The 144,179-nt window shown below is 41.8% G+C and overlaps 7 protein-coding genes and 1 non-coding gene across 8 annotated transcripts; 5 read left to right on the forward strand and 3 right to left on the reverse strand.

Moving 5' to 3' along the window:
• The first annotated feature begins 28,198 nt into the window (after positions 1-28,198).
• On the forward strand, positions 28,199-33,206 carry LOC147850030 (phosphatidylinositol 4-phosphate 5-kinase 9-like). Its single transcript, XM_087336951.1, has 9 exons — positions 28,199-29,540; positions 29,630-29,797; positions 29,972-30,137; positions 30,227-30,337; positions 30,448-30,635; positions 30,723-30,880; positions 31,655-31,814; positions 31,907-32,319; positions 32,468-33,206. The coding sequence occupies exons 1-8, from the start codon at positions 28,408-28,410 to the stop codon at positions 32,181-32,183; spliced, it is 2,361 nt and encodes a 786-aa protein (XP_087193077.1). The 5' UTR covers positions 28,199-28,407; the 3' UTR covers positions 32,184-32,319; positions 32,468-33,206.
• Positions 33,207-33,432: 226 nt separating this feature from the next.
• LOC147850031 (uncharacterized) lies at positions 33,433-105,966 on the reverse strand. Its single transcript, XM_087336993.1, has 4 exons — positions 102,461-105,966; positions 35,273-35,438; positions 35,084-35,142; positions 33,433-33,488 (listed from the first exon to the last, which is right to left on the reverse strand). Exons 1-4 carry the CDS (start codon positions 105,444-105,446, stop codon positions 33,433-33,435), a joined length of 3,267 nt encoding a protein of 1,088 aa, XP_087193119.1. The 5' UTR covers positions 105,447-105,966.
• LOC147850032 (uncharacterized) lies at positions 35,469-36,272 on the forward strand. The gene is made up of 2 exons (XM_087336945.1): positions 35,469-36,187; positions 36,241-36,272. The coding sequence occupies exon 1, from the start codon at positions 35,484-35,486 to the stop codon at positions 36,132-36,134; it is 651 nt and encodes a 216-aa protein (XP_087193071.1). The 5' UTR covers positions 35,469-35,483; the 3' UTR covers positions 36,135-36,187; positions 36,241-36,272.
• LOC147850033 (tRNA dimethylallyltransferase) lies at positions 38,442-40,531 on the reverse strand. The gene is made up of 7 exons (XM_087337133.1): positions 40,155-40,531; positions 39,788-39,917; positions 39,626-39,669; positions 39,326-39,436; positions 39,119-39,211; positions 38,914-39,026; positions 38,442-38,807 (listed from the first exon to the last, which is right to left on the reverse strand). Exons 1-7 carry the CDS (start codon positions 40,490-40,492, stop codon positions 38,680-38,682), a joined length of 957 nt encoding a protein of 318 aa, XP_087193259.1. The 5' UTR covers positions 40,493-40,531; the 3' UTR covers positions 38,442-38,679.
• LOC147850034 (small ribosomal subunit protein eS8-like) lies at positions 42,334-45,048 on the forward strand. The gene is made up of 5 exons (XM_087337234.1): positions 42,334-42,419; positions 42,539-42,611; positions 42,785-43,133; positions 44,440-44,615; positions 44,845-45,048. Exons 1-5 carry the CDS (start codon positions 42,416-42,418, stop codon positions 44,927-44,929), a joined length of 687 nt encoding a protein of 228 aa, XP_087193360.1. The 5' UTR covers positions 42,334-42,415; the 3' UTR covers positions 44,930-45,048.
• On the forward strand, positions 47,950-59,236 carry SIEL (ARM repeat superfamily protein). Its single transcript, XM_087337250.1, has 9 exons — positions 47,950-47,961; positions 48,473-49,858; positions 49,952-50,008; positions 50,511-50,786; positions 51,840-52,031; positions 53,365-53,505; positions 57,637-57,723; positions 57,840-58,186; positions 58,265-59,236. Exons 1-9 carry the CDS (start codon positions 47,950-47,952, stop codon positions 59,163-59,165), a joined length of 3,399 nt encoding a protein of 1,132 aa, XP_087193376.1. The 3' UTR covers positions 59,166-59,236.
• On the reverse strand, positions 60,538-80,870 carry LOC147850036 (uncharacterized). Its single transcript, XM_087337173.1, has 10 exons — positions 80,850-80,870; positions 76,782-76,844; positions 76,491-76,685; positions 75,992-76,183; positions 75,731-75,912; positions 63,650-63,745; positions 62,799-62,844; positions 62,518-62,639; positions 62,127-62,219; positions 60,538-61,733 (listed from the first exon to the last, which is right to left on the reverse strand). Exons 2-10 carry the CDS (start codon positions 76,825-76,827, stop codon positions 60,801-60,803), a joined length of 1,905 nt encoding a protein of 634 aa, XP_087193299.1. The 5' UTR covers positions 76,828-76,844; positions 80,850-80,870; the 3' UTR covers positions 60,538-60,800.
• On the forward strand, positions 84,132-84,203 carry TRNAK-UUU (transfer RNA lysine (anticodon UUU)). Its single transcript has one exon. It is a non-coding gene; the product is annotated as a tRNA-Lys (tRNA).
• Positions 105,967-144,179: the final 38,213 nt, after the last annotated feature.

The following is a 144,179-nucleotide window of genomic DNA, read 5'->3' on the forward strand; positions in this document are numbered from 1 at the left end:
CGGTCGTCGGTACGATCGGCCGGTTCAGTGGAAAGGATGCCACGAAGTATTTGGCGTCCTACGGGGCAGAAATGCTGATGCGAGACATTCCAGAAGAGAGGCGTCTTGCCGGGTTTCCTTGAGTGGCGATGCCGAGCATCCATGCGGAGGTGCTTGAGGTGCGGGCGGAGAGCCGTACCTGGGAGGAGTTCGAAGGCCGACTCTTGGAAAAATACGGGCTGGACGACGCGCTCCGGCTTTCGAAACGAGACTTCATGGAATGGGTGGAGTCCCCCGGCAAGGGAAGAAACGCGTCGGCACTCCTCTGGGAGTTCGAAGAACGCTTTGCGCGCCTTTCGACGCTTGACCGAACCGTTCTGGATACGAGCCGGGTCCTATTGTTCGTCAAGTCGGTGGACGAGCGGGACAGAGATCAAGTCGGCTCCTTGCTGGAAACCGAAGACGGGCTGACAACCGACTGGGCTGCGGTTAAGAGAGTCTATGGCCGTTTCGACAAACGGCGAGAATGGGCTGACAACGGGGCGGCCGGTGCGGGCTTTGTCACAGCAAGGAGGCTTGAACCGGCACCGCAAGTGCGAAGGGAAGAAACCCGGGAATGGCTCGAAACCGGTCCGGCTTCGACCGGCATGGTCAATGGCTCGTCCGGAGGAGCAGCGCTGGAGGAGTTGACGCGGGCGATAAAGGATCTCCAGATCGCCCAGACTCGAAGGGAAGGCGGCGAACCGGCTCGTGACCGACGACCGGCGGCGGGGAACAGGTGCATGTGGTGCGACGAGGTCGGCCACATTCGGAAGGACTGCGGCGATTTCGCAGAGGCGTTGAGGAACCGGGTGGTGTACCTGTGGGAAGGCCGGGTGCACGCCGGCGACACCAGGAGGGCCCTGAACCAAAACGACGAGCGAGGAGGTATGAAGAGACTGATGGAAGAGGCAGCGGCCCGACACGTAGAGGCCATCCACTACTCGGTGTCGGCTGGAATTCGGGTCGGGAGCAGCGAGGCCCGAATAGAGGGCAAAGACGGATTCTGGTCGGCAATGCTGGAAGGTCTTGCCGGCACACGGCTAAGGAAAGATGAAACGGACCGCGCTGAGAGACGGGTCCGGGAATAATCGGGTGGAGCGATCCGGTCGAGGAGAAGACGGGCTTCGTAGAAGCCGCCTGCCGGAACTACGAGGCTCTGGTAGAAGACAAACGAGTGGGGAAAGCCGGAGCGGCCGGGCCCTCACAACGGTACAAGACCCGATTCGGGCAACGACGGAACGATGCCGGCGGGTCCAGCTCGCAAGATAACCCCAAGAAGGGCGGATACCGACTGGGGGCGGAGATAGAAAGGACTACGGACCTACGAAAGGTCCTAGAAGAACGGATCCTCGACAACAAAGTGGAGCTGTCATTGCGAGAGGTGTTAGGGATCGCCAAGGAGTTCCACGACTCCATTGTAGACCTGGTGAAACGGAAGAGGCTGTCGACGGAGACGGAACCGGAAAGACCGGTAGAGGTGCGGACGACGCACATCGACGACTCGACGCTGGCAGATGAGTGGGCGGAGAGCCACTATTCGAGGCCACACTGGGCCCGAGTGACCACGGAGACCCCGGTAAAGATCGGAGATGTTCAGGAACCGGTGGTGGCGTTGGTGGACCACGGTTCGGAAATAAACCTGATGTCCATGGACTTCTATAAGAAGGGGAAGTGGCCGATCAACACCAAGCACGGGTGGAAGATACGGGCGGCGACGCGCGCCACCGAGGAACTGCATTGGGCCTACCCGAACGTGCGGGTCAAGATCGGCGACGTCAAGATTGACCAGCACTTCTTCGTGCAGGAGACGTCTTCGCACCCGGTCATATTAGGTGAACCATACATCACGACGGCGCGAATGGAGACCAAGGTGCTAGACAACGGTTCGGCCTACGCAAGGGTCAAAAGCCAGGACGGGCGCCATTCAGTCCAATTTCTGACCGTGAGACCGAACCACGAGAGGAACCGCGAATCCCTCGGTGGCGAGAACCGGGAGGATTTTTAGAGAGGGATGCCAAGGCGTGGGGCCGAGACAGTCCGGACACTCGGGAAAGACCCCACAACTGTACGATAGAACCGAAACCGAAGAAACCTTGTACGATAGGTAGAAAATTCTGCTTCTCCGGCAACGAAGGGTGTATGATAGTCGGCATCGTTGGCCGAGAAAGGGCAAGGGCGGAGGAGTGACTTCGAGCGTGCGGAGTTCTCGGCCCGGACGAGGAAATCAGCGGGGCCGTGGAGGCGGTCTCCTTCGACGACACCTTGGGGATGCTGAGGAAGGTACCCGGAGAAGACCTTAACGAAGACCGGACGATACCGGTATGTTCCGAAGAGATGTACGAAGTCATCGCCAACTTCAGTCGGGGGCTCGGGTCGGATCGGACGGCCCGAGTTAGCACGAAGTACAAGACTGTGGACCGGAAGGTAAGGCCAGTCACGGCACCCTTACCGGAGGGCAGCGAGTCCCGAATCAGAGGGGTTGCGTCGGACCCCAGTTTACGAGATCCGGCCTGCATAGGACACACCTTCACCGACGGGACGCTCCGGGAGCTCAAAATAGGTGGGGGCGGGTTCCTACTGCCGGCGGAGGAAGACCGGTTTCGGAGGATGCTCGGAAGGCACGGGAAAGCCTTCGCATTCTCACCGGAAGAGATCGAGTGCGTAGACCCGACAATCGTGGGGCCGATGGTGATATTCATGGTACTGCATGTACCGTGGAATCTCAAGCCGATTCCAGTACCGAGAGCTCACATCCCGAAGTTGATGGAGCTACTGAGGTAGAAAGTCGATATGGGCATTCTCGAACCGTCGAGCGCGCCATACTCGAACCGATGGTTTACCGTACCAAAGAAAAACGGAACCTTGCGCTTCATTCAGGACCTGCAGCCGGTCAACAGAGTGACCATTTGGAACGCAGGAATCGGACCGACCATAGACGAGTTCGCGGAGGCCTTTGCCGGAAGGTCGATTTACTCGGTCGGTGATCTGTACTCGGGGTACAACCAGTTCCAGCTAGCCGTGGAGAGCAGAGACATTACGATGATGCGAACTCCCCTCGGCCTAGTGCGAATGTGTACCCTGCCACAAGGAGGGACCAACTCGGTGGCCCACATGGTGAATGCAATGAACAAGGTACTGAGGGATTGCATCCCGGACATCACCATGCCGTTTCTAGACGACATCCCTATCAAAGGGTGCCCGGTGGAAGAGAAGGACGAGACAGTCGGGCCGGACGGATGCCGGCGATTCGTGGCAACACACATCGGCGACTGCGAGAAGGTGCTACAAAGGCTAGAGGATGCGAGGCTCACCTTCTCCGGGGAGAAATTGGCCTTCAGGCAATCGGAAATCCTGGTGGTCGGAGACCTATGTGGACCATATGGCCGGAAGCCGTCGCCGGCAAAGGTAGAAGCCATCTCCGCGATGAAGACCGACTGTAGCTCGGTTACGGAAGTTCGGAGGTTCCTGGGGGCGTGCGCATTCTACCACATATGGATCCCGCATTACGCCCACGTTGCGGAGCCGCTATACGGGTTGCTGAAGAAAGGGCAAAAATTCGAGTGGCGAGACGAGCACACAGAGTCGGTCCGAAAGCTGAAGGAAGCTCTTGCGGCAGCACCGGCGCTCCGGAAGGCTGTCTACGAGAAGGGTACCCCGGTATACATAACGGTGGATACGAGTCCGACCGGGATCGGATGGGTCGTCAACCAAGAAGACGGGGACGACATTCGGTTCCCGATCCGATTCGGCGCGAAGGTCCTCAGTGAACGACAACGAGGGTACGCCCAGGTTAAACGCGAACTCTGGGGTATCGTTTCGGCAGTGAAGGCCGACAAAGACTACCTGATCGGGACAGAAGTGGTTATCGAGATGGATTGGCTGCCGATTCTCGGCATGGTTTCCGAATGCGCGACATTGGACCTGGCGATGCTCAGGTGGATAACGTACATCAAGTCCCTGGATCCGGAAATACGACACATTTCCGGAAAGGACAACGCCATGGCCGACATGCTTTCGAGGGCGAGGTTTGATGACGAGGACGACATGGTTTCGGAGGACAAAGAAGTCGGCGAGGACTTCTTCGAGGCGACGTACGTGACGACCGATGGGGCGAGCACTCCGGCACTTAACGGCTTCGACGAGAGCAAGTACGACGGCGAGTGGCTCCAGATCGGTGGGTTTTTTAGGACAATGACGCCGGATGTATCATGGACGAGGGACGAGGCAAACCGGATCCGGAAGAAAGCATACCGATTCTTTCTCCGGGACGGATACTTATGGAAGCACCCGAAGAAGAGGAACGGCGTCCCGCTCCGGGTGGTGGCGATGAATGAAGAACATGAGGAGCTGCTGACGGCCTACCACGACAGCCCTTGGGCTGGACACCGTGGAACGTGGGCCACGTTCGAGAAGATAAAGGGGAAGTACTGGTGGTCGGGACTGTACCGGGACGTGCATCGGTTCGTGACAACTTGCGAGAGCTGTCAGAAGCACTCCATAGTTCGACATCGGGACGAGCTTCACCCTACGTACCCTCCGACCATCCACTTCAAATGGATGGTAGATTTGGTGACGATGCCGATGGGAGTAGGTCAGATGCGGTATCTGGTCTTGGCTCGGGAAGATCTGACGAACCAGGTAGAAGGCCGAACCCTTCAGAACAAAACGATCGCGGCCGTATGTCGGTTCCTGATTGAGGACGTGATATGCCGGTATGGGTGCGTCGGGAAGATCGTGGCAGATCGCGGGGAGTTGGACGCCGAAGAGGCCGAGGAGCTGTTCGACCGGCTAGGAGTCAAGCTCTCGCTTACCACTGCGTACAATCCGGAGGTGAATGGAAAGGTGGAGCGTGGACACGGACCGATCGTCAAGGCGTTAGTTCGGGCATGCGGAGGACAAGTCGGGAACTGGCCGCGGCTGCTGCCTTACGCGTTGTGGGCGGACCGAACTACGCACAGTTCGGTAACCGGATTCATGCCGACAGAGCTCATGTTTGGGCAAAAGCCGATCATGCCGATGGAACGTACGATCTCCTCATGGGCAACCGTGGATTGGAGAGACGAGATGAGCCGGGAGGAACTGTTGACGGCGCGCATACGACAGCTCGAGTGAAGACCGGAGGACGTGGAGCAGGCTACGGAAAGGCTTCGGGTGGCCAGGACGAGGAACAAAGCCCGGTTCGACCGGACGCACCGGCTCCGACCGAAGAAGATCGAGGAAGGTGACTGGGTGCTAGTCTACGACAGCAGCCTCGACAACCAGCACCGAGCAACACGGAAGTTCGCAAGAAGGTGGTTCAAGCCTTACGTGGTACAAAGCGCCAACGACAACGGGACGTACCATTTGGCGGAACTCGACGGCACGAGAATGGTGATACCGGTAGCTGGGAAGCGGATCAAATCGTTCAAGAAGCGACACGACGACGAGCCGGATCCGGTTAACCTGGACCGCGACGACGAACGATCCGAAACCGAAGAAGAACCGACGGGCGGGGAATAACGGCTGGACCGGTTTTCTCCGTCCCAACTCAATTTGGCGCATGCCGGTGGATGCGCGGTTAGGTGGGGGCGGATGTCGTGAAGAAAACCGTCCACAAGCGGAATCGGTGCATAGGAGCGTAGGAACCGGCTCTTCTCGAATGTTGTCCATAGAAGATCCTAGGCAGGTAGATTCGGTAGGTAGGAAGAAAAGGGGAAACGGTTCCTTCCTTGCTGATAAAAGGAGGGAGACGAGGCGGGAAAAGGGATCGCGGAGAGTCGAGGACGAAGTGCTGTCGGTTTGCGTGCGAAGGCCTCGCTCTCTCTCTCTGGTTCGCAGACTCCATAGCTTCCTTCTGTGCAGGTTTCGGGAGGCTCGCGCTGCTCTGAGGAATGCCCGAGTGCTTCCGGCAGCACCTCCAACCTACTCCTTCCTTTCTGTGCGTTTGCGAACAGGTATCGGCATCTGTTCGCCGGCTTGTTCGGTTGTAACCGACTTCGTGTTTCGTTGTCTGTCTTTGTTAATACCTACATACATTCATGTCTCTCTGTGTTGCTGTCCCACTCGCGTCTTTGTGTCGAAGGGCCGTGTCCCTGTGAATCTACTCTCGCACGTAGTGGGTCTCTTTTCTTTTCTCTCTTGCTCTTTGGTACAGGACCCCCGAGGTCCCGCCTCATTCCACGCATCCGCGAGGAATACCTCGACAACGTGTCACTGGGCTCAAGGAAGGTGCATCCCCAAATGAGGACGCGCAAACACTTGGGAAAATGTTAGGGTACACAGAGGCCCTACCTATCACCAAAGCATGGAGGGTCGGGCGTGACACAACTAGGAAGAGAGCCTTAGTCCTTCAATTTAAAGACTTAGACTCTAGAATCACTTTCTTTAAGAAGAGACCAATCCTTCGAGGAATGGATGGGAACCCCATCTATCTCGATGAAGACATCACTAAGATGCAAATTGAGCATCGCAAGAGTTGTATGCCACGAGTTATGCAAGCTCGTAAAGAAGGCCATCGCGCCTTTTACCGAGACGGGCGAGTGATCATAAATGATCGCACTACTAATTGACGGCGTGTGGCCCATGTGACAGAAAATGCACTTAGGATGACCCTATGGAATTGTAATGGCGCACTCTGGGCACACCCCGGCCGCCTAGAGGAGATACTAAAGGTATCTGATATACTTTTCTTGGTAGAAACACATCAGAGCCCAAATAGAGGACTCCCACGGGTCGAAGGATTCCGTTGGGAGTCCGCTTTTAGACAAACCTCACGTCGACACACTACTAGGGGATCTGGAGGTGTCGCGATATTGTTTCGTAGAGAGCTACATAATAGGATAGAAATAATGAAGATAGACCCAGAAGCTCGTTTTATGTGGGTGAAAGTCTCCACAAGCAAAGACCAGGTAGTATTTTTCGCCATTTGTTACTTTCCCCCAAAAGGATCCTGTTATAATATTGGTGGCTTGACGAGATTAGTCGATGAAGGAATGCCACATGGGTCTTCTCCATACGAACCCCTATCGGATGACATAATCCGATATTCTTCCCAAGGAGAAGTATTTCTTGTAGGAGACTTCAATGCGAGAACCCAATTCCGACAATGCACAATATTTCAGATGAATAGAAACCTAGAAATGGTAAATGTTGATCCTTTAGACATAGGCACCACACCTAGATCAAAGGATCAAGGTGCGGACGCCACGAGCTTTGGCCATCATCTGCTCGAACTTGGTAGTCGGCATTGGATGGTCATATATAATGGTTTAGCTAAGTGGCCGGGCTCGGAAGAGCTCACATGTTTCCCACATGGAGGAGGGGAAAGCACAATTGACTATCTAATAGGGCGCCCTGAAGCTACCCACATGATTAACTCCTTCCGAGTGGCCCCATGCCCTATTGGCACAGACCATAGTTTCTTATACTTCGAGCTAAAATGTGATATCTCTAAGGTCACCAAGTCTAGTCAACCATGCCATCACACCACAATACATTTCACACATGAGCTCTCTGACATATACTCTCAACATGTTCAGGCCCATCTCCCCTCCCTTGATCCCTCCCTACCATTAGAAAGCCTTAGTACAAAACTCACACACATCCTTCACTCCGTAGCAGCTAGCAGTTTCCCGTATACAAAACACTCAAATCAAGGTAGATCAGGATCAATGCCACAAAATAAATGGTATGACAAGGATTGTAGGGACTTATATAGACAACTTACAATATCACAACTCAATGGTAGTATTACCTCCATACAAGCCCGCAAAGAAATGCGTAAGATGACACGTCGTAAGAGACGAGCGTGGGAGGCATCCCAATACTGGGAACTCTACCATATGCTCATGAGTAGCGATTGCGCCACGGCATGGAAGAGACTACGGGAGCCAAGACCACAAACACCCATCGAAGATCCCGAAACTTGGCACACATATACAGAGAGACTTTACCAAATCCCAAACCAACCACCCATTCCAATGCCTTCCACACCCCGGCCTACCACGGGGACACTTTTCACGACCTCTAGGGTCGTGAAGGTCATAAAGAAATTACAACATAGGAAGTCCATGAACCACACAGGATTGCGAGTAGAACATATTATATATGCGAGAGAGTGCCTAGCTCCCTTGCTAACTCTAATCTTCAATCGTGCCCTTGCGAAGGGTTTTCCACCACAGTGGACTATGAATACAGTGGCCCCCATACATAAAGGGGGGGACCCCATGGATCCAAATACATATAGGACCATTATGATAGGCCATACCCTTGCTAAGTTATATGGTGCAGTAATGGAAGCAGAGCTTAGCGACTATATGGAGACCCTAAACCTTCGTGCACCTGAACAAGTTGGCTTTAGACGAGCCTTCTCCACTATTGATCATATCTTCACACTTAGATGCCTAATTGACCAAACTAAGGCTCGCAAGAAGAAATTATACTGTTGTTTTGTGGACTTCCACAAAGCCTTTGACACAGTCCCTAGAGAGCGGTTGTTTGATAGACTTAAAAGCTTGAGGATACCAGATGATATGGTATGGGCCATCTACGCACTATATGAACAAGTGTCCGGGTGTGTCCGATGCCCAGGTGGCCTATCTAATCGTTTCACTAGCACTATTGGTGTAAAACAAGGTTGCCCCCTATCACCGACGCTTTTTGGGATCTACATTGATGAGATCACATATTTTATTGCTCGTGAGGGAGGCACCGGAGTGGTCCTTGGGGATACGCAGGTTCGTATCTTGCTCTATGTGGATGACATAGTTTTGCTCTCTGAATCCGAACACGACCTACAAAGGCACCTTAATGCCTTAGATGACTTTTGTGTACAACGAGGATTGGTAGTGAATCTAGGGAAAACGAAAGTCCTTATCTTCCACACATCGGCCCAAGTTAGAGCTAAGTGTCACCTAACTATCTCCCATAGCCCAGTCGAGGTGGTTGGATCATATGTCTATCTCGGAGTCACTTTTAGTACCCGCTCAGGTAAATTTTTGATGACACAGGCAGCGAAGGATAGACTCACGAGAGGACATGCATCCCTCTCACTCCTAGAGAGACAATGCCACCAAGCACACTTTCAAGAGCCACGAACTAAAGGGTGGCTCTTTGACTCATTAGTGACCCCCTCCCTCATGTATGCATCAGCGGTTTGGGCTCCAGGATTACCATCTTTCATGTGGACACAATTAGAGAGACCATTGGTGATGATGCTATCACGCCAACTCCGAAGCAAATCGACTATACCACATGACATTATTAGGGCTGAGTTCACGTTACCCCCAATGTTAGTGGAGGCACTTTTTCAACTTGTAGTCTTCATTCACAGGATACATAGCCAACCACATGATAGAATATCTCATCAAGCCTTTAAGGCCTCTCGATCATTGTATGAGTCCGACTATACTAGCTCATGGTATGGCATGATGGTGAGTTGGCTTCTTGCGAATGGTCTAGACATTAATAACCTACCTCCCCTTAGGTACAACCACACGAGTGATAACACTTTAATCTCTCATGAGGACCGCAATAAAGTAATACGCCAAGAAATATGGCAAATTTACACTCGGTGTAAATGGATCACCCCACTAGAGCCACTCCCATCTAAAATGTTGTACTATAAGAAACACTTCATGCACTTCTCTAAGTTAGGTTTTATCACGCGGCCAAAATATCTAGATGTATTCTTACCACATGCACTAAGGGTTGCCATTGGACAACTTAGAATATCATCTCACCAACTTGAGATTGAGAATGGCCGTACTAGTGGAGTCCCTAGGGAGGAAAGGATATGTAGGTTATGTCACATAGAGATAGAGGATGAGTACCACTTTACATGCAAGTGTCCAACCTATGCCGAGATAAGGGCAAAATACCAAGACATACTTGGTTCGTCTCCCACCCTCCCCAAACTATTAGATACTCTAGATATAAAGAAATTAGGCAAATGCATTCTAGAGCTAAAACAACACAGAGAGAATAAGTTACAAAATGTTGACAATAATGTTGCTAATGATCACGAACATGTAACAAATGAAGTTTTTTAGGAACATGAGGAGACAACGAATGCCGACACACTTGCACCACTCGGCCTTTCCATTGATGAGGCAGAAAACCAGAGAAGAACCAGACGTCCTCGGGTGCCGGGTTTCAAAGCAACTCGACATGATGTGGAAGCAATATTGAAAATAAGGGAACGTGAGCTACACCGCCTAGAAGCCATGGCTAGGGCACTCTCTACATTGGAACCCACATCAAGACCCTTTGACCCCCCATTTCTTTTCGAGAGGCTTGGGTGGAAATAAAATTAGGCTTAGTGTATAGTCACTTTTGAGTATACTACATATTGTACACTACTAGAACTCTTTTAGTTTAAGTTCTATTTTTTACTTAATTTTATTTAGTTATGATGACTGGATAAATACTCTTTTGTTGTAAACCAATTGTCTCATGGACCAAATTTGGCCTTAGAAGACATTAATATATCTTTCTTTCTTTATTTCTTTCTCTCTCTTTTCTTTTCTTTTTAAATAGCAATGGGCAAGGTTTCGGCTCGAACCGAACCGTTAAGCCATGGTTTTACTTTTTATTGGTTCCAAAAAATATTAATGGTTTCATTTGGTTTCGATTTTCGATAAATAGTTCGACTCGGTTCTAAAACTCGGGTTTATACGTTTTTGGTTAACATTTTTTTTACCTTAATAGTTTATTGATCTAATGGTTTTTTATTGATTTAATAAATTTAACTTAAATACTTATTTAATTTAATATATTTTTGTTTATTTAGATGTTTAATTAGTTTAATTTGAATGGTTAGGTTTAAATTTTTTATTAAATGGTTCGGTTTGGTTTCAACTTTTTCTTAAATGGTTTGGTTTAATTACTAAGAGTTTGTAAACAGTTTGGTTTGGTTTGGTTTTTGTTTTAATAAAAGGTTCGGTTTCTTTGCCTTGAAACCGAACCATGCCCATTGCTAGATGTTAATATATACATATATATATCTTTCGTTCTTTCTCTCTCTCTTTCTTTCTTCAGTAAATAATGGCTTCCGTTACAAAAGAAAATCATTTGGAAATGAGGCATCAGTTTGGTTTGTTCTTTTCCAGATGAACAAAAAGAAAAACCAATTGAACAAAGAAGATAGGCTTTACTCTCAAGTTAGAGACATCCACACTAAATTGATACATTTAGTTGATGTTCTCCGGATGAACCAAACAAAAACAAAAACCAGCTAGCTGATGGAAGAAAGATAGGCTTTACTCCAGTTAGGAGACATCCATCGGGCATGAAAGAAATCGATGCCTGCTCTGTTCCAATAGTAAAAGCTCCAACCAATAACTCTTCGGAATGAATACCATAACTCTCCACATGAATACCTTACCTCGTAGCATCAATTGAGGACACCAACTTCCCTTCATCACATCGAAACCTCCACGTAATGAATGGGCTTACGAAAACCCCCGTATCTTTATAACCCTTTATTCCATCCACTTATGTATGTCGATCAACTTGTGATAAGCATCGTTTGTTGAGATTATAGTCAATCTCCTATTTCTAATAAACATCCAATCAAGCTCTTGACATCCCCCCCTCCCCTCCCCAAATCTAAATCAAGATTTGGCTCGTACGAAGATAGTAATTCTTGCAACTTATCCCAATATCAAGGTATAACCTTTTGGAATACGAAATGTTGATCTTGTTGTTCAAAAGCCTATTAATCTTCTTTGTGACACTAACATAGCATCCTTGACTGTTACCAAACCCAATCTAGCCATTTGATTAAATTGAAGGTTAAGAAGTTGTTTACGTTGCCACCACAACAACCTTGATGTTGCCAAAACCTCTGTTGTAATGAATTGGTACATCCCCTTTCTTGTAGGGGATGTCATTGTACAAAATCCAACATACTTTACCAATATGTCAACAAATACTTAACTATCAAAGACCCTACACATTTGACACCCCTTTCAGAATTAATGACATTCCACCAATTAGCTTCAATCGTTATGCTTCCAAGCGTAATTCCTGTCTTCTCTATAAAGTATGTCACCATTTCTGTCCAAGGTTGTACACCCTCAAACATAACTCAAATGAAAGCAAATTGACTAGCCACCATATAGTCATATAAATTCAATATTGATGCCCCACCAAGAGCTTCAAAGTACAAAATATGATCTCATGCCAACCACGACAAGGCACTTTTCCTTTTTCTTATCCATAATAACATTTGCATTGAGTGTGACACCATTTCAAGAGCTTTATTCGACCATGAAAGCAAAGGAAGATAATAAGACACCATAGAGACCATGATCGATTGGACCACCTTAAGTCGTACATGAAAAGGCCATAATTGGGACCTCCAATACATAAACTTATCCTCCAACCTTTTGGATACCCACTCAATAAGTTTCACATGAGAAACTTCCACCCCGATTGGATATCCAAGGTGATGACAAATCATACCACGATGTATTATCCTTCTTGACCACCCTAACCCTAACACATCATGTTCTATACTGAAACGAGGAGTGATTTATGCACATTATTTCCCACACAAATCACACACATTGTGGTAAGATTTGAAAACAAATCCCACACATCTCTTGTTTTACTAATATTTTCACAGTTAGGTGCCAAAAACATGATATGGTCATCAATGAGAGCTTGAACAATACATGGCTTCTTTGGTGGCAACCTTAGTCCAAGCAATTATTCCTCCATAGCCATATTGTGTAACTTAACAAGAAAATGATGTGTCACAATAATGAATAATAAAGGATTGAATGGCATCCTTGTCTAACTGATCTCCAAATTGAAATAGGTCGTGTTACGCCTCCACTAAACATCACATGTGAAACCAGGCCCTCCCCTTGTTGAATACGGGAAATAATGTGCGTATTCATATTGTTCTATTTAGACATACTAGGTTTTAGGCTATTTATGTAAATAGTGGAAAGGGCAGTTGCCCTAAGTCAGTTGGTATTTAAACTAACTTTTGTAACCTAGTTTTGTGGTTGTTCATTTTGTATATTGTGTTGTTATAACTTTGAGAATAGTATAGATACATCTTGTTGTGTCTGACTCTTTCTCTTCTCACTGTTGTTTTCATTGCTTGATCTTGTCTCTTGCCTAAGTTGTCGTTGTCTTCTTCAATATGTTATTCCTCTCTATTATTGCTTTGAGTGTTACAAAGATCATCAACTGAGAGTGTTGATTTGTTCTATTGCCGATGATTGGATCCAACATATGGTATCAGAGCTTGGTGTTTTTGATTCTATAGCCAGCCGCCTTCTTGTCTCCATCAACATCTCTTCCTTGTATCTTTTGAAGATCCTTCTATTGACTTCACCTTGATATAACAAATTCTGAGATTTCAACCTAGCTGAAATCTTTGGTCAGACAACTATGCAAGATCACTCTTCTAGAGGAGAAACACTTGGAAAACCGGCTTCGCTGAGCTAAATCACTCTTGAAGTATGCCAATTAGTTGTACTTCGCCTCCGTGGTGTTGGGAGACAGGTCCCTTCGGATGGGAAGGGAGAAGAACAGTGCTGATAAGGAAACTCGGCCAAGGCCGATAGGCCGAGGCCGAAACCGGTTGAGGAGTACCCGGCTACGGAGAGCCGGATGGTGCAGACCCGGTGAGGAGTGCTCACCGGATGAAGAGACATATTCGTAAATATGTTTCTGAGAGTCCATCATGGCTATATTTGTAAATAGCCGAAAAGTCATATTAGTATAAATATGACTTAGGGCAAACTTTTAGTGTGGTTGTCGTTATTATTGTCTGCGCGAGATCAAAGTGTGTAACCGTGTACAGAGAGAGAGAGAGAGAGGTTGTTGCCTCTGTTGTAACCGCCGCCTGTGGCGAAGATCGTGAGCACGAGGTCGTTGCCTCCGTGAACTCACTGTTGTACATTCTAACATAGTGATAGTTTGCAGCCTGTGGGCTGCCGTGGTTTTTCCCTCTTTGGGTTTTTCACGTAAACATCCTGTGTACTCTTCTCTTCTTCGTGTCGTTCATTATTTCCCATTTTCTGTGTATGATTCTAAGCTCGGTTGTGGCCGAGCGTTGCGCATAAGGAACACAGTGTTTCCGTCACGTGGTTGTAGCCGCTTGAAGTGAGATATTTCCATCGATTCAACTGTAAATCATGCTTCATCAAGTTAGACAACAATTGGTCAGGCCATCTGGCGCTACCCACTCACTCATCGTAACTACTCAAAGTAGATTCGGTCCTAGGAACAACACATATTCGTGCTTCATTTGACTAGACGATATTCAAGAAGACTAGTCGGATTTGTCCCTCTAATTCACTCAAAGCAGGATTGGTCTAGAAAATCGGCACATAATCTGTGATTGGTCCTTGATATCGGCAATTGGAATACGATTGGTACTTAATTGTGCTCAATTCAACTAGGTGATATTCGGGAAGATCAATTGACTCTATTCCTCCACTCATCGTAGCCACTCCGAACAAGTTTAGCACCCAACTGCCCCTTCCAAATCTGATCGACTAATCAATCGGCTAATTTGGGTCCAATTCAACTAGGCCAATCGGTTGTAGTCACTCTCAACCAAACCCACCGATAGTCAAAATTGATTTGGCTTGTGTTCAAATTCGGTTAGAACGAATTCGAGTGAGCCAGTCGGCTAAACCCTACCACTATTCGTAGCCAACCACGAACAAAGCTCTCCCAACCGACACAAAATGGCATCAACATCCGGATCATCAAAGATGAGTCTAAGGAAGTTTGACGGATCAAACTTAAACTTCTGGAAGGAGCAAATGCAAGGCTACTTGATAGTCAAGGGTCAAATTGACCCAATCGAGACTGAAAATGCTCCAGAAGAATACAAGCCGAATGACCGGACGAAGTTGGACCAAATTGTCCACTCCACCATTTAGATTCACTTGTCAGAATCAATGTACTTCACAGTGGAATCGTGTTCAACTGCCTTCCAACTATGGAAGCCACTCTCTGACATTTATGAAAAGAAGGTCGCCGCAACATGGAACTCATTAGTTATGTGTAATAGAATATGATTCTATGACACATAGTTAATGTGTAGAGAGTAGTGGTGTGACTCTTGACCTTTGAGTGATCATAGATTCTCAAAGAGTGTGTTCACACATTGCACTAGGTTGAGCTTGATTCTCAATAGCCCTACTAAAAGATTATGTGGTTCTTCCATTACTATCTCGGGTTCAGAATTGTGTCACTAAGTGTGAGAAACTAATGTGATGAAGTTACTGATTTGTGGCATATTCTTACGTTCTCTCGCATGCATGATTCCTTGTTATGTTCAAGTCCAATCAAAGAAGTGTTGCTCTCAATTTTCCCATAATTTATAGGTTTTATGCGGAATTTTTTTTGGGATCGTGGAGGATATGTGGGTATTATATCTGGCACTTCGTTCTCTGTTCATGCTCTGGTTTTGCTTAAATTCTGTATGGACAACCATAATTCTATTTCCTTATTATATGTGCCAAGGTTTATTGTTGTTGATACCACTTTGCAACATTAAGTTGTTTCACTTTGGAGAATGGTTGTTGGAGATTCTAATTGACAGAAATTGCAGAACGCTCTTATTGCAGTCTCCAACTTCTTTGTATAGCAAGCTAAGATAAAACAAAGTCATTACACTAGAGGTTTGTTGAATGTAAAGAGAGGTTTGGCTTCTCTTCAAATTTTGCAGGAAAAACAACCTCATTCTCAATATATTCATTTTGAATTGCAAAATGTTATGATGTTGATTTCTTCTTTGCAGCAAAAGCGTGCACAATTTTCTTTTCAAACATCTGCAGCAAGATGTCGTGTAAAAGGTGACACCATGTCAATTTTATTTTTTTTAAATGTTATAAAAGAAATAAGATCCAGTTGTGTAGTTAAAAAGATCTGACGATCTGTCACAACAGATAGAGTTGAAATGAGGCATATTGTAGCAAATTATTAATAGTCTTTGTTATCAATAGATATTCCGAATGTTGACGTTCTACAGATGTGTCAAAAAGTTTGGACTGCTACTTTGGTCAAGGTAACATCTCGGATGTCACATCAACTTCTCCATCCATTTTTCCCTTTTGAAATTTTGCAGGCTATCAAAGGTATTGGGACAAATGTCTGCTCGGGTGTGGATGGAATGGGGATATTACAGATATGTACTAATGTAAGCAAAGGATAAGGATAAACGATAGATCTAGATAGAGAGGAGAGAGAGAAAGAAGGGCGTCGATCCACCCAACCACCCCCGAGCAAAGGGATCAAGACGGACTCGAGCCTCGATCGACGTCCCATACCACTGACGTGGCATCGAGTCGTACCTGGTGCTGGCGCGCTCGCTACAAGAGTTGACCCACCACAAGAACATAGTCTCGATGTAGTCAAAAGATGATGAAATGAGGGTAGCTAGGCCTCTTATTTATAGCGATACCCAAGGCCCCCAGGCAAGTTCACACTTGGTGTAATGGGTTGTCTCAATCCCGAGGATTAAAATTAATCATCCCCTTCTTTACACTCTCGTTTAACCCTCACACTTATCCACGTGTATAGAATACTACGGTAAATTCTGACCACGGGATATTAGATGGTCATGCCCGTAACATACTCCCCCTCTTTAAAACATTGCACTCTTGCAATGGAAAGTTAGGGAAGTTAGTTCTAAGAGTATTTTCGCGTTCCCATGTGGCATCTTTTATTGATTTATCCATCCATTTTATTCAAGCGTCGGTAATTAATACACATACGCCATGTGCCCTCTTTCTTTTTAACCATGAGAACTGGTGCACCCCATGGAGATTTACTATAACGTATATAACCCATTCGTAAATAGTCCTTGAGTTGCTTAGATACCTCATTCTCTTCGGATCGACTTAAGCGATAAGGAGGTATACTTATTGGTGCAACGCCATGTACAATATCTATATGATGGTCTATATTACGTTTAGGAGGTAACCCATTTGGTAGTTCACTCGAAAAAACATCACAAAAATCATTCAAGATTTCATCAAGTTGTTGTTCAAAATATGTTAATTGAACCAAGACATTATTGATATTGTAAACGTGAATGTCCGGATCAAGTACACAATAAAATAGAGTAGAACAAGACAACTCGGATATTGATGGAGAGGAAACAATCGAGAGGGATTGCTTTTTTACACATTGAATAAAATGAGTACAATCGTTCAATACAAATGTTATTGAATGATGAACCCAATCGATAGATAAAGAAGAGTTTTTATTATAGAACCAGGGATAACCCTATTTTTTTATTTTTTTTTCTAAAACAATATTATTCATTAGTATAAATTCTACATACATGAGAAAATGATTAGTCTGACAACATCATAAAAGTTGTGGCCATGATAGGCCAATAACAAACTCAGAGACTCAAAGTAGAAGACTACAAAGAGTGGTGGACACAAATACATGACTCTTTTTCCCATCTCATGTGATCATTGGCTAAGACCCAATGTTCATCCATCTTCTTCCATTCTCGCATGCTGATCAACATATAAATAAATGCTCATCACCATGGTTTCACAATATATTTGACCTTTATCTACCATGGATATATGACTGCAAGCATTTCCAACCGGATTTGCTAAAACTCCATTTCTTCTCATCTAGTCAAATATAGAGACAACACTTTCAGTTCCTCCAACTTGGCCATATCCTGCAAATGTGACAGAATTAGAAGAGAGATTATCTTCTGTTGCATCAGCTCAAAAGCATTAAGAGTCTGCTCTTGAAGCTCCTAGTGCATATAACCTGTAAACAATGTATTCCATGACAGTATATCACCCATAGGGATAACCCAGTATTACATCAGTGGTACAAAGATTCATTACATGGAAGTCTACTTCCTCTATATAAGTATCAATAGAAATTCCTAATGAATGAATCGCCCCGTTGATGTATTGTACTCTTCCATCAGCCAAGTGCACCATATAGGTGTGATCACTTACGGTGGGTTGGATTCCCCATATCTTAACCAAACGATCATTCACAAAGTTATGTGAGCTTCCAGAATCAAACAAAAATTGTACGGGACATCCATTGATATACCCGTTTACACGTAGTAAATCATTGGGACCCAATACATAGTGAGGGAAGGAACATTGACAATTACTTAAATGATGTGTATAGACCTGAAGGACATTAGGAATCTGACCTTTATGGTCTGCAGCTTTAGCTTTGTTGTCGTGCTCTTTCCGTTGGAGCTTTCGACATTGCTCTTTTGTATGACCCTTCTTTTTGCATAATACGCAAAAAGGATGTTGTCGCTTACAATTGTGATCCATGAATTCGTTGGGTGTTGTTGAGATATCAAGCTCAACTAGTTTAATCTAGTTAGTCAACACATGTAACTTAGTAGTTACCTAGATCGAATCTAGTTAATGTGTTGACCTTAAGCCTTTAAATAAGACCTTGTACTTAAGTGGGATATTCTAGATCCTCCACTCCTTAGTACATTTAATGTAGGACTTACACATAAGTACCTATGTTCTACCCACACATGTGCGCCTTTGCACATGGGTTGTATATATACCTTATTGTGGGTATTTTTGTATGTTGATGACACTTTTCAATATAGTCAATCATCCCACATTTATCTTTGTGTTCAAGTGTAACTTCCTCTCTCTCTCTCTTCCTCTCACACACTCTCACGCGCATATCATATTAATCTTCTGTTGCTTAACGTAACCATATAATTAGTCTCTAATTAACCCTAGTTAATTACCTAATTACTTAACAGGTGTCTTGCGTTTCCCAGCGAATTGCGACTCCTTAGTCTCGGGCGCTTCGTTGGGTTTGTTGTGGTCCTTCTTCGAAGTGCGTTGATAGCGAAGAACTATTTGAACGGCCTCTTCGAAGGATTTTGGATCCTTATCGTGCACTATCCAGTGATAGTCCGAATTGGGGATGGCATTGACAAAACAAGCTATTAACCAATTGTCCCCTTCTAGACCCGATTTTTGGATTTGGGTTCTAGCATGGTGGACATAGTCTTCTAGCGAAGAAAATTTCCTACTAGAGAGGTTCATTAAAGCTTGAGCTGCCTCGGTTCGAGAGGGAGGTTGCAGAAATTGGCCCTTAAAAACTGTGACAAAATCTGTCCAGGTATCAGGCAATTTCCGCAAAGTTCGGAGCGCACGCCACCAGGCGGCGGCCTTACCCCCTAGTTCTCGGCCTGCATATGCAATCTTTGTACTATCTGGCATGGGATAGAGCTCAAAATGAGACTCCCATCAGCCCAACCATGTGCAGATTACTTCTTCGGTTCTTTGCTTTTTTCTCCCGTAAATGGCTTAACGACAAACGATGGTTCACCTTGTCACTCATCAGGTATATTAGTCTCACGTTGTAAACTAATGACATGTGCCTCAAGAGCCATTTGAGATTGCCGAGGTTCGGTCATCTGTTGAGCGGTGAAACTAAGGTATTGGGTTATTTGCGAAAAATACATCTCAATGGACATTTGTCTAGGAGGATTTCCTTGAGTTCCTTCCGCTTGAGCGAATGACATCGGGTCGTTATTTTGAGCCATTGAATGATTATTTCTGGCAAAGAAATAGGATAAGGTCAGACAAATAGTCATAACATCATGTCATGATGTAAACATATCATGGGCAAACATTAATCGATATCATGATCTCACATCAATACCCCTCTAGATGTATGAGATGAGGTTCAAGATCAGGTTACTATGGTAACACAAAGGTGTTTTAAAAACCATGGGGGTGACAAATAAATGTCTTTCCCTTATCTCTATATCGATTTTTTTCATGCTGGTTCCCCAAGGCTCAACCATGTATGTTCGCGTCATGAATAGTTTATACACGAAAAAAATGTTAACAATAAACTATGTTTCGGTGCCCACATATGTGGTTTCGGCTCTTTAAGTCCTATTACGAGGACCCCGAAGTGCACTTAGACCTCAAGTCTAAACATGTGTTATAGTCATATATATCAACAATGTTGTATGGTCTTGGTTATATTTGAACTCGAGACCTCGAGAACAAATGCATTAAACACTTGAGCTAACCAATTAGGTTGCTCGTTTTGAATGTTTAAAGTTTCATGCGTACAAGAGATATGCAAGGCATTTGCCCATATATGTTGTTTTAAAAGAAACATATATGTCAAGAGTCCTTATTTCCCCCTCGTTTACCACAAACTTTGTTGGTACGTTACCTAACCTCAAGTCTCGTAATTACGATGGCATACGCCAAAGTGCAACCTAATGGTCAAGCCAAATGAGCCCTCTTTTCGTAGTAGGCCCACGTGGCCCATCACATGGTTACGTCATTATGAATGCCTTTCGTAAGAATGATCTCATGGTGGCATCATATCCATGTAATGAGGGAGGGATGTTGGATATGTGTGTTATAGGAGCGACCTCACATGAAATGGGTTAAGCCCTACGTACTCAACACCATTGTGGCTATGATTGTTTCATTACGTAACGAAATATCGAAGTGACCAACGGGGATGTCAAGAAAAAATTGTTGCAAAAGGGATGGTGAAAACGCCATTCTCACAAAAATGTGAGGACGGCCATCAAGATCCTTTTCCCGACAAGGACAATATTCGATAGAAATCACGTAATATCAAATATACACGTATGTTTACTTATCACATATATACGATCAAATACGCATACACGTGACCACATATGCGTAGTTTAAACAAATCGTTACATCAAATAGCCAGAAATGATGTAATCGAGGCATATACCCTCTACGCACACGAAACATCCAAAAATAAGGGTTCATCGTGATACCCAATTGAGGTATTGACCTCTTACGCATACAAGACCAAATGTATATCATTTACAACGAAATCGAGGTATTGACCTCATACGCATATGTAACATATGTATGTGAGTGTAATACACAATTGAGGTATTAACCTCGTGCGCATATGACATTAATAACATATTCAATATATGTCAAATGAGGTATTGACCTCATACACATATGTAAACGTTTTATACAACCAATTAATTACCGCTACAACATCATTGAATTAATGAAAAAAATTACATATAGACTATATACATTATTAGATGGGAGAAGAAAAAATAGAAATAAGAAATAAGGAAACAGTTACCGAAGTTCTTTGTTGATCGTTGTCTGGATCAAGGCCGACCGCACATCGATCTATCACCATCAATCAAGAACACCAAAGACAACAAAAGAAACATTAGAACATGAGCTCGGATACCAACTATTAGAGATATGTACTAATGTAAGCAAAGGATAAGGATAAACGATAGATCTAGATAGAGAGGAGAGAGAGAAAGAAGTCGATCCACCCGACCACCCCCGAGTGAAGGGATCGAGACGGACTCGAGCCTCGATTGGCGTCCCATACCACCATCGTGGCGTCGAGTCATACCTAGTGTTGGCGCGCTCGCTACAAGAGTTGACCCACCACAAGAACAAAGTCTCGACGTAGTCAAAAGATGATGAAATGAGGGTAGTTAGGCCTCTTATTTATAGTGATACCCAAGGCCCCCAAGCAAGTTCACACTTGGCCTAATGGGTTGTCTCAATCCCAAGGATTAAAAGTAATCCTCCCCTTCTTTACACTCTCGTTTAACCCTCACACTTATCCACGTGTATAGAATACTACGGTAAATTCTCACCACGGGATATTATATGGTCATGCCCGTAACAGGGGAGATATTTTTTTCCTTACGTACTAGGACTTGATTGCTGACGATTTACTTGCAGCATTTCAAGAAATGTTTAATACATGTATTATGCCGCAAATGTGGAAAGAGGGCTTGGTTTGTCTCATTCTAAAAGGTGATGTAGTCACATATGAGGTTAAAGGTTGGCGCCCCATTACTCCATTAAACACAATTTACAAAATATATGCCAAGTTGTTGGCTTTGTGATTGCAACCCTTTCTTCCAGACATTGTGCATGCATCGCAGATGAGATTTATGTAGGAATGTAGTATCTTTGATAATGTTTTTTTGTTTTGGGAGTTAAGAGGGATTGCAACGAAGAATAAAGAAGATCTTGCAGTTCGTTTATTAGATTTTGAGAAGGCATGTGACAAAGTTAATTAGAACTTCATGGAGGGTTCGTTTTTGAGATTAGTCTTTCCAGTCCAATGGATTAGGGTTGTAGTTTCGTTGCATCGTGAGGCTTTTAGTTCAGTCTTGGTAGCTGGTGGGCAAATTGGAAAATTCTCTATTTCGCTTTTTGTACGTCAAGGTTGTCCATTGGCTCCATCCTTGTTTTTGCTAGTAGTGGAAACTTTTTCAAAGTATTTAAATTTTTCTCAAGTTTCTCTTAAGGGTTTGCCTTTCCCTCAATACAGCAACAATTGCTGGATTCATAATTTGTTGATGATACGTCAATTTATGTCCAAGGTAATGATGATAATTTAAGAAAATTACAAGTAGCAGTGGAGAGGAATTCTGTTTGGCCTCTGGAGCAAAGATAAATTGGCATAAAACTCTTGGTTTTTGGGTATTGCCAAATCCGTTGCCAAGTTGGATTCCTTCGCAAGAATTCAAATGGGTTCCTGATGGAACCACTATTCATTACATGGGTTGCCAAGTGGGACTTCACATTAATGCGGATGTGTTAGTTGCTCCTCTACTTTTAAAGTTAAGGAAAAAATTGTTGCTATGGGATTCGATTAACCAATCATTTGTAGGCCATGTACTTGTAGCTAATCAAGTTCTTCTTGCAACTATTTGGTATATTGCTTTTACGACGTTGTTTGCTAGGTCATGTATTTTGCAAGTGCAACGTCTTATTCGCAATTACATTTGGGGAGGAAAAACATATCAGAATAAAAGGCCTAAAGTAGCTTGGGCAGTATTAATTGCTCCGACACAAAATGGTGGGTTGGGGTTGGTGGATCCGAAATCACAATGTAAGGCTTTGCTCTCTAAATTAGTGTGTAGAGTTATGTTGCTAATGCAAGGTGTTTGAAGTCAGCTAATGATGCATAGGCTATCTACTATGTGTCTGACGATAGGGGGAGTTTGGCAACCCTCATTAAGATGGGCTTTTATTCAGAATTTTCATTTCTTTAAAACATCTTTACCAGAAGATAGATTTTTTAATGGAATTCTCACAAGTTGGGCTCTTGTTAAGAAATTTCTTGTTTGGAAAAAGCCTTTGACAATGGATGAATTGTTGAGACAACCTTTGACCTAGAATTTTCTCTTCTCTGATGCAAGAGGTTTTTTGCTTGGTAGCCGCCCTTGACTAAATTGGGTTGTTTTGGATGCATCAATTGCATGTAATGTTCTTTCATGGGGATGCCATGTTATGAATCGACTGTTACAATATTTATCGGTGCATTTAGTTCGAGGAGGCGCTATTATGTATAATGATGTGCAAGTGGCATTGGGACAATTTATGGCTTCATGGTCCTCCAAGTAATCATATATGGTTTGGTTATTTTTCTCCTTTAAAAGTTATTTTGGGAGCTAAAGTAATTAATGCTACGGGTGATGCTATGTATTTTAATGTTGATGATGATGGTAGATTGTGGCATGTATACTCTGCATCAGATGTGTGGATGTCTGCCAACACTTTGGCTATTCGAGTAGTCACAAGATCGGGGAAAAAATGGTCTTTGGATCCACCATTTCAAGGATGCTTTTTGTATTGCTCATTGTGGGGTTTTAAAAAAAACCTCTTCTTAATTTGGATTGGGATCCGACTGATTATCAATTGAAAAAATTGAGTTTTGGTGAAAATGGTAAACATTTGGAGTTTTTCCAATATTCGGTTAAGCTAGGTAGAAATTTGTTGTGGCAGTCAAAGTATAAATGCCTTGTTGCCATGAAGCACTGGTCTGAGAATAATGTGCAGGAATTACAACTTGCAAAATTTTGGAAATGGTTGTGGAGCATGCAATTGCCGAAAAAACCTATTTGCTTTCGTTGGTTGTTGATTCATTATGCTCTTCCTATTGGTGATTGGTTGAGACAACATCAACAATATGCTTATGGAGCATTGTGGCGCACCTACTGAATCGATTTTGCATGTATTTTGGTTATGTCCCAAGATCAAGAAATTTTGGAGTAAGTTTGTTTTTATTGTTGAGACAACACTACTCTCGTTCAATATTCTCTTGGGGTGTAGTATTGTGGGGTGTCCTTCATGGAGAGGTTATGAGGTATGAAAGTACGCATGTTTCTCATGTTTTTCATTTTTCTTGTGGACAACTCTCTCTCATCTTGTTTCCTTCTCCTATTCCACGGTTCAAAATTAAAAATCTGGTCATTTGGCATACTATTATGTCATTGGCTCTTTGGATAATATGGAAAGCGAGATGTGATTATGTTTTTAACAATGTCCACATACATCTCAACACTATGCTTATTGAATTTTGGATGTTGTTTGTTCACACACTACATGGTCAATATGATGATCTGCAGGGTTCGGATGATGTTCTATGGCAACGGCAAGCGCCTTTAAGAACCGATGGCAAGGACTTCACTTATTTTTGGATACAACCGATGGTTCGAAGCGGAATTATGCCATGCCTTCTTTTATGTTGGATAGTGGATAGTATTGTTCTACTTGTTCATATATGACATCATCTGTTTGATCAGATGTACTAACTTTTGTATCTTACAATAAGAAGTGAGATGAAATGTCTCCTTCTGTTTTTTTTGTGTAGAGTTTTCAAGTAATATACTAAGTTGCATCTTTCTTAATAAAAAAAAGGCCAAAGTATCATGCAACCCAAAGAACATTTACACCATTAAAAAATTTGATGATATGGCTAAGAGAAACAAAACTCAATTGAAGAAATGGATTGTAGAACTAATTAAGGTGTCAACAATTAATAAGGCCACTAACAGTCTAGGTAGAAATTAATGTTTTTTTTCCAAAAAACAATAGTTATAAAATTTTACAGTTGTGAATGCTATATACAAATCCCGGATTTGTTAACTATGAATGTTGCAAAGATGTTTCAATTTGGCCTTTCAAATTGTCATTAATCATTGAAAGCTCATGATAGAAGAGGAAACAAAAATTGTACAATTTTGTTTTTGACGATTCTTTTGCTCTAAAAGAGTTGTCCCACAATCATGTTTAGGTGTTAATCGGGATGATTATTGTATACAACGGGGACATAAAGCTACAGAAAGGATGGCAAAAACTTACTACATTGGGAGTACATGCCTATATTATTTCTAAAGAAAAATTATGCAAAGAAGACTTAATGAAGGATGAATATTACTTATCACATGCTCAACATTTAAAGTCATTCATGAAAATTATGAAGACATGTTAAGTGAGCGTGATAATTTTAGGGTCACACCAAAGAATGGCTTGTAAAGTTGTAAGTATGAGCACGTATGTGCGCTTTATATATTTTTACTACAAATTAGCAAATCTCTTTTCTTGGAAAGGAAACACATACAAGATGTATATGTTTTATTCCTAAGAAACTTACATAACATAGCGCTATCATATTTATGAAAATTCAATATATTTATACAAGAAAATTATTTGTTTTTTAAAGTAATATGTAAATGAATCTCAATTCATAACATTGATTGGACTTGGAATAGAAAAAGGTCCTCTATCAAATTCCAACTGTCTCTAAACTTCATGTGTCTCATGGACAATTTCACATAGCAAGAAGTTTTTCCTTTGATGCAGAGAGCCTTTAGTAGACGTACGTTAACTTTGTAGATGAACACACCGCTACAATAAATGGGTCATCATATTCCATGGGTCAATAGTTATTGACGATAAGGATATTGTTGACCAGGTTTTTGCTAGCCTATGAGGGGTACAAAAAGTGGGATTTAATTCCATTTATTTCTCAAGTACCATGCATAGTTGGAAAAACTAAAAGTTGCATACACATGCACTAGTTGGTAAAATCACTAAATGAGAAAAATAAGGGAAAACTCATAACCCATAAATGACCAAAAACTACCAAGGATTGTAGTATATATTAGTCCTCCATGAGAACTTGACTTTACATTAAGTTCTACAACCTACACATTACGGAATTTAACTTTCATTTAAATAGGTCTCATGAATTTTCCCTTTCTCTTTATAGATAGACAACATAGAAGGAATCCCTTCTTTTCTTGTTAGCAACAACTGTGCAAAGAGAAAGAGATGCAAAGCTAACGGAATTACCTTTGCAACAAGGCAAAGAGGCTGATATATATATCATGAATATGCAAAGCCGATGAACATATATATAGGCATTCCCCTACACGAGAATTTGACCTGTTTATAAAGAATCATTTGCAAGTGAAAAGGAAAGAATTAAATTGAGAAGAAAGTAGCCATGCAATAAATAATGAAATAGCGTGATGAGTGTAACAAGCATCAACACAAAATGGAACTTTGAATACGAAATACATGTACATATAGGAACATGGATTGTTTTATAATCATTCCAAGCTTGAGAAACATGGCCATGAGCCCCACATACGTGTGTTGGATTGTCCATATCAAACCCCACCTAAATGTACTTAATTGATGCAAGAGTGAGATGGACACACACAATGAAACATGCATTAACGTGCACACACACAAGCAACCAATTAAACGATCTATTTGGTATTGCTAAAAGAACAAGATATATATTTTGGATAGCAAGACATAGCGGCAAGCTCTATTCCCCCCCTTGGGGAAAAAAACTTGTGGAGAACTGTGACAACATGGACACCATGAAGTAACAAGCAAACGTAAGGTGACAACGGATTGATGGATGGGTAGGCACCTGGATGGATGCTTGGAATGTTAAGGCATAGGGATCGGGAGCACATGATGGGCACTTGCACTTGGAATAATTATAAGAGACGGACACAAGATGGATGGGTGGGGTGGGTGGCATAAAATAAAGATGACGAGTGTCGGAAGCAGGTTGGGCGACAAGGAAGATGACCATGTGGGTACATCTACAAGTTTACGATGTATTGTACAGTTACACTATTATTACTACTACTACTACTACTATTACTATTACTACTACAACTACCACCAATAGTAGTGGTAGTAGTAGTACACACAAATGAATGGGTCAATGAGTGAATGAATGAATTGGTTGAGTTATATATGTGTATGTGTATGTGTATGTATAAAGGTATAATGTATATGTATATGTATAAAGGTATAATGTATATGTATAAATGAATGGGTCAATGAGTGAATGAATGAATTGGTTGAGTTATATATGTGTATGTGTATGTGTATGTGTATGTGTATGTGTATGTGTATGTGTATGTGTATGTGTATGTGTATGTGTATGTATAAAGGTATAATGTATATGTATAAATGAATGGGTCAATGAGTGAATGAATGAATTCGGTTGAGTTATATATGTATACGTATAAAGGTATAATGTATATGTAGAAATGAATGGGTCAATGGGTGAATGAATTGGGTTGAGTTGTATATGTATATGATATGTATAAAGGTATAATATAAACGTATATGTATAAAGGCATAATGTATAATGTATAATGAATCATCTATAATGTATAAAGGTATAATGTATCATCTATAATGTATAATGTATAACATTATAATGTATAATGCATAACATTATAATGTATAATGTATAATGCATAACATTATAATGTATAATGTATAATGTATAACATTATAATGTATAAATGTATAATGTATAAATGTTGGTCCACCCACACAATTACTTCTTTGCCCATTTCATATACTGATATACATATATCATACATATAATGTATAAATGTATAATGTATAAATGTTGGTCCACCCACACAATTACTTCTTTGCCCATTTCATATACTGATATACATATATCATACATATATGTATATAAAAGGTCATCAGCGTTTTGATCCTTCCTAGCTGGCTATGGCGACCCCCCATCATCCCTCCCCTTCCCCTTGTTGCAGGTGCTCTGTTCTGCTCTTTCTTTCTTTCTTTCTTTCTTTCTTCTCCTCTAAATTAGCATCCGACCATATAATGTCAATTGCCTCGTAAAACTATCCGAGACACACTCACAATACATCTAGATGATATGGGTTTTTTTTTTGTTTTTTTTTTTTGAGTTGTGATTTGTAATTGAAGAGGCGATTATCTTTCCCTTCACCTTCACCTTCATCGTTCCGTAAATTTCTGCCTTTGTAAGCTTTGTTGGGTCCTACGTATTTAGCAGTGGAATTCATCCGTTTTGGGAATCTTGAAAGGAAGAAGGACTCCTTCTAAATTCAAAAATTCTGCCTTTCGATTGTTCTCCTTGTCCTGTGTGTTGCGAGATTTAATGGTAGATCAGATCATCTTGGATGCCCTTAATGATAAAATAGTTTCAATTTCCATCAAAAGAACAGATCAGAAATCGGTGCATCGAGAGTCACAAGCCTTCTTCCTGCATGTAGCAAATTGATACAATTATGTAATGTCATCCATGCAGATGGAATTTAGGGAATCTGCTGCTATTACCAAAGCAGAGAATATGCAACAGAAAGCCACATCATGGAATGCTCCATCATCTGAAGACAAGTTATGCCTACACATCAATAACATTGAAACGAACTACAAAAAACTCATTCCTCCAGAGGTTCAATACACAGGTAGAGTTGTTCCATTGGAGTCCGATCAGATGGTTGGCTACAATCCGCCGGATAGGGGTAACACGAAGCAATGCATAGGAAGTGGCAAATCAGTAATGTTGAAGTCACTGAGCCATGGCGCGGGCGGAATGCCGAATGGTTGCGCGAAAGGGGCCTACATAGGTGCAGATGGAAGTGTCTACACAAGGCAATGGGCAATGAATAAGAAGCATGGATTTGGCTGGAAACAATACGGCAATGGGGATGTGTATGATGGGGCATGGAAATTGGATGTTCCGGAAGGGCAAGGTAGATATGTATGGAATGTGGATGGGAGTGAATATGAGGGGCATTGGAAGAGTGGGATGATGTGTGGGCATGGGGTTGTTTCATGGACAAATGGAGATTCTTATGATGGCGAATGGCTTAACGGAGTCACCAACGGTCATGGTATTTACACTTCCTCTGACGGGACCACATTCTTTGGCACCTGGGGGAATGGATATAAGCATCGAGAAACAATGCTGAATCAACCCTGTCAAATGCCCACTATCGAGAATCATCCGAAGAAGGACATGAATGATGATGGAAGCCAAACTTCTCATAGACAGAAAGTGTGTTCGGCATCCCATTTACCTGAAGAATTCAAGAGACTGTTAGGCCAAGATTCGATCCTTCGTGAGCTGAAGGTTGAAATGCTTGATTCAGCCTCGGCTGTCAAAAAAGACCCACAACCTCTCGAGGAGAAGTTTCGGAGCCTCGAAAAATCACTAGACTGTCTCTCGAAGGTTCCGAGCAAAAAGACATATGCCATGGAGGATGACCAAGGAAATCTTTCACGTGTAGATGGTTTAACTCTTAGTGAGGAGGCCGGCAAAACCCGTATTTTGATCAGAAAGGAAAGGAAACAAGCAGGTGAGACCATCTACAGAGGCCACCGAAGCTACGACTTAATGCTGAAACTACAGCTGGGAATCAGGTTTCTTGCCTTTAACCATCTCATCGGGAATTCAATATTAGTTCTTCTTGTGATAGATGCAGATTGAAAACCTATATGTTAATGTGTAGGTATTCCGTTGGAAAAGTTACACCACAACAAAGCAGAAGATTGACTCATGGAGACTTTAGTCCTAAATCTACAATTAAGGTGAGATTCCCTAGGGAAGGATCTCAGATGACCCCTCCTCACCCCTCAGCTGACTTCAAATGGAAGGATTATTGTCCTATGGTCTTCAGGTACCACAAACCAAAAGATGCATGCATACATTGCTATGAAATCTTTCATGCGTGTGTCTGCTATGTGCACTTGATTTTTCATGGCAGAAATAAAGACAAAAAACAAACCCAAACCCAAACCTGGATGTGGTTTCCTTTCAAAATTTAATCAATGAACTATGAAACTCTTTTCAGGAAGTTAAGGGAACAATTTAAGATTGATGCCGCTGAGTACATGTTATCCGTCTGTGGAAACGAAGGACTGCGAGAGCTTTCTTCTCCGGGAAAGAGTGGAAGTGTGTTCTATCTTTCTTATGATGAGCGGTATATGGTTAAAACACTTCGGAAAAGTGAAGTGAAGGTATATGATTTTATGGTATTTAAAATTCCAACTGTCGGCAAAGTCTGTCTATATTCTAACTGTTTAATTTCTATGGATGTGGTTATCAGGTGCTCTTGAAGATGCTTCCAAGGTATTATAATCATGTAGAGAAGTATGAAAATACCCTTCTTACAAGGTTCCTTGGACTTCATAGGGTCAAACCTGTGGGGGGTCGGAAGGTATGATATGAAGTTGATTAGATAACTCCATGCCAAGATGCTACCATTTTCCCCTTTTCTGTTGTATAAGATAAGAAGGGCTCATAGCCTTCTCTTTCTCTTTTCTTCAGGTGAGATTCATTGTAATGGGAAATGTGGTGTCTACGGATGCGCAGATTCATAAAAGGTTTGATTTGAAGGGATCTTCCCATGGTCGATCAACGGTCAAAGTTGACACTGATGAGAACACTACCCTGAAGGACTTAGATTTGGAGTACGTGTTTCAACTCGAGAAACAATGGAGAGATGCTGTTTGTTGGTAAATCTTTTATTGTTTCCTTTCCATGGCTCTAATTTTTTTCACTCTACTATTGTGTTGCTGACCAACTTTCCATTTGCAATCCAGTCAAATCGCAGAAGATTGCAAGTTTCTCGAGTCCGAGCGAATTATGGATTATAGCTTATTACTGGGTTTGCATTTCAAGGAACCTTTGAGAAAATCAGTGGAAACACATGACTTACCGTTGCATGAGGTGGTCTTTTCAAGATTTCTGGAAAGTCATGGTATGCTTCTAGTGTACTACTAATAATATTTCATCTCTTGGATGTGAACTGAATGAAAATGAGTTCCTCTTTCCGGGTGATTATAGATCATCCATGGATCCCCTTCTGTTTCTGTATGCTACCTGGTACAAGATACAACATGTCAATAGTGGTAAACAGAACATGTCAAGAACAGTAACATGGATCACCAAGTTCATGGTTGGCATTTATATAAGATCGAGCAACTGGTTTCCACAAAGTATACCTGGAGATTTAGATGCCATGTTCAATGTGAATTTACCTTGAGTGTCTCAGATTCTTCTGATGTTTTGCATAATTATGTACTTAAGTTTGTACCTTTTACATGATGGGCTATGTATGTGTCTTCCTATTCATAATAAGCGCTAGACCATAATTTCGAGTCGCACTGGATGTCTCATAGGTAGGGACACCTACTCTCATGAGCTGTGACCAAATGAGTTTATACCCCTAAACACTTGGCCTGACCCCTCGCAGGTGAGTATGTCTCTTATGTGGGCAAAACCTCCTACTTGTGGGACAAGGCCATGGACGAAGATTTCACGACTCTTGCCGAATCATTATCATTCCCTTGTGAGACTGTGTTTGTTTAGCATTTCTAGAAAGAAAAAAAAGTAGCATCTGACAAAGAAACCATGGTGAGGAGAATTCCCTATTTAAGCTTGGTGCCTCTGAACTCTTGCAATCCCATTCTGGATTTTTTGAAGCAAAGCTACCATGTATATAGTATGATCTATTAGTGCTAATCTTATACAGGTGATTTTGTGGAGATTGATATGGGATTAAAACGTTTGTCTTCAAGACATTTGGGATTCGAACAAGGCGCTGATGGCACACTAGAGGACGAGAAGACATCTCTCAAGTGTGCTCCCCTCAACAAGGTTGCGGTTGGTTCAATGGTTCATCCAGAAGAAAGGTAAAAACTCTGTAAAATTAACATCTTAATGCAGATTCATATGTTAATACTCAGAGAGCTAATCGACAGGAGTTTGCTTATGATATGTGAAGATTTAAAATACAAATAGGTTCCAACATGCCTGCCAGGGCTTGTCGCAGAATTCCGAATGGTGGAGACAATTACTACGATCCTAACGATGCTAGTGATGTCGCCTTATACTTCGGGATAATAGATATTCTGCAAACATACAATCTGGGCAAGAAACTAGAGCATGCCTATAAATCCATTCAGTTTAATTCTCTTTCGATATCCGCAGTGAATCCCACATTATACTCGAGGAGATTCCAACACTTCATGCGTGAAATATTTCAGGCTGTTAAGACATGAGAATGTGGCCTCCCCAAGTCATGAGTTCTGGATAACCTAATCATTGGAGCGTTATTGGATGGTTGCCCTTAGGTTATGGAGGAGATCAAATAGCTCCATCATTTGAAGTGAAATCTGGGATATGGCGAATTTGCAGGTTTGTTCCAGAGCTATGCTATCAGAAACAATCCATTTGACATCAATCATCAAAGGAATATTCTGAAATATTTGGCATCTTTAAGAAGATGAATTTTATCACACCAAGCTTTAAATTTGTGGATTGAGTGGTTTGGTGATATTTGCAGATGAAAAGGAGGTGACCGAAGACGAATCGCGATCGATCAGCCCACTTCTTTTCGGATTCAACAGTGAGAAGCCTAGTGAAGGAAAATGTGCATATGACCCTCTTGCAACCATGGAATTCTCATCCCTACCACATTCAAGATATTCATACATGCACATATAAATATCACTGTATGTATATGTCTTATCTGACCACCAGATCTCCATGGATGAGATTCAGAAGGTTTACATATAACCATCTTAAAGCCAAAGTAAAATATCTCAGCCGATACATATCCTCAACTTTCTCAATTTTTGACTGGTCTTTAATATTTTCGGGAATATGCTGCTGACATTACTTGTCATGATGTAGACAAAACTAGTTTCAAACCTCTGAATGCCAGGTTTACACTAGTTCCATCGTCAAGGGATTAAAGCGAACAATAGCTTCCTTGCAAATGATTAGAAGGATTAGTCTCTTTTTGGTACAATCAGAGATTAAGTGTCTTATATTGATCTTGGGTCAGGATTCCTAAACCCTAACCCTTAATTCTAACTCCCTAAACCCTAAACCCGAAATTCTAACTCCCTAAAGCCGAAAGATTCTGACCCCAATCCCATAAATACCATAAACCCATAAACCCTAAACTTAAGAATTTAAGTGGAATTCTCTGATTCTTAAGTGCCATTGTAAAGAATTTAGTTTAGTTATGTTCTCCAAATTCCATCAATTTTACTACGACAATATTTTCACTTTCCACATATTAATCATCAGCTAGCTCTGATGTGATGTGGATTCGATGTATATGATATTAACATTAATCCAATTTAGTTTGATGACACTTTGTTCTTGGACCATGTTTGCTGGATTTGTGCAAGGTGTTGAGCCAATATATGGTGTGATTTAATGTGACAAATATTATTAAAGGAATTAGTTTGCAAGATGGAATGAATTTTTCTACAGAACCTTCTAATCCCATCTTTTCGATTATGTCAATTGCTTGAAACCTTTCCATGGGTTTTGCATTGGATCAAAAGTTATGCCTATGTTATAGCCAACAACCTTTCATAAAAAAACATAATGTACCTTTTGTGTGCAATGTGGAGTAAATCAGTCATGTTAACATACGACAAAAAAGCATAAACGAATATGTTTAAATATGATCGTAATCTATAATATTTATTATGCATGAATCATGGCATTCTATAATGTCAAGTCCTCATTACATTATAATTTGTACTTTGTTACTATCAAGCCAAGTACCCTACATACTTGGGTGCTATAGAGTAAACAATGTACTATACATCAAAGAAAGTGTCCTTTACTGCTAAGTCTAGACTCTACACCACCATGGTACAACTATGTATGTCGTTACTCGTTTACTATATTGTATATAACAAGATATATTTTACTATTAGGGTGATACTGTTTGGGTACTTTATAAGAAAACACATATCTTGTTTATTGCTAATAACGTGATATCAATAAACTAACATATATAATTGCTAACCAATAGGTCTACACAATATTGGTACAATTTGAACACTACTTGTGTAATGTTACACGTATACAATTTCATTCTAGCTTTGTTATTATCGTGGAAAAAACATAATCTAGTTTGGTGCTAACTATTACATTATCGAAATTATAATAGTTGGTTTAGCATTGACTAATATCCATTCTACAAAAAAATAAAAAGCATGAGTCACGTCGACATCATTATTTCGAACTATTCAACGCTATTTTAATACTGTATGAAAAGAAATCTGAGTATACAGTAGTTGTATTGCATTAATTCTACATTAATGTTAAGTTTAGGCTCATATTATTTGGGTAGAGTTAGAATAAAAAACATATCATTTGATACTAATTTGTTGTAGCGTAGGGAATATATTAAGGGAAAAGTACCAGGATACCCCTGGAAGTTCGTCTATTTACCAGAATGCCCCTGGAAGTTCCAAATTTACCAAACTACCCCTATGTCCAAAAAATTACACTTTATAAAGTAATTATACACTCAAATCTTTGGTAAATAGGGCCAGTTTGGGTCCATTTCTTCCATCTTTGGTAAATAGGGCTTGTAGATTTGAGTGTATAATTACTTTATAAAGTGTAATTTTTTGGACATAGGGGTAGTTTGGTAAATTTGGAACTTCCAAGGGCATTCTGGTAAATAGACGAACTTCCAGGGGTATCCTGGTACTTTTCCCATATATTAATGTGGTTTTAGTATTAACTCTACGATATTGCAAAATTTAAGAAACTTTGTCCATATGGTTCATTACTAAATATATTAGTGCAACACACACACACAGCCACCAATTTGTTTCGTGATGTATGTTCTACAAATGTATGTCTTTGTACTAAGTTGATTCGGCTCAGTTAATGGAAACCCACAGGGTCTCCACCATTAGGTGCCACCATTTGTACATTTCGGGTAGTTTGCCATATAAACGAAACTTTCACCCACAAACTACATCATATCGTCGTCAAACCAAACCAACTTACGATAGAAGTCATTGGTGTGGCAGCAGTAGTATAAGCATATATTGTCCGCTATGAAATGACCAAACTTCCCCCATATATGGCCATCTACCAAATATGATCATATATAGATAATTGTAGGAAGTATATGAACCTTGGAACTTGACACTATTCCATGGTGTGAAAGCAGAGTCCGAGTTCTCATGGTGATCACTGAGAAAGACAAAAGACAAAAGACAAAAAAGACAAAGAAAAAAAGACAAGCCCAGAGTCACGTGACATGGCTCTAGCCTCTCTCTTCTTCTTCTTTTGTGTGTGTGTGTGTGTGTGTGTGTGTGTGTGCAGGAAAAAGGGGAAGAAAAAGAGATGTACATTTGCAGTAGATTCAGAGGAAGGCCCCATGTGATGGTGTTCAGTCATGCCCAAGTCACGTGACTGCACTACCCAAATTCCATCATCATCATCATCATCATCATCATCACCATCACCATCACCATCATGACCAGGTACTGCTCTAATTCATAAACTGGACTCCATTTTCAAAAGATTTGATCATGCATCATCCCATGTTTAGGATGAGGAAGCCCCCATTGCCATCAGAATTGGCTGCTTCTGCTACAGCCTTGTCCTGCTCTTGCATCTTCCTTTGCCTTTGTATCCCTTGTGCCATCGTAGTCGTAGTAGATGCTGCGCTCACCGATCCGTCTTCCTCCGCAGGCGGCCATGGCCTCTTCACATCAGAAGAATCCTGGCCTGCATTGCCTGTCACATCATCATCATCATCATCATCATCATCATCATCATCATCATCATCATCTACTCCATCCATACCAAGGGCATCAACATCTACTCCTACGCCAGGAATCGTGCAGAATGCAACGGAGAAGAAGAAGAAGGCGGGCGGCGGGCATCACCATGGTACCAAAAGAGCTCCTCCATCATCATCATCGTCGCCATCGTCGCCATCTTGCCCTGTGAATGTGATGAGGATCGGAGTGTGCGGTGCGCTGCTCATAGCTGCCGATGCGCCCGACTGCTGCCCCCTGCTGGGTCACCTGGGCATGGACATCGACTCGTGCCTGTGCCTGGCATTGGATGTCAACGTGTTGGGCGTGCTGGACATCAACATCCCGAAGCTGGACATCATCGCCACCATCATGACCACATGTGGCTACGATCCCACGCCCGACTTCGTGTGCCCTTGATAATGGTTCGAACCTCGGATTTATGGTGTATCTTCATCCTCAATGTAAAGCATGTTGAGTAGAGTCATGCTTGGATTTATGGTATATCTTCATCCTCAATGTAAAGCATGTTGAGTGTAGTCATGCTTGGATTTATGGTATATCTTCATCCTCAATGTAAAGCATGTTGAGTGTAATCACGCTTGGATTTATGGTATATCTTCATCCACAATGTAAGCATGTTGAATGTAGTCATGGTGAGCTCAAATGTATGTGTTGTAGTAGTGGTTAGCCAATTTGCCCTCATTTCATTGTCTTCAGCCCGATTTGCATCATAGTACTACACTTGATATATTGAAGAATTTCTTTTAGCTGCCACAAGGTGTCTTTCCCAAGTTGCCTTGAAGCTGCTAACATTTGATCAATTGCCCATTTGTTTTGGATACATGCTGCACAACTTTCTTTCTGTAGAGAAAATACTGTGCATGCATCAATCAACAAAAAGCTAACCACATAAGGGGGTAACATTGCCTTGAGATTATGTTTTTTCAATGTATAATATATCAATTTATCAATCTAACTTAGTGATAGTATTGCGTATAACAGATTAGGTCAAGTGTTTATTGAGTTTTAAAAGTGGAAACTATTGAAATACCAATTGCAAAGGTTGTTGATGGAAGGCTTTCATATATAATCCATGATTAACATACCGCATAAAATGACCCTCCTTTGTTGTGACAAGGAGGAAGGTTCAAATTACACTATATCATTCCATAAGTAAATCAGTAGTCCACTTCTTCATATAGGAGGAACGATATTTGCTGACCATTAGAGAAATTTTGACTCAAAGTTGGTCTTTTTAAGAAATGATATGTCATTGGGAAGTTTTTGAAATGAGCAAGTGGTGGGCGACCTTCTTAATTCATGATGCGATCTTTTCTTGCATAAAGGTGAGCTTTTGACTTGTAAGCTTTTGATCCATTATGTCCATCCATGACCCCACCATTATACATTCATGACCCATACATGACTCCTCCAAATCCCATAGTCAATCATTATGCACTCATCTAATTTTATACTTAGTGAGTTGACATTTGAAACGCAGTAATAGCCAACTTATGAATGTTCAAAAGCCAATCTTCATATAAAACAACACATCCAGTTTGCGTGCTACATTTCTTCATATTACAATATTGATATTTGAAATGTATTAGCAAAATTGTTCAACCCTCCAAAGTCAATCTTTCATATGATTAGAAATCTTCATTGTAGTTACACCAATTACATTAGCAATAATCACAACATAAATATATCATTAATTATTCTGAAAACTAAAAACCAAAAGAAACATTAGTCTGCCTTGTATTTATCCATCTACTAGGATCATGATTCTTTTAATTGTTAAAATGGTGTAAATTATATTGGTTTAAATGCTACTGTTTTGATGGATTCTATTAACTTGATTGTTCTCTTAACAGTCATTATATCCCGTCTGTATTTTCTGACAACTTTAACACCTTCATGGATCAATACAATGAGAGATTATGTGTTAACGTTGGTCACAATGCTCATGCACACATGCATACCATTGGCATAATAACACATTCCTTACCATCTGTCGATAAACTGGAAGAAGACAGATGGTTTTTCTAGCTGAAAACTATCTATCACGCCACACGTTGGGGTCAAGTTCTCTATGGAAGATCACTATCTATATATCATGGAAGTAATACACGAATACTGAACAAAACTGATTAATCAGTCAGATGAGACATTTCATTTCAAAAAACTTTATGGAAGAACCAAAAATTTGTGTTTCTTGGATATTGATTTGCTTAGTTTGATACGGCTCACACTCTATTCATTCTTGGAAGAGCCCATTCCTTCATTAGCTAAACTTTCGCCCTATATGTTCCCTGTGTAACAAAAATTGATCTGGGTAAAAAAGTTATTTTCACTGTCTTCTTACTCAGATTTAGGAGTGGCATGCTTCAAAAGCATACAAATGTCCATTTTGTGCCTACAACCATTTCAATCTCAACACGGCAGATTCTAATAATGTCGGTTGAATGTAACATTACCAATACCTCATTCTGAGCAATAACTAATGTTCATGCGCCACATTTTCACTAATTCTACAAGATTGCATGAGCATCCATCACTAATTAAGGAGATCTATTTCCTCCTAACCTCATATGTGTCAATCCATTCCCAAACTCTCATTGCTCCAATCAACATTCCATCCCATCGTGAATTCCTATTATCCCTTCAAACAAAACAGTAAGATTCCCCCCTAAGACATGAGAATGACTATAATTGAAGTTTCCTAAAAGCTGAAAATCAAGATTTTGAAGCCTTTGGTCATGGAGTATGGAAAATGAAATGTTTGCTTACCACCATATCTTACAATCTTTAAAACACTTCGGTCCTAACCTTTATCAGAATTTATCAAAATTTACAGACAATTGTACAACAAGGGTAGAGATACCATAACCACATGACAATACTGTACACTATTTTGATTCTTGGTTTATATTTTTGTTCTCCTTAGGATTATACCATGCTCCTATAAAGACGTTCCCATTGCTTCAAGTTTCAGGTTCTGTTGTGCCAGGGTATATATGGCATATGGCATACCCTTTTCACTTTTTTCTTTGTTCCTAAAACTCTTTAACATAAAGCTTGAATCAATGGCTGCAAAAACCACGCACACAAATACATATATACTGCTCAATGTCAAATTCATTGAATATGCACTAGTGAATTCAAATAAGATGCCAAAAGGGAAAATTTTGCATACCCTCAATCGTCAGTATTGTGGAAATCCATCTTTGGTAGAGATAGAGAAGTCGAGGACCTTGGCCGGTGTGTGTATCAGAAAGAATCACCTTACAAAAGGTGCCAGAAATCTCACTGCTCAACAAAAAAAACATCATTTTAAACTGAATAAACCCCACTATAGATAGATATATAGATATATATGATAGGAAACCAATGGAGCTTACTTTGCATGGTCAATCGCATCTCTACAGAGAGCCAATGTCCTCATAATGGCTATTTCCCTTCCCTTCGATTGTCCAAACAATTTCTTGCATTTCCTGAGAGTTTTTATTTTATTTTAATGAGGTGATAATTGTAATCATATGTAAAGATGAAAGAAAAGATTACGGTACTACATATTGTCCAAGAAAATGGGAATCATTATGTATTACCGATCATCGAATAATTCAAGAAAATCATCTATAATGACGACTCGCGGCATCTTGTGATGCAAGTGAAAGGCCGCAAAGTATTTGCGAATATCCTCATCATCCTCCACGTATCTACAACCAAACATGCACACTGATATGTATGGAATGAATTGAATTGAATTGAATTGAATTGAATTGAATTGAAAGAGCGCCTGAAACAAATAAAACCGCATTCTTCATATGATTTCAACACATGATTCTCACATAGAGAAAGAATTAGAACTTCTTTAATGTTATATGGATGGAATCTCGTCAACTCACTTCATGTGCACTCGCTCAAAGGCTTCAGAAGACACCGCCACATCCTGTATAGAGGCGACAAACAAAACATGTCGAAAAAAGAGAAAGGAAGAGCACCATGATCTTTACTTTGATACAATATACTGCAAGAGATTTATTCAGGCATGAGTTAAAGAGACAGACATGGGGAAGAATTGGAGGTTTTCTTTCGATGTCTTGACGTTTGCAGATGAAGACAACATCTGCGGAAGCTTCCGACATCATCGCAGCAGAGCTATTGTAAGCAAATTGGAAGAGGAGAGAGGTCTTCCCACTGCAGAAACAAAACACCAAAAATGAAATAAAATCACACACATATACATACATACATATATATTTCGAAACAGAAGGACAGATTCTAGTTCTTGTTCTTTGCATACACATACTTGGGATATCTTACTTACAAGAAAACCCTAATCCTTGGGATATCTTACATACCAAAAAAAAAAACAACCCTAAATTTCCATGCGAAGGACAAAAGAAACAGCTCGATCCTGAGCGAAACCTGCACCTGCGAGGAGGGCCAGAGAGCAGAGTGTATGTTGGGAAACTTGTGACTGGGGAGGCAACATCCTCATCCTTATCATTTAAATTACCACGACACAACAGGTCTCCTTCTCCTTCTTCTTCTTCTTCTTCTTCTTCTCCTTCTGCATCACCATCACCGTCAGGAAGAGGAAGAGGAGGTGGAGGAGGAGGAGCTTCATGATGGGAAAAGAAAGAACGCAGCAAATCATTCGTCTTCATCGTCTGTTTCCTGTGTCTTGGCATTGTCTGTGTCTTCAATGTGACTGAGGAGAGAGCCAAGTACACTCTCTCAAACACACGACTCCTTCTCCCTCCGATCATTCGCCTTCATCCTCTGTTTCCTCTGTCTTTTGTCTGTCTCTGTCTCTGTCTGTCTTTGGCCATGGCGGAGGAGGAAAGCTCCTCGTAAACCCTAAATCTAAATTCTAGCCCTAAACCCTAAACCTAAATTCTAGCCCTAATCCTAAACCCTAAACCTAAATTCTAGCCCTAAACCTAAATTCTAACCCTAAATTCTAAATTCTAAACCCTAAAAACCCTGAACCGAACCGTTTAAACCGTTGCGCCGTTGCGCCATGGTTTTGAGGTTCGGTTTGAGCCGAACCAAACCCAAACCGTTGCCCATTGTTACTAGTCCCAAAGAAAGCGCCACCTTTAGGTTAGGACAACATAGTCCCAAGGGACCACCCAACGGCCATCTTTGGCCTATATAACGAGGATCGTTCCTCATTTGTAGATCATTCTTTGTTTACCGATTTTGCTCTATGGAGTGTTGAAGTGTTCTCGCTCTCTCTCTCTCTCTCTCTCTCTCTCTCTCTCTCTCTCTCTCTCTCTCTCTCTCTCTCTCTCTCTGTTTGTTGTTTGGGAGTTTTCCCGACTCGATCCGACTTATATAGTTCATTGAGAATTCCTTTTCTTTTCCATACGACTCATAAGTAACTGGAATTGGTCACATGTAAATGTCAGTTGCTCGAATTTGTACTTTTTCGATTGTAATCTTCTCGACTCATATGATAATTATCCTTCCTCATTTATTTATTTATGACAAATTGGCCTTCCCATTCGGACATGAATTCTCCATAACAACTTAGGTGTAGATGCGACATCCACTCCTCCTCGTCTCCCTCACAAAAGCGTAAACTTAATCCTCGTGAAGCATGTTGAGATAATCTCACATCGTTTTAGCTAGCTTTAGCTAACTAGCCTAGAGCCTAAGGGGCTAGTACAAATTCTACTTTATTGTTGGGAGACGAGTAGGAACGAATGTCAATCCACTCTTAAGTGTGGATAACTTATCTTAAGATAGAAGCTTGAGCTTTGTGTATTACTTAACCTTAGCACTTAGATTAGATAAGTGATTATATTAGATATTAGGAAAGGCTCAAGTTGTAGCTCAAGTTTTAAACATGACAAGGAGAAGTAAAAATTACTTATACAAATGTATTTTATAGCTTTTATGGTGCCTTTGGGCATTTTCACAATGAGCTATTAATATCTCTATTATGCTATCCTTGCCCTTTATTCCATTGTCTCTTTTCTCGACACAACAATTGCTCTTCTATCCTCATTGATTAATCAACAAGATTCAATTGTGGAGGAGGAGATTTTGAGTGGAAATGAAACTAATTAAGCAAGTGGGGGTGAGTGCTTGGTCGAGCAACACGAATGGCTTCAACAAATCGTGGACAAAAAACCACAAACCGACGAAGCCAGACTACAAATTAGATAGACATTACACCTCGTGCATTGTCGGGCTCCCTGAAGACCAAGAACTCGGCGGGAAAACAATGTTACGACTGGGGAACACGTAGGAGGCACGAAAAAACGAGACAGAGATGGGCGGGCCCTTACGGTGAAAGCGAATTGCCGACAAAGTAGCATTAGCAGAGCAGGAAGATCGCCAAGTGTAGTGTGAGCACTGAGCAAGCAGGTGGCAAGAGGCGTTGTTGTGAGGGTAGAAGGCCAGTCAATTGGTTTCACACTGGGACCGCCCAGAGCTTTGGTTTCACACTAGGGCCGCCCAAACATTTGGTTTCACACTAGGACGCCCAAATATTTGGTTTCACACTAGGACGCCCAAATATTTGGTTTCACACTAGGCCGCCCAAACCCGCCTGGGCGGGGGTCTCTTCTTCATTCAGACACTAGGGCTTTTCTCTTCTTCTTCTTTCTTCTTCTTCTTCTTCTTCTTCTCTCTTTTCTGCTTCTGCTGCAGCGCCATCGCCATCGCCATCGCCTGCAGCCATGGGTCTGTGCACATCTCCTCTCTTGTTTTTTGTTTTCTCTCCTGCTCTTTCTTCTTAGGTCTGTTTTGTTTTGATTCCTTTGGTTTCTTCTTCTCCTTCTCCTTCTCCTTCTTCCTCTCAGGTATCTCCCGCGATTCCACCCATAAGAGGCGCGCCACAGGAGGGAAGAAGAAGTCATGGCGCAAGAAGAGGAAGTAAGATCCTTCCCTTTGATTCTCCATGTCGTTACCATTTTCTTTTCGACTGCATGGAACGCGCTTTTCTTTATCTGTGCCTGTGCGTTTGCTTGATCCATACCCCTTTTTCTTCTCCCCATGGAGAATCTCTGTAAAATTCCGCTGCTAAAAAAGAAACATAAAACGGAAAGGTATGAGCTTGGGCGTCAGGCTGCAATGACGAAGCTGTCCAGCAACAAGACAGTGCGGAAGGTCCGTGTGAGAGGTGGAAACCTAAAGTTCAGGGCCCTTAGGCTCGACACAGGGAACTACTCGTGGGGATCAGAGGCTGCGACACGGAAGGCACGCATCCTTGATGTCGTCTACAATGCCTCCAACAATGAGCTTGTGCGGACGCAGACACTCGTCAAGTCTGCAATTGTCCAGATTGATGCTGCCCCCTTCAGGCACTGGTATAGTCAGCACTATGGTGTTGAAATCGGGAAGAAGAAGAAGGCTCCTCCTAAGGAGGCTGGAGGAGCCATCAAGAAGGAATCTGAGGTATTTCTCCCTTCTCTCCACTTGTTTTCGCACAATGTGCGTTTCTATGTGCTGAGTGTGGATGCTAGCTTTATTCCGTCAAGCTTCAAGCAACATTTTGTTAAAGTTGTGATGTTTTCCTGCGTGCTGTATTTAAGATGCTTATGAAAATATCGATGACATTGTGATGATTTGTAATTGTCCTGATAATATGAGACAAACCCATTTGAGTTGCATATGAAATTCTGATTGCATTCACGTGATATTCAGCTGGTTCATCCTAACTATTCATGGAAGTTTCTTATGTGGTGATTAACATCAACTGTTGTTTTCCATTTTGATACATTCTTCTAATGTTGCTTTTGTGTTAAACTGATTGATCTTAAACTGCATTTCCATTTGTCCGGTGTTTAGTCGATGAACATATGGATTTTGTCTTCAATGTTTCTGTATTAGCTGATTGGTTCGTATGGCATGTTTAAATTTTAATTCTTTTCATTTATTTTATATCAGCACCATACTTGTATAAATGCAAAGATTGTGTTTTCCTGATTACACTTTCTGTTTGAAATAGTGATAATAGTAGTATATCTCTATTAAATGGTGACCATACGTGCCCAAATCTGAAGGTCGAAGTTTCGTGATTGTTTTTCCTCTATGAGATTGATGACTCTTAGTTTGTGTTGTATGCCAAGTGTAAATAGATTTATTTCATTTTTAGTTTTGTAGCATTTTACTTCAACACATACATATTAGAGAAGAATATTAGGTTAATATATATCACCATAAAAGGGGCTTCATTGGAGATGAGTTTGTGATAGTTATACTGTTCATTAATATCCTTATATACGACAAGCTGCAGGCTGGAACTAGAAAATAAATACTAGCTACCCATAATGTGAACTCATCTCTTGTTTAAGTGGAGGAATATATGTGCAGTAGCTTGAAATGCATTATTTTAATTCTTAAGTTCTGTTCTGGTTGCAAAAGGACAATGTATTAATAAGAAGTCTTTTTTGTTCATGCAGAACTCTGTTCATGTTTGCGTAAGGATACATATACATATATTTACATAGACATATATAAAAAACCTTAGAGCCTTATGATGTGCCTTTTTAGTTAAAAACTTCTCAATGAAATCTTGAAAGTATGCTACCTATGGCCTCTTGTGTAATGGGAGTTTTAAGTTCACGACGCGTCCTTGTCTCTTTTATATGTGTTATTTATTATCTTGACTTTAAAAACCATGTTCTCTTTTATACTTATGTTCGGGCTACCTTTTCTGGTTTTCCCTGGCCTCAAAAAGTGTCCCATGTCATGTATGCAGGAAGGAGAGACACCTGGTGAGGGAGAAAAGGAGAAGCAGAGCAACCATGTAGCCCGCAAAATTGCTGAGCGTGTCAAGGATCGAAAACTAGATCCACATCTTGAGGATCAATTTGCTAGTGGCCGTTTGCTTGCTTGCATTTCTTCTCGGCCTGGACAATGTGGCAGAGCCGATGGGTATGCCCCAGTCTGTGATCATCATATGTGTCTCTACTCCATCTCTTAGTTTGCCTTGCATCGTTATATCAATTTTCTAGTCTGTAATCGCTATTTTTGTCTCTATGCCATCTTTTTTTTCACCTTGCATCATCTCTATAATATTTCTTATTTGGTATGGCATCTCTAACACTATATTATTTTGTCATTTATCTTTATACTGTTTATATCTTCCTGTTTTATTTTTCAGCTATATTCTTGAGGGCAAAGAGCTGGAGTTCTACCAAAAGAAGATTCAAAGGAAGAAAGGGAAGACAACGGGTGCTGCTGCTTAAGTAGAAGGTCTTTTTTGATCTGTTTAGACAAGTCTTTAAGTATTTGTGATTGCATTGAGAAGTGCCCACTTCAAACTGTGTATTTCTCAGCTATTTTTGAAATGAGTTGTTTGTGAGAATCTGCCTTATAGAATCAAATTTTTGAGATTCCCCTTACTTTATGTTATGCCAGTAATATTCCTTTTTACGTGTTATGTTTTGATTTTATAACCATCTTATTTTACTATTATCTGTATATTTTTATCTTGCCTAAGCAAATGCTGCTAATTTTGATTCAAAATGGAGTGTGCATGTAGCTATTGAATAACTGCACAGTGATCTGAGCCTTTTGAATTGGTTTTCATTTTTTGAATGACAAATTTACATCCACTTTTTCTGAAGTAAAATATGACCTCTTTGGGTTCCAATCAGGTGCAATCAAACGACTGAGTTTTAGTGCTCTACTTGATGTCAGAAGCCAAGAAGAATAACAGTTGTTTTGAGCACATATGGTTTAATGTAAGGCTTCTGTTGCCATCCACATTTATACAGAAGATCCATACAGAAGGAAGTGTTTGAAATATAAATGTAGATGGCAACAGAAGATTCATACATGAAAGTTGCGGTAGTGTAATATTTGAACCAAACCACAGTTTAGAATACATATGTAGGAAATCTAACGTAAAGTAATGCTGATTGCAGCAACGAAATCCAATGTTCTTTGATTTGATAATCCAAGTTAATACTTGTAAGTGGCACATAATTTCCACTAGATGTTTAATGCTCGGGAGGATCTTATGTTTTGCACGAGATAGTTCAATCTAAAAACCAGAATTTACAGAGGTAATCTAAAAACATTAATAAGATGTCATTTGTATACTAGTTCAATGCTATAAAAATGTCAAATGTGCAAGAACAAATGTAAAGTTGTATGCTAAAACAGAGGTAATCTATGCTAGAACAAATGTAAGGTTCTAGCATAGGAATTGTCATTTGTATATTAATTCAATATTATAAAAATGTCAAATATGCTATGAGATGAAGAACCATAGTTTCAAGTTAAAGAGGGATGGTGCAACTTATTAAATTGGTAGAGTTTGAAATTGAACCAATCATCCATTGAGCCAAATTTAGCTTGTTTTCCAGTATTGGATTTAAATTGAATTGCACTCAACTGTTATGTCATAGTCTCTTGGTTCAATTTTGGCTCCAACTTGTGATTCCATGTTATATGTTGATTGCATATTATATGGTAAAAGGCCAATTGCACTTTACCTCTCATAGTTTATTCACTTCTCTTACATGGTCATGAGTCATGACTTGTATTCGTTGTTGAAGAGTTGTGCCATTAAATGATATAGTTATTTGCTTAGAAAAATGAAAGAGTTTGTCGTAATTTTGTTCTTGTTTCCGTATGTGTGTATCATCTCAAACTAATGTGGTAATTTAGTTGTCCATTAGACATCTGGTAGAAATTACATGTCTTTTGACTATCGATTGAATGGTCACATGTAACTCATGACCTTGGATATCAATTGAAATGTTGATAGGAAGTCACTCTTTTACACTTGTATGTCAACCAATAACCACGATTGTGCCCTTCCAACTTCATGCCTCCGAAAATTATGCAATCCATGCAAGGAGGATAATTATTTTTTATAAGATATGATTGATAAACGAAGCATTATGTGCTAAAGAATGTGTGAAAGCATTGCTTTTATACACTTCGAAAATCACTTTTTAGTCACCAAGCATCTTGAAATACAATGGTTTCAAGTTGTAAATGTGAAATCACCAATGGTAAAATGGGATTTTTAAGGTTGTGGGTGCAACCCTAGAACAACATGATTAATATTGAATTCATTGTAAAAAACCCTTTGTTATTTTAGTTCTAGATCTTACTCGTGGCTTTTAAGTTTTAACAATTTCCTAATAATTCTAGTTTGAGATAATATATACTTTGAGTATACTCCTAAAAAACATAGGAATAATGTTGTCATTGGCATTTTCCCCACAATATGAAAGAGTTAAAACACCTTTTAAACATTGTTATAAATGAACATCGTCTATCCATTCGTGATAAAAAAAGGTATAACTCGTCAAACATCATCAATCATCACTAATGGGCATGCCATTCAACTCCTACTAGATATAAAACAAAGAGGGTTACTTCTCCATTCATGACCAAGTGATTAGGCTATATTTGCGGCCTTAAACCAATCACGATTCACCATAAGAGTGGCTAAGACATTGTTCATATGAAGGTTCGTGAACATGAAAAGAAACCTAATTAAAGCACCATGAATAATTTAACAAGAAACCAAGATAGAGAGGATTGCTATCATATGAACCAAAAAGGCTCGAGGTCAAGCCTCTCACTTGAAAGGATGGAAGAGAAAGCAGAGTCCCTACTATCATTTGAACCAAATAGTCATGGGCATGAGGGGTTTGAGCACATAGATCGAGGAGCAAATGCATGCCAGAACATGATTGGGATTGGACTTCGCCTTTTCGACCTTGACCTTGAACATGAGCCAAAGTCTAGATTGGGCTTGAGCTTAAGCTTGAACCTTAGAACATCAAACTAGGATTGGGCCTCAAAGTGGAGAATGACCCAAACATTGACCACGATCACGACCATGACCTTGACCTTTGACGTTTTTGGGTCATGAATGTTGGAACATTGAACTAGAATTGGGATTGGACATGGACTCGATGCTTGACCTTGGCCCTTTTGACATTTTTTTACCTTGACCTTGAACATGAGCCAAAGCCTATATTGAACTTGAGCTTGAACCTTGGAACATCAAACTAGGATTGGGATTGGACTTGGACCCGAAGCTTGACCTTGACCCTTTTTTACCTTTGACATTGACCTTGAACATGAGCCATAGCCTAGCCCGAACTTGAGCTTGAGCATGAAAGCACTAAGCTAGGGTTGGGCCTCGAACAGGAGAATGACCCAAACATTGACTTAGACCTAGATCTTGAACCTGAGCTAGACTTAGACCTTGAACCCGAATTAGACCTAGACCTAGACCATGGCGTTTGTGGTAGTGAATGCTAGAGCATTGAATTGGGATTGGGATTGGACTTGAACCAAAAGCTTGACCTTGACCTTTTTTTGACTTTTTGACCTTGAATACAAGCCAGAGTTTGGCTTGAGCTTGAGCTTGAGCTTGAAACTCGGAACATCAAACTAGGAACTAGACCCTGACCTCGAGCCAGAGCGTAGGCCCAGGTAAAGCCAGAGCCAGAGCCAGAGCCCGAACCGGAACATCGACTTGCAACTCGGAGTGAATAAAAAATCCCTTGTTCTATACATACATACTTATAGGATGATACATACATTATATGTACATATGTACATATGTATGTATACATATGCTTTCTTTCTTTCTGAAAATCCCCTGTTTCCCATGAATGTTTGTTATATGCTTTTTCTATCAAAATCCCCTGTTCCCCATGAATGCCTAAACACTTCTTCACTACATACATACTACCCATCACAGCTCACAGAGAGAATCCATGGAAAGCTGTGTGTTGCAGAGCACTGCAGTATAGAAGCAGAAGCAGAAGCAGCAGCAGCAGCAGCAGAAGAAGAAGAAGAAGAAGAAGAAGAAGAAGAAGAAGAAGGAGAAAGGAGAAAGGAGAAGTGGCAGCAGTAGCAGTAGCAGTAGCAACACTGTTGAGCTTTCTGGCCTTGGTTTTCTTTTTTCTCCCCGCATGAAGCGCCTCGGGGCGGAGCAGCAGCCTCCTACCGCCTCCGCCAAGATCCTCAAGAAGTCATCTGCACAAACTCAGATCTTGTGCGGCCCCTCGCCCCACCATCGCCATCTTCCTCATCAGGATCTTCATGGAGAATATGAAGAAGGAAAAGAAAAAGAAGATTCTTTTGCAAAGAACTTAACGTACCCTAGCCATCGTCTTCATCAGTTAATGATTCGTCTTCAACATGACAACGACGCCCCAGTTCAATTGCAAGCCCTTTCTTCTCTTCATGCTCTCTTGGAAGATGAAGATGAAGATGAAGATGATCTCCTGATTGCAGAAGACTCTAGTAGCTGCAGTATTAGTAATTGTGGGGATTCTGTGATGGAAACTTTGCCTTCACTTCTGCTTCAGAAACTGTGGAATGAGAAAAATGCACTAGTTGTGCAGAAGGTTGTGCGAACCTTAGCTTCCTTGGCCATTTTGAGCTTAAGGAAGCCTGGCTACGCGCTTGCCTTTCGCATGAAGAAACAGACCCCGGAGCTTAACACAATCTCTGGCAAGGATCAGCCGCCTCCTCACAGATATGTTAAGTCAGAAATAAACTTGAATCAGACTCCTGATGAACAGCCAAATCTCCGATCGGAACATACAGCTGCAGATGGTAGTGTGAGCTCTGATTGTAACTTGTTGCAAGAAGCATTTACCACTGATCATAACTCCTTGAAAGAAGCTTCCATCACTGATTGCGATTCTTTGAAAGAAGATGCCAGCGCTGATCCTAGGTCGTTGAAAGAAGAATTCTGTAAACAAGTTGTAGAAAATCTCTTGCTTTACCTCCGAGGTGATTGTCTTAACAGCTTGTCGCTAAAGCTTCAGATATTGCGCTCCCTGCATCTCATTACAGAAGAAGGTGGAATAATTCCAATGGATACCATTGTTAGGCTAAATAAGCTTCTAGGAAGTACCAATTCATTCATTAAAGCTCATACATTGCAGTTAATTGCAATGGTGTTGGTTACAAACTCGAAAGGCAAATCTTTACCTGGACAGGAAACATTTATAGGGCTCTTTTATGACTATACTTTTGATCCCAGTGTTCTTGTGAGAAAATCTGCTCTACGATCACAAATTCTCTTACATAATAATGGATATCTATTGACAAAGGAGTGCTACCTGGTAGCATCGTCTCTACTTCAAGATCCAGATGAAGAAATTCGTTCAATTTCTATTCATGTGGTAAGAAAGGAACGAGTTAGGTAGTGTATTCATGTTCTAGATGGTGATTTCTTCTCGTTTCTTTAACTGAATGGCCATGTCCTGTTTATGTAGATAAAGTTATGGGTGGAACAAAGTCCAGAGGACAACACAAACGATGCATTTATACAGGTTTGTGTTTTCAATGTGAGAAATCAAAGTATAATAGATGTAGGACATCTGTCTTTTCATTTTATAATTCATCTATATTTCAGCATAACCACCTTTTACAGGCGCTTATCTTGTGATGTGCTACCTCAGGTCAGATATGTCAGATTAACATAGCTCGTAACTAGAGTTATGGGTATTCTGGGCGTCACCTGGGTTGTGATGATAGAGTTGAGACATGCGATCCGCCACCATGGAATTTTTTGTGTGATTTAGAGTAAAACATTTGGCTTTCATCTTTTGTTTATAGCTTGATTACCTGGCCATTTTGGTGGGAAAATTACTGTTCTTCCTTTGTCCTCCTGATTTTTATAGCCATCACGATTCACAAGGTCCATATTCCAATAGTCTTTATGCAATATGACACCTCATTTCTAGTTTCTCAGTGTAAATGAGTGAGAGCATAGAACCCCTTTAGTATTGCTCAACATTTTGTTGGTTATTTACTATTGTATTTTTTTTTTAGGTATGTAAGTTGATGATAGACATGGATTTCTCTGTCAGGATTGAAGCATGCAAAGCATTGGCAGCAATGAAGAATGTCAAAGAAGATTTACTCCTCCAAGCTCTAAGCAAACAACCTCTGGGATTACCTTCAGATGATAAAGAACCAATACCATCTTCACTTATCACAATTCCTGAAACAGATGTAGATGTTTCCAAATATGAACAAGGTTTAAGTGTTCTTGACAAAGTGAACATGGGCGCTTTTGTGCATGGTATTGAAGATGAATTTTATGAGGTAAGAGAAGAAAATAACTGAATAATGTCTACTATATTATCCTTTGTTTTAAAAAGGCGAATTTTAATAATATGAACTGGAAAATCCAGATGATATTTCAATGGGCCTGTACATATTATCAGCTTTTCTTTTCTTTTCTTTTACGAAAGCTCTTATTTTTGTTCTCTTCTTCTTCTTCTTTTGTTGGTTCTCGTTTTTTTATATATTCACAATTTTCTTGCTACGTAACTTCAGCTGTGTATAGGAAATATATGTTTGATACAAGTTAAAAAATGCCTTAATGTATCCAATTGCATCTCACTACTCCCATGAGCCTTGTCTCTCGGGGAGCCTTAACTCTTCTTTGAACTCGCTCACACAAGTTAGGCGTTGAGGTAAAGAAATAAAGAAAGAAAAGAGAAAATCATAATTCTGTAGATGATGGCATGGGATTCCAATGGGATAGCATTTTTAAATGTGTTTCAAGTCCAAATATTATTGTTGGCATTTACTGGTGTTTTTTCAGTAGGTTACGGTTATAGAGAAAACATTTTGCAGCATTCTGATGCTCTCTTTGCTGATAGAAGTGATGAAATGCTGAATTTAACATAGAGCGGATCAGAATCATTTTTTGAAAGATCTGAAATGTCAATATGAAGCATAAGATATTGTGAACAATAACGAGAATGTAAATTAAACAACCAAGGCTGTGAGTTTGCTATGTAAGTGAAGAAGGCAGAAGCGTATAGATATCTTATATTTTAGACTTTTGTTCCAAGCCAGATCTGAACATGTTACTAGAATGAGGGGTCATACTGCCACATCATTGGAAGATATATTTATGTATGTGCTGTGCATGAATGAAGATTAGCAAGTTGTCGGGTCCCAAGTGTTCAATTTATTCATGGAAATTGTCATGTAAGATAATAGCTAATGGAAAAGTACTTCTGTCAAAAAAGTCACATAAACCATTAGTAATATATGATAATAATAATTGAAAAAACTTGAAGTAGAAATTTCACTCTGTGCATGTATAGCTGTTAAAAATGCCAATAAATTTCTTTTTGAGTACAGGTTCGTGCTCTGACTGTAAAAGCATTGGAGACCATGTTTGGTTGTTCGACAAAGTCTCGTAACATGATTTTAGAGATCATGATGAACATGATAAATGATGATTCCAAGCACGTTCGCCTCAATGCTTTACAAGCGTTGATTCATGCAAATGAATGTTATGGTCTTTCTGTCAAGGACAATGATCTTCATACGGTATTTACTCACCAGCCCAAACTTATATTGATTTTTTCTGTTTAAGTTCTGGAAGGTTTCTGAATAAAGAGTTCAACATGTTAAATATTGAGTCAATTTTTATTTCTCTTGTTGGAAATGGAAGCACAATTGCCTTTCCATCCTTATTCTTGTATCCGACATCAGCATATTGGTATAAGTGAGAAGTATTGAGTAGCTTCAAACACGGTACAACAGTTTGTTATGGGATTGTGCACAATGTCATATGTTGGGGTAAGATAGTGATTCTCTCACCACATTGATAAAAATATGCAATCTCCTGCCACTGGCATTCAGTCCTGAGGAATTAGTGTCAGCTTTGTAATCTATCTTGAAGGCACATGTCTTTTTATTTATATGTGGCTATTATTATTTGTGTTTAAAACGTTTGTACACAACTGGATGATTGGGTGGGTTCTGGCATGAATGGAAAATCATGAACTATGGCTGATTCTGAGTTTTCATGCAAGGATGATTTTTTTTTATTAGACATGGATTATTCCTTTTTTTATTAGACATGGATACTAGTCATGCACTGGTTGCTGATTCATGGTTTCCAGCCATATCGTTTTTTTCTTATTTTACAAATTATGTGAGCTTATTTGCAAATGCCCTCATAAAAAGAGGAGCTGTTTCATTCAATCATTTCCTTGTTCAACAGATATAGTAAACCCTCAATGCACTAGGGCGACTTAGTGTTCTGGAGATGGATATTAGCCACAATTCCTTATTTACAGACAACTCTTTCGTGAGACAAACATTGTGGGAGTGTTCATACTAGAAATCAAGTGACATAGAGAGACTTTGTTTGAAAACAATACAGCCACAACGAATCATATAATCTTCTATAGCAACATCACCGTGCTACAAGTTAATCAAGGGCTACCCAAGTAGGGCTACTGACGATATTCTAGAGGGTTTACAGTACATCAGGCAATACCAATTTGTTGTGCTCATAGCTCACTCCATCTGAATCATGTTATGGTGATCCTTGTTATTGATAAATTGAAGGTGCTTTCCTCATTTTGGAGAACTTCACATGCTAGGCAGGCCCATGTGAACTCACTATGTTATGTTGTTCCATTTATGCATTTATTTATCTTTCTTAAACTGTTTGGATTTTTTCCACATCGAGTTTCTGCTTTGGGAATATACAAGGTACAACTCCAATGTAAGATATTGAATTAACAAGAGGATTCATGAAATATTGAATAATTTCTGTCTCAACAGTGTTTGATATTGAATTTCTCTTGATGGATGTAATGCTGTCTGTTTTTATATCATAGCTAAATATATCTAGAGCTATTTTTTACAGCTTCATGCAACACTGGAAGATATAGATGAAGATGTCCGTATGTCAGGAAAAAGGTTACTGGGACAAATACAACTGTCAAGTAAAGATGGTTTCAAAATTACAGTAGAAGCTCTTATGAACCATATTTATAAGAATCCTCAGGTATGCCTATTCCTTTTTGTTTATCCTACACTCATAATTAAAAGCCTATTGAACAATATGAAAAATATTTCTGGATGTGTCTGGTAACAATGCATCTATTAATTTCTTTCATCCCCACAATTTTACTCTCAAGTAAGAAGCTGTAAAGGTTGAGCCAGGACCCTTGTGTGTGTATAATCTTTTTCTTTGTCCCATATTCTTAATTCAGACCTGATTTAGCTATGTAACAAGGGTTCCTGATATCAGACCTTATTTAACTATATCAATTTAGGAGCAAAGCATTGGTGCCCCATGATATAATCCAGGCAAAGATGGGAGCAACCCTATAATCATCAAGGCATTATTCTGATCAGTGACCTGTATCCAATGGCTTTAGGAGCTTCCTAAACGAAGGTACTGAAGGTTGGCACTTATGTCGTCAAATCAGCAAGCTAAACATGAAGACATTCATTGTTGGTATGTTGAAATGCAAGAATGGTTGGAGTTACATGACATAAGCGTAAATGCACTAACCCCATTTCAATATAGCTTGGATTGTCCCCATCTAAACATGACCAAAGTGGACAAAAATTAGAAGAATCTGAACTGATATTAATAACTCTGAAAACAATATAACTTCGATCAGGCCCAAAACATCACTTGTTAGGAAGTTACGCCACTGTGTCAAAGGGAAAGTCCAGAGATTAATGACAACTGTCCGATTCCTACCCCTGTCCATTATAAGACACACTTTTTACACATATCGGAGGATGGATTCTTCATTAGGCCATCTTATATGGACATACATCTATTCTATGCATTGTGCAGTGTGATAGGACAGCTATGAACTTCATCACTCAGTTAGAGATTGAGGTAGGTAGATATACATGAATACCTATTTGCCAATTGTGTCATCAGGGAGTGGAATATGAAGAACAATGTGTTTCATTGTATTGTTCTTTATGAAATAAGAGGGTGATACGATTGCCTCTTTAAGCAAGGCTATTCAAGGTAATTGAATATGAGGACCAACGGTGCTTGGGGCTTTTCTTGCCAGAACTCAAGAGCCACAGGGAAAAGTTGTTGAAGGACAACAATATAGCCACACAAGCTCATCGATAAAGAACAATCACAACTTTCTTTAAGCCTATCATTCATGGTATAAGTCAATCAAGGGCTATGGAAATGGGCTCCCGACCAAGATATAACAAAGGGGTTACAATAGATTGAGCAATAACAATTTACTGTGCTTAGGCCCTGGTCTCATGGACCACGATCTCATCACCCATCGATAGATAAAGGCCATTATCTCCTGCCATTGTTGTGCTTACCTTCTTTCTGAGACCTCTCTATTTTGGATTGACCTATGCTAGAGAATATATCTATCTAACTTGAGAATCTTACATCTACCAATAACAAGATTCTTTAGTCACTTTTATCTTATGTACTTTTTTTTTACTTAGTAATGTTTATTTTGGTTTTTATTATCAAAGACGAGACAACACTTACGATGTAACCTCTTGTTTGGTCTTATAGGCCATTTTGGCATCTTAAAAGCGTTAATATATATTTCTTTCTTTCTTCCATTTACTTTGTTTATTAACTTTGTTTTAGTAATACTTCACACTGCACATAGGAAACCTCAAAGAGAGGCAAACACAAAGAATCTATACAACCAATGTGACTAAAAAAGAGGGCATACATTTTCTCTTCAATCTGATGTAAGCTGTAACAAGCACATAATGCATATAACAATACGATGGTCATAATAAGATTCGATAAACCTGATAAGCACCAGATGTTGACAAAATACCTGATGATTGCAAATGGACCATATAGTTAAAGAGGACAGAAATGCATCCATGCAAAACAGATTTTGAATGGTTCAACATTTGCTCTTCAATCTGACGTAAGCTGTAACAAGCACATAATGCGTATAACGATGGTCATAATAAGATTTGATAAACTGGATAAGCACCAGATGTTGACAAAATACCTGCTGATTGCAAATGGACCATATAGTCAAAGAGGACAGAAATGCATCCATGCAAAACAGATTTTGAATGGTTTGAAGACCTTTGGCTGGATGACAAAAAGCATACGAGCTTCCAAACTGGAAATAGGAAATCGTAACTGAAGAGATTGGATGGTTTATAGGGCATGGCTGTAGCACAAATGTGGGAGAGTTTCAGCTTTTTCTGGAAGTGCGAGATGCAGCCTTCCTTAACTGTAGCAGTACATCAGATGCAGGCGCAACATCTAATGCACCATCCGATGTTACACACCAAGTTTATGACATGTTAGAAGTATTTACAGTTCCGGAGCTACTATGCTGCAACAGTCAACTAATTAGGGGTATTTACTGCCATATGAGTTGATTCAGTAGACATTAAATGCATAAATCGAATAGAATCTGAAAATTCAAGTATCAAATTAAAGTACTCATAGCTAGAGGGCTTCTAATTTAGGAGTCTTTTAAAATATGGAGGTGCCAACTCTTCTCTACAACCAGCTCCAGATCAATGTAAATGCTCCAAGTCAAAATTTTAATACCTAAATTGGAATTTCTAAGTCACTTGCATTTCTTTGCCCAAAGCTCCAAACTAATGTCAAAGAAATTTGCCCCACCTTGTTATAAAGCATATCTGTACGATATACATTAATGATTATACTAATGCAATATCCAAGGTCCAACTCTGGAACCTTGAGAATCTGCCGTCACATGGCCAAAGAGTGCACAGATCCTATTCTTCAGTCAATGGAAACTATACAAAAGATGAAATTAGCATGCAAGTTATCTTCATAACCTGTCCTTATAAATTTATTACATCGATTTGCCTGTATTAGCATCAATAGGCAAACAACTCTTAGCATGTCTTAAATTCCCTTGCTGGACCAGACCATTCATTGTCCTTAAAACTGGATATCTATCCAATCAACAATGCACTTCCAATTTGTGCATTGTCTATTGTTGTGGGGTATTTTGCCTGAACGGTTTAGACATTCAACAGTACTTTGATCGATCCTACCTTCTCCAGAAGTGGTAGGAAACAAGGTGTCATACACTATGCTGTAGATCCAGGTTTTCTAGAGATTGGACATGTTAGATGAGGTTACTTGAATAGGGAATATATTTTGATAATGCAATTGCACTGCAAGAACAAGAGTAAGCCTTGGATTTATCCAGTTTCTGATGTTCTAATGTTAAATGTCCACTACATGAAAGTTTAGACCAGTATTTGGACAATAGTTTAAAGTTTGGACTAACTAAACGCATTTAGATTGACATATGAATTTTGATGGGAAGGCTTACTATTATTGATCTTCTCGCTGTCTCTTTGTTGATGTTCTAGTTTCAAGTGTAACAGCTATAGAAATCTGAGTTTTTGAGACAGTGTAGGGATGTGGTAGAAGCATTTCTCTGGCTTTGCCTGGAGCTTTAATGATTTGTATGGAGAGACTTATAACTACTGATATTCACTCTCTCTTAGACAGCTTTATTGTTTTCAACTGTAAAAGCTACACGAAACTGAGTTTTGGGGCTGTGTTGCTATCTCTGGTTTGTAATTATTTTTGGACTTACTTTTATGACATGGATCTATATTTGCATTTTTATTGTGCAATGTTCTCCATTCCATCTTCAGTCTAAATCAAGGATCAGAGCATTCTAATTGTTCAGATTATCTGGATGTTTGTGAGTGATATGTTCAATATCACTGTGTTAAGGTTGCAAGAGGACCAAAAATAAAAGTGCAGTTGGGAGAATTTGATTGCTTTTCATATGATAGCTATACATTTTCATCCAATCATAGATATACTGAGAGCCCTTCATGAGTTCATTCATTTCGATGTATGCAAACATCTATGTATGTTTATGATTAATTGTCACGTTTCTTTGAGTACATCAACACATTCGGAATAAATTTTCTTTTCAATAGTTTAACTATACAATTTAAGTGCATGGCAAGTAATAAGCATGATAATTATACAGGTATGTTTCTTATGTGTCAGTATATGTGTGCTGTTATTTTCACCCTATTATAGTACTGTGTATTCAGAAGATGTTTTATTATATTAAGTACTTCTTAGGTAAGAGTTTAATGGGCAAGGTAATGATGCAATTATCAACTATCCATTTTGGTTGCTGACCAGGAGCACAATGTGATTGACACTCTCAACAGGCTTGGAAGAGGTCATAATGAATATCTACAACTGATAACAAAAGATCTTCTAAATGAGGTGTGTCTTCGTATGCATATATATTGTCATATCACCATTACAACTACTACGCCATTCTTTTTTAAAAATAGGACGGATTGTATTGATGGGCTCTCGTGTTGGTGATGGGAGTGCAGTTGAAAGTACATTTATCTGGTGATGTTGGCCTGGATGCACCAAGTTGTCGGTGCATTCTTACCCTTCTTTCTTCAATATCAGAAGATGCAAACTTTATCCCAAGTCGAGTACTTTCCCAGGCACAATTATTCAAACAGGTAGCTCATCGGGAACATCCTGTATGGACTGTAGACACTATCTGTCAAGATGAATCAATCAATTTAGAGCCAAAGAGTCTGCTACATACTGATAGTTTAAACCACAAAAAAAGAGTTGAAACTTTACTGGAAAGCACAATCAGATCTGTGTGGAATATGAAAACTATGCTTAGACATGAAATGGTTTCAAGCATGAAGCAAGTGTTGAGGTAAAAGAAAAATCTTTGAATAACAGTGTCACTCTCTCACTGTCAAGAGTACTTATAATTTTGGCTTAATTGTTTTAGTGGCAGCCGAAGGGACCTGAAATCACTTCTTGGCAATACTTCTGATGAGGATCAAGCAGCTTCAACAACCTTAACCCTGTATTACGTTGAATTTATTTCATTGCTTTTACAAGGCTGGATTTGTTTTCATCCAAAGAGTTCCATTGCTGCAAGACCATGCGTACATCAACTTGCTTGTAGATTAGATTTCATTGTGTCATATATGTTGCATGCCTTTTTTGGGCATACACCAGAACAGAAATTTGTTCTGCTGGAGGTGAGCTTGCTACCTATTGTTTGGAGGATGACAGAGAAAGTAGACAAAAAAGATTGTAAAAATGTTGCATCCATTATGACGACCCTAGAGAAAATGGGGTTGCCTTACAGTCATTTCATGGAAGAAGTAGAAGAAAACATCGTGAAAGCCTCAAGTAGTGTGGACCCTTGCAAAGTTTTTAGAGCCGCTCGAAAGTTGGCATTCTCATTCTGGCCAATGATGTTACCTATCGGTAATCCACTGAGGGAGCTGAAAGCTGATCTATCAATTGTAAGCAGTGATCCTCTACCATTTCAGATAGGTCTACCAGTTGGAATTCCAGTCAAGCTTCTCTTTTGGAATTTGAAGAAAAGTGATCGGATATGGATATACATGCGCCTGAGCTCTTTATGGTCACAATACATATTCTTGAATACTGAATGTCTTAGAAGTGTTGATGAGATGGTTACGACTCTCATAGTTCCAGGTCTCCGAAGTGTTTTATCGGAATGTACATTAAAAGCTACAGTCATTCTAGAGTGCCCTCAAGTCATCCATGGAAATGATCCTACAGTCCCGAAAGGTTATGCCCTGCCACTTACTCATGGAAAAGAGATTCGTTTGGTTGATATTGCTAATTCAATGTATAGATCTGCCCAAGTGTAAAGCTACAATCATTCCATAGTGCCCTCAAATCATCCATAAAAATGATGCTAGAAGTCCTACCGGTTATGTCATTTAATGAAGTGCGGTGTGCCATTTAATGATATTACTAGTTCAAAGTATAGTGCGATGTGCCATTTAATGAAGTGTTTAACAAAGAAGGTTAAAAAGGAAAAACTGTGCTATGTTTGTTCAATGATGAAAGTTAAATAGGAAGGCCATCTAGTAATATTGCCATGGGTGAACAGTAAGATGGTAAAACAAAAGATGTGCTTGTATATTGGATTTGCAGCATCCAAAGGAAGCCATTTATTATTATGAGGTTTCCTATACATGGGAAGAAACATTCAAGGGAGTCAATTATTATTATGAGGTTTCCTATACATGGGAAGAAACATCCAAGGGAGTCAATTTATTAATTAAGTGGTTTCCTATCAATTAGGTTTGAATGACATATTTAACAAAGAAGGTTAAAAAGGAAAAACTGTGCTAAAGAGGAATGTTCAATGATGAATGTTAAAGAGGAAACCTGTCTAGTAGTATTGCCATGGGTGAACAGTAAGATGAGTAAAACAAAATCTGTGGTTTTATAATGGATTTTTAGCATCCAAAGGAAGCAATTTATTATTTGTGTTTGGAGATATCCACAATGCATATTGAATACTGTCGTCATAAATTCAAAAAATACACTGTAAGGATAGTTATTACCAAGTAATCCTTACAGAACTTTATGCATCACAAACTTGCCATTTTCCAATGTTCCTTCAATTAGTGATAGGGTCTGAGCCTTCTATAAATTCATTTATCGCTACCTTAGAATCACTGCATTACATCAAGCTCTTCTATACATGGTCCCCTAAAAGCAGAAAATCCATAACACATTATCCTGGAAGTTATGTCAAGCTCTTCATTTGGCATATTGAATACTGTCATCGTAGGTTCCAAAATGCAATGAGAGGACAACATAATCCGCTATTTATCCATTACAAGCTTGCCATTTTCCAAATCCGCTATTTATCCATTACAAGCTTGCCATTTTCCAATGGTCCTTCAATCAGCGATGAAGACCAAAAAATCTTAAGTTCCATTACAATAGTTTTTGGCCTAAATCTAAGTCACAATGTAAAATTCAACTGAGATTAATTGGCTGGTCAGATATATCTGTAACTTGAGTGAGGTAAAAGTTCCATTACCAATATTGACACAAAGGCAAAATCTATCTATATAAGCTGGATCTTCCAGATGCTGTAGAAAACTCTTTATTATGCGCATATTAGCATGAAAATTACTTCATATTAGCATGAAAATTAAGCCAAGAAATTCATTTAGTGGTTAACCGAGGTAGAAACTTCATGGCGCAGACAGAAAATTTCATATTTGTCATCTTTGGGTTTTTTATACATTTGTTTGTGAATCAACAAATTTAAACATTATCTTTTGTCCTACTGTTAAGAAACCTGGAAGGCAATTAGGGACCAATTGGAAGGCAGGGTCTGGCCATTACAATGGATGTTACTTCCGAGAATTTTTGTTGCATATCAGGGCCATGGTGAATTGAAGGATGTTGAAAGCTGTATGCTTCCTAAATTCTAGTTCCATAAAACAGAACTGTTACAGTTAATTCTTACTTCTGTATTCTCAATACATTCTACGACCAAAGGGATGATTATAATATGTTCGTGCACTTGATTCTCTTTCACTTCCATATAAACTGTTTGCTTCTCTTCTTACATTTACACTATTAACTGTTGCAGTCAAACCTTCATTGTGGTAACTAGGTTGATGAGGTCTATAGAATGACCGTTGATGCATGCTGTCTATGTCATTCTGGCTCAGATGTTCCTGTGGTAGTATCCCTTGATATCTTGGATGAGGTAAAGAATTCCGTTGCCGCATGCTGTCTATGTCATTCTGGCTCGGATGTTCCTGTGGTAGTATCCCTTGATATCTTGGATGAGGTAAAGAATTCCATTGACGCATGCTGTCTATGCCATTCTGGCTCGGATGTTCCTGTGGTAGTATCCCTTGATATCTTGGATGAGGTAAAGAATTCCGTTGCCGCATGCTGTCTATGTCATTCTGGCTCGGATCTTCCTGTGGTAGTATTCCTTCATATCTTGGATGAGGTAAAGAATTAAAATGGCTATTATCGACTAGTCTTAAATACTTTGAAGGATGCTCGCTAGAATGAAGAGCCTCAGCCATTAGATGCTCTCTTCTCATCTGAGGGTTGAGCTTTGTTGGTGCATTTCCATAGGTGAGCCACAAAGCTAATTCGTCCACCATTCTCTCACCTGGAGCCCCTTTCTCCTGTCGAACAATGTGGTTGAAATGCTTTTCTCTTTGCATAGGAGGTTCCCTTCTAACTTCATTCGGAGGTTCTTTCTTGCTGCACTGATAACTCTTTTCAGGAGTAAACAGTAAGGACCTTAGAGAAGGGGACTTGTATGGGCCCATCATAAATCTTCTAAGACACAAATGTGCTTCCTGAAAGGATTTGTAGATTGAATGAAATCCACCTAGATTTACCACACGCGCTGCATTATGTGAAAGAGTGGAGAAATCCTGCACCTATCCTTATCATATTTCATCAAATCAGTAGATCTCTTAAAAGACATTAATATACATAGAGATCTTTAAAAGACAAAAGTCACAATATATCTGATTTGAGAATCTTACTTGTGTGGATACCAACGTTCTTTACTCTCTTTTATCTTATTTACTTTTACGTTTCCTTAGTAACGTTTATTTTATTTTGATTTGTTGTTCTCAAAGACAAGACAATACTTAAGATGTAATCTCTTGTTTTGTCTTATAGGCCATTTTGGCCTCTTAAAAGACGTTTATATATATATATATTTCTCTCTTTCTTTCTTTGATCAGTTTGGATGAGCTAGATGATTTAATGACCAAGATGAAAATTAGTAAGTAATAAACAAATGATGTGACCTAAGAATATCTTACAAAAATTAAATCTGGTTCAGATGCTTTCATCCATGTCCCTTGGTATGTGCTAACACAAAGCCCTTGCTGCCATATATCCTTCACAGCTATAATCTGTACAAGAATAAGAACCATAATTGACATACATTTATAGCAGCGTACCATGGTTTGTTTATAATAATGCATATTAAAAGAGTTTTCTCATAACATGAATCGGCACCAAATCTATAACTGCAGGCCGGCAGGTTGCAGAAATACTGAAAGATGATATACTTACAAATAGAAAAGTTTTGAACAAGGACCAATCCCTTGTACTAACATGACAAAAAAGGTTCTTCCATCTGTTACCTTCTTCTTAATGTATTTGATTGATCATACTTATGAGAGATAGAAAAGGAGCAATTTTCCTTACCTGAATCAAAAACGAATTGAACAACTGGGTGACTGTATCTTTATTATAAATCCCAAAACCCTCAAATCTACGTGCTCGATGTTCAACCATTGATATTCCATCTGATGTTGATGAATTATAATCTGTTAAGGGAAGATGAATTTATAATCTGTTTGGTGGGAAATGAATCGTTATAAATAAGTGCCGCAACTTTTGTTTGTTCCAGTAGCAACTGCCTACATTTGAAACACAGAAAACAAATAACTGCTTCGGATAACATCCAAAAGTATGTGGTGTGTAACCTTTAAGTATTGCTGAAAATGGGGGAAGTATTGCTGGGATCCTAGTCTGCATTAGTTAACAAGGAAAAGAAAAGTTCAGTTCCATAGTTTTGAAATGATATATTATGATCAAAAGCAGGAAGGAAACATGTTTTGGATCAGTATGCTCTACCATGCTTGACAAAAATTTGGGCAGCCAGAAGTGTCTAAGATAATGCTAACCACAAGTGGTGCTTCTTAGGCAGTGGCTACTTAAGTTGGAAAAAGTGAAGATGATCATTAGATGTAACTACCAACCTAGCAATTATATGGATATAATATACTTTATCCTTTACACAAACATCCCCGAGTCACTCAACTATCATGAGATAAAGGGACTTTCTAACGATTTTCTCATTGAATATTGTTGTTTCTTTGTTTCCTCTATCCTACAACCTAGGCTTGAAAATCATAATGAGTATATATCTGTAGTAAATATTTACTTGCTTTGATATTCCAAAATAATCTTATATAATCTTCTTTACATACCTATGATTCTCTACAAAACAATGATTACAGAAGAGATTATTATGTCATACTTCCATGTTTCTATGAAGCCCATATATATCCATTTTGAGATAAAATTCAATACTCAACATATGATAGAAATAAAAACGTCAAGAACCCCAAAAGAATTATCCTTTTATGGGTTTACAAAAGACAAAATATCACATTTGAATCATGTATCATAATAAAGACAGTTCATATATTTTTGTAAATGAAGATTGAGACTTTGGATAATTTCAATGCCATGCTATTTGGAAAACAAAACAGCCATCATTGCTATCAACAAGAATATATTAGAGAGCTACAAGATAGGCAAGCCTTACAACCTGAAGATGAAATGCAACAAGTAAGATGATGCTTAATGAATTCAGAGTATGATCTTTGGAGCTGTTAATCCCACTAGCATTTGCCCATGCCTTCACCTACAGCAGTGCGCTTGATTAGTTGAAAAACAAATTCATTGTTGAAAACAATAAAGTATGAAAATCATTCTTGCAATGTATCATTCTCGTAACCATAGAGTATGAACCATACATACCATATGTGCATTCGCATTCAAGAATGTTTCAATCACTCAACTATGGTAAATACCATACTTTTGTATTCATTATTTATAATAAGGTAAAAAAAAATTTAAGGTAAAAGGTGTAAAAAAAACATAACAATGTTTTGTTAACATATGCATTCGTTTGCATTCATATGAAAAAGAATGTTTGCCAATGCATTCGAGTATATTACATACTATGCTTGTAATCATAGATTGACATATTCGCATTCGTGGGGTTTCCCATTCGAATGCATACGAATGCATGGTCAAGTATTCGTTTATCCAAAAAAATAAAATAAAATAGAGTCCAAGAACTCCCTCCTTTTTTAGTTTACTAGGATAAAAAAAAAGGGACTTCACAATAAAAAGGGACATTAAAAGAGGGACTATAAAAAGGAACATTAAGAGGGACTTGACACTAATAAATTTTTATAATAAATATAAAAATATTCGTTTTATTTTTAATAAATAAATAAAATACAATAAAGGTTCATTAATTCCTCACTTTTTATTCTCTCAAAAATTATGGATATTTTTATCTTGATATTAAAAATTGGACTTCACAGTAATCATATTTCTATAATAAATATACAAATATTCGTTTTTTAAAACAAATTAATTAATTAAAATAAAGGTTCATAAACTTTCCTATTTTTTATTTGACACTATAAAAGAGAGTTAATACTAATCATATGTATATAATCTATTAATGAATGATTGTTCTTTTTTTAGTGAAATTAAATTTATTTAAATAAATTAATATTTTATATATTTTTGTAAAACGAATGGTTTTATAATATTCTTGGGGCCATTTCGTATTCTCGAATATTGAGAATATCACGCATGGAGAATATGACGAATGTCACGCATGTGTCAATCTATGCTTGTAATTATCACCGTGGTTTGCAAAATTACATCCAACAAAAATCAATACTTGCTTCAATTTCTAGTTTATGCTAGTCTGATTAAAAGTTATTAATTACCTTAATCTACATCCATCCACCCTAGGTTAGGCTGCAGTTGACATATCAGAAAGTGCAGCCTAGCAAATGTAATTAACTATAATAGAATCAATAGAAGGTCATTTATAGACTTGTTTATGATACGGAGAGTTAAGTATTGCATGGGAACTCTATCTGTACAGACGAGCAACAACAAAAAAGAAATAATGGAAGAGAAAGAGATTTCATTGATAGCAGACTGCTGAAATTGGACTACAGCACAGGGATGAAACAATGAGCTATATACTTAGGTGTTCCTAAGAGAGAGAAAAGATACAACTACAACTCAATGGTTACTAACCATAAGTGAAGAACTAACCTTAGCTCTCACACTGAGGTTACTATCTTAACAAGGTGGCTAACCCTAATGGTTAACCCATCTATTATATTAACTTTATAACCACCTGCACATTAACACGTCCCTCAAGCATTTATCCACACTATCTGTATTACTTGTCTTCTGAACTTCCACTTCATCTCTTATATAGAAAATTATTTGGTTGCCATGGTGCCTGCTTCAGTCTATACAAACTTGAGACCTTCCCTTCGGAATAAAGGTAGCTCAAAATCTGATGGTTGCCCCAAGAAGACCTCTTCAGCACTGTTTTGGCTGGGGCATATATGACGCATTTCAATTGCTTCCACATTCCTTCGAACAATACATACTCCCAAACACATTTCAGAGGAATTCTTGGGCTGAACATATCTTTACTTTAGGTACTATTCCTTTCAGGCTGAAGATATTTTTACTTCAGGTGCAAGTCCTTCTCCACCATCTGATGCCATTTTATAAACTTTTCATGACCCTTACCCTCAACCAATGGGATACCAAAAGGAAAAATCCTAGTATTTAAGAAAATATAAGTGTCTGTTTATACATTCACTTGTTTTCTTCAGAATCTAAGATGATATCCAGAGCTATAGTGATTCTACACTTGTCACTTGAAAGAGTTCTGGAGGAGTTGCCCGCAGTCACCGGCAATAAAGCAAGGTTCATGACTGTTCTTAGTTAGTAGCAAAGTTGACATTAACGAGTGGATGTAGAAGTGGGATTCCTAGTGGGGTGAGTCTGTGGCCACCTGTAATGTTGGGAAGGAACCTTGACATAACAAACTACACATTGTGGAACTTCAAAATGACCATCATATGGATTCATATGAGCTCATGAACACAGACTGCTTGGACTGGATATCGAGCCGATGTGAACTATACTTCCAAAGAACCCAGTAACGATCCTTCAAATAATTGCAGTCTTGCTTGGAAGACATATAATGTAGGTGCATTCTATGCAATTGTCATAGAGCCAACCGACTATTTTGACATTGATTCAGCACATGTCAAAGGTGGCAGATGCCTCGAGGATCCTTTAGAATGGCAATGAAATGAGGACAGAAATGACAATAAAACCTAGTATATCAGTTATTGTTCAAAAGGATGGGCGAAGATGAGAAGGCAAACATGTTTATCACAAGGATAAAGAACCTTCAAGATCAAATGATAGCCATTGATTGACTAATGACATGAGGAGTAATGTGGATAACGAAAATTGTCATTGTTCTTTGTTGATGTGCTTATGTGGTTGTATTGATGTCCTTCAACAACTTCTGCCAAGAAAAGCCCCAAGCACCATTTGTCTTCATATTTTAGTACCTAGAGTAGTGGGCCAAAAAGCATTGCTTAAAGAGGCAATGGTATTTCCCTCTAATTTCATAAAAGTACAGTACAATGACAAACATATTGTTCTTCAAATTCCACTCCCTGATGACAAAATGGGCAAATTTTATCTTCTAGAGCTATTTGTACATATTTGTCTGCCTCAATCTCTAACTGACATGAAGAAGTTTTCAGCTGCCCTATAAGACTTATAGGATAGATGTATACTGCACAATGCATAGGATAGATGTATGTCCATATAAGAGGGGCCTGCTTATGAATCCATCCTTTGATGTGTATAACAAGTGTGCCTTGTAGAGGGCCATCTTCCTACCAAGAGATGTTATAGGGCTTTGATGACATAAGCAGTCTAGAGGTATCTCCAAATCTCTCCAGTTATCATGTGAAGACTTGGTCCCCAGGTTTCTACTATGTAGAAAAGGACTGGTGTCACTAAGTATATCAAATCAAGGGCTGCATATCCACGAGAGTGTCAAGCACAAGTAGCCTTCTGTGTGAGTATTCTGGTTCTGATCTCATTACCCATGCTCAAGTGGTGTTAAACACTAAAGAAATATGAGAAAGCACATCTGTTCTGTAATATACATTCATTGGAGGGAGAAAATACAGAGATCTCTTATATTTACATGAGGAGAAGTCCCTCTTTATAAAGGCCAAGATCTGGCCGTTGGGCTAACTAGCTGTTGGGACTAACTAGCCGTTGGGCTAGCCGTTACAACTTTTAAACATTCTCAACACTCCCCCTCAAGATGGGTGAAAAATATCCACTAAGCCCATCTTGTCACACAATCTAGTAAGACTTACTGGCCCAAGTCCCTTTGTAAGACAATCTGCTACTTGATGTTCAGTAGAAACATGACTCAATTTTAATATTCCATTATCAAGCTTTTCTTTGATAAAGAACCTGTCGATTTCGATGTGTTTGGTCCTATCGTGCTGTACCGGATTGTTGGCAATGCTGATTGCTGACTTATTGTCACACCACAACATCATCTGATTTTCTTGATTCACCTTTAGTTCTACTAGGAGAGTTCGCAGCCATAACATCTCCGCAACTCCTATAGCAATAGCTCTATACTCTGCTTCAGCTGTTGACCTTGCTACTACTGACTGTTTCTTACTCTTCCAAGAGACTAGATTGCCTCCAACAAACATGCAGTATCCTGATGTGGATTTTCTGTCCTCAGCACAACTGGCCCAATCAGAATCACAATAGCCCTCAATGTTAAAATGACCATGTTTTCTGAAGATTAATCCCTTCCCTGGGGCACCTTTGAGATATCTCAGAATATGGTACACTGCATCCATATGATCTTTCCTCGGATCATGCATGTAGCGACTTACCACACTTACTGCAAATGAGATATCTGGACGGGTGTGGGTCAAATAAATCAGCCGACCTACCAATCTTTGATACCTTTCACGATCAACTTTCTCTCCCGCAAGTTCAGTTAGCTTGATCTTTTGGTCGATTGGAGAAGCTACAGGCCTACAACCCAACATTCCAGTTTCTTTGAGAAGATCAAGTACATATTTTCGCTGAGATAGAACAACTCCTTCTGCTCCACGAGCTACCTCAATTCCAAGAAAGTAGCGTAGCAATCCTAGATCCTTCACCTCAAACTCTTTACCCAATTGCATCTTCAGTTGGGCAATTTCTCCTTCATCGTTACCTGTGATAATTATATCATCCACATACACAGCAAGCAATGTAGTATGGTCCTTGTGTTGTCGAAAGAACACTGTATGGTCTGCATTCGTCTGTTGGTATCCCATACCCACCATAGCCCTTCTTAACCTGTCAAACCAGGCTCGAGGAGATTGCTTTAGTCCATAAAGCGACTTCCTAAGTTTGCAAACCTTACCTACTGTTTGAATTGTACCGAAACCTGGGGGAACATCCATGTACACTTCCTCCATCAACTCTCCATGAAGGAATGCATTTTTTACATCTAATTGATGTAATTTCCAATCCTTATTCACTGCTAAGGAAATAAGTGTTCTAACAGTGCTCATCTTCGCCACAGGTGCAAAAGTCTCATCATAGTCAATGCCATATGTCTGACTATATCCTTTAGCCACCAATCGTGCCTTGTATCGATCTATTTTTCCCTCTGGGGTCTGTTTTATTGTAAACACCCATTTGCACCCAACCGCCTTCTTTCCCGGTGGTAGTGACACAATCTCCCAAGTTTTGTTCTTCTCAAGAGCTCCGAGTTCTTCTTGCATGGCTGCTTTCCATTTTGGATCTTCTTTAGCAACCTGCCAACACTTGGGTAAAGTGACAGAGTCTAATGATGCAATGAATGCTCTATGTGTAGCTGATATGTTAGAATAAGAGATAAACTGAGCAATATCATGAGGAAAACCATAACGATCAGGAGGGACCCCTGCATTACTGCGAGAGGTCCTCCTAATCTCGATAGGAGAAGGAGAGGAAATCATATCACCTGTGATTTCTCGGTTCGGGAGTTCTGTAGGTATTTCAGAAGTCGAGGCAGGTCGGGACATGGAACTTGATGGCACATGTGGTGCTGAAGACGTGTTCACATTTCCGTCTTTCTGCCTCCTCTTCCTTGTATACACCTTTAGCTCCCCCTCAACTTGAGTCCCAACACATATAGGCTCCTCGTCTTCGTTTCCTTCTTCTTCCGTACCTCCTACGCTCACTTCTTTCTCAGCTGATGTAGGGATCAGTAAAGGAATTGATCCTATTTTTAGCAACCTCTCACAATTATCTCCTTCCCTCATATTTTCAGTCTGAATTAAGTCATCAAAGGGTGAAGTTACCCCTTGTTTATAATATGGCTCTGACTCTCTGAAATGCACATCCATGCTCACAAATAATCTCTTCTCTACTGGACTCCAGCAAACATAGCCTTTTTGTGTGGCAGAGTATCCCACAAATACACATTTTACAGCTTTAGGATCAAGTTTTCCTACTGATGGTCTACTGTCCTTTACAAAACACACACATCCAAACACCTTCAAAGGAAGGATTCCAGAGTTATTGCCTTGCAACAACTCACATGGAGACTTCCACTCCAATACTCTAGAGGGCATTCTATTGATCAATGTGGCAGCCGTCAAAACTGCCTGTCCCCACAACTGCTTTGGGACATTCATAGAAATCATCATGCTTCTCGTTACCTCTAGAAGATGTCTATTCTTCCTCTCTGCTACTCCATTTTGTTCTGGTGTATATGGGCATGTAGTTTGATGTTGTATTCCTTGATCTGAGAGGTATGCCCTAAATGTCATGTTAGCATACTCTGTTCCATTATCAGACCTCAACACTTTTACTACTGCACCATATTGAGTTTGAACTGCTTTATGAAAATCTTTAAAACAAGCAAATACTTCATTCTTTTTCCTCATCAAATATAACCAAGTCACACGAGAGAAGCAGTCAATGAAAGAGACAAAATATCGATATCCATTAATAGAACTTGTGGGACATGGTCCCCAAACATCGGAGTGTATTACATCAAATGCATGGGAACTCCTATGACCCGAACTAGCATATGAACTTTTAGTAAGCTTACCAAATTCACATGCATCACAAACAAGTTTTGTTTTATCCGCCTTTTCAAAAAGGTGTGGATACACCCGACTCAAAATGCCATAAGAGGCATGTCCCATGCGTTGGTGATGAAGTATTAACAAGTCCTCATAACTCATTCTAGATCCCCTTACATCTATTCCCTCTACCATAGATGCTAATGCTGAATCCAGCCCTTCACGATCCAAATACCATAGTCCACTATGCCATGTGCCAGTCCCAAGTCTCCGACCTGTCCCTTTCTCCTGGAATATCACCTTGGGAATATCAAAAGAAACAACACATTTTAGTTGGTGTATGATAGAACTTATAGATAATAAGTTTACTGGGAAAGAAGGAGCATGCAACACATTAGACAATGTCACAGAGTCGGTACATTTTACTGTACCTATACCCACTACAGGTTGTATAGTACCGTCAGCAATTTGAATGCTTTCTGGCATTGATAAGTGAGTATATGAGGAGAATTCACTAGCATTACCCGTCACATGCCTAGATGCACCAGAATCAATTATCCATTCTGGTGTAGAGGCAAGAGTATTTGTGTTGCTAGTACTTGTGGCCGAATAAGCATAGGTGGCAGTGTTACCTCTTGACATGAATGAAGTATCATCTGCGGCTCTTTGCTTCCTCCTAAGTATTTCTAAGAGAGCTTGATCCTCTTCGGTGAACACCACCTTAGTTCCTTCCTCTTCTTTTGCTACCATCAAGTTTGCTTGGTAACCTCCTCGTGCACCTCTTCGGCCCCCTCGACCACGACCTCTAGTTTGTCCACGTCCTCCATATTCTCTCTCCTTAGATGGTTTAGGGCAAGCATTCTTGAAATGACCAGCTTCACCACAATTGTAGCATTTTCGATTTTCACTTCCGCTTGTATTGGACACCATTAGTGCCGATCGTACCCCTGGAAGTCCGGTAGTGTCAGAGAGCAGCTTCATTCTACTCTCCTCTTGTATCATAGTCGCGATTGCCTCATCAAGTGTAGGAATTTCTGCCTTAGCTAGAAGAACTGCCCTTCTTTGATCAAATGACGGGTTGAGATGTTTCAAAAATTGCATAGTTCTTCTTTGAGCAGAAATTTCCTTGCTCTTACACTGAGGATCATTGCACACTGTCACAGGCGAGAAATGATCGTATTCTGCCCATAGACGCTCCAACTCTATGGCATATTCCTGGACCATCCTATCTCCCTGGCAAACAGCATCAATCTCCTGCTCGATTTGAAATACTCTCATGTTATTTCCCCTCCCTGCATACGTCTTTTGCAATTTCTCCCATATCTCCTTTACACTTAAAATTCCATCAACTGTTGTGGCGATTGATGGAATCATGGAGTTTAGGAGCCACGTGTACAATGACATGTGGGTAGCTCTCCATGCTTTCCATTCATTGCTCGTTTTGATAGGAGGCTCTTTCTCTTCTCCCGTAAGGTAGCCGTCAAGGCTTCTTCCTGCCAAGGCACCTATAATCCGACGCGACCAGCTCAAGTATGTGGCTGGTCCATCAAGTTTGAACTCAACTGGGAGGAGTTCAAGTCGGGGTGGTGGTTGCATTCCTGTCACACCTCCAGATGCTACTATCTCAGCCTGTTTCATGTATTTCACCAATGTTTTCACCTCATCTTCATTCAATTTTGAGAACACATCATCCATCTTGTCAACTTGGCCTATCTCTGCTTTCCTCTTCTGACTTTTTTTTTTTTTTTTTCCCAAGTCACCTCTCAATCACATAGCAATGTCATCCCAAATGAAACAAAAATCCCCCTTTCCTCTCTTGAATGCTAGGACAGTGCTGTTCCAATCACTGTCATTTCAGCAGAAGGGTAGATCTAGGGTTCTACAGAGGACAGATCTAGGGTTTTGCAGAGGGGCGGATCTATGCTCTGATACCATAAAGAAATATGAGAAAGCACATCTGTTCTGTAATATACATTCATTGGAGGGAGAAAATACAGAGATCTCTTATATTTACATGAGGAGAAGTCCCTCTTTATAAAGGCCAAGATCTGGCCGTTGGGCTAACTAGCTGTTGGGACTAACTAGCCGTTGGGCTAGCCGTTACAACTTTTAAACATTCTCAACAAACACCATCACTTTAATTTTATCAAGGTTTACTAACAAACCTTTGTCCATACAAAACGAGTTTAAAACATTTGGTATCTTTGTATTCCCTCTGGAGAGTTGGAGATAAGCACAATGTCAATATATAGTAATATCTGATGGTTGTAACCGCTAAGCATGCTCCTAAACCACCAACTCTCTCTATTTAATGTGATACCTCATCTATATAGAGACCAAAGAGAGTGGATGATAATGGGCATCCTTGTTTAATGCTAATTATGCTAGCCACAGCCTCCAACAAACCATTGGGAGATCACACTTTTCCTCATAGGTTCCCCATTGCATATCTATAATGGCAGCAAACAGCTTCTAGCTCTTGTATGAGCTAAGCACTAAACATCATTGCATATCTATAAGGACAGCAAACGGCTTCTAGCTCTTGTATGAGCTAAGCACTAAACATCAAAGGATTTCGGAAATCCACAAAGCAGAAAAAAACCCTCTTTTTATGGGCTTTGCCCTCCTTGAACTTAAGAGAAACAAGGAAAAGTTGTCGAAGGACAATAGTACAGGCACACAAACTCATCAACAAAGAACAATCACAACTTTCTTTAGCCCCATCACTCATGCTACAAGTCAATCAAGGGCTACACAAATGGGCTCTCGACCAGGACATAACAAAGGGGTTACAATAGATTGGGCAATACAAATTTGCCGTGCACATAGGCCCCAGCCTGATGGACCACTCACACCACCCTGGCCATCGACAAATAAAGGCAAATATCTCCCGCTCATTGACAGATAACGGCCGATATCTCCCCCCATGGCAGGTGCTTCCCCCTTCGGAGACCTCTTCATTCTAGACTGACCAATGGTAGAGATCTTTCAAAGACAAGAATTACAAAATATCTGACTTGAGAATCTTACATGTACAAATAATGAGATTCTTTAGTCGTTTTTTTATCTTTTTACTTTTTTTTTACTTAGTAACATTTATTTTAGTTTGTTCTCAAATACAACACAACCGTTACGATGTAATCTTTTGTTTGGTCTTATAGGCCATTTTGGCCTCTTAAAAGACGTTATATGTTTCTTTCTTTGTGCATCTGTCCTTCAACTCAAAGCATAGATATGCATGATTTAATCCAATAGGTCTAACATGCTTAGAAAACTCTCTTATTTTGGGTATAAGCGATGGAGATTCCATGAGGTTATCGACTATGCTTGTCCAGCCACTGTGACAAACCACTATATATCATAAATCCATGTGCACTTCCCAAGTCTAGAAAGTATTTGCCGTATTGTAACTTCACTCCTATCTAGAGCTTGTCAATTTAGAACAACCTCTGTTATAACCTTGCCATGCACAGCCTGGCTTTTGTCAAACATAGTTGTTTGTTCACCCTTAGTTCATTGATTGAAGTCTCCTAATAGAACTATATCACCCATATTATTATGATATAATCATATAATGGTAGATATGGTGATTCTCCAAGAGGTGCAAACCTCCAGTAGGCAAGCGGGAAGTAGCAAATTGTGATATCTCTCTCTAAGATCTACATCCTTATGCACAACATGCACTCCCTCATGGAGCTTCTCTTTGTACAATAAAAACTCCATTGAAGACTACTTGTTTTTGGTATCTGAACTATGGATTTCAGCCTCATACTATGGAGAAGACAATTCATCTACTTTAACAGCCTTCATTGATAGTGATTGGGCTGGCTGCTACAACACTCGTGTCTCACATAGTGGCAATTGTTTCATGATCGACAATTCCTGTGTTCCCTGGCACAACAAGAAGCAGCCAACAGTGGCAACATCAAGTTGTGAAGCTGAATATAGAGCAGCAATAAGCGCTACAGTAGAGTGTGTTTGGCTCATGAGATTATTGTCCGATTTGTCACTTGAGCAACCATCTCCTACTTGTATATTTACAGATAGTCAAAGTGCCATGGCTATTGCAAGAAATCCTGTCTTCCATGCATGAACAAAACACATTGAGGTTCACAATCATTATGTGAGGAAATAGTTCCATGCTAAAGAGATAAACTTGGTCAATGTACCAACTCATGAAATTGTTGCAGACATTTCTACAACGGCTCTATCAAAAGAAAAGTTTGAATATTTTCGCAATGAACTGGGCATTCTTGCAACACCTGGATAATGACGACATTCAATTCACACCATTCACTTCAAGCGGGTTTGTTACACTTAATGTGTGTCCTATGAAATCTTTGGTGTGAACATAGTTATGTAATTGTTGGGTGTGAACATACTTAGAAAAATATGAACCTAGTTAAGCAACAGTTCGGAGTGAATATAGTTACAATAGTGTGAACCTACTTAAGTGGACCATTGGGTTTCCAGCTACCTGTAGATATTGGTTATATAAACCATTCTACATCTTTGTAATGAAAGCTCGTTTTTTTCCTAATCTACTGATATTTTCTTAAGTCTTCTAATTGATCTTGTTGTGTGAGAGTTAGTCTCAGATCCCTGCATTTTCTGTCAATGACAAGGGTGGTGAGATCGTAGTCCATGGTGTCAAGCCTACGCGCACGGCAAATTGCTATTGCCCGATCTATTGTAACCCCTTTGTTATGTCTTGGTCAGAAGCCCATTTGTGCAGCCTATTTGTGAGGACTCAGTAGGTGTAATGAAGTGCTTGGAAAATGTACTTTTGCTTCTACGAATTTGTCCAAACCTATTATCTATGTCAAGGTCTGCGAATGTTGGGTATGAGGTAGTTTCTCACAATTAGCTGTTAATACAACATTGGGCAGGTAGTTGGATTCACGGATCAGAGAGGGAATCTATTCAAGTTGATTGCATTAGTCATGACCACTGCAAAGGGATAGCTGACACAAAGCTATGACATTAGTCATTTGGGCACTTGAGTCTTCTAATACATTGCACTTCTAGAGCTAAACCATCTTCAAGTCAAACATTTATTCTTCTAATAGGAATTTCTATTTGTGAAGAGTATTTAACTCACAACACCAGCAACTTTATCAATAGGAAAGCAGTGAACACCCTTACAAAGGGATGATAAAACAGAATGATCTTTCATGTGCTCCTAAGCGTGCTGATACAGATACAGCTCAATGGCTTGAAGTAAATAACCATTCTTTAGTTTATTGACTATAGTCACTATAATATACATTAGTTTGGTAACCCACCTACTGCATTTACATCTCAACCCTCACTATCTGCTGACAATGGAGAACTTTTGGTGATTTAATTTGAATAAAAAAGGCTAGTGACGAGGAAAGTTTGAATAATGATAGTGGTATTGCTGATTGCTGTTCTGTTTTATAATATGTAATATCTAATTGTTATCATTGTCATTTTATATGAAGTTCATGTTGTCAAAAATATTATTATGGAGTCCCTACTCTTGAAAGTCTTCAGTTATTCTCTCACGTCTATTCATTCATTGCTATTCATGATTTAATCTTGTAAATGTCATCTTCTCCCATGTACTGTCCATTATGTTTACTTCAAACACAAAATTTACCACTAAAAACATTTGAAAACATAGAATACTTAGTAATACAAACCAGAAAGCACAATTTGCGAAACCGTGGATCAATACGTGAGCAAATCCGCATAAATTCTGACTTCATCATCCCATCTCGATTTTCCACTGAGATGTCACATTCTATTCCAGTGTTGCAATGTTGGAACTTCACCACTGGCACTTTGGCCTTCAAAATAGGCTGTATAGCCTGTACAATCCCACCTGAAAGGCATGACAAAAGTCTGATGCATCCATACATAATGTGCAGATCATTAATATCAATGAGAAATAGTCAACCTACTGGCTTTAAGTTTGTACAGCAATTTAGTTAGTTTCTTGAGAAGCTGTATTCCCTGGTTACGATTGGTGGGATCAACCCCGCTTGGTAAGTTTAATGAGATATCCAAATCACTAGTTGACGTAAACATGTTCATTGTGTAAGAACCAAATGCCCTCACAGAGCAGACACCATGTTGCTCTAAGATATCTCCAACTGGAATGTATCAGTTCATTGGATTAAGAAACAGCAATACTTAAAACAATATTCTTTTTTCTAGAAAAGAAAAGAAAAACTTCATAATATATCATCAAAATACAATGGCCAACATGATTCAAGTAATGCGACCATCTATGTTAGCAGCGCAGTAGTTTTATAGGTTGAATTAAGGGCATGAACTCTCCATCATCAACCTTTGGGATCTAGCCAAGAAAACGTTCTCATGACGCTAAACTGGAAGGGTCAAATTCATCTCCCGATTAAAGTAAAACTAAACAGATGATTAAAAGTAGATGTGAAAAACCTGACAACTTGTTTCTGACCAAATCATTCAGAAAGTTCAGTGTAGTTTCTCTAGCCTCATAGTCTTGACGAGTTGGTTGTAGACCCATGTAGATATCATTCAACTGTTTTTCCAGTAAGTCTATAGCATTTGGTGATAAAGGTGGTTGAGAAGCTGCAAGCTCTAATTCCAGTGCAAAAGCCTCTTTTTTAAGTCCTGGATAACATATTACACACTTAAATAATATAGGATTATATTAAATCTTCACTTAAAGACCATATGCTCATTTACAGGAAAACGCCTTTGAATTACCATTGTTCATCACAATGACATCGTTTTGTGCAAATTCCTGCATCATATGGTCACCTTCAAGTGCTAGCACAACAAGAAAAATATAGTTTATTGAGAATTTGTTTAAGGTTGAGGAATTGAAATATCAGAGCCAAACTCATTTTCCAGTTTCCATATTGTTGATATTTTCTTCATTCATAAATACCTAAAAGAAAAACGCATTAAGCCTTGCCAAATTTATGCAGTTGAAAACACAACACATGCCCACAACACAAAGATCTGACATGACAATAGACAAAAGAACATCAAGAAGGGTGTATGCATGCAGACGTTCAATGAAGTCTGAAGATCCTGCTTCACAAGAAAAATTTGTACAACACAGATCTCTGACAAGACAATAGATAAAAGGATATCAAGAAGAATGTATACATGTGGCACTTCAATGATGTCTGAAGATCCTTCTTCACAAAAAAAATATCTCCATCAACAACATTAGAAATGAAATTCTCTTATATGAAATAATCCAGAACCCTTTCACTTATACACTTTGTCCTGCTATACAGCACACTTGGTTTTTACCCTCCCTAGCAAAAAATAGCACCCCTAATACTTAAAACAACGTTTAAAAGCATATAAGCTTAATAAAATTCTAACCTCGTACAATGATGGCGTTGACACATACTGTCAAGATATTCCAAAATGCATATCATCTCACTCTCACACCCGTGTAACTTGCCAAAGAAGGCTTATTCTCAAACCCTTTTTGCTTTTTAATAGGGTACAAATATGGCATTTCTTTCTTTCGATTTGATTGATGCATCAAAACAAAGAGATTGTTGTATGGCTGTCTTTAATATTTCTTAGGAGGATATCTTCAAAGGCTCAATCAAAATATCTACCTCCCACATAAAAATCTTTGGTTGTGGTCATTTATAATAGACTTCATGGGTGAAAATGCATTGAGGTTGTGAACTGTTTCTGGCTCTTCCTGTGGTGGGTGAAAGAAAGAAAGATATATTAAAATCTTTTAAGAGGCCAAAATGTCCTATAAGACCAAATAAGAGATTACATCTTGAGTGTTTTCTCGTCTTTGAGAACAAATCAAAATAAAATAAATATTACACAGTAAATATAAAAGTAAATAAGATGAAAAGAGAAGAAACGAGGGAATCTGGTGAGAAAAAAAAACTCAGGGGAAATTGTGATGGCTGCATACGAAAGCCAAGGTTTAGAAATGGAACACAAAAGTTATAAATGGGTGATAGTTACAAAAGCAGTAAATACTTTTAGCAGATTTTGCAGAAGAAAACAAAAAAGCACAAAGAGGTGGCATTTTCTTTCTCTGGGTGTTCTTTATAGCCTTGACTACCAAGTTTCCAATAGATCCTTGACAACCCAATTTTGGATCTCAACCGCATGATCTTAATCGTGTGGACAAAACACACTTGTGAAGCTGGGCACAGGGTAAACTCTTGAAAAGCAAATGAATACACCTTCCAGGGGACAAGAGACAAGAAATCCAGATAACCATCACTAACCTCTTGTCATAATTCCACCCACATTGGTCCTGGGCCACGACCTCAAGTACCTCATCCACAACCTCATTATCTCAAAAAGATAAAAATCATTACTACCTGTCGTTGGAATCATTGGTCACACTATTGCAATCCTTTTTTATCTAGAATGTCCAATGATGGGATACTAATGACAGCCCTCGATTTTAATTTTAATTTTTAATTTGTTTATAGACATTTACTATGCTTATGATAAGATGCAATTATGTTAATTTATATATTTGTAACAAAACTTTGGCCTCATAAAATTTGGCATTTCATAGATAATACTGTTTCTTTCTAACTGTTTGTACAAAAAAGTTGGCTGCCTATAAAAGCATCATGATATAAGATGAACACATATCCGTGTAGCTGAAGCTTGAAACATGATGAAGAATCTAATTCATCTTTGCTACTTGTAATTGTTTTTTCTTTTTCTATCAGGGAAAAATCCTTCAAATTTTCTATGTGAACTGATTCTGAGGGAAATACAAAAGCAATGGACAAAAACAAAAATATCATGCAGTTAAAGAAATATTGGTAGTATTTGGTGTTTTATTTGACTATTTTTAGAAAAACCGGTATTTATATTACCATAACAAAAACCATCGGAATTGTCAAGTAGTTTAAATTTCTCCAGATTGAACACAAGTAGTATATAAAAATACTATAATTAGAATATCTGTCATCAATCAATGCTGAGAAAATCTGTGCAGAACCAACCATTACGAGGGTCTGTTCTGTATCCAAGGTGCCACTGGAGTACCAGTAGTAGTGGACATGAAAACCAGATTCAAAGAAAATCCTCATTGAATAAACGCACGCATGGTTTATGTTGTGACCAGAGAACTGCTCCCCAAGTGATATATCTAGAGTGCAAGTGAGCACATGAAATAAATAGACCAGCGCACAACACATTTCATGAGCATGGTAACAAAATCCGACAAAAACCCTTGCGTTGAATAAATGCGCACATAGTTTATGCTGTAACCAGAGAACTGCTCCCCAAGAGATATACATAGGGTGCAATTGAACACACAAAATAAATAGACTAGCACACATCACATTTCATGAGCATGTTAACAAAGCCATAACAATTAACCAGTTTGAGTACATTTATACGCATTCACATAAAAAAAGGTGAAGCAGCCTCTTTACATAAAGAGTAGATGGTCTGGTTTTTTGAATCAAATTGTATTGAAAGGTGGTAAAGTGGCCCAAATTGATTAATTGAGGGAAGCATAAAGGCTTTAAGCAGCAGCACAGAGGGGTAAAGCAGCGCTCTAAGAAAGATGAACAACCTGCCACCTTTTTTAATAAGATTGAGATCGTATGAAACCCTGGTGTACATGATTTTTTATTTGCCCAAGGTTCAAATAGCCATAAGAGTAATTTTCTCTTTCCAACGATGGCCTCCCTTAGTCTCAAGAGTGGCCACTCCTTTGATATAAGATATTTACCGTTGCTAAATTTTCAGCAGTGTAAAGTGTTGCATTCAGAACCAAATATAATGAGATTTTATCTAAATCCAAGATTGTGTAAGACTTTCACTCTTGAGAATAAGTTGACGGTTTTCTTCCCTATCTCTAGTATGAAAACTTCCATGACATACTCAGACCTCATCAATGTGAATACAATGTATTGTGAAAGGCAGACAATGTTTGTTTTTCCTAGATCCATATTAATCCACAGAAAAACTATAAATATATAACTTTCAATGTGTATGTAACATGATTATACCAAGAACCACCATTAGATATCATTGCCAGAAGAAGATAGCTGCGATACCAATTTGCATGCCTCTCCAAGATTTCAACCAGCACATATGACATGACACAATAAAGAACCATGAATATGGACATTACACTCACTCCCTTAACTATCGATTAAGCAATACATGAGCTAGCCCTCATGACGAAGGTCACTACACTGCATTGGCGAACTATGCAAGAATGCTGATGGCTAAAGTTGAGAAATGGATATCATTCAGTTGATCCAGGTTTGTGTTTTAGGAACCAACTAACACAACTCATTAGCATCCCTCTACCTAAGGGTCTTCGTATGCCAGAGGAATAATATCGTCATACAGGCTGGATATCACAAGGGCGCACGCACACGCACACACATACGGAGAGGTTTGAGATGTCATGGATGATACGTTCATGAAAGATGTTTAAAATTAAAAAAATGCAGTTTTTCTTCTGCTGCTGCTGATACTACTCATCTTCTATTTGTTGATACATCTCAATTCATTCATATTCTTCACTTTTCAACATGTCTACACTTATTCTGTGTATGCATTTGTTTTTCCACAGATTTACTCTAGAGAAGGCCAAACACAGCCACTAGAATGAGGGACTTTCAGTAACAATTTTGGTGGGTTATTTAAGAGCATCCGAGGAACACAGGTGCTGTTATCTTTTACCCTAAAACAGAGAACGAGACAATATGCCTTCTTTCTTTACAAAAAAAGCCTCGATTGACTCCATGCATGCATAGGAATGAAGACATTAAAGGATTTAAAGGCGGAGCTTACCTGGAAATATAACACACAGAGACAGCGATCGTGAAGCAGGACACACACCGAGCTCTTGACCTAAATCATCACAAACCCCTCTCTCTGTCTCTCTGTCTCTGTCTCTGTCTCTCTGTCTCTGTCTCTACTGTGGGAAAAATCTTGTATATGCTTCATAAGCTATGCTCAGCCCGGCACGTGGCATGATTTGATTGGTTTGCCATGAGCTTTGTAATGATGACGTGGCATGATTCGATCGGTTGCTACGCGCTTGTAGTGATGACGTGGCATGATTTGATTGGTTTGCCATGAGCTTTGTAATGATGATGTGGCATGATTCGATCGGTTGCTACGTGCTTGTAGTGATGACGTGGCATGATTTGATTGGTTTGCTATGTGGCTGTAGTGATGATGTGGCATGATTTGATTGGTTTGCTATGCGGTTGTAGTGATGATGAGGCATGATTTGATTGGTGTGTTATGCGGTTGTAGTGATGACGTGGCATGATTTGATTGGTTTACTATGCGGTTGTGGTGATGACGTGGCATGATTTGATTGGTGTGTTATGAGGTTGTAGTGATGATGTGGCATGATTTGATTGGTTCGCTATGCGGTTGTGGTGATGACGTGGCATGATTTGATTGGTTTGCTACGCGGTTGTAGTGATGATGTGGCGTGGCAGGTGTCCAGGGGGCACAAACTATTGCACTAAACTCAAACCCAATTTACCAAATTGTTTGGTGTGATCGTATTTGAGAACAAAGCATAGCTCCTGTTTGGCTTGCAATGGCCAGAGTTTTTCCTTGCCACATGCCATCACAACGTGAGATCTTATGATGTAACTAGCTATGGGCCATGGTTTTAACGGTTTATTGGTTCCAAAATTTTTACTTTAATGGTTTGTTTTGGTTTGGATTTTTAATAAACGGTTTGGTTTAAGTTCGATCTAACCGAACCGAACCGTTAAGCCATGGTTTAACAGTTTCTTGGTTCCAAAAAAACTAGAATGGTTTGTTTTGGTTTGGATTTTTAGTAAACGGTTCGATTTAAGTTCGGTCAAATCGAACCGAACCGTTAAGCCATGGTTTAACGGTTTATTGGTTCCAAAAAAACTTTAATGGTTTGTTTTGGTTTGGATATTTAATAAACGTTCAGTTTAAGTTCGGCTTGGTTCCAAAACTCAGGTTTATGGGTTTATAGGTTTAAATGTTTTTTGGTTTTTGGTTAACTTTTTTTTCCCCCTTCATAGTTATTTTATTGATTTAATTAATTTAGCTTAAATGCTTATTAAATTTAATGGCTTAATTAATGTTTTTTAATTGATTTAATTAATTTAGCTTAAGTGCTTATTAGATTTAATGGTTTCATTAATGATTTTTTATTGATTTAATAAATTTAACTTAAATTCTTATTTAATTTAATGTATTTTTATTTATTTAGATTTTTACTTAGTTTGACTTAAATTGGTTAAGTTTAAATTTTTTATTAAATGGTTCGGTTTGGTATCAACTTTTCCCTCAATAGTTTAGGTTTAAATGGTTTGGTTTACCTTTTCTTAAATGGTTTAGTTAAAATGGCCTAAAAGTTCATAAACGGTTTGGTTTGGTTTTTGTTTTATATAAATGGTTTGGTTCACTTTGGTTCAATTTCAAGGCAAAGAAAACCGAACTAAACTGAAATGGAACTGGGCCCATTGCTAGTTGTAACATGTTGATACTACATTTGGTTCCATAGGTGCATCTCTCTCTGTGTGCAACTACGATTGCCACCATGGGTAAGAAGATGGGGGTAACCAAGACGAAAGAAGAAGACAAACATGTTCAAGTTCTCAAATAGATGAAGATGAATGTGCATTTAACAAAGCTTGGTTAAACTCTTACCTTGTTTGTTAAGCTCAAACAAGACAAACCCAAAATACAATTGGTAATCCCTCACAACATTGAATCTTCATTCCTGAAAGAAGTCAATGAATAACTTCAAATTGAATACAAAGCAATGAACGTGGAGATTACCAAGGACAAAGGGGGTTAAGTTATGATGTTCCTAGACAAAATCCATGAACGATGTTGAAATTTTGGAGAACTTGAGATTGTGGTAAGGAAGGGTTCATGATCACATCAAGAGAACTAGCAGTGATACATAATTTGCTAAACATAGGAGAGTTATTGAAAAGCTAAAAAAATAGTGAATCATGTCAAATTTTGGGTATTTGATTAATCAAAGAGTTCATAAAACTTGAAGTTTAACCATTTGGCTAGGTGGTGCAAATGGTGCTAGTTACGTGGCCAGCCCTTTAGGGGGGAGTGATGGTGTGAACATGTCAACAAAACTTTGGACCATGATCAATGGAGTGGATGGGCGAAAGTAATAGTTAGGATCGTGGTCAACTGACCTTAGTAATTGGATGGAGTTTACTTTCCCGCTTCCATTGTGTTTCTATGATAAGTCTTAGTACATGCAAATATTAACAATTCCATGCTTTATTTATGAAAATAGGGAGGAAGAGTGGAGAACCACTGGAAAAATAAAAGTGACTTGGGTCTTTCAATTGTTGTATATTTTGAAATAATAAGGAAAATTGCCCCCTATGTCCTTTGTCTAAATTATGAACAAAAACCTCAAGCCAATAGTTACTCATGCCACTCTGTCAGAATAGAGAGGATGTTGGTCATAACAAATAACTCGAGAATAGTTAGTAACATGGAAAATTTTCATATAAATGTAGAACATTTTGAAGCCTTTTCAATTCGAAACATGCAAACTTGAGTTCCTTTAAGCAATGTTGAAGTAGTGGTAGTATTTGGAAGCTTTTAATAACAAACATTTACCTTGCTTTGGCATCCGTATGATGTGAATAAAACGGACCATGGCAATATTAACTTATGACAAACAAACTATGGAGATTAATAAAGAGCATTATGGCTAAATATTCGCATTATTGATTATATTGAACAATGCCACAATGATCTCCCAAGAGGCGGAAGTTATTGCAACTACTAGTGATAAGCTATTCAATTTAGAGAATACAATGCATGTCGCAAAATTGAATCTAGTTAATTAATCAACTAATCGACCAACCCAAGGTGGTGGTGTTAATCGGACTTGTAACGAATATGTCCTTATGGAATATCATTTTGCACATCGATGAGAATATCTCCCTTAAGATCAATGACTTATGGCTAACAATTCAATGAAGTTTTAATTTATTAAATGAGCTTTTCGAATGTCACATTATTAGTTGTATGATGTATCTTAAGATTTCATTTGTTTAAATTATAAAATAACCCTACCCACTCATTGTAGCTCCTATAGCACAGTGGTAGTGCATCCGCCTTTTAAGCGAATTGTCGTGGGTTCGAACCCCACTGGGGGCAGTAGCTATTTGTATGCAAATAGCTTTTCGTGTGGTTTAACTTTTCACTTTGCAAGTACAACTCCTTGTCCTTATTTGTAGTCTTATTGTGGACTCCATTGCGAGAATGTTGATGCCTCTTAAGTGCCACAATATATTTCAAATGCATCTCTAGTCTATCATCATTGTGCGTGATGCTGAAATGTTAAGTCAATATGTGTCGAAACAACTTATCAACTTTTCTGAAATAGCCGGTAGTGTATATTTGACACAATCAATTTGTGTTGTATATTTTGACATTTTGTGTGCTTCTTGTTCATTGCCATCCCAATAGATGTTTGTATGTTTGGGTCTAAGATGTATGTATGTATATTATATGGGCATCCTCCAAAGGCAAGAATGAAGACCTCTAGAATCCAAAAAGAGTCATTCCAAGACGAACTCTTATGATGATGCAAAGGGTGTAATCGCTAATGGTTCATACGTATATGTGCATAAGAGGTCGGGTGTGACCAACTTAGAAATGTTTCGAGGGAATGGTGCTTGGAGTTATTGATGGTCATGTGTTCGTGAATGTTTCACACTATAGTGTTCATCCTTCATCTGGTAAAGTTTGCAAATGTGGTTTTCTATAGCAAGTTCCCTTCAAGCTCCATCCTTAATTTCGAGATCATGATTGCAAATGTCCAAGATGGTCGCAATACTCTTCTTTAGTTAAATGACATGAGGTATGAAAATGTGGCGGGGTGCATCCCACCATTTTGCAAGTAGGTGTCCCAACATATTGGGTATATGTGGCTCGTGAGTATATTAGTATTGCAATTCATTATTATTGGCATCCTTGTTCCATTTGGTTGTAACAACATTAATAAGGCATGATTTGATGTTTGTCACGAGCATATCATGAGTGTGTAGCTCAAATTGGGCTACCACGTTCCATTGATTAAATCATTTGTATGTGTCATGTCGTTTGTGTTATGTTTTTTGTTGGTAGTATCCCAATCTTGGATTGATAGGCAATGTGTCTCCATGTCATTTACTTTAGCTATAGAAATGTGCTTGTCTCCTCATACCCGTTAGTTATACTATTCTCGCTCTCATTTTGAGGATCATCATTGAGTGTAATCTGCTCTCTCTTTTTGGTAAAAGCACATAATTATATTAATTGTATGTAAAATCCACTTGTTACAACTTCTTAGTCTCTTTTACCTACCTATCCTATGTATGGAGAGGGACATCTCCTGAATAACTAATACAAACCTAAATGTGCACTTGAGGAAATGATCCTCACATGCTATAACATCTAGAAATTCCACATAAGAAAGCCTTTCAACTTCTTCGTATAGGCTTTCACCCCATGTCTGCTATCAAACATGAAAGCATTACGCATATTCCAATTGTGTTGTAAAAATTCGAACAATATCTTCAGCTCGTCATTTGGACCATTTTGAACATACTAAGAAAAAACCCATTGTTGAGTGTAACGTGCTCTCTCTCTCTCTCTCTCTCTGGTGAAAACACACAATTATATTAATATAAATGTGTGTAAAAAACACTACTTACAATGTGACAATGGAATATGGTCACCCACTAACTACACTACATGGGTAGTGGAACATGTTAAATTGCCAATAGGCAAGACGAACACTCCATCGAGGAAAGAATTTCCACTTGCTCCAATAAAGAAAATTGCCACATTAGTACTCCAATTTTCGTAGATATGCTTTCACTCCATGTCTACCATCGAATACAAGAGTGTTGCACATCTTCCAATTATGACGCAATCCCCAATATCTCAAAAATAGAAAAACGATCTCCATCTCTGATTTTGGGTCAACCTGTGTAAATTGTGCAAACACCCACTGTCTAGGTGTCAAATAACACCGTGATAAGACTTGCCAAATTTTAGAGATGTAACTCCAAATCTAACAAACAATCGGACATTGTATAAATCGATGAGTACTATCTTCCATTTGAACAGTGCAAAAAAAGCAATTACCTGTTGCTAGCACATGACGCTTTAGAGCTAATCTCAAAGGCAATCCTCCAATCAAAACTCTCCAAATGAAGACATTTACTACAAGTGCCAATTTAGAATGCCAACTACGTTGTAAGATCTACGACAAGACTCGAACCCATGACCTTAGGTTATATGGGTCGAGCTCTTCACCATTAGACCATCTATTGTAATACGTAAAATATTATTTTCATTTTCATTTTATTATAGGAAATTAGTGTATATTCCAGATTTCTCTGGAACATTCTAGAAGCTTCAGGATTACTCCTGAAAACACTATAAAAGAGGGCACTAGGCATTATGTTGAACCAAATTGGTTCAACGCCAGTCTTAAGCCTTTTAGGCACCATTGTATATTCTCTTCATATAATACATATCTTTCTTATCATCACTCTCTCTCTCTCTCTCTCTCCGTCTCGCTCACTCTTTCCTTCTCTCGAAGAAGTTCTACACCTCTCATAGTACTAATCCTTCGTTTAGTACTAATTCCTTCTCTGTCTCAGTATTGTTCCTGACAATTTGAACCAATTTGCCTACCTTCTATCTCTCTCATTTCCTACTTATCTCTTATTCCTCTTTTCTTTCATCCCATGGCCACGGTTAGCGCTGAAGAATATCAATCTGTTTTCTCAGAATTTCAATGCTTGAAAGAGAAGTTCCATGCTTTGGAACAAGAAAACCAACGGTTGTTGGGGGATCTTCAGCAAATCTCCTTAGAAAAGCAGCAAACACAACAACAGCATGGGGAACTTGCGTTACGCGTGCAACAACTCGAAGCAACCATCGTAGCGATGCAACAACAAGGGCCCGGAACACAAGGGATTCATAAAGAACCCAAGATTGGCCTTCCCACGAAGTTCTATGGAATGCGATCGCAGTTTAGAGGGTTCCTTAACCAGGTACGATTAGTTATCCAAATGCATGTTTCCCGATATCCCACTGATGCATCACGAGTGGGTTTAGTAGGCACTTTGTTAAGTGGCTCAGCGTTGTCATGGTTCGCTCCACTATTAGAAAAGGAATCTCCGTTACTCAACAATTTTGAAGAGTTTCTAGGTGAGTTTAAAGCATGTTTCGGAGATACTGACAGCATCAGGACCGCAATCAACAAAATTCGGCGATTATGCCAAGGTGACCGTCCAGCCTCCGCATACGCTGCAGATTTTCGCCTACTCGCCGCCGATATCCCTTGGGATGATCAAGCGTTGATGGAGCAATTTCGTTATGGTTTACGCAACGACGTCAAGGATTTACTCTTGACCTTCCCCGAAAAGCCAAAGTCCTTAACAGAAGCAATCAGTCGCGCGGTGAGATGTGACAACCGCCTCTTTGAGCGACGTTCGGAAAGACAGCTACAGATGCCGAGGCCAAGATCAGAGCCCACCTATGCCTCACTGGTAGCAAGACCTTTTCCGAGGGAGTCATATAATGCGCCTCCAGTGAATACTCCGACTCCGATGGAGATTGACACTACACGTCGTCGAGGGCCATTATCCGAAGAAGAAAAGCAACGACGCCGTACAAATCGACTATGTCTTTACTGCGGTGGACCAGGACATATCGCAATAAATTGCCCCCATAGGCCTCGAAGACAGGTAAACCAAATAGTCGCTAGTTCTAATTGTACTAAACTCGAGCCTATTTCAGTAGGAATATCTGATAGTCCTAATAGTACTAATAGCCCAGATCTAGCGAACAAATTTGATGTCCTTAGTCAGTTAGAAGAAGAGTTAAACGACTAAGTCCAGCCAAAATAGGAGCCGTTTGGTTGGACAACCCTAGATCTGTGCAACCCATTAGTGGTTCCATTCCCTCTAAGCAAGTTAGTGATGTGTTCGTAGCCCAAGTAATAGTTAGTACTAAAAGTACCCCTCCAGTACATGTCCTAGCACTCCTAGATTCCGGAGCTAACTCTTGCTTTATGGATAAGAAATTTGCTCAAGCTCATAAGATATCCCTAAGAAAACTCCAGTGTCCAGCCTCTATAGTAGTCATTGATGGACGTCCCATTGCTTCCGAAAATATCATAGAAGAGTCAGAGCCCATTAATATTGTCCTAGATAACTTAGCATGTGTAGTATCATTTAATATTATTAGTATCCCAGAACATCCTATAGTTTTAGGATTACCATGGTTCGAGTTACATAACCCAGACATAGATTGGAGAACAAGAGAAATCCGGTGTCGACAAACCCAAGGGTCAACTCAGAAGATGGCAACCATTTCCCTACGTCAGTTGCGTAGAGAAGGGCATGAGGAGGAAATGTTCCTCTTTGCAATATCAGTAAACCCCTCCAGCACCATTAACGAAGAATCCATCGTTCAACTTCCCGAGAAGTATCGTCATTACGCTAATGTGTTCGATAAAGTACAAGCCAACACACTTCCTCATCATCGACTGTACGATTGCCCCATCGATTTACAACCGGGAAAAGAGCCGCCATGGGGACCGATCTACAATTTGTCACCAACCGAGCTGGAAGTCCTTCGGGCCTATATCGAGGAGAATTTGGAAAATGGTTTCATTCGACATTCGAAATCCCCAGGCGGCGCGCCCATTTTCTTCGTCAAGAAAAAAGATGGATCGCTTCGTCTCGTTGTAGATTACCGTGGCTTGAATAAGGTTACAATCAGGAATAGGTATGCTCTTCCCCTTATCTCAAGTCTTTTAGAACGGATCAACGGTGCCAGGTTCTTCACGAAGATCGACTTACGGGGAGCATATAACCTCGTACGGATCCGACCAGGATACGAATGGAAGACCGTGTTTCGCACCAAATATGGGCACTTCGAGTATACGATCATGCCGTTCGGCCTCACTAATGCGTCGGCAGTCTTCCAACACATGGCTAATGATATATTCGAGATCTATTGGATGATTTTTTGATCATCTATTTGGATGATCTACTGGTTTATTCAAAGACCCAAGAAGAACATGATTCTCATGTACTATTAGTACTAAAACGACTTCGAGAACATGGTCTGTATGCAAAGCTGGAAAAATGTAGTTTCGGGTGCATCCAAGTGGAATTTCTCAGCTACATCATTTCGTCAGAAGGCATCTCCATGGACCCAGCTAAGGTCAAAACGGTGGTAGAATGGCAGACTCCGCGTTCGGTGCGGTGTCGTGAAGAATGTGCTTCACGATATAAAAATGAGCTTAAATGTTGTATTTAATAATATTTGAGAGACTTGAACCCACATCCTTATATACGATGTACAATGTACATACCACTAGGCTAGGCTATTTATTTGTAAAAGTGTGTAATAAATGTGCTTCATGATATAAGAATGAAGCTATATATTGTATTAAGTAAAATTGAGGGACTTGAACCCTCAACCTTGTATATCAAGCACAAACCATACACCACTAAGCTAGGTTATTTGTTTTAGGGTTATATCCATCATTATACTTATCCCAATACATGGGAGCTCAAATGAGCATGATGGCTATCATGCATCACATGCAATGCATGTGCGCCAAATGGCGATCATGCATCAGATGTAACTCATGCATTACATGCATGACATTACCATATGCATGGAAATACTTATAAAAAGAGAGGAAAGGAAAACAAAAAGGGAATCAATCAATCAAGAGAGAGTGAGAAAATAATACAATCAATTGAAGAAGATTAGCTCATTGGGTGGGTGGAGAACCTCTCGTTTCGAAGTTGAGGTCGAGGGTTCAAATCAAGGGTCGGTATTGAAAAGATTCATCTTGCGATCAAGGATTGTAAAGTTGGTAAAATATTATATTTTTAATATACATCATGTTTATATCATATACTCTTGTTCTTTGAATCATACTTTGTCTCAATCTTCTTTCTTGAATCATACATTGTCTCTATCTTTTATCTATGCTCGTCTCTCTCTCTCTCTCTCACACACACACACACACACATTACTTGTAACTCTTCATCTTACTATCCTTAACCATTCTATCATCACCATACAAGCCTATTAAACTTAAGTTTCTTCAACTCCCCTTAACCTTAGTCCCCGCGACTTCGCCGCACGAACCACAACTACCCCGACAGCGGGATGTGCAATGCTTCCTAGGCTTTGCCAATTTTTACCGGAAGTTCATACAAGATTACTCAAAGATCGTTCTACCTCTCACACAACTTACCAGGAAGGGACAACCGTTCATCTGGTCTGAAGAAACGGACATGGCTTTCGAGAGTCTTAAAAAGGCATTTACATCGGCTCCAATTCTAGCTCATGTCGATCCAGAAAAAGCATTCATTATCGAAGCTGATGCATCGGATTTTGCATTGGGGAGCATTCTGTCACAACAGGGGAATGATGAGAAGCTACATCCTGTGGCTTTTCACTCACGCAAGTTTGACACCGCCGAAATTAACTACGAAATTCATGATAAGGAGCTATTGGCAATAGTGGATTCTTTTATGCAATGGAGGCATTTTCTGGAGGGATCCTCTCATCCAGTCACCGTATTTAGTGATCACAAGAATCTTGCCTACTTTCAGGATGCTCGTGTGTTGAATCGACGTCAAGCTCGGTGGGCCCACTTCCTCACGCGTTTCGACTTCAAAATTACATATCGTCCGGGGAAGCACCAAGGGAAGGCAGATGCATTATCACGACGTTCGTATCTAACACCCCGTCCCGGCGAGCCAGCTTTCGATAACCAAAAACAAGTCATCTTGGAACCGGCACGACTACAAGAAACACAGATCTTTGACATGCCCATGGATTCCCACGTTATCGATACCATACGTGAAGACTTGAAGACAGATGCGTTCGCCCAAGCTATACTAGCACAAATTGATCCCTCTCGAGCGTCGTGTTCACAGTCACAACCACCAGGTACGGACTATCAGCAATTCAAATACCATGATGGATTACTCTTCTTTAAAGAACTTTTGTATGTTCCTAATGGTTCTTGCCGCCTTCGAGTAGTTCAAAACTGCCATGACACATATACAGCTAGGCATTTTGGTAGTACTAAAACATTACATTTAGTACAACGATCATTCTGGTGGCCCTGTATGCGACAATTTGTCGAGGATTTTGTTCGGACTTGTGATACATGTTGCAGAGCGAAAATGCCAAGGCATCATCCATATGGTTTATTAGAACCATTACCAATTCCAAGCAAGCTGTGGCAATCCATTGCTCTAGACTTCATCACAGATCTTCCAGTCTCTAAGGGGTTCAATGCGATTCTAACGGTGGTCGATCGATACACGAAGATGGCTCATTTCTTGCCATGTACTAAGGAGATCTCCAGTGAAGACACTGCCGAAATTGTCATGCGTGAAGTATGTTGGCATCATGGACTTCCCGATAGTATCATCAGCGACCGTGGACCCCAGTTCGTGTCAAAATTCTGGAACCACCTTTTTAACATGCTCAAGGTCTCTTGTAACCTCTCCTCCGGCTACCACCCACAAACCGACGGCCAAGCTGAACGAACAAATCAAACGCTGGAGCAGTATCTGCGGTGCTTTCTCAGTTATCATCAGGACGACTGGGCAGATATTCTCCACTTCGCCGAATTTGCCTATAACAACTCTATCCACGCATCCACTAAAGTTACGCCATTTTATGCTTATACGGGATGTCACCCCCGGTGGAGTGTACTTGAAACCCCAGAGGTGTCCACAAATCCGTGCACGGAGGATCGTTTGGAGCGGTTACGCAAGATACAAGCTGATTTATCTACTCATCTCCAGCAAGTTCAACAAACATACAAGGTCTACGCGGATCGTCATCGACTTCCATCCAGTTTTTTAATATTGGAGATCGGGTATGGCTGCTACAATGACACATCAAGACTACTCGCCCATGTGAGAAGTTGGATTATCGGCGATTAGGTCCTTTCCGTATTATTGGACAGATTAATGATGTCGCTTTTCGTCTCGATCTACCTCCTCAACTTCGGATACATCCGGTGTTTCATAGTTCTCTCCTCGAACCCTACCACGAGAGCACCATCCCAGGACGTCTTATCCAACCTCCACCCTCGATCGAGCTTGAAGATGGGCCGGAGTACGAGGTTGCCGCCATCCTTGATTCCAAGATTGTTCGCAACAAGCTCTACTATCTAGTCAATTGGCTAAGCTATAGTCCCAACGAACGTACTTGGGAACCGATCGAGAATGTGACCAATGCTCGTGCTCTTCTTGAAGACTTCCATCGTCAATATCCACACAAACCGGGTCCTCAATCCAAGACGACTCGTGACACTCGTCATTTTAAAGGGGGGATAGTGTCATGATATGGCAAGACTCGAACCCATGACCTTAGGTTATATGGGTCGAGCTCTTCACCATTAGACCATCTATTGTAATACGTAGGATATTATTTTCATTTACATTTTATTATAGGAAATTAGTGTATATTCCAGATTTCTCTGGAACATTCTAGAAGCTTCAGGATTACTCCTGAAAACACTATAAAAGAGGGCACTAGGCATTATGTTGAACCAAATTGGTTCAACGCCAGTCTTAAGCCTTTTAGCCACCATTGTATATTCTCTTCATATAATACATATCTTTCTTATCATCACTCTCTCTCTCTCTCTCTCTCTCTCTCTCTCTCTCCGTCTCGCTCACTCCTTCCTTCTCTCGAAGAAGTTCTACACCTCTCATAGTACTAATCCTTCGTTTAGTACTAATTCCTTCTCTGTCTCAGTATTGTTCCTGACATCTACCACCACCCATGATCGCATTTGTGTATTCTCCATTCTTCTTCAGGCTTAGAATAACCATCCAAGAGACTCAACAAAGCAATGATACAAAAGATTAGTAGTCACTTGTAACAACGACGTTTGACCCTTAAACACCAATCAATCCACGGTTGTTCTCCTGTTTGTAGAGGTAAGGGACCTTGCATCAATGGAATATTTTGTGGTTGTTGCCAAATAAACCCATAATTAGGCGGAATGCGTAATAATTGTCGTGCTTCAACAAACTCCAAAATTCTTTGAGATGGAGCCTCAACTATATCTCCCACCTCTTTGACCCCCAAACAAAAAAAATGATTAAATTGAGATCGCAATCTCTCCTTTCCTGGCCAACATAATAACCGAGAAGACACAAGCAACTCTTTTTGCAAAGAATTACAATGCTCTCTACTAGATGATGGTTTCCATACACATAACAAAAGTGCTTATTGCCATGATCTCTCTCTCTCTCTCTCTCTCTCTCTCTCTCTCTCTCTCACACACACACACACACACACACACACACACACACAGATGAAGGCCTTACTATGAAAGTGACAAAAGTTGTTTATTTCACAAATTTTTTTGTACATGCCAGTTTAAATTCACAGCTGGTCTTTGCTTCTAGAAAGTAACAACAATCAAAAAAGGGGAATGCGAATTTTTGTAGCTGCCAACAAGTTATCCCATGTGATCAACATGAAAGACACCTTAGAACAACTATCCACGAGTAAAAATGCTCGTTTTTCCACGAAACCTACATAGACATACTATCATACTGGTCTTCCACATGGCCCAACACGAAAGAAGTGCTTGATAAGGTTCTCGTCAAGAAGAACATGTTGTGCCCTAATACATGTGGAAATACTCTTTTCATGTGAACCGAATGGAATAAACTGGCACTTGTTTCTTTGTGTTAATGCATGATGCAAGTCAAAAAAATGAAAATTACTTGTTTCTGTACTTCTTGCTTCTCAAATGTCCACGTTAATTTTGAAGAGGTTCCCCTAAACTTTGTTTTGCCAAGCAATAGAATTCAAACCCGCATCTCCAAATCCTATTGATCTAGTGCCCTATTGTTGTGTGATACTTGCAATTCGTGTTAAATCATTTACAATAAACTCCTATGTTGAGATCAATAGAAACATAAACAACGGAACTGCACATGCACATTATACACACACATAAACAATGTGAGCACATACATACACAATTGTCATAAACAATGCAAATGCACAAGCATATTATAGACAAACATAACACTTATGCACATTAACAATGCCAACACATACATACACAACAATTATATACAAGCACACATTCACACAAACAAAGACACATACACATACACAAACATTTGCTCTTATACATGCACATCCCACAACTATGCTTATGCATAAACGCACAATTTACCCTAAGAATTCCATTTTGTTTGGGAGTTTCAAACTCAAACCATTTACAAATTTTGAAACTTAGACCGAACCAAACCATGAAATCATTTTAATCAAACTGTTTGAGGAATTTCCAAGCTCAAACAGAAAATTTGAAGAGACTTCCAAACTGTTAAGATGATGGGTTGTTGTTTCATTGTTCGGTGCAAACCAATATTTTGTGCTAACTTTTTGAACGTTGGATCTCAAAATATGCAACTATTTTAACCAAACCGTTTGAGGAATTTCCAAGCTCAAACCAAAATTTCAAGCGATTTCCAAACCGTTAAGCTATTGAGTTGTTGTTTCGCCGTTCAATGCAAACAATATTTTGTGCTAACTTTAAGAAAGAGTCCTCCAACCAAAGGCTCCTATTTATAAAGTGAGGAAAAAGAAGAAAATGTTATAGCTTATTCTATGTAGTTGATTCATATTTGATAAAACTATTTTAACTTGTTGTTTGAAGCCCATTAAACCACAAATTTTAAACCTCTTTAGGGTCACCCAATCACAATTTGTCACTTTATACACAAACTTGGGATCTCAGTTATCATGTTTTGTGACTAGATCACTTTTGATAGGAGTCACATACGTCACCTCAAACATTCTTGTAAAGCTCATTTTCTAGGAAAAATTCACGACTCTCAAACTAAACATTTGAGAATTCAAATTTAAATGGTTGGATCAATTTGTATGCGATGTCACTCAAGAGAGAGAGCGTGTTCTTAAATCTAACTTCCCTAATTTTGTTTCGCCATAGCAAGAGTGTAATGTTTTTGAATCATGGGGCATGTTATGCACATAACCTTTCGAACCAATTATTAAGTGTAGGATAGTCGGGAAATCATTATCCTTGGAACTAGAACAAACCCATATAGGCCTAAGGCATATGAGAATATGTAGTGATTTGGGAGCCTTAGGTGTTGACTCTTGAGTTACATGAAGGGGACTAGCTACCCTATTCATTAGGGTACCTTGATACATTGTTGAGTCTTTATTAGTGAGATCAAACTCTCTTATTTGGATATGTTATTCACATCCAAGGTATAACATAAACTAAAGTTCAATGGTATAGGATATTGATGTTGTTTTATGTTCGTCTCATGTCCTTTTGCCCAAGGATGGTTGGTATGGTTAATCACCCATGATTTATTATTCTCCTTAATCTCTCATTCTTTTCTCATCATTAGTACGATCGGTAATATTAGGTCTCTAGATTGTGGTAGATACCAATGATAAGTTCTTCATAGGTGTTACAATAGCATTATTTCATGTAACCACTTTATTAATCATTGTTGCCTTTTCTAACAATCATGACAATGTTATAGATGTGAAGGAATTAATTCCATGTCAATGTCAAAGAGCACACCAACCTCAAGAAGACGCATATTCCACCTTCAATTGAAGCTCGCAAAACCTCTTCTAGATGAGGAATTCACAAGAATAGATCATTGGCGAGGTGTGGTTGTAGTTGAATGCTTGTCCTCTAGTAGATAATGGTGAAAACAATGGATATATATATATATATATATATATATAGCAAAGTGGCCAAGTACAATTAAAACAACAAATCTGTTACTATGGGGGCCTAGCCCATGTGCTCCTAGGCAATCAAATCGTCATACACTTAGGGTCAAGTACCAACCAAACTCGATGGTGAAGTGAGAACTAAGGGCCTAAAATGCACTAGAGGTTTGTGTATATACACTAAGATTTTAAGATTGAATGAGTTAGTGATCAATCATATTCAATGCATCCCCTTTTTGTTGATCACATGTGTAATGGTTGTTGGGCTTGTTCACACCTAACACCCACCTCCAATGGCAATGGTATGAGCGTTTGGAAGTCAACTGATGCAACAAGATCCTGCATCATCCAGAATGTATCACCACGTCACATAATTTGACTTCAATATTTTCTCATCCTTCATAGTATTCACCTAAATGAATTCTCGGCATTAACTTCTTAATATACTCAAGACATAGGACCTTCATGAAGATAAATTCACACAATTTTCTTTTCTTAGCCAATACTCCAACTTCGTATTTTCATTGAAAATGATCTAGTATAATTTCAATATGTTTAGTCTACCCATGGACCAATAGATTATTTGTGCTACCAATGCAACTCTAGTTATCATATGTTACCTACGTTGACCCCCCCCCCCCCCCCCCCCCTTTCCTCAATCAACACCTTTGTTCCCACTAAAAGAATTCTTAGCCACACTACATCACATACATTGCATTGGAGACTACTTTTCAGGCTACCGTGATAGTTTGTGGCTTCTTCGACTCAAATTCTCAACCTTGCGAAAGGAGATTCATCGTTTTATCATTTGTTGAAAATATCCCTAATCCCCTCGGTAACACCTAGGGCCAAATAGCTCGATTAATGGAGTGGTTATAAAACTATACTACATGGTTTTAGAAACTATGAAGGTGGCTAATATGTATACATAGGACTCTTCTTGTTAGGTGGTGCAAAGCTATTCCTCTTGGAATGAATGGGAAATTCTAACACGCTAACATTAAGTTCAGGTTGTATCATTTTAAGGGGTGAGAGGATGAATACTAAAGCTTGTGTGATTGTGAGGGATAAAATACTTAGAGTTTGTCTCTTAGTACTAAAGTATGGAGATCTTACTAAAGTGGCTCCTCTTTAAAAGGAATTTATATAATGTCCTATTTAGGCCCTTAAAATTCCCTTCTAGCTTGCTAATTAGTAGATCATATGTATTAGATTTGAATCCATCACCTGAGTTTTGGAAATTCACATGCTATATTCCAAGAGGGTTGTACACCTTGTTTTTATGATGTTTTTTTGTCGAAAATTACTGAAATGTGAGAATGAAACCCCAATTTTTATTACATTTATATTTGGGCAAATGTGTGAGAGTTTCGTTTAGCTTAATTTCGTTAGAGATTATACATATCCATGTTGTGCATATGTGCACGACAACAAATGCAAGGAGGGTCTAAGCAAAGTTAAGCACTGTTGACACTTTATTTTATCTAGTACTAAAATGAATATTGACGGTACAATTTGAATGGTAAAAGGGAGATTTTGGGTTTTGTGGATGAGAGTGGATATGGAGTTAACAAATGTTCCTAAGTTAGTTGCAACTTCTTTTGTTTTGCGAAATATTTGCCTTTGTGTGTGGGGACTCATTTGATAAAGGATTGGGTTCAAGAGGTGGAGCAAGAAACTTCAACGTGGCTTGAATCCAGATAATGTGACAAGTTTGTGTGCAAGGTTCATACAATGGAGCATATATTAAGTGAGAAAGTGGCAATGTTATGCACACTAGAATGGTTCCAATGATGAAGATTATGATAATGGTTACGAAAGAGGTACTATAAAAAAACAATCAAATAGATCCAATGATGGAGGTGAACGGAGTTATTCTTCAATAGATTGGTGAATGATGTAAATAGAGCACACCCATAGTGTTGTAACCCTTGATTATGTGAAACGTGAGAATCAATTTCCAAAGATAATACAATTCGATGAATATTCACATCTAGTTTTGTTAAGTTGACATACTCCATATTTTGTTGTGTGATCCGATTGTTAAATAGAGAGGGCTTGAACGAAACATTGCAAATGATTTCTATGGTTTTATGATCAATTCATATTAAACTTGAAAGGGATTTTATAATACGTAAAAGATTATTATTTAATATAGCCACCACATGTGGACAAGTCATGACCATTCAACAAAGAAAATCAACATAGCATGTGTACACATGTGAGTAGCTTGTAGAAAGCCATTAAACGTTACCTCCTCGGACACGGGTTGCCATATGTACCTTGTCCTACCTCCCTTTGTGTACGTAGACTTATAATATGAGACTTAGAGTGGGAACAAGAAACAAACCGCAATAAAAGCATCTTGGTATGTCTAATTGATCATTTAAAGATGTGTTGCAAAAGATATGGACTTTCTTTAATATGAATAAAATGCCACAACCTTTTTCTATATCAAAATAATTATCTTTAAAACTGCACTTGTAAGTAGGTTTCTCACAACACCACAATATGGCTCCTTTAGACTTCTTTTGCATAGAGGCTTCTCAAAACAATAGACTACCTCTTTTGTGTTTGAAGAATAATGATAATCAATATGTGAAGTGTAGAGCCTAACCCTTGGATTTCATATCCGAAGATTTGTCATGAGGCTCTTTATTTCTCTATCAAGGACAAAATCAACATAATCTCGCGTAAACTATGAGTCTGATATTGAGGACGCGAATGTGGATTGAAAATGTTGAATTACTTTGTTGAAGGGAGTGGAGTAATGCCATGGAAATTATGGAGTGTATGTGTAATATTGTTGTCAATTATTGTAATGGCAAGGGCTAATATGAGAGTCGAGACTATTAAAAGGTAGCTTGAGAGGGAATATTTTTCTAGATAATAATAAAACCATTAATGAGTGCATTAGTTAAATTTTTAAAAAAAGGATCACTAATAAGATAGTGCTTTGCCATACTCAAAGAAAGATAAAATAAGTGTGGCACTCCTAACATGCATGAATGAAGATCACATGACTGTCTCCGTATAAAGCGAGCTCCTCTACCACGAATCGTGCTCGCTAGAAAAAAACAAAATAGGGAATGATAAAATGCCAAAGCAGTACATCATAGAGACAGTTGAACATTTGTGAAAGACGCGGAAAAAAACTTTAAAATAGAAAATTAAGAAAGGTTTCTTCCATCATGCAAAGTGTATTGAATGATTGAATAATACTAGACTCTTGTGTTGTGTAAGTAATGTCGACGAAATACGAGTAGCTACATCAAAAGATGAGCCTGCCTGAGTATGATAAATATTATAATACCACATTCTAAGAGGAATGCTTAGGCCTTAAGTAAAATGACATTCAACTCATTGCCTTTATTTTAGGTCTCCCTTTTTTTTTTGTTTTTACGTAAAAGTATCATTTATATGTATGAAGACAATACAAACAAAAACTTGTTGTCCCAAACAATGACGATGATCTTATGGTAGAGTAAACCCATTTGAGGCGCTCTAAGTCCAGCAAGCATAAAGGCAACTAACTTCCGCTTACAAGAAGATGATTGCAACCTAAGTCTCAAGAACTACTAGCTTCTATACATGTTGTGGTGCTTCGAGGAGATAATCAAACAATAACCCATCCCTCTCTCTCTCTCTCTCTCTCTCTCTCTCTCTCTCTCTCTTCTCTCTCTCTCTCTCTCTCTCTCTCTCTCTCTCTCTCTCTCTCTCTCTCTCTCTCTCGCACACACACACACACAACACTCGTAATATTGTTTTCAAAACATTACTACATGATTATACCATTGACCGTAAATATGTGGGTTCTGGCAACAAATACCTCCTCTTCTCATTTGAGTGTTGGATCCTAATAAATCCAACATTGACTTCTGTATATTGAGTGTGTATGTGCCCATAATGTTTTTTGTTTGTATTTGGTTTCTGTTTAAAAAAATGCATGTGCCAGGGTAGACAAAATGATATTTGTTAACCCCTACTTTTAGTTAAGGGATGTTCTTTGCCATGTTTAAAAAATGGTAGAGGAATGCAAAAGACAAAGTCCTCGGGAAAAAGTAAAGAAAGAATTATAGGGCTAGTTCAAAGTAGGCAAGAAGTTAGAAGAGTCCAAAGAATCGCCAACAAACTCATAGTATGCTGCAATTGATCCATCAAGCAACAATATCATTGAATGAGTCATATATTATAGATATACAAAGTGGCCATTTTCATTCAACTCAATTGAAAATTGCAGTGGAGTTAGATTTTACAACACTCCTTTTGTCGAGGTTATTTGGTCAAAGAAGTAGAGAATCACACTCCATAGGTGAAAACAAAGGGTGTGGGCTAATCATCAAAATATTGAAGTAAAATAACTAATTCCTCGAAAAATACGTCATTGCCTTTTTTCGTTGTATAGTAGGACTGTCATGTAGGTTGTAAACGTGGCATACTTACATCCTCTGGGTCATGAAACTTTCCCATGATTGTCATGGATCAATTTTTTTTGTCATTTCATCCAATGTTCCAAATCCATACACGCATCGGTATGACCTTCATTTTAGGGTCGAAATCCATCACGACGATAAAAAAATTCAAGCTTTTTTTTCTTGTTTATTTTGTCTTCAAGCCTATATCACGGGGGGCAAGTGGTTAGCACTTTTTAATAGGCTATTATGGGTCATACCCATTAGCGTAAGTCATGAAGGGGCCTACGAAGCGTGATACACAACTAAAAAGTAAACAAGATTATGTACAAGGACAACATTGTAATGCATTGCATCTTAGCTCAACTTAATGTTACAAACAAAAAACATCTCATTGCTTTTAGGAAGCATAGACGTGTTTCTATCATTAAGTATACATGTTACGATATCCTTTTCAAACTCTGGACTTCTCAAATCAATACGCGCATTTCTCTATCATGAAGTATACATGTTACAATAACTTTTCAAATTAGACTTCTCAAAACAATGCACTTTGTAAGCCTGGCATTAGTAGCTTTGCACTGTGTTGAAATTAGTGGGTACTAACTAGCCAAAACCCAAAGAGACCTATTCTTATGCTAAAATATTGAGAACAAAGACCAATAGGCTAACACAAGCTGATGAACACACCAAACGCATGTATGCCACATATTACATGTTGCAAATTTACCATTGGCCTTTAAACTTGCAACTATGTGTACGTTGTTAGGAAATAAATTGAATTGCCATCATTATCATTTTTGTTTCGTTATTTCCACGGAGCATGGACCTCGAAACCCTTAGAAAAGGAATGATGTCGCGATTGGGCATAAACACAAATGCATGCGTGGTTGCTATTGAAGCATAACACCATGGCCCTCTTTAAGGTCCTCTCAATTCCCACTAAATAACTTCATATTACATCCAAAACATAAAACCATCACTATGTTGAGGCCTGAGAGGGGGGGGGGGGGGGGGGGGGGGGGGGTTCCTCATGACCAGAAACTTCTCTTGGATGGAGGCAATTTCTCCATGTACATTTTCCAACATAGAATCATCACTGAATTTTGACACAAAGCCCTCTCAAGAATCACACATTCCAATTATGCAAAAGTAGCACGACCACCAAAGTCTTTTAAGAGAACATGGAATGTTTGGCAAACAAACAACTTGACAAAGTGTCGAATAATGGAACTTGGATTACGAACAACAAGAAAAGAATGAATGATAACTTGGGATTAGGAACAAACAAGAAGACAAGAGTCAAATGAAGCTTAGGATAGACAAGGGTCGAATGGCGCATATAGGATTGCAAACAAATGGTCCAAAACCCAACTCAGAATTGTAAACAAAACAACTAACAACTTTTTTTTGCAAAAAACAACAACTAACTAACTACTACAAAAGAGAGCATATATACATTATAGCAGAACCACTCAACTTGTGGGACATTATTATTATTATGATGATGATTGAAAGAATCCAAAAATCTTGTCTGGGAACTATGTACACCAGTAAAATTCATTTCGAGGGTGTTTGTTTTTTTGACTGGGGTTTCCTAGAAAGGAAAGTTATCCATTTTTACACACAACAATTGTTTCCTAACAAGGAAAGAGAAGGGAGAGATACATTTCATGTGTTTTTTTGAGTGTCTTTAAGAAGGAAGAAAAATCATGTTATGTACTTCCCACCATGGAGAGCAGCAATCTTTAAGCTCATAATCATAATCATCATCATCAATCAAGCACATGATGAAGATGGATTGTTGACTGATTGATTTAGGCTATACCCCCAAAAGAAGGAAAGAAATCATGTTGTGTACTCCCCACCATGGAGAGAGCACTCTTAAGTTCATAATCATCATCATCATCAATCAATCAATCAAGCACATGATGAAGATGGATTTTTGACTGATTGATTTAGCCTGGCTAATTACCCCAAGGGGGAAGAAGGAATGTAAGGAGCATTATTTACCATGAGGGAGACAAATTTACCAAACTACCCAAGAAGAATCAGAAGAAGAAGAAGGAGCCATGGCCTTGGAAGCTTCTCTCCACCATTTTCATCCCCTCAATCATTGCTCCCAAGAGCGTCTCGCCAGAGAAGTCTGCGGTGAGGCGGGTTCGAATCCGACCTCTACCTCATCATCATCATCATCACCATCATCTTCCTCATGCTCCATAGGTGCTGGCATGTTCAAGTCCAGTGTGTTACCACTGCTGTTACAAGCCACCATTAATTCATCATTCACTAAAACCTTAGTGGTAGTGATGGTGCTTATGCTGGATTGCTGCTGCTCTGCAGATGAATTCAGTTGCTCTTCCTCCTCCATGTACTCCTCCTCCATGTGCTTCTGCTTCTCCATGATTAATTTGTTGTTGCCGACATTGCTAGATGCTGCGCTTGCAGACTGAGTGTGCTGCGGATACATCGACGATTTCTGCTCTCTCTCCGCCAGTAACAGCTTCTGATCCGGCAGAAGCTTCGGATCCGCACCCGTCCAATGGCATCTCTTATGCCCTCCCAGAGCTTGGCCTGTGCTGAACACTCGGTGGCATATGGAGCATTCATGGCCCTTGCCACTCACACCATTCCTTCTATCAGATTCATCCATTAGCTTCTGCTTCTGATTCTGCTTCTGCTTCAGCTTCTGATGCAGCTTCTCCTTCTCCTTCTCCTCTTTCTTCATTCCTGATGCCGACACGGATTGCATTACCTGCTTCTTCGCCTTCTCCTTCTCCGGAATGCTTCTGTTCTGCCATAGCTGGACCTCTCTAGCATCACCAGTTTCTCCATTGGCCTCGCCTACCTCACCCGCTTCTTCGATCCAGCTTGCTCCTAACATAGCTGAAGCACTGCATCCTTTGGTCTTCCTGTGGCTTGCTCTGTGTCCTCCTAAAGCTTGGTGTGAAGAGAAAGACTTGTTACAGGTAGTACATTCATACCTCATGAGCTGAGGGGGTAGCTCATGGCCGCCATGGCCTGTAGCTACAGAAAGTTTCTGATCAGATCTATCAGTATAATCGGCAGCATGGGATGCAAAGAGATAATGTCCATGCCCATGTGCTGAAGCTTGCAGAGACTTGATTTCGCCTTCTTCTTGGTGAATGAAGGAGGACTGCTGAATCGGATCTTGAGAGCTCACCATGTCCTGATCCAGTTTCATAGCAGGCTTAATGCTTCCATCTTTACCTCGTCCACCTTCTTCTTCTTCTTCCAAAATCATCTTAGCAGCTTCCGCGAGCAAGAACAGACAGTTAGGCGTATCTTCTTCTTCTTCTTCGTCTTCTCCTTCTCCTTCTTCGTCCATTCCTTCTTCTAGAGAAGTAGTCTCTGATGAGCTCAAGGTCGGCACTTCTTCTTCTTCTTCTTCTTCTTCTTCTCCTCTCGTTTGTAGACTCGTCACAAGTCCTGCAGGTTTTCCATGACCATGGCCTCCTGATGATCCAGACGATGAGGATCGCCTTGATCGTTTCCCTCGTGACCAACGGCTCAGATTATTCATCCAATCCTCATCAGTTATCAAGGCTTGATCGTCTGTAGTATTTGCCTGGTGATGATCAAAAAGCGTGCCATCGCCACGCAGCTTCAATCCTTCCGTTTCCATCTGTGAAGAGGCTAAGCAGACCTTGGGATTTACATGTCCTTCTGCTACTCCCTGCTGAGCCTGACCAGATTCATTGATAATTTTCTGAGAACTGTTACCTGCTGCTGGGGGGTTGAACTGCTTCATCTTCTTGCTCGCTCTATCTTCCCCGCTGACTATGGATTCTGGAGGAAGGATCCCTCTCCACTCTCTCTCCGGATGGCAACGCATGTGTCCGAAGAGGGCCTTCAATGACGAGAATACCTTACCACACTCCGAGCAATTCACTGCCGTCTGACGATGATCTTTGTTAGCCTCCATGAATGCTTGACCTGAATCTGCAAGACGGACTTCTGTGGCAAATTCATCATCGGTTAATCTATGGCTTCTCTTAGGGTTATGGCGAAGCTTGTACAGGTTGTTGTTCTTGAGCATGTTTCTGATCTTTGAAACGTGACCAGACATGGTGGCCTCCCTCATCGCCGATGGATTCTTCTTCCCATCTGAGACAGCAGTACCAGTATGGAAACGATCAGAACCGTAGAACTCACCTTCAGATGCAGAATACTCATCGTCTAATTCTCTACTGATCAAGCTCGCAGCTCGCTCTGATGTTAATGCTTTCCGCTCTCCGTCACCATCATGGTTGCGGTGATGGTGATGATGGCCATGAGCCGTTAATTCCTCCTCCATTTCAGAACCTGTAACGGTTCCCATGGTCATGGATTCTTCCCCCTCCTCCTCTTCCTCTTCGTGATGGGAGGTGTTTCCAGCAGCTTTCATGGAATGCTTGGAGACAGAGCTCTCTCTCAAACTGTTGTGGCCTACGCCACAATTGCTTGATGCAGTTAAGTTGGGAAGATTTACGAACCTTTCATCACAAGAAGTCGGAGGAATCTTGGAATCTGCAAGGGATAGCTTCAGCTCTCCATGGCTATGGTGCAGAGGGCCTCCTGCAGACAATTTGTTGGGAATCTTCGTCTTGTTATTGGGAACATGGAGACCAGTATCCTGAGCTATCAAGAACAAAGCACCATGAATTCTCATATGGCCACCGAGAGCTCTTCCAGATGAGAACTGTCGAGAACAGATTCTGCAGACTCGCTTGGGATTCGCAGCATCCGCAGCGACAGCAGAAGATGAGTTAGACTTGGCTGTAGGCGTTTCCATAACTTGAATGTAATTAGCTTTCCTTTTCTTGCTCTGTCCTTGGATTAAGAGACGCTGCTGCTGCTGCTGCTGTGCGCCGCCATCTGGAAGCTGCTGTCTATGGGAGCTTTGTAGAGCAGTAGTTGTGCTGTGTGCGGGCTTAGTAAGGATGTTCGCCTTCTTCTTCTGATGCCAGAAAGAATCGGAAGGTTTCTGTTGCAAATCACTTAACATGCGATGGCTATGGAGATCGACCAGATTGATCTCACCATGGGGAGGGGGAAGATGAGGAAGATGAGGATGAGGATCGGTATAATAGTGGGGATAGGTCTGATGAGAATGGTTACCAGTTAAGCGGCTATGGCGGACCTGATGATCATGAGGATGAAAGGAAGAGAGAGAGTCCGTCATGAGCTATACTGCTGGCAAATACAATCAGGTCAAGAAGAAGAAGAAAGCAACAACAGAATCCGTAGCACAGAAGATCGATGGAAAGGAAAGAAGGAAACGCTTCGATTGGATGCAAAACAACAAAAACAACAAAAAAACAAAAAACAGAGAGAGGGGATGGAGGAAGAAGTAAAGCAGAAACGATCGATGGAACGATCTATGTATAGGTGAATAGGGATATATATATATATATATATTCCTGTCAATCTGAGACAGGGTTAGTAGCTATGGCAGGAGCTTTTAGGGGGTAGTGGCAATGGTAAGTACTAGTAGTAGTAATGGGCGGCGATGGTGGAGTAGTAGTAGTAATCCTGCTTACAGAATCGATTGAAGGAGGGCTGGGAAATGCAGAGCTTTTAAGGATTTGCAGGATGAAGAAGAAGAAGAAGAAGAAGGAGTGAGGGGGCAGAGCAGGAATTCTGTGCTAGGTGAAGCAGGAAGCAAAGAGAGAGTGAGTGAGAGAGAGAGAGAGAGCTATGGAGGGGATGATAAGTGTTTATAATTTTAAGTAAGAGAATAGCAGCAGGAAAAGATTGAAATAAAAAGAGGAGAAGAGAAAGGGGTGGAATAGACAGACAGACACACACATAATACATATATTATGAAAAAACAGAGGAAAAACAGAGTAGAGAGAGAGAGTAGAGAGAGAAGGAAAGGTTCCAAGGAGTGTGTGTGGAGTAAGTAGAGAGAGAGAGAGAGAGAGAAGGAAAGGTTCCAAGGAGTGTGTGTGTGGAGTAAGGAGAGAGAGAGAGAGAGAGAGAAGGCAAGGTTCCAAGGAGTGTGTGTGTGGAGTAAGTAGAGAGAGAGAGAGAGAGAGAGAGAGAGAGAGAAGGAAAGGTTCCAAGGAAGTGTGTGTGTGGAGTAAGTAGAGAGAGAGAGAGAGAAGGAAAGGTTCCAAGGAGTGTGTGTGTGGAGTAAGTAGTGTTTCTTTTTGGCTTGTTTTTTTGAGTGTGTGTGTGTGGATGTGTGTGTTTTCTTTCCCATATGTATGTAAGAGAGAGAGAGAGAGAGAGAGAGAGAGAGAGAGAGAGAAGACAAGGAGAAGAGAGAGAGAGAGAGAGAGAGTAGAGAGAGAGTTTGGCCTTTTGTTCTCTTTTTGTTTTACCCTCTCCACACCATCATCATCACCACCACAAACCTTGACTTCTTTTTACCCTCCTAACAAGAAGCACAACAAGAAGAAGAAGAAGAAGAAGAAGGCACACACCTTCCTTACCTCTCTCTCTCTCTCTCTCTCTCTCTCTCTCTTGTAGATAAGGTTTTTTCACCCTAGCCCCGGCTCGCTCGGGTTCCCGTGCCTCGCGCCTTCTCTTTGCGAATGCCCTGTTACATGGACAAAAACTCGTTTCCAGACACCCCCCCCCCCCCCCCCCAATAGCTCTGTGGCTTGAATCCCCAGTTTCCTGGTTTTTTTTCGTTCCTTTTTTCTGAAGGTCAAACGCTTAGGTGGCCATCACCACTAGCTGGCATTGTTTTCTCCTTTCCTACTCCTCCTCCTCCTCCTCGCCTCTTGGACAAGTTGTATGCGCATTGTGGAGGTTGGGAGTTGTTACGATGTTTCAATTCCCTTTACAAAATCCTATTGCCATCAATATTATACTAACTTATTCTCTCTCTCTCTCTCTCTCTCTCTCTCTCTCTCTCTCTCTCTCTCTCTTTTCTTTATCATGCTAAGCTTTGTCGTTTTCTCCCCCCCACCATGTTGCTATATAATAAAAGTCAAACGCCGTCAAGTAGCAATGCACCTATGTATCTATCTATCCTCTTCCAACTCAGAACAAAGGCTCGTACCTCCCTCCATTTCGCAATATGTACATGGAGTGGCTACGAAGACTCGGTAATAAAATTATTGAAAAGAAGATTTACATGGCCATCAAAATGCATGCCTTTTTACCTCATGTTTGCTTTACAAAGCTGTGATTCTTCATTGTTTCCCAATACCGAGATCTTCCTGGTAACATCGTCATAATGTAAAATGGTAGTGTTCGGAAAACCGACATGTCCTAATCAAATGTCACAGAATGAAACCTTACACCTTGGTATCACACTCCAATTGTGACTCACCTCTTTACAACTAGCTTTTCTTAAGGACATAAGGATTCACCCAACTCCAAGACTTTTGAGGTGCTTTGTAAATTAAGCATGCATGACATATCCATGTGAGTTTCTCTTACATGAGCTTCTTACACTTTGGCAATACTATTGTATCCTCAATAATGCCTTCTCAAAAGCATTCCTCTTTGTATTAGAAAAATACAAATGGGAAAAGTACCTATTAGACACTCAACGTGATGAGAAAGTGTATCACCATTATTTGATATGCTCTTTCTACGGATACAAGAGCACACGAATAGAGCATTAAAGGGAAGTGGCCGATGAGTGTGTAAATTGTTGCCTTAAAACTTTTAAACTCATTTTAGCTGTATACCAAGCTCAATTTGTTTGACAATAACGCGTGGCATAAGTTGGATGGGATGGTTTGCTTATTGTTTGTCACGTGGAAAAAATCATTTGTATCCACTCTGTCATGTGGGAAAAAAAAAATAGTTCCACATAGCCTTGGCAACAAAATCAATTAGCCATCGACACATTTACCGAGGATTGAATTGCATGCCTTGAACCAACGTGTGTTGTGACACCTTGCAAAACCACATTAGGCATTTATACGCCCATCCCCAAGGTTGGTCAACATATGCTCATCACATATACAAAGTGGCAAAGAATCAGCTCGAGCTAGCGACGGATTGTTCTAGCAGGATGCATGCATGTCCATGGACTAGCCTAGTTCTTCTAGAACACATGCTCGAGGGTGAAAGTTGTTGTCCACGATGATGATAGGTATATAATATTTTGTTTGTCCGAGACACTTGGAAAGAGGGATACCGGAGGCTAAAGGCTACACCCCCCTGTCGCCCCCCAAAGAGTCAAGTGGATAATGATGATATGTCGGGGTGGGGGGGGGGGGGGGCGACACAATCGTAGGCCATGATGTTAGTGATGATGTAAAGATGGTGATGTCCATGATGATGCAAAGATGAACAATGGTAATGATAATGATGATGATGATGGTGTGTGTATGTGAAAGAGAGAGAGAGAGAGTCAAGAGGCAAGTAGAAGAAGAGTGTAAAATTGTCGGTCTTTTTATTTTTAGTTGTTTTAGTAATAATAATAATAATGAGAGAAAGAGTGTTTTTAGAAAGGGTCAAAAAACTAACTTGTGTGGGACAAGCGTGACCCGCACGCTTTCTCAAAACACACACGTGTGTCAATTATTTGCATGCAATCCATGCGTGCATGGCAAAGCTGACGAGTTTTTCTTTGCTTCTTTTCTTTTATTTTTTGCTTTATTTTATTTTATTATGACCATGTGGCAGCCACTTGAATCGGATGGATAAACACACACACACATAGTGACTCTCTCAGTCACTAGTGATGAATCCCTTCTGCTTTTTGCTTTCCTTAGTTAGTTAAAAAGGCCACGTGGCAAATATCTGACAAGTGGCATCCCAACACATACGCACACTCGCGTGCACATGCGCACGAACACACACAATCTCTCTCTCTCTCTCTCTCTCTCTCTCTCTCTCTCTCTCTCTCATTCCTCGTATGTTCGGCTCCGGTGGCTCGGATGGATCTTGGTTGACTTTATAAATATCTCGTGGCTCTTGATGATGCACCGCACACACATTTACACCTCCTATGGGTCAATATTGGCCGCTCTATGGATGCTAAAAAATAAATAAATCTATCTATCTATCCTGTTGATCTTTGTTTATATTTTATACATCTAATCTATCTCGCATGTTGCGCTCTTCATTCACCCTTCTGTGTGCTCATTCGACTGATGACACGACACGTTAACTAACCCCCCCATATGTACACCTTAACCTTGTTCGTCTCACTTTTCTCAATAGCGTGCATTCCCTATCTCTATCTCTATGTCTCTCTCTCTCTCTCTCTCACACACACACACACATGTGTGTGTGTGTGTGCACATGTTGTTCCTTATGTTTATCCCTAGCTCGTGTGTTGTGTTGCACACTGTTTCATTAGAAACACGTTAACAACCCTCTCTCCGTCCAAGTTAAGGAGGTGTTGACTTTTTATATAGGCACATAACAATGAAATGCATTATCATTAATACACGACGCGGGGAGGGAATTCGCTATGATGTGCTCGTATGTTTGATACAGACCATGTTAACAAAACCCCCCTACGTCCACGTTAAGACGGAGCTTGCTTGACTTTTTAATACACACATGAAGATGAGATGTATTCCAATAATACATGAGATGAAGAGAGAATATGACTTCATTTATACTTATATTTTATACATAGACTCCTACTACCATCCTTCCATAAGGCTCCCAACCTCCTCCCACTAGGGGTTGACTATTAAAAAGACAACTCAAAAAGGTGGAACTAAAATTGGAGAGGCCAATCACAAACAAAATGGAACTAAAGTAAGAACTCCAATAATTGATCTCCTATTCAAGCTTCTCATGTAACGTGAGTTGTAGGCCTCAACCACACCTCAACCACGTCTCAACTTATTACAAACGAGGAAGGTCGTTACTTAGTACGTGATCAAGTCTCATTGTTTAGTTCCAATTTTGATAGATTTCCTAATGTCACACTAACTACCGAATTTTCCCATTCATATTATCAGCTTCAAGTTGTGGAAATTTCATACTACGCGGCCTACTTTGTCTTTGTCATGACCTTTTCACTATTTTTGCTTTTACAACTTTCAAAACTTCATCCATAATGGTGTGCTTTGAAACTTCACTTTTTCTTTGCAGTTATGTGAAAGCCACATTATCGTGTTCCACATGTGCATTGTGAACCAAACATAAGCATACGCCATCAAAACTTTGCCAAATTCTTTTTCAAACATTTTGCTTTATCTACTGATGGGTGAACGTAATGTAACCACATAAAATGACACACCCTTCATTCTTTTCCTTTCTTTCCATAGATTTTGTATCTTTACCCAGTGACCATGTTTATTCATTCATTCCATCCCTCATTATCCCTATCCACTAAAATTATCCATGATATGCTAAGCCCATATATAATTATGTGTCCCCCCCTTCAGCGCATATTATTTGCTTCCATGCGAGAGTGATTTCATAAGTACCCCAAAGCATTTGATTATGTCCACTACACACCATGCTCTTTTCTCAACCAAAGGGTGGAGACCACATAAGCACAATCTCATTTTCCCTTTCCACATTCTAGCACATGTGAAGCCAAACTAAGACTTCACCTCAATGACAACAACCACAACCCCAACTATAAACTTTTTCGTCATGATGAGTGAAGATCATACATAAGCATGACTCATTCCTTTTACTCTCTTTTTTCCTTCCGAAAGATATTAATGACTTCAAACTGGACCCTATTTCAACGCCAAAGTCAAAGGTCAAGCTCAAAGAGAGTAATCATTCTACTTCGTACGAGATCATTTCTCTTGTTTGTGAGGACTATATTACCCCCAAACAAAGATGATGAAATTACACACAAATTTTCCAACTTGAAGCATGGAACAAATGTGGAATAAGTGAGTACATAACTTGTGTGGAGATTCAAACTTTGATAACTCAAAGATTTCTTTGTGTATCATTGTGAGTATGGGGTTATGTTGAGAAATTCAACGGATTATTTATTGTTCTTCTCTAGATCGATTGAAAGTTAGTGCATCCTCATTAGAAATATTCTCAAAATCAAACCTATCTACTTCCATCCTTCAAAGGTTTTTAAAAGAATCTAGGGTTTTAAAACCCGTCTACAAATTCTTGTCCTTGAAGTAGAAAACCTACATTTCAACTTGTTGAACACACACACACACACACACACACATAGAGAGAGAGAGAGAGAGAATAGAATGATTAAAAATCGTTTTTTTGATGTTTTTATATTAATTTCAAGGAAACTTAGAGATGCCACAACCCCTTATTCCACCTCATAAGAAAGAAAGCATTGATGTCATTAAAATGTCAAAGATGTCTTCCTTAAACCAAACATTTTATTTCTCCTCGATGATTTACATTCACAAATGCATCCAAACTACCTATAGTATATTCATTATTAAATCTATAGACTATGATTGGAGTGAAACTCTAGCCCAAGATATTTGAAGCTTTCTACTATTTTGAGTGGTTCATTATTGCACATAGTTCATGGATTACTCTTAGTGGGAGTCTTTGACAAGGATAACTTTGTTGTTCTAGAGCCATTGATAGCCACCTTAATATGCATGCAAAAGCTTTGTAAGATACTTGTAGTTGTTAGCTTTTATGCATATTCTATAGCATTAATGAAAAGCTTCAATGATTTCTTTTGTACAAGAGCATCAATTTAGTAAACCACTCCCCAACTACATTTTGGCTCAAATACTAAGGGATATTGTTCTTAAAGTTTGACCTTAACAAAATGGAAAATGGTGGTAAGTCACCAATTTGTTTTTCACTCTAAAAGAATATTAAATTGAAACCTACATGTAGACAAAATAAGAGTCTTTGTAGTAGTCTTTGTAAGAGACCAAGAATATGAAAGAGAGAGAGAGAGAGGGAGGGAGAAAAGCCATACGCAAACATGCTATTAAGACTTTTCCACAATGGAGATATGCTTGTTGTCATGATATGTTTCTAAAGGATACGGTAAAGAGAAAATTGAAGGAGGAAATGTATTTTGCTTTTGTGGTCATTCTAATACAAGAGTTGGACGAAGTACACAAGATGCATGAGGTACTCTTTTAAGTTTTAAGGCAAGTGGTTCACGCGTACATGCCAGGGATTCAAAAGCATGTGATTATGTGTGTGCAAGCACAAAATACATACATAAAATAGTTTAATAAGCCATTAATTCACCTAACCTAACTATTTCTTTGCTACCTCCTCGCCTACTTTTCTTCTCAATATCCAATCATGAACAAACAAAAATGAGGATGAGTTTTTTTTTATATGTGCTAAACCCAACCTTGCAACCCAATCTTACCCATTGAGATTATTGATCTATCTTAAACTTTTCCTCGATCTCAAAATATTTCTTCAATATAATTGTTTTGGTCCATGATGCATACCGATGTATCTAAACCCTCCTAGGCCCACTTTGCATCATATGATCATGCACGTTGTATATTCACGACAACCTAATGTATGCCTCTTCGATAATAAAACTAGCATGTGCATACGTATGTATCATGTCATGGGTTTTCAAATGCGAGTCTCCTTTAATGTAATTTTTCAACTTCTAATTGTTCATAAAATAAGGAAAGCTAGCTAGAAAGTCATGTATTAAAAAGTGAACTATTCTTTGCAAAGCAACCAACTAGTGATTGCATTACCTCCCATACTCAAAGAGTTCACTCACAAGTAACTAGCCAAGTTGTTTAAGTCAACGACTATGAACAATCATGATTCATAACCTAATTCAATTGCATTTCTAGTGATGAAACTATAAAGCTTAAAAATTAAATAAAATGCTTGATTGAACTATGAATTTACTATCATACATGTGCCATGTCGGTTTTATCAAGATGCAAGAGAAATTAGAGAAGGGCAAATTCTAAAGACATTATCGTGACAAAAAATATCATGAGTGCCCATGTATGTCAGATAATATCACTTAGACCCCTTGATTCTATCTCTCATTTTACAAAAACTACCCATGTCAAAAAAATAGTGAAAAATATCTATGAGTACTATGTACATGGGGGTGGTATCCATTATACTCATGGTGTTTCTCACATTTTGACTACATTTTTTGTTAAACCTCAACTTTAATAAAAGGGAAAAAGTCAAGGCAAAGCACCTAAAGTATTAGAGTGTTTTTTAAAAATGAGTACAACCATTGAGATTCTCATGTAGTTGAATTCAATTTTAATTCCTAACTATGACACGACTTCTAACTAGATTAGCATGCAACTTGATTAGATCAAATAGTGTGATACAAGCTAATTAGACCACAAACTAATTAATTACGATACAAAATAGTTAGAACAAACTAATTAGTTATGGTTGCAACATAGTTTTCTTATCACGCAACCTTAATCACACACTCCACATTTACTTTCTATCTTGAAAGCATACTTTTTTTTTTTTTTCCAAAAAAAGATACTACATTAGTATTAGAAAACCGCCATAAGGCTAAACATACAAGCTATACCGATCCCCTATATTTTTCTAAAGTCTAACCATTGGCTTGAATAAACACTTTGGTGTTGAGTAGAACCACTCCACCTTACCAAAATACCGTCTATAAAATATACCTATGTCCCAAATGGCATGAAACTTTAATCTTGAAAGCATACTTTAATCTTTATGTAGTTGGGTTAGTGATTGTTTTGATATTGTGCGTAATACCAGGGGCATAATAGACATTCTCATATGTGAGGGGTATTTATGATATTTTTCCCAATAGTATTATTGCTACATCATCAATGTTGTGTGCCATAGTGGTTTTGGGTAGAAGCCTTCATGTAACTCATTTCATTCAATTTTAAATGTGTTTCATACATTTATATACTCATATAAATAGTGCCTTGCTGACATAAAATCTAAAGCCACTAACCAACAATTTGACTACCTCAACCACATCCATGAGTTTCAATAGGTTTATTCTATAATAGTGCTGTGTGTTCTTGCTCTTTCTTTTTGTATAAATATGATTTAGCAACACCGCCTTTTGATTCATGGCTTACAATGGTATTTTTCGAGATTCGAAAGGGCAAGGTTGAACATTATCCTAGACACAACCTCTTTCATCTTTCATTCCCTTTTTTTCTTGCAAAATAACAAATCAAGAGATGTATGTCAATGTTGCTCTTACCGCACACAAAAAACGTTTCATTTAGCAAAAACCTACTCATGACGCACTAGTTTTGTTTAGTTTTTATGAAGACTTTTGTGAAAATTTATTTCTTCAAGGATATATTTGCATAGATATATGTTTTATTCTTTGACATTAGTTTTGACTTTACATATATTCATTGGGACATGTCTATGTGCATATGTCTAGTCAAATTCTCGTTTCCTTATCTATAGTGCTATAACATCAAATATGGATGTAGAGATTTATAACATCGTAGATATTGGATAAGTGTTGCACATACTTGTTGTTATATACGTATATATCACAAACACCTCATTTGGAATGTATGCATTCAAGGATTGAGCGAGGGGTTGATAGAAAATGCTTTTTAAGATATCTTTATGCAATCCCCATAATATTCTAGATGACGCACAACCCACAAAATGCAGTTTTAATCATGATCAATATGAGTGAAAATCATGCCTAGTACTCAACAAGAAACCTCACTGAGAGTGAAATCGCACAAAGCAATATTTATAGATGTTGCATTAGAAACATTAAAAAATAGGGCATAATCATGTATGCCAATGTTATACGAGCCACAACAAATAAACATGCACACACCCTCTCTCTAACTATTGTTATCTTTACGAACCCAAGAAAACCATTACTTTTAATAATAGAACACCCCATCATACAACATTGTGGCACCAATACTCATGTAGGGCCTTTTTGTTGTTAATGTGAAAACTAACGAGTGAGCACTGACATGTAACAATGTGGTATTAATGCATGCAAGTGTTAGACTGTAGTTTTGGTAGAAAGCAAGAGGCAACATAACGAAGCACAAAATGTAAATCAAAGGGCAATAAACAAGAAGAGTATATGACACAATATACATGAAGATATGATGGCAAAGCTAATGCAAACTTTTATTGCAATTTACTCTTATGCACAAATTGTCACAAGATTTCTTCCTCAAAGGACCACAAAAAAACACACGCTCTTAGTCCTGCTTGCATATTTTATAAGTAAGATTGAAGGGTTCACATTGGATTGCTAGTTGGGCATTCCACTCACCCACTCAATGTCCATTTATTACAATAATTGCCCACCAAATGCCAACCTCATGGTTGAGATAAAATAGCTCATTGTGTTTTTTCAGTGAGCAAAATTAGCACCCTAAGTGTACATGCAATGACGTTCAATTCCCATCTCCCACTTATCGGAAATGAGAGAGTGATTTGCATCAATCAATAATGGTCATTGTTGGGGCTTGTCCACTCAAGTGGAGCTCACAATATTGAGTCGGCTGAACGCCAAATAGGCTTAAGGCAAATTATATATATATATCTATATGTATATATATATGTATGCCTTTTTCTTTTTGTATGTTTGTTTTGGGTGTGTGTCTTGTGTGTGTGTGTGTGTGTGTGTGTGTGTGTGTGTGTGTGTGTGTGTGTGAACACAAATATAGACGTTGGACTACAAGAAGACAGAAAGTGAAAACAGAGAAAAGAAAAAGGGAGACAACGTGACCTATTTTTAACACAGAAAAACAGAAAAACAGAAAAACAGAAAAACAGAAAAACAGAAAACAAAGTGAGAGAAAAACAGAGAATGGAGTGAGAGAAAAACAGAGAACGAAAGAGTGAGAGCAAGAGGAAGAGTGTTCTACCAAAGTGCAAAAGTGGAGACAGAGACCTACGAGGGGTTGTTCGTGCTATCAGAGAACCACGATTGAACAACAACTATCCTGTCTACTTTGCATCAGGTTTTTTCGTTTCATGTTTTTCTTGTTTCCATTTTTGTTAGTTTTTTTATCCACCCAGTTGGGTGAGGAATTGTAATCAAGGCTATTGCCTTAGCATATACATCCCTCTAGTCAAAGCTAGAGAGGTTGTATTCGTTTGTACTAAGAAAAATAATGAACTTGGTTTGAACTCGAAGGGGTTCCGTGGTTTTTCCCTATTTTGGGTTTTCCACGTTAAATTTTTTGGTGTACTCTCATTTTCTGTCTTGTGGTTTCATCTATTGTTTAATTTGTCTTGATTGAGTTGGTAGTCCAAATCATCTCGATTCGGATCCATATTCCTAACAAGCAGTATCAGAGCGAGGTTCATACCCTTTGCAAAGACTTGGAATATGATAGGAACTAGCGCGGAAGTATTGCTCGGCCACAACCGAGTCTCAAATCACTCTATGAAGGACCAAACACAGAAATGGGAAATAGGTATGATGAATGCACGTACACAAAACAACGATAGAGAACACAGGATGTTTATGTTGTCAAGGAAATCCTCGCGGATGCATGGAAGTCGGGCAGGACCACGAGGGTCTCGAACTGAGGAATTGAGGAAACGAGAAGGGAGCCGTTTGAGAATTGCGTAGGTCTTGGGATTGCGGGAAAGCAAGTAATGCTAGCGATCGAGAGAGGGTAAAAGAGTCGTGCGTAGACGCAGACACGGGCAAGACACTGAGAACAACGTTTGTTAGACAAAGAGGGTTTCTATTAAACAACACAAGTGCACAGTGCGGTGGGTGATTACAGTCGGATTAGAGCCGGTGATGGAGCGTGGAGCTTGGTAATCAACACAAGTGCACAGTGCGGTGGGTGATTACAGCCGGATCAAAGCCGGTGATGGAGCGTGGAGCTTGGTAATCAACACAGGTGCACAATGCGGTGGGTGATTACAGTCGGATCAAAGCTGGCGATGGAGTGTGGAGCTTGGTAATCAACATAGGTGCATAGTGCGGTGGGTGATTACAGTCGGATCAGAGCCGGTGATGGAGCATGGAGCTTGGTAATCAACACAGGTGCACAATGCGGTGGGTGATTACAGTCGGATCAGAGCCGATGATGGAGTGTGGAGCTTGGTAATAGCCAGACACAAAGGTGCGTTGGCACGCTGAAGGTCGATCCCCTAGCCGGGAGCACTGGGCGTCAGACGCGTGCAGGGGAAGCGCCTTCCGATGATCAGTTCTCCTCCTCTTTTCTGTATCTCCTCTCCTCTCCTCTCAATGGCCTCCTCAAGACAGTCGAAGGTCGCCCCCTTTATAGCACAAGGAGCGATTGTTACAAGCATTCATGACTCGTCGCTTTCCCTTCCTAGATCCTCTCCCCTCGTAACTCTCCCTACATATGCAATGTCTATTTCTTCATTAATGTCCTGACTACCTAGTACCCCTCTGTATACTCATGCCTAGTACTTTCCCTAGCTAATTCTCTTGAGGCGTGCACTCGCGTAAACTGGTGTTCCTGCGCGTTTCACCTTGTTTCTACCTATGGCTCGGAATCTTCACGACATCCACCCCCACCAAACCGCACATCCTCCGGTATGTGCTGGATAGTGAATTTAGTGGAGGATTCCAGGCCATCGGTTACTCGTCCTCCTCTCCTGAGCTGGCGCTTCCGGCTCCCAGGTCCAATTCCTCCTCGTTTCATCTCATGAAGGCTTTTATCCGCTTCTTGGCCATCAGAGTCGTTATTCGCGTCCCGTCGAGCTCCGCGAGATGATACATGGCGTTGGTATTGACGCTATTTACCACGTACGGCCCGAACCATCGCTTCGCGAACTTGCGCGTAGACCTATGCTGGTTGTCGAGGCTGCTGTCGTGGACTAACACCCAGTTGCCCTCCTCGATCTTCCTTGGCCGGAGCTGGTGTGTTCGACCGAACCGGGCTTTGTTCCGGATCCTTGCTTCTCTCATCCTCGTCGTGGCTCGTTCCACGTCTTCCGGCCTTTGCTTGAGTTGCCGGATTCGTGCTGCTAGCAACTCTTCTCTGCTCATTTCGCTAGCCCAATCGATCGCTGCCCACGAGGCGATCGTCTGCTCTACTGGCATGATTGGTTTTTGTCCGTACATTAGTTTCGCCGGCATGTACCCTGTCACCGAGCTGTGGGTAGTTTTGTCCGCCCATAATGTGTACGGGAGCAACCTCCGCCAGTCGCCGACTCAACCCTGGCACGCGCGTACAATGGCCTTTACGATCAGGCTGTGGCCCCGTTCAATCTTTCCGTTTGCCTCTGGGTTGTACGCCGTTGTGAGGGACAGTTTTACACCTAACCGATTGAACAGTTCCTTGGCCTCTTCTGCGTTCAACTCTCCTCGGTCAGCCACAATTTTCCCCACGCACCCGTATCGGCATATGACATCCTCGATCAGAAACTTGCATATGGTCGCGGTGGTCTTGTTCGTTAGTGCTCGTCCCTCCACCTGGTTGGTTAGGTTCTCTCTAGCCAGCACTAGGTATCGCTTCTGACCTTCGCCCATCGGCATCGTAACTAAGTGAACCATCCATTTGAAGTGCACGGTCGGGGGATAAGTTGGGCGTAGTTCGTCGCGGTGTCGAACCACCGAGTGCATTTGGCAACTTTCGCATGTGTCTGGACATGAAGTTGTGCACACTCTTGTACATGCATGGCCACCAATACTTTCCTTTTAGATTCTTGAATATACCCCATGTACCCCGTTGTCCAGACCAAGGGCTCTTGTGGAACTCTGACATCAGCTTCTGTTGGTCATTTGCCCGCGCTATCACCCAAAGCGGTGCGTCGTTTTGCCTTTTTGGAACCCTTCAGATTTTTCCGTTCCGCAGGAAGTATCTGTATGCTTTCTTTCGGAGCTGTCCGGCCTCCTCCTTCGTCGAACTCATTCACGGGCGTAGCGCTTCACCCTTTTATCCTCACCTTTGCCGATTTGAAGAAGTCTGCGCCGACTTCTTCGCTCTCTGATACCATGCCGTCCTCATCCTCAAATCTTGCTCTAGAAATCATATCGGCCATGGCGGTGTCTTTACCCAAGATGTGTCGTATCTCCGGCCGGGTTCAAGGACTTGATGTACGCAATCCACTTGAGCATGGCCAGGTCGGGAGTTGCGCATCCGAAGACCATACCGAGAATCGGCAAGTAGTCCGTTTCGATAATTACTTCTGTCCCGATTAGGTAATCTTTGTTGACCTTAACCGCCGAAACGATACCCCACAACTCACGCTTGACTTGGGCGTACCCTCGTTGTTGCTCACTTAGTACCTTCGCACCGAACCGGATAAGGAAGCACGAGCCGTCTTTGTCCTCTTGATTTACGACCCACCTGATCTCGGTCGGGCTGGTGTCCACAGTGATGTAGACCGGAGTTCCCGGTGTGTATTCCGCTTTGCGCAAAGCCGGTGCCGCGACAAGCGTTCGTTTTAGTTTCTGGACCGCCCTCGTATGTTCCTTTGTCCATTCGAATTTCCTGTTCTTCTTCAGCAGGCCGTAGAGTGGTTCGACGACATGCGCGTAATGAGGGATCCATATGTTGTAGAAGGCGCATGCTCCCAGGAACCGCCGGACCTCCGTGATGGATCCACACTCCTCCTTCATTGCCGAGATGGCCTCTACTTTGGTCGATGATGGCTTCCGGCCGTACGGCCCACATAGGTGGCCAACCACTAATATCTCCGGTTGTCCGAAAGCTGACTTTTCGCCCGAGAAGGTAAGCCACGCGCCCTCGAGCCTCTGTAGTATCTTCTCGCAGTCGGAGATGTGGTCCGCGACAAACCTTTGGCACTTGTCCGCGCCGATTGACTCATCCTTAGCGTCTTCTGGATACCCTTTTATAGGGATGTCATCTAGGAAAGGCATGGTGATGTCTGGGATGCAGTCCCTCAGAATTTTGTTCATTGCGTTCACCATGTGTGCCACCGAGTTGGTTCCGCCCTGTGGTAGGGTACACATTCGAACTAGGCCGAGAGGGGTCTGCATCATTGTGATGTCCCAGCTCTCCACATCAAGCTGGAATTGGTCGTACTCCGAGTAAAGGTCTCCGATCGAGTATATGGACCTTCCGGCGAAGGCTTCAGCAAACTCGTCAATCGACGACCCGACTCTCGTATTGCGGATGGTCACTTTGTTGACCGGTTGTAAGTCCAGGATGAACCGCAACGTGTCTTTCTTCTTTTGTACCGTAAACCACCGGTTAGAATAGGGGGCACTCGACGGTTCGAGGATGCCCAACTCCACTTTCGGCTTAAGAAGCTCCATCAACATCGGCATGTGAGATCTCAGTATTGGGATCGGCTTGAGACTCCATGGTATGTGTGGTACTGTAAAGATCACCATTGGCTCGACGATGGTCGGGTTGACACACCCGATCTCTCCCATGCCTCTCGAGCATTCCTCGGAACTGGTCCTCTTCCGCCGGTAGTAGGAAGCCACCCCCACCGATCTTCAACTCTCGTAGCGTTTTGTCGTTGAAACGGTGTCCTGTGCCGGCCGGATTTCGTAGGCTTGGGTCAGTAGCGACCCCCTTTATTCGTTCCCAGTTGCCCTCCGGTAAGGGGGCTGTGACGGGTTTCACCTTCTGGTCCACATTCTTGTATTTTGTGTCTACTCGGGCGATCCGATGCGCCCTGGTTCCTCTTTCGAAGTCCGCAATGACTTCATACATGTCGATCGAGTTGACCGGTATGACTCGGTCTTCGCTTAGACCTCCTCTGACTACCTTCCCGATTTCCCCCAAGGTGTCATCGAATGAGACTGCCTCCATGGCTTCCCCAATTCCTTCGTCGTGGCTTAAGGCTCCGCACGCCTTCAAGCGTATCTCGGCCCGTTTTCTTTCTCTGCCATTGATGCTGGCTATGGTACACCCCTCGTTGTTGGAGAACAAAATTTTCCTACCTATTTTATAGGTGTGGGGAGTTTCTCGGTTGTCCGGACTATCGTGGCCCTACGCCTTGATAGCCCTATCTAAAAATCCAGCTTATCATCATTCCCGAGGGTGTCTTGGTTTCGTTTGTGGTTCTTCCGAACGGTCAAAAATTGGACGAAGTGACGGCCGTCCTGACTTTTTACCCTCGCATAGGCTGAACCATTGTCCATCACTTTTGTCTCCATTCTAGCCGCCGTGATGTATGGTTCTCCAAGGATGACCGGGTGGGAGGAAGTTTCTTGCACAAAAAAGTGTTGGTTTATGTTGACATCTTCGATGCTCACCCTGACGTTCGGGCAAGCCCCGTGCAACACTTCCGCGGCTCTTGTTGTCGCGCGTATCTTCCACCCGTGTTGGGTGTTGATCGGCCAATTTCCCTTTTTGTAGAAGTCCATGGACATTAAGTTAATTTCCGACCCGTGGTCGATTAATGCCACCACTGGTTCCTTGACATTCCCGATTCGAATTGGGGTCTCTGTAGTAGCTCTTGCCCAGTGCGGCTTGGCGTAGTGGCTTTCTGAGAGCTCGTCTTCCGTGGCAATCTCGTCGAGGAGTGCCGCCCTCACCTCGACTGGCTTCTCGGGCTCTGGTTCCGTCATGAGACGCTTCCTCTTCACGAGGTCCACGATGTTGTTGTGGAACTCCCTTCTTGCTATACCGAGCACTTCCCTAAGCGTGAGTTCTATGCGACTGTCGAGAACTCGCTCCTCTAGAACCTTTTGTAGGTTCGTTGTTTTCTCGATTTCCGAGCTTACATGGAAGCTCGGAATCCTACCCTTCTCCTTCTCCTGGGACCCGGTCGGAGCGGCATCGTTCTTTTTGGGCGTGCTTTGGGTGTCATACCTCCCCAAAGGACCCGCTCCCACGGTTTTCCCCGCTCGTCTTTCGTTGATCAGGGCCTCGTAGTTCCTGCACGCGGCTTCCACAAAGCCGATGCTTTCTTCAACAGGGTCGCTCCACCCGGTAACTTAGCCCACACATTCTTCCGCTTCTCCCTTCTGCAACCTTCCTCTAGTCAAGGTCTCGAGAATAGCCGGCCAGAATCTAGGGTTTGAATCGGGTTTGCTCGCCTTTTCCCCTACTCGGATGCCGGCCGAAGCCGAATAGTGGATGGGTTCGACGTGCCGAGCCGCAACCTCTTCCATTAGCCTCTTCATGCCACCTCGTCTGAAATTCGTGTCAAGCAGTCGTCGCGTGTCACTCGCATGTATCCGGCCGTTCGAAAGGTAGACTACATTACTCATGAGTGCTTCTCCGAAGTCAGCACATTCTCTTCGGGCATGTCCGGTGGCGTCGCACCATACGCACCTTTGATTGGCCGACAGTCGCCGCTTGCGCGGCTGACCCTCGTCGCTTCGGCGGGCTTGGGCGATCTAGAGGTCGCGTACCATCCTTGTTAGCTCTTCTAGCCCTGCACCGCCTGCATGTTCCGCAACTATGTTCGTCGTGGTTGGGCCTAGCTTGAGCCACCTCCTCGTTTCTTCCATTTGGGTCGCCGTCGGTTCAGCCTTGATTTCGACAGCCGGTCCGACCGACGAGGATCCCTTTTCTCTTTGTTAACCATTCTGTTGGTAACACCTTCGATATGCCTACAAGCTATCGGTATCAAGGGAAGTGAACGTGAAGACTTGTGCACGAAGGCGTCGTTAGGGGAAGAAAACAGAGAGCCTACCCGGAATAGAGCCCGGGTCGTATACGTAATCGAGACCTTAGAAACGACAACACACAGATGAAAACAACAAGAGCTAATAGATATGTATTACTGGAAACAGTTATCGATGATTACAAAAACACGGCTCCCAACCAGTGACCTTACAAAGCTCTTATATCTATGAAACGACCTCGCCTAGGCTCTCGATATCTCCCCCATGCCGAGGTACGCAGACCTTGGTTTATATATTTTTTCTTCATACAGAGCCGAGCGGTCGGCTGACTGTGAGGCTCGAAACTCGGCGTTTACCTAACTCTACCTTACCTACTCGCCTTACCTACCGGCGTATTACATTTAACTAATTTATATTTTTTGGCCTATGGACAACACATGGCACGCTCGTGGGACAGGACTTTGTCCGTCGGACCCACGGTTTACCATGGATTTGGCAAAACCACACGAATTACAAAAATTGCCCGTTCCTACGAGGGCGTATAGGTTGGTTTTATTCCTCTTCCAATATGCCGAGGATATCCTCGGGGGCGTGGGGTTGGTGATGGAGGTTGTGTTGCCGAGTTGGGGATGGCGGTGTCGTCGTGTGTGCCCTCCTCTGTTGGGACCGATTCAGGCGGGGTCGGGGTTATAGTCTGTGGCTTCAGTGGAATGTGGGGGTCTGTAGGTGCAGGTTCCTCCGGTCTAACTGCCGTGGTGAGTGGTTCGGTTGGGATGTGGAGGTCGGTAGGGGCCGATTGTTCCGGTCGAGCTGCCGTGGGGAGTGACTCGGTTCCTTGCTCGGTGTTTGTGGGAGCTCTATGACTCCCGGTAGCGAGTCGTTCTTCCTCGTACGCTTTGGCTTCTAAACGAAACACCATTAGATCGTCGTTGAATTCCTCCAAGAGTTGCTTGATGGCCGTAGTGTGGGATGTTGCCAGGGTATGATATTCTTCTGTTAAGTCTTCACGGAGAGTCTGGATGCTGGTGTCATCCATCTTGTAAAACCCTCGGCCCTCCTTCCATTGGTTCTCGGCATCCGCGCGTAGTATGTGTAGGTCTGCGACTTGGACTAACCACTCTTGCCAGACATGGTCAAGCGTTGTTGTGAAGATCCGTCATTACGCGCGGATCGTGAGGCGGAACCGCCGGGGTTCTGGACCAGAAGGATTTAGAGTCGATACAAGCTTTGGCGAGAAAGTACTTAAGATAGATTGGGAAAGAGAGAAGTTGAGATTACACGATCAATTTGATAACGAATTTCTTCCTCTTAATTTTCATAAAAAAAACCGTGTTTTTTCTCCTCCCCCTTCCCTCTTTTATAGATGCTCTCATGCATATGATGCATGTGAGGGTACAAGACATGCATAAATTGCATGTTTGCCATTTGGCGCTTAAGTATTACATGTGGTGCATGCTAACCATGTCACTCATTTTAGCTCTCATGTATGAGAATTTACATGTAAAAGTACAATGATAGAAATATAATATCAACTAAATAGCATGGCTTAATGGTAAGCCAATTGACTCTTAACTTGGAGGTGCAAGGTTCGAATCCATACTTGCCCTCCTTGTATATGTATATATATTTATATATTTATTTATCTAGTCGCCGGATACCGTCGCCGGATACCGGTGCCGCCGCCGGATGTTGGGATTTCGGTCCCTCCGGATGGGATGTCCGGAGATGAATGTCGGAAGCAAGCCCGGTTGCAGTTACGGAGCCGGATGATGAATACCCCGGCTACGGAGCCGGATGATGAAGACCCCGATTACGGAGCCGGATGCTGAAGACCCCGGTTACGGAGCCGGATGACGAATGTACCCGGAGAGAGATCCGGATGCGGGGACATATTTGTGAATATGTTTTGCCAAGAGCCCTTGAGGCTATATTTGTAAATAGCCCGAAAGTCATATGTGTATAAATATGACTTAGGGCAAACAGTTTAAATGTTGTTGCTCATTTTTATGTTTTCTGCCGAGAGAGCAAAGAGAGAGCAGCCGAGAGAGAGGGAGAGAGAGGAAGAGGTCGACATCTCTGTGTATCACCGCCGCCTGTGGCGAAGACAGTGAGCTCAAGGTTGTTGCCTTGTAGCTTCACCATTGTACACCTCTGTTTATACTGATAGTTGGAGTTTGAGGACTCCCGTGGTTTTTCCCATTTAGGGTTTTCCACGTAAAACATCCTGTGTACTCCTCTCTCTATTGTCCTCGTGCACGTTGTATTTCCCGTTTACTGTGAGTTGATCCTATTCCTCGATTTGTGACCGAGCGCTGTTTTGCAACAAATTGGTATCAGAGCGACGGTAACACAGAAAATGGAAGGCGGCGGTAGTGGGCCTCCGGGCATGATGGTGTTGAACTCACAGAACTACGCCGACTGGAAGATAAAGATGGAAGACCTTCTCATCGTCCGAGACCTGTATGAACCGATCGACAATGCCGAGATACCCAAGGGGGTAATAGAGTCGGAGTGGAAGCTCCTGAACCGGAAAGCCGTAGCGACGATCCGACAATATGTCGATGTAAGCGTTCTACAACATGTGGCGAACGACACCAACGCATATGAGATGTGGAAGAAGCTGTCGGGCCTCTACGAGAGGAAGAATGCGTTGAACCGGACCTCCCTGATGAGGAAGATAGTGAACCTCAAGTACCGGGACGGCGAGAATATGGTGGAACACGTGAGCACGTTCATGGGATTCGTGAACCAGCTTGCGGCGATCAAGTTCCCGTTGGAGGATGCAATGCAAGCCATCATTCTGATGTGTACATTGTCGGAAAGCTGGGAGAACTTGGTGGTGACTCTCAGCACCTCCTGCACCGAAGATAACTTGTCTCTACAAACGGTAAAGACAAGCATTTTGAACGAAGAAGCGCGTCGGAGAGATAAAGAACCGGTTTCCGATCCGAAGATGCTGCTTACCGAATCGGATCGGGGAAGACAATGGAACCGGAGTCCGCAAAGACGGGAGAAGTCGGGGACCCGGTCGCAGTCAAGAGGAAGGCCCACATGCTTCCACTGTGGGAAGCCGGGGCACTTCCGGAAGAATTGTCGGCATTACCGAAAGGACAACGAAGCCGACGACACCGATTCGAAGAAGTCACCGGAGAGAAACGGTGCATACCGGGGAACCACGGACCGGAGAGGTCCGGATCGGCGAGGGCAGGACCGGAAAGGAACGACGGCACTCGCGGCAAGTGAAGAAGAGATAATGCTCATTACCAAAGAGAGGGAGCTGAACCTTGCCGGTGTAGAGATGACCTGGGTGGTCGATTCCGGAGCGTCGTTCCACCTGACCCCGGAGAAGAAATACTTCTCATCCTACACAGCCGGTGAGCACGGCTGTGTCCGGATGGGAAATGAAGGCACATGCCGGATTGCCGGCATAGGAGACGTGTGGCTGATGACATCAACCGGATGCAAGATGCTGCTAAAGGATGTTCGACACGTTCCGGAGGTCCGATTGAACCTGATCTCGGCCGGGAGGCTAGACGACGAAGGCTACACGGGTAGCATCCGGAACGGTGTCATGAAGTTCAGCAAAGGGAGCCTGATAGTGGCTCGGGCCCGGAAGGTCAATACACTGTACCTGATGAATTCCCGGCTATGTCCGGAGGAGCTGAACGTGGCAGCCGACACTGCCGGTGAGCTGTGGCACAAGAGACTGTGCCACATGAGTGAGAAGGTGATGAAGAGGCTTGCCGATGACAACCTGATACCGGTAAAGCACGTACACCTGGGGAAGTGTACCGACTGTCTGGCCGGTAAGCAAAACCGGACCTCCTTCCACTCAAGGTCACCGACGAGACGTAGCGCACCATTGGAGTTGGTACACACTGATGTGTGTCAAGTAGAAGCGAAGTCACATGGCGGAGCTCAGTACTTCGTAACATTCATAGATGACCATAGCCGGAAGCTGTGGACGGCACCGTTGAAGACAAAGGACCAAGTATTGTCCGTCTTCAAAGAACTCCACGCGAGAGTGGAAAGAGAATCCGGCAAGAAGCTGAAAGCGATACGAGCGGATAACGAAGGGGAATACCGGGGGCAGTTCGCAGAGTACTGTCGCTCGAAGGGAATCCGGCTCGAGTTTACTGTGCCGAAGACGCCGGAACTGAACGGGCTGGCCGAGAGGATGAACCGGACCATAATGGAGAGGGTCCGGAGTATGCTAGCACATGCGAAATTACCCAAGGGATTTTGGGCTGAGGCAACGTCGACGGCGACGTATGTGATAAATAGATCACCCTCAGTACCTTTGGACGGAGACACGCCGCAGAAAGTGTGGACCGGTAAGGAAGTGTCCTACCGGCATCTGAAGGTGTTCGGGTGTCTCGCATACGTGTATGTGGCAAAGGACCGGAGAGGAAAGTTAGATCCAAAGACCCGGCCATGCATATTCCTCGGTTACGGCGACGATGAGTTCGGCTACCGAGTATGGGACCCGGTCGACAAGAAGATATTCAGGAGTCGAGATATCATCTTCATGGAGGACAAGACACTCGCCGACTGGGAGTCGGAGAAGAAGATGAAGAACTCCAAGTCGACCGGTGAGGATCAACTCTACGAAGAGCAGTCCCGACCGGCAAGGGACCGGTTAGCACTCGAGGATCCGGCCGAAGACGGTGAAGAAACAGAACCGGCCGAGGAAGATGAAACTGATACCGGAACCGGCCCCGATCCCGAAATGGATTCGGATGAAGAGGAAACGGAGGAGCCGGTTACCGAAGCTCCGGAACGGAGATATCCTCTAAGAGAGAGAAGGGCCCCCCGGAGATTTCCGGAACCAGAGCACGTGCTGCTAACCGACGAGGGGGAGCCGGAGAGCTTTGAAGAAGCAAAACTTGACACCCATAGCCGCAGGTGGTTAAGTGCCATGCAGGAGGAGATGGATTCCCTGCATGAGAACCACACATATGAACTTGTGGAGTTGCCGAAAGGAAAGCGGGCACTTCGAAACAAGTGGGTGTTCAAGCTGAAACCGGGAGATGTCGGAAACCCCTCGAGATACAAAGCCAGGATCGTAGTGAAGGGGTTCCAGCAGAAGAAGGGCGTCGACTTCGACGAGATATTTGCCCCGGTAGTGAAGATGACCTCCATCCGGACGGTGCTGAGCATAGCGGCAAGCGTGGACCTCGAGGTAGAACAGATGGACGTGAAGACGGCATTCCTTCACGGTGACCTCGAAGAAGAGATCTACATGCAGCAACCGGAAGGATTCGAGAAGAAAGGGAAGGAGCACCTGGTATGCCGGTTGAAGAAGAGCCTTTACGGACTGAAGCAGGCTCCCCGGCAATGGTACCGGAAGTTCGACTCTTTCATGACCGACGAAGGCTACCACAAAACGCAGTCCGATCACTGCGTGTTTGTGAAGAAGTTCGAAGGAGGAGACTTTCTAATACTCCTCCTGTACGTGGACGACATGTTGATCGTCGGACGGGACCAGGCCAAGATACGGATGCTGAAGAAAGCGCTTCACCGAACTTTCTCAATGAAGGACCTGGGTCCGGCGAGGCAAATACTAGGGATGCACATCATCCGGAACCGGAAGAAGAAGCAGTTGTGGCTGTCACAGGAGAAGTACGTGACAAAAGTGCTTCACCGGTTCAACATGTCGGAAGCAAGACCGGTCGGGTCAACCCTCCCGGCAAACTGCAAGTTGTCCAGCAAGCAAAGCCCCAAGACAAAGGCTGAGAAGGAGGACATGATGAAAGTACCATATGCCTCTGCCGTCGGAAGCTTGATGTACGCAATGGTGTGTACAAGACCGGACATAGGATACGCAGTCGGAGTGGTGAGCCGGTACATGAGCAATCCCGGCAAAGAGCACTGGAACGCGGTCAAGTGGATACTCCGATACCTGAAGGGCACGACAAACGTGTGCCTCCGATTCGGCTCCGGTAAGCCCGAACTCGACGGCTTTACCGATTCGGATATGTCGGCTGATGCAGATACCAGCCGGTCCACATCAGGGTATGTGATGACGTATGCAGGGGGAGCTGTCTCGTGGCAGTCGAGGCTGCAGAAGACAGTTGCGTTGTCAACCACGGAGGCGGAGTACATGGCGGCTGTTGAAGCCGGCAAGGAAATGATATGGATGAAGGACTTCATTAGAGAGCTCGGTATCCGGCAGGAGGAGTACCGACTCTACTGCGACAGTCAGAGTGCCATCCACCTTGCGAAGAACGCGGCCTATCACTCCCGGACGAAGCACATCCAGCGAAGATATCACTGGATCCGGGAAAGGATAGAATACCAGGAGTTCGTGCTGACGAAGATCCACACGGACGAGAACGGCTCAGATATGCTGACCAAAGTGCTCACACCCGACAAGCTGGAAGCATGCCGGAAGAGGATCGGATTGGAGAGACATCCCATGCCGAAGTGAAGGGGGAGTTTGTTGGGATTTCGGTCCCTCCGGATGGGATGTCCGGAGATGAATGTCGGAAGCAAGCCCGGTTGCAGTTACGGAGCCGGATGATGAAGACCCCGGCTACGGAGCCGGATGATGAATACCCCGGCTACGGAGCCGGATGATGAAGACCCCGGTTATGGAGCCGGATGCTGAAGACCCCGGTTACGGAGCCGGATGACGAATGTACCCGGAGAGAGATCCGGATGCGGGGACATATTTGTGAATATGTTTTGCCAAGAGCCCTTGAGGCTATATTTGTAAATAGCCCGAAAGTCATATGTGTATAAATATGACTTAGGGCAAACAGTTTAAATGTTGTTGCTCATTTTTATGTTTTCTGCCGAGAGAGCAAAGAGAGAGCAGCCGAGAGAGAGGGAGAGAGAGGAAGAGGTCGACATCTCTGTGTATCACCGCCGCCTGTGGCGAAGACAGTGAGCTCAAGGTCGTTGCCTTGTAGCTTCACCATTGTACACCTCTGTTTATACTGATAGTTGGAGTTTGAGGACTCCCGTGGTTTTTCCCATTTAGGGTTTTCCACGTAAAACATCCTGTGTACTCCTCTCTCTATTGTCCTCGTGCACGTTGTATTTCCCGTTTACTGTGAGTTGATCCTATTCCTCGATTTGTGACCGAGCGCTGTTTTGCAACACCGGATGCCGTCGGTTACCGGTGCCTCGCCGGATACCGGTGCCGGATGCCGCCGTCGGATTGCCGTCGGATCACCAGCTCCATCGCCGGTCTGGTTTTGGTTGGCCAAAACCCTTTACGAGTAGCTAGCCACCTCCACTCTTAGTTCAAGTTACCTTGAACTCTCTATGCTCCACACATAGACACAAAGATAATATCTTTTGCTCCACCTTATATATGATGAGAGCCGTATTTGTCGTGCCTATGTGGGATATCTCACAATTTTCTCTTTTCTTTTCACAAACTTTATACCCTCATATCTTGACATTTAGTTGTCCATTTCTCGTGTAATAAAGTGCATTCGAAACCTCCATCATTTTGTACTTAGATATTAAAAATGTTATCTTCACAATTATTGTATTACGTGATTCATACTCGATTTCGTACGTTTTATGGGATTTTCACACTATTGCCGAAAATCTTCACGACAGCGTTTCTTTGATCTTCGTGGTGAATTGCTGGCGATACTTGTGGATTAGGGTCTTGATTTTGGTATCGTCCATGCCGATGCTCGCATGGTGAACTTCCAGTGCCTCCCTTGCGGCCTTGGCTTCGGCTTGGCTTTTGCGGGCGAAGAGTGCTAAAGTAGCTTGATTATCCTTTGCTTTTTCAGTGATGAGCGCGATGGTCTGTTCATAATGGTTGGTGAGCTGAGCTACAATTTCGTCCCTTTCCTGTCGCCAAGAGTCTTGGTGTTGTTCTTTGACGACGATGTGCTCGGTTTGCAATTGGTGATATGCATCAGAAATTTTTGCTCGTTGCTCCTCCGAGATCCTCCACTTTTGCATATGTTCGTTGGCCATGTCCTGGAAGGCTCTTTGATGACGTCGCAATTCCTGGTTGTCTGCGAAGAGCTCTTGTTCCCGTTGGCTATTCCACTCGGATTCTTTGATGAGACGTTCTTTAGCCTCAGTGATAGAGACCTGGAGGGTCATGACAGGGATGCACGGTCCCGTTGCACAACGCTCGACCACAACCGAGTCTAAAATCAAACACAGAAAACGGGAAATGAAACGCACGACACAAAGGAGAGAAGAGTACACAGGATGTTTAACGTGGAAAACCCTGAGAGGGAAAAAAACCACGGGAGTCCACAGACTCCAAACTATCACTATATCACAATGATTACAATAGTGAGATCACGGAGGTAACGACCTCGTGCTCACGATCTTCGCCACAGGCAGTGGTTACAACAGAGGCAACGACCTCTTTCTCTCTCTCTCTCTCTGTACACTGTTACACGCTCTCTATTCTTGCACCAACAAGAATGACCGCAACTACAACTGACAACACATTCACTAAGTTTGCCCTAAGTCATATTTATACTAAAATGACTTTTTGGCTATTTACAAATATAGCCACGATGGACTCTCAAAAACATATTTACGAATATGTCTCTTCATCCAGTGAGCACTCCTCACCGAGCCTGCATCATCCGACGCTTGCCGGGTACTCCTCATCCGGTTCTCACCGGGTTTGCACCATCCGGCTCTCTGTAGCCGGGTACTCCTCATCCGGTTCTCACAGGGTGTTCCGTAGCTGGGTATTCTTCATCCGGTTTCGGCCTCGGCCGAGTTTGCTCATCAGCACTGTTCTTCTCACTTCCCATCCGGAGGGACCTGTCTCCTAACAGGTCATCACCTCTCGTTCTCGTGCTTCAAGCGCGGTCGACCTTTCAGCAAGCAGTCGCTTGAGGTTCGCTTTGCGGCTCGCGGCTTGTTCCCGTTGCTGGCCAAGAATGTTGTTGTGGTTCTATTCTGCCAACTCGGCCAGAGTGATCTGGGCTTGAAGCTCCTCCTGATAGTCCCTAAGGGGAGGCCCTGTCTAGGTTGCCGCTTGCCGGATTTGGGCTGAGGATGCCCTGTCTGTCTGTGTCGCTCGTTCCATGACGACTGGAGGTGGTGGCGTTTGCGTGGAGGCTTGGCTGATTTGGGGGTGTGGGCTGATATCTGCCCGTGACGATGGCTCACTTGTCTGTACCGAGTCCGTCATTGTGCTGGCCTCGGCCGTGGCTACCTCGGGGTGGGCGGTGTCGTCTTTGTGTGCGACGGTACCTACAACACTCGGGCTCGGGTTTGGAAGAGTGGCCGGTGAGACAACGTCACTCGGCGCAGGGAGGATTAAGGGCGGCTGTTGCTGCGTGAATGTCACTAGTTTCTCCTCGGCGACTTGCCATAGGTTGGTAGCCCGTTTGGCTTGTTGATGCGCCGTTTTGATCCGTCGGGCCATGTCCTTGGTGCCTGAGTAGTGTGGTGTAGATTGCGATATGCCTCGACTAAGGCCATGTTCAGATCCGGTAGTTCCATGAGGAGCGAAGCATTCTGTACTTGCTTCTTCCGTCCTATCTTCTGTAAGGCTCGATCCTCATGAGGTTCGATTTCACCCATTAGAGCGCGTTGAATCATCGTCGTTTCGGCATGCTCCTCAGCCATACGAGCGACGGCAGCTACTTGGGCGCGTGCGAGGAAATCCATTAACTTGTAAGTTGTGCCCAGTCGAAGTAGTGCACTGAACTCGTATGCCTCCGCGGGGAGATATTTGTAACCAAGGACTTCCTCCTCTGATATCTGCGTGGCTTGTCCATGCTCGATCGTACCAACTTGGAGCCATGACTCTACTGGTACTATGTCCGTGGAGGTGGGGCTGGCCTCTTTTGATTTCTGACGTTGGTCGCCTTCGGTTTTTGTAGTTGCCTCTTGAATGATGCAATGTCTTTTTGACGGCTGATCCTGTGAGTTCAGGGCCGGTGGTGTTGGCTCCTTGGCCTGTTTCCTCTTTTGATGCTAAATGGCCGAGGGCTGCTGGCTTGTGGGCCGTGGGCTTGGTTGTGGAGAGGTCATTGATGTCCCTGGTGGCCGCTGGCGTATGGTGACATCCTCGGGGATGGCCTCCTCAACCTCATCCCATTCGACACGGGTTGCTGTTACCGCCCATTGTTTTTGTGTTTTTGGTGGTGGTGGGGCCGAGGCGGAAGCGGGGTTCCGAGTGCCCGAGGGAGGTGGAGAAGACGAGGGGTCTTCTCATTCTTCCTGGGTTATCTCCAACATCTTCTCTCATTGTTTCCTGGGTGGTGGTGGAGAGGTCAGGATGCGACGAGGGGAAACCGAAGGAGGTGGGTAGAGGACTGTAAGGAAGTGATTGATCACAGGCAGCAAACACTTACCGGTTTGGAAGGATTTGAGCGTCAGACGGATTCCTTCGCCTGTGATGACTCCCCAGTCGATTTTGTTTCCCTTGTAGGCACTGATAATGATCGCCGCTTTGCTCTGTGGCATACTTGTAGGATTGGTATGCACAAACGCGTACTCCATCAAGATGCGAGCGAATTCTTCGAATGCCTTGTTGGATCCACCGTAGGTGCGATAGGCTTTACCAGATATGGAATACGCACCAAAGTATTCATTCAGGGTTGTGGAAGGGGGAATCTCGACTTCATGATCACCTCCTCGCTTCAGGTCCAAGGCAGCACGAATCATATTGTTGGTGACTGTGTCCGGGTGAATTCGGCGTGCAACCGCTTGGGCATCAGGGTGTGCAGGGGCATCAATCACCTTTAAATAACCACCCGATCCTCGTTCCTGAAGCCAGGAGCGGGTTTCCTATGAAGCTGCAAGAGGCATAATGGACGCGGGGTTCTGCTGTGTGGAAGATTCAGGAAGGAGGATTCGACCAAGCCGAGATAGAATGATGGAAGGAGATGGTTGTGGTGTGGCAGAGGGGCTATGAGGACAAGAGAGGGCTTGTGAGCAAGAGTGGTGGGAGCGATGGACGCGCTGAGAGCGAGAGGAGGCTTGAGAGCGTGGGAGCGGTGAAAGCTAGGTGTGCAAGAAAACGTCTGTGTGTGGGGTGGGCTTGGAGTAACTGTTTTTTAGTGAACGCCTAGGGTTTTGTGCATGAAGAGGAGCCTAGAGATTCTTGGGCGTGGATGCCATAATAGGATATTATGGCCACGTCTCCTAGGGAGTTAGTGCTTTGCCTTGGTTGCTGTGCATGTGCCTTTAAATACTTACGTGAATGTGAAAGTGACTAATGTGTGCCTCTAAACATGACGTGATTTGGGTGATGTGGTAGGTGGTGTAGGTGGAACTAACTAATTGCTAAAACTATGCCTAATCCTACCTAATGTCTACTTTGGAATGTTGGTGGGTTCTTACTGAGGGGGACACGTGGCCTCCTTCATGGCATTTCTGTGCCGTGAGACTCGGTGAAAGGGTTGGCTGGGGTATTTCCTTGGTACGATCGCAGTCGGAATCCATTCACCCAGCTTTTGGCAATTTCCCCGGTGAGGGTGCCGAGCTGGAACGTGCCGTTAAACTTGTCAATAATCCAGAAGGGGCCGGTCCATTGAAATCGTAACTTTCCTGGCATAGCACCGAGTCGCGTCTGGAAAACGAGGACCGGTTTGCCTATGATCAGTTCTTGTTCCAATCCTTTCCGATGTCGGTCCACAAAGGCTTTCCGTTGTCATTGGCGTTGTTCAAGTTGGGCCATGCTCGCTACTCGGTCCTCGCCAAGTTCAAGGAGTTGTTCCAGCATCAATTGTTCAGATTGGGCCTCGAGGAGCTGTGCTTTAACTTGAACTCGGAGATTCGGAACTTGGAACTTGATGGGCATAACGGCTTCGAGACCAAAAGCCATCCGAAAGGGGGTGGATTGAATGCTCGTTTTGAATGTAGTGCGATAAGCCCATAGTGCACTCTGGAGCTTGTCATCCCAATCGGTGCGGTTCTCGTTGATGATCTTCTTCAGGATTGTTTGGAGAATTTTGTTAGTCGATTCGGCCAATCCGTTTGCCTGTGGGTAGTATGGTGTACTTTTCTTATGTACCACTGCGTAGTGTGTCGTCAGCTCGCGTATTATATGGTTTATAAAGTGCCCACCTTGGTCACTAACGAGCTCAATTAGGCATCCATAACGGCACCAGAGATGTTCATACACGAATTTGGTTGTGGATGTTGCCGTGTTGTCTCGTAAAGCCTTTGCCTCGACCCATTTTGTACAGTAGTCCGTGGCCACGATGATATACTTATTACCGGTTTGGGCCGCGGTTGGTTTTAAGGGTCCCACAAAATCTAACCCCCATTTTTTAAATGGTTCCAGTGGAAGAATGGGCTGGTGCGGCATTCGAGCTTGTTCCATCGGCTGGCCCAACCGTTGGCACAAGTCGCACTGTCGGCAGAACATGTGGGCATCCTTTTTCGTTGTAGGCCACCATAACCCACTCTGCCATACTTTCCGTGTCGTGGACTCTCCGGCGTAGTGTCCGTCGGTGATTCCTAGGTGGGCTTCTTGGAGGATGGCCTTCTTCTCGAATTGTCGAATGGCCCGACGCCATATTCCGTCCGAGCCTTTGTGGTAGAGGTTGTTGGAAACAAGGCAAAAGTTGCAGCTACGTACTGCGAGTCGTTTCCGTACATCGAGGGCCATGTGGTCGGGAGGCAAGCCAGTACTAAGGAAATGGGTCATCTCCATGATCCATTCATTTTCTTTGTCGTCTGGCAGCGTTGTGAGATGAAATAAGCCGGCATCGGGTAAATCGTCATACCTGGGCTCGGCAGGGTCTCCTGACTCGAGGCGGCTTAGGTAGTCAGCGACGGCATGTTGGACTCCGGGTCGATGCTGTATATGAAAATCAAACTCTTGCAATAAGAGCATCCATTGAGCCAATCGACCTGTCAGGGCTTGTTTATTAACCAGGTAAAGGAGGGCCGAGTGATCGACGTGAAATGTGAATTTTCGGCCTAAGAGGTAATGCCAAAATTGACTGATGCTGTAGATCATCCCGAGGGCCTCTCGTTCTTTGGTTGAATAGTTCTTTTCCACGGCCGATAGACGTCGGCTAGCATAATAAACCGGCCGATACCAATTTGGGGATGTGCATTGCATAAGTGCGCTCCCGATGGCGATATTTGATGTGTCCACGAAGATGTGAAAAGGTTCCGACCATATCGGGGGTTGTACAACTAGGGCATGCAAGAGCATTAATTTCAATCCTTGGTAAGCCTTGTCCTCGATTGAAGTCCATTGAAAGGGGAGTCGATGCACTGCCGCATGTAGTGTTGTCGCGAAATCGGCCAGGTGGCGTATCATCTGGCTGTGCCATCGGATTTGTCCCAAAAATCGGCTGAGGCCTGTACTTTAGGGTGCGGGGGCGTTTAGGATGGCTTGTACTTTATCCGGGTCCATGGCGATACCTTCTTGACTGACGATATGCACGAGTAGGTTGCCGCTTGTGACCAAGAACGCGCATTTTGCCGGGTTTAAACTTAACCGAGCCTGGCGACATTGATCAAGACAGAGACATAACTGGGTCATGTGTTCTAGTCACTGACCATATACGGAGAAGTCATCAAGAAAGACTTGCATGAACGCCGGGATATACTTGTTAAAAATTTCGGTGATGATGCGTTGGAACGTGGCTGGCGCCGTTTTTAAACCGAACATCATTACTTCTGCCTAGAATGGCTTCACCCCCCTCCCAAGGGGGTTACGTTAGAGAGAGAGCAAGAGAGAAAGCCAACTAGGAAATGACACAAAATGAGAGGGGAAAAATGTATATCCATTACTTGCCCCATAAGGGGTTTATATAATACATAATGTAATGGTAAATAGTGACCGTTACAAAAGAGACGACCGTTATACTCTTGTCACATGCACATAATTGTGCATGTGCTCACACATACTCATTTACTTTACACATACACATCAACCACATCATTACACATATGCCTCCCCATATATTCTTACGGGTAACACATGGCACGCCTGTGGGACAGTGCATTGCAAGGTGAACCCACTCGCCATGGCAACTCTTCTCGACTGGAACTCCATCGGTCATCTCAATGGTCGGAAATCCCTCGATCGGACCACTCCTCTATGATCGATAACTTCGATCAGAGCTTTGCTTGACTCGAACCTTCTCGTTCGGTCAGCACAAGTTGCGATTAGATCATACACCAATCGGCTAGTTCAATGTGGCATGGGTCGTGAAATCGTGTTGTGCATTTGTGTATTCTTTCTTTCATCATGTGAAGTGAGTTTTATATTTTGTACCCTTGGTCTCTAAAGTTTTTACCCGCAAAATTTTCTGAAATTTTATTTTCGGCCCTTGTGTTTTTGAAATTTTCTCTTCTGCACTCGAGCTTCTGAAATTCGATGCTATGCCCTTGAATTATTGAAATTTTATGAAATGCCCTTCTATTTTTTCAAATTTTCTTCTCTGCCCCTCTTTTTTTTTTTTTCGTCTTTTTTTGTATCTTCTTCTTTCTTCTAATTTCTTCTTCGTCTGTTTTTCTCGTCTCCCTCCTTTCTTCTTTTTCTTTTCTTGCGTATGGCTTCTCTTTCTTGCATATGTCTTCTCTTTCTTCTCTGCGTCGGTCTTCTCTTGGCGACCTTCTCTGCATCTGTCATTCTGTCCGGCCGTCGTTTCCACTCGCCATCCGGCCACCGTCTAGCCGTCTGTCAGCGGTCTAGCTAGCTGTCCGTCGGCCGCCCTGTTCGGTGACCGGCTTTGTCTGTAACCGTCTCCATTGGCCGGTTGGCTCCATCCGCTATCCACGGGTGTCTCTGTTCGGCCTGCCCGTTGGCCGTGTCTTTCCGACCCTCTGTCGGACGTCGGTCATCTCTCAGCCGGTTCGGCCGCCCGTGCCTATGCACCGACCGGCTCTATTTGGGGCCGTCTTTCGGCCTCAATTTCTCGACCGTTCGGCTAGCCGACTGCCGGACCGTCTGTCCGGTCGTCACTGTTCTTCCGCTATCCTCCGAATGTCTGTGGCTTGGCCGTCTCTTTCTCTCCTTCGGCCGGCTCTCTGTATGTCCGCTGCCGTCGGTTGTCGCTGTATCACGGTAGGCTCTTGGCTGGCGCTGATCTCTCAGCCGATTCTCGGCCCAACCTTCTCTCAGCCATCACTTGGCCGTACACTCGGTCACGCGTCTCAGCCGTACACTCAGCCATGTATCTCGGCCGCATTCTTGGCCGCGCGTCTCGGCTTTACTCTCGACCGTGCATCTCGACCATATTCTCACGTCTCGACAGTGCTCTAGGCCACGTTGTCGTGAATATTTTCGTCCACAAGCGGAAACCCGAGCAACGAGAGCCAAAGAGCGATGTGCAACGTTGCACACGTACATAATGTATTTGTAATAGTAATAAAGGTATAAAGGTGATGTGGTTGTACGCACATCCACGCGAGAGAGAGAGAGAGAGGTACTATGCGGTACATAGGTACCTAGTTGTTTGTGAGGAGGTGGGAGTTAAGGGGCCATCAATCTCACCCTCCCCCAAATCAAGGCAAATATCCCCTTTGAATGAAAAGGGATATTTTAGTCTCACTTTTGTAAGCGGTCTTCCCTCCTTGTGCTATAAAAGGAGAGAGAAGGCACCATTGTTGGGGTTGCCTATTTTGTGTGAGTAAGGTATACCACTTAGTTGAGGGTTCTACTTCTTCCCATTTCGTTTTAGGGTTAGGGTTTCGGTTACGGTTTTCTTCTTGGGTTTTCCTTTAGGATTTTTCATATAGTCGTTTGGTGCGGCCATGGCGGCCACCATTTGTTGTAATCATTCATTTCTTAATAGAACTTCTTGTTGAGTATCTTGATTGCATCTTCTTCTTCTATCATAATGTCATATTCGTTCTCTTCTCCTCTTGAGCTAATCTTTCTCCTCCACTCCCTAGTCCAAGACCCTCGTGGTTCCGCCCTTCTACACACACGCGCGTAACAACGCGACATCTTTGGTGAACCCGACGTGAAGGGCGGCAAGGGAGCATGGAGATGGAAGAAGACATCGACTTCGAGGAGATGATGGCAAAAATCGTGATGGAAGCCGGACGGAAGATGGCGAAGCGAGATGCGGCTCAACAAGCCGTCGAAAGGGTGGTCGATCGAGTCGCCACAGGTACACTACCCGGCTTCTCAAAGCCTCCATAAAGTCCCCGCAGTCTTTCCGGATGTGGCCGACCTCGTCGCACCACATGCACCTACTTCCTGCCGGAGCCCGTCGGTCACGAGCCTAATCGCTGCCTTCCCTCCGAGCTTGGACGATCTGGAGATCCTTTACCGCTCATGTCAAGTCCTCCAGAGCTGTCCCCCTGGACGAGCCTCTAATCACGCCGGTCAAAGACGAACTGGTTTCGAGCCACTCCTGGGTCTCTTCCCTTCGCGCCTGCGGTACCGGTTCGAGCTTCCTTGTTGCGACAGGTCCCGCCTCGGTCGCCTTTGTATCAGCCCACTCCCACCGTTTGTCAAAACGGCCGCAGACTCTCTTTACCGCGGCCCAGTCAGTCGTCAGCCCGTCTTCGGTTTCCAGTAAGGAGCCAACTTGCCCTCGATCCCGTGCGTCAACGGATTTGACAAACAGTAGGACACGACTTGTGTCCAGAACGGTCTGATCGAGTGCCGAAAGGCGTGCAAAGTGTTCCTCAAACTCCCAGAGGAGTACCGACGCACTTCTTCCTTTGTTGGGGTACTCCACCCACTCCATGAAGCTCTGCTTCGAAAGTCGAAGCGCGTCATCCAGCCCGTATTTCTCCAGGAGCCGTCCTTCGAACTCCTCCCAGGTCCGGCTCTCCGCTCGGACCTCGAGCACCTCTGCATGGATGCCCGGCATCGCCACTCGAGGGAATCCGGCGAGACGCCTCTCTTCTGGAATATCCCTCATCAACATCTCCGCCCGGTAGGACGCCAAATATCTCGTGGCATCCTTTCCATTGAACCGGCCGATCGTACCGATGATCGCCTCAATAGCCCTGTCAAGGGCGCCGGTGCCCTCGCGAGCGCTCACTATCCGGTCCACGGCCGAAGCCATGGCCTCTGCAAGATCCGAACCCCTCATCTTCTACTCCTCTGCCGCCTGTTTCACGTCGGGTTCACCAAACATGTCGCGTTACTACGCGCGTGCGTGGAGAAACGAGGCGGGACCACCGGGGTCTTGGACCGAAGAGCAGGTGATAGAAGGGGAATGAGAGAGAGAGAGACGCCCTGTCACGTATGAGTAAGAAACACAGGGGCACGGCCCCTCAACACAGAAGACGCGAATGGACACAGAGACAGGGAGACACAAGTGTTTGTATATTAATGAATATCAAATACACAACAGAGCACGCGAGTGGCTACAACCGAGCAGGCCGGCGAACAGATGCCGATGCCTGCTCGTCTGCGCACGAAAGGAGAAAAGGGTGGAGGAGCTGCCGGAAGCACACGGGCGTTCCTCGAAGCAGCGCGAGCTTCCCGAAACCCTGCAGAGAAGAGTGATGGAGAACGAACAGAGGAGAAGCGTTCGGTTCCGGTCCGGCAGCACTTCGTCCTCCTTAATGCGCGATCCTTTCTCCCTGCGTCTCCCTCTCCTTTATAGCTTCGAGAAGGGAGCCGTCTCCCTCATTTACTTCCCACCCACCGAATCTAACTGCCCGGATATGCCTTTGTACTTAATTCCCTATTATATACATTAAGGGCGCGCACACGTGAAGAGCCGGTTCACGCGCGCTATGCACCGATTGCGCCAAGGGACGGTTTTCTTCACGACAACGTGTCTCGGTCTTACACTCCCATTGTTTTGTTCACTCTTTTTAGCATCTATGTCTGCAACAGACACGCATTGATGATGCTCTCCCTGTTCGGCAATGCCCATTAAATCTGTCTCCGAAGCTCTACCAACAATCTTGGTCACAACCCACTCATAGGCACTTCCAAGCTGAATTAAACCTGAAACCATAGGATTGAACATGGTTACTGACATAGTGTTTTTGAAGAGAAGGTAAGGAACAATTTAGGGAAGATGAGGCTCGGGAAACATTTCTAGCAGCTTTACGCCGGCCCATCCGGGGAACGCTCAACAACAATAGCGTGAAAGGGGAAACAACGGATATGGTAATTGAACGAGCATTACAAATCGAGTTGGATGATGAGGAGGAAAGGTTTTCTATGTCCTCCTTATGACAAGTGTTACCTCAGGACGAGGAGCGCCAGTTTCGTCAAGCAATCTAGTGCACGATTTGCTTGAATTCGGGGCATTCCGTTGTGGACTACAATATGCGAATCCGCTGCCCAATCTGCCACTCGAAGGCTCACACAGTCGACCAATGCGAGTACAATATGTTAAACAGAGCCACTCCCGCAGTCCGCAGCATGGACACACAACGTCAACCACACCAGACTGAACAAAGGAGGCAAGAAGACCGACCCCGGTATAAGGATCGCAACCAACGGGAGGACCGGTACCACCGGAATCGCCGAAATCACAACGATTCTGAGGAGGACGACCCAGAGGACGAGGATTATCGTGGACATCCGAGTTACGCCGAAGGGGGTCAGCGCTACGAGAATCAACGACTGACAAACAAACGGGGCGGCTTCAATGGTTATCGTGGTAAGCCACGGCAATATCGGGATCACTGGCATTACAACGAAAGCTCGGGGGATGAGAGGCACGAGGAACAACGACAGGACCAACAACAGCCACTGCGTACGTTCCGACAAACGAGGCCGGACCGCGAGGAGCAAGTAGCACCAGGGGAGTGGCACACACCACTAGGAGCCGAGAAGGGTGAATCAAGCATCCATTGTTTTATTTGTCAGCAATGCCCAACACGCAAGGGAAAGGGGCCCGCTGTCAATGCGATTATGGCGAAGGTGCAGCAAGTCACGACATGCCAGAAACCAAAAACGGCTGATTGGGCTGCGCAAGACGAGGTATGCCGACAAGCCCAAGCATGGGTGGAAAAAGCAAATGCGACAAATACGGAACGTATGCGGAAGGAGTCCGCGAACACAATGGAGCGAGTAGAGGACGAAAGACTGGTCCCAGACCCCATTTGGCAGGCGTTAGCGGGCTATGAGATAACGTTAACCATGGAGAAATTGCTGTAGCTAGTCCCATGCTTCCACCAGACCATGGAAGAACGGGTGACAGGCATACCCGGGATGAGTATCGCTACAAACCTTACAAACGTCAGCAGTGGACTGCCGGTAGTGGATCAACACAACCCGGCTATTACATTAATATTACACAGATAAGAAATTCCTGGATGTGTAATCGACGGCAGCTCAAGTGACAATGTAATTAGCACGAAAACTTGCGAGCAGTTAGGCATTTCAGAATGGGAGGCTTGCTCATTCTGGTTCCGAATGGCAGATACCCGCTCAGTACGACCATTAGGGTTAATTCGCAAAATCGGCATTATCGTGGGCGGACACCGATTCGACATCTCGGCGGTCGTCCTCGCCTTGGACGCCCCAGGGGCGTACCCAGTGCTTCTGGGCAGACCATGGCTTCGGGCAACAAATATCAAGTAGAGCTGGCAACACAAGTGTATTAGTTTCCGACACGGACGCACCAAGGTTCGCGTACCTATGGAAGGAAGCACGCCACAACAGAAGGGTATAACACCATTATACGTAGAAGATATAAATATGTTGGCTAGGGTGGAGGATGCAGAATTAAAGGCATACCTCGACGAGCACCCTCGGATTATTCCGCTGTTTGAAATAGACGTAATCGCAACCGTGGCAGAATATGCCACGACCACTGTTCTCCATGACGAGCCTTACGAACCAAACCCAGAGTCCATATTGGAACTCAGCAGAGCACGAGCGGCATTCGAAAGGGAAATGGAGATTTCTCGACGAGTCACTGCTTCCGCCCTCGAAGAAGTAAATATGGGTACGGAATCGAAGCCTCGTTTCCTCTCCATCGCAAAGGAATTACGGCTGAACCAACAAAAAACGATGATCACACTACTCACGGAATATAAGGATGTGTTCGCTTGGGCTCACGAGGACATGAAGGGGTTAGATCCCAAGTTCTATCAGCATAAGATCAATTTAGCAACCGACGCGAAACCCGTCCAGTAGCGCCGCTACTGCATGAACCCGAACTACGCAACCCGCGTGAAAGAAGAAATTGACAAGCTCCTAAAGGCGGGGTTCATACGACCAGTTAAACAAGCGACATGGTTAAGCCCGATAGTGGTCGTTCCAAAGAAAAACGACAAAATACGGGTATGCGTAGATTACCGAAAATTAAACGCCGTCATCATTACAGACGCATTTCCCTTACCCTTCACCGATAGCGTACTGGACGCCGTCGCAGGCCATGAGATGTACAATTTTTTAGATGGCTTCAGTGGCTATAACCAGGTACGCATGCATCCCAAGGACCAAGAAAGACGACGTTTGTCACGGACTGGGGAGTATATGTGGCAGTCGTCATGATGTTCGGGCTAAAGACGGCGTCGACAACATTTCAACGGACAATTACAGAGATCTTTGGGGAATACATTCCGGTGTTCATGCAAGTCTTTTTAGAAGACTTTGCGGTATATGGGAAAACAATAGACCATTTTTCGCACTTACAACTGTGCCTGGAACGTTGCCGCACTGCACGCTTAAGCCTGAATCCCGCAAAATGTGCTTTTGGCGTAACCAGCGGGACTCTCTTGGGCCATATAGTCAGCAAGGAGGGAATAGCGGTTGACCCGAACAAAATCTCCGCGATTACGCAAGCCAACACTCTGACAAACGCCAAATCACTCAGCCGGTTTTTGGGACAAATACGGTGGCATAGTCGGATGATACGGTATTTGGCGGACTTCGCCACGCCGTTACACGCTGCCGTACATTGGACTCCTTTCCAATGGACTGCAACGGAGGATAAGGCCTACGAGGCACTTAAGATAATGCTCACACAGGCTCTCGTCGTACAACCACCAGTTTGGGCGAAGCCATTCCACGTGTTCGTCGATGCCTCGGACATAGCAATAGGAAGTGCACAAATGTAGCTCACCGAACCAAGCTGGTACCGGCTAGTATACTACGCTAGTCGCAAATTATCAACAACAGAGCGTAACTACTCCACAACGGAGCGGGAGGCGCTAGGGATGATCTATAACATCAATAAATTCCGGCACTATTTACTAGGAAGGAAATTCACGTTCCATGTGGATCATTCGGCACTTCTGTATTTGGTGGAGAAACAAGCCCTGACAGGGAAATTGGTGCGGTGGATGCTACTGCTCCAGGAATTCGATTTTGTAATCCAACACCGACCAGGGACGCAACACGCAGTGGCGGATTTTTTGAGAAGACTCGAGAATGGAGAAACATTACAGAAAGATGACGACGATTTTTCGGACGCCGACATCCTGTGGGTAGCGACACTAGCAGAAAGAACGGAATTGACCTTTCCGGACCGGTGGCTTATGGAAATGACGTACTTTTTAACTACGGGACTGCCTCCACCACAATTACGCACGGACGAGAAGAAACGACTAGCCATCCGAAGCCGTCACTTCTGCCTCGTCGAAGGCGTTTTATATCACAAAGGAAGTGACGGCATTTGGCGACGTGGGGTACGTCAGGATGAGAAGGAAGTAGTTTTACGGGAGGCACACTGCGGCACGGCAGGCGGCCATTACGCGGGCGACGTTACAACCCGGAAAGTA

Source organism: Azolla caroliniana, unplaced genomic scaffold, assembly GCF_043228905.1.
Source record: "Azolla caroliniana isolate FFs.n. ecotype wild unplaced genomic scaffold, voAzoCaro1.0.p SCAF_22, whole genome shotgun sequence".
Taxonomy (NCBI): domain Eukaryota; kingdom Viridiplantae; phylum Streptophyta; class Polypodiopsida; order Salviniales; family Salviniaceae; genus Azolla; species Azolla caroliniana.

Coding starts and splice junctions, on each gene's coding strand:
- LOC147850030 (XM_087336951.1), top strand. CDS start 28,408: ATGTCATCCATGCAGATGGAATTTAGGGAATCTGCTGCTATTACCAAA. Junction 29,541..29,629: donor AAACTACAGCTGGGAATCAG/GTTTCTTGCCTT, acceptor GTTAATGTGTAG/GTATTCCGTTGGAAAAGTTA. Junction 30,881..31,654: donor AAGATTTCTGGAAAGTCATG/GTATGCTTCTAG, acceptor AATCTTATACAG/GTGATTTTGTGGAGATTGAT.
- SIEL (XM_087337250.1), top strand. Junction 50,787..51,839: donor TTGAAGATGAATTTTATGAG/GTAAGAGAAGAA, acceptor TTTTGAGTACAG/GTTCGTGCTCTGACTGTAAA. Junction 58,187..58,264: donor AGCATGAAGCAAGTGTTGAG/GTAAAAGAAAAA, acceptor TAATTGTTTTAG/TGGCAGCCGAAGGGACCTGA.
- LOC147850032 (XM_087336945.1), top strand. CDS start 35,484: ATGCATCATCCCATGTTTAGGATGAGGAAGCCCCCATTGCCATCAGAA.
- LOC147850033 (XM_087337133.1), bottom strand. CDS start 40,492: ATGATCGGAGGGAGAAGGAGTCGTGTGTTTGAGAGAGTGTACTTGGCT. Junction 39,670..39,787: donor AACCTCCAATTCTTCCCCAT/GTCTGTCTCTTT, acceptor GCCTCTATACAG/GATGTGGCGGTGTCTTCTGA. Junction 39,437..39,625: donor TTTGAGCGAGTGCACATGAA/GTGAGTTGACGA, acceptor GTTTGGTTGTAG/ATACGTGGAGGATGATGAGG.
- LOC147850031 (XM_087336993.1), bottom strand. CDS start 105,446: ATGACGGACTCTCTCTCTTCCTTTCATCCTCATGATCATCAGGTCCGC. Junction 35,439..102,460: donor GGAGCATGAGGAAGATGATG/GTGATGATGATG, acceptor GAATTAGAGCAG/TACCTGGTCATGATGGTGAT. Junction 35,143..35,272: donor TTTTTCTTCCCCTTTTTCCT/GCACACACACAC, acceptor TGTCTTTCTCAG/TGATCACCATGAGAACTCGG.
- LOC147850034 (XM_087337234.1), top strand. Junction 42,612..42,784: donor TCATGGCGCAAGAAGAGGAA/GTAAGATCCTTC, acceptor TAAAACGGAAAG/GTATGAGCTTGGGCGTCAGG. Junction 43,134..44,439: donor CCATCAAGAAGGAATCTGAG/GTATTTCTCCCT, acceptor TCATGTATGCAG/GAAGGAGAGACACCTGGTGA.
- LOC147850036 (XM_087337173.1), bottom strand. CDS start 76,827: ATGATGCAGGAATTTGCACAAAACGATGTCATTGTGATGAACAATG. Junction 62,220..62,517: donor TCAATTCGTTTTTGATTCAG/GTAAGGAAAATT, acceptor ATTCTTGTACAG/ATTATAGCTGTGAAGGATAT. Junction 61,734..62,126: donor CTGAACCAGATTTAATTTTT/GTAAGATATTCT, acceptor TGATAAGGATAG/GTGCAGGATTTCTCCACTCT.